Here is a 144,179-nt window from a genome sequence, read left to right as displayed (position 1 = left end):
ATAATGAATAATTGTGCCTAATGCTAGAACAGTCAATGAAACAAAATGTAGAATTGAAGGGCATAGAAGACAAAAGCACATCTTTCAGGGACACAATGGACATAGCGAAGTGCTCATTACTTAGCATTCCCAGGTTGTTGGGTGAAAAAAAGATAACTGAGGAAAGTACTGTTTCCTAAATTCTAAATGTAAGTGGAACCATAACAATATTTATGTTTTTCTTGGAATAATATGTTCCATTTCACTAGTTATTGCTGTAAAATATAATAAAAATATAAGAAAAGTATACTTATATTTGGTCCCTTATAAAAATTTCAGATCTACTTCTGTGTTCCAAACACAAGAATGGGTAGGGAAAGTTTATGGGTTTGTTAAACCATCTAATTTTGCAATGTTTTTCACAAGTCGGGGCGGGGCAATGTGTACTTTTTTGAAGATACCATATTTTGTACAGAGAATCTGTGATTTATCAGATAAGAATACGTGGGTAATTAGAGAATTTTCTGGTACATTTCTAATCTTTTGAAGATTATAATTCAAGACCAGTTCACAAAACCATATCCAATGAATGTTTGTTTTCAACTTGTGGGTAATTTGCCCCTTATATTTATGGGCCCACCACAACCATGTTATGGTTCATTTGGCATTCTTGGTCCACAGCATTCCTACTGATAAATGGAATAGCCTTTGAAATATATTTATTAGTGGTTAGGATTCCTATGTAATCAAAAAAATTGAAATATTTGATTTCAGATGAGGAAATTTCACATGTGAATATCTTGCTCACATATATGATAGATGTGAAATTGTAAGGGTTTCTGATCTGAGCATATTTGAGCCTCAGGATTTCTCCGGTTTTGAGTATTGGGATTCGTAAAGAAATACTTGAACAAAAATGATTTCAACATTCATTTGTCAACTTTGCCTTGCAACCTGGCGACAGGGAAACCTGTATCTTTTCTATGTTTTAGGAAAGTCAAGAGAACAAAACTATTTCCACACGTGTGTGTATGTAACACAAACCCATCAACTTAAGTTTCTATGTGTAAATTTATGAAAATTGTGGTGTGTATATCAATACTGTTTTTTTAAATAGAATCTTGTCAAGGTGATGTACAGAGGGAATAGTTTACATATGTAAGACAGTGAATAAGTACTTTTCTCATTAAATGTTCTTACTTTATTTTTCCGACACTGTTCTTCAGCATAAAATCTCCATTTTTTCCCACTAGATGTAATGTGTATTTCCAAGGTCTTATTTTGTTGGGATTGTTCTTAATTTGTTTCTCTCTCCTTTGTCTCATAGTTTGACATTACCTTTCCCATGCCTAATTCTGATTAACTTAAATGTAATACAGTGTACCATAACCAAATACAATGACAGCATTGTACAAAACATAGGAAAGTAAAGGAAAAATGCAAATAAATAGAAACAGCTCCACAGATTCCTTTTATTTTATTTTTTTTATTTTTTGTGAGCACACTGCACAGTGGGGTTACAATTACATGGGCAGGTTAATGCGTACATTTCTTATCAAGCATTGCAGCCTCCTCCTTTGTTTACCCTTCACATCCCTTCCCAGCCTCACAGATTCCTTTTTAAAACTCAAGAAAGAACAAACAATTTATTTTGTATCTAGAATTCATTTTGCTTAGCCTAAGCTTCTATAGTCTTATGTATATTATTATTAAGCTATTGTGATCCTCCTTTAGGACCAAAATGGACATATACCAGACTTTACAAATAAGAGAATCCATGGACGATAGGTTTGTTTGGGTCTGCACTCCTTCGATTCACAGTTTTTGGTTTTTTTTGTTTTGTTTAACTCTTTCCATTTCGTTACAAATGGGACTGTGACATTCTTTCTAGTGGAAAATCGAATTCCATTGTGTATATATGCCACATTTTCTTGCTCCATTTATCGACACTAAGCCATCTGTGGTGATTCCTTATTTTCCCTATGGTAAATAATGTTGGAATTAACGTGACTTTTACATTCTATTGGAATGCGTTGCAATCTCGATGTTGACTTGATTTGCATTGTTGATCACTTCTTCATAGTTCCTTTAGTCATTCTCAATTCCCCATCACTGAAATCTCTCTTTAAATATTGAGACTTCTTGCCATAGAGGGTCATTATCGATTGGATTTTTTTAGGGGACAGGGAGCTTTAGCTGGTTGAATTTCCATTATATTTCTGCTCTAAGACCATTTTCTATTTCTTGGCTTCTGAAGATCTTCTCCTAGTCTTCTGTCTTTATATACCTTTCTAGATGTGTCCTTGGTCATGAAGCAGCTCTGCAGGTTCAATCAATTTTGTCTGGCTTTTCTTTGACTTAATGTATTTACACATCTATAATCAGAAAGTTGCCCTAGTATTTCTGTATTCCTTTCAATCACAATATTTTCCATTACCTCGACATCTTTGATTCATTTGGAACTTGATCTGATAGAGGGTGATATAACTTTTGAGTTTTTATAGGCCTTTAAACAGTTTTACAAAAACTTATTATTGATTATTTCTTTTTAATTTTTCTGCATTTATCCTGCTTCCTAGTGAAGGGCTATAATTTTTTCTTTAGAAGTGACATTTAAAATATAGGTGCCCTGGTTTCTCTTTTTGTATTCATTGTTATATGTCTTGTTTCATCCTAGAAAAGTACTGAAAGAGCTTAATTGCTATGACATATGAACAAGAAGATTAGGGTAAGCAAAAAGAAACACCAACATACTGAAACAAGACATTTATCCTTGTTATTTTTTAATATACGATGAAAAACTATTTCTCTTTTCTTACTTTGTATTCTTTTCTATAGGGATTCTCCCTTGTCATTATATTTGATTTTGGTAGCCTGTGGATTGCATAAACTTTAATGTGAATAGAACAAAGAAGGAGCAGAACAACATAATGGGATGGAGAAAAGTGCCACAACATTCCTCACAACATTCCTCATTTATTGCTGGGTCCAAAGATATTTGAAGCAGAATAAAATGTAAGAAAAATGAGAGATAGTGTAACATAAGACAAGAAAGTTTATCCTTTAAAAGGATATATGCTGTATGGTAGGCAAGCAAAATATGAAGGGATACCAAGAAAATACCATCAGTTACAATTAAAAAAATGAAATAAAAAAATATAATGCTTTCCCCTTATTATGTGTAGAGAAAAAAATTCCTTTAGAAGTGACATTCACATTGTGAATTGGTATGAAGTAAATATATTCATCAGTCCAGAAAAATAACTAACCTTTAAGAAACATACACATGTCAATTGTCAGTGTGAAGAGTGAAATATTGGACTTTGAAATGAATATAGAAAATTTCCATTAGCTAGGTTAATATTATTTCATTAAAAATACTTTCTCAATATATATGGCTATGAGAATTCCATGCCAGAAGCACAACAAGTTTTGGAATGCATGGCTGGGTTTGAGCCCAGGGTCAGATGTTTAAGTATCAATGGCCCAAATATGGATTCATTTCTCATTACCAAAGAAGACATATAAGGAAAATATTCCTGGACAACCTATGATTAATGTTTATCATGATTGAGTAAAATCTAGAATTGAAGGTAGAAAAAATATCCTCAGTTTTCAAGCGAAAAATTGTAACACAATTTCGTTTGCACACACACACACACACACACACACACTAATATTTGCATCTCCAAATGGACAGGACAGGAAACAGAAATATGAGATCACACACACAAATCTACTCACATATATATAATGACAAAAATAGGCTTGGATAAACTTTAAAAGACAAATGAGGAAGTAACATTGTCTACATATTCACACATTCTCCCATCAATACACAGGTTCTCAATATCATCCAATTTTAGAAGCCAGAAAAATTATGATTCATAAATAGGATATATTATCATAAGGGAACAGATTAGTAATACTTGGAATCATATTAAATGGTAATAACAAAAGAAGTTGAGGAAATATCACTACATGAAACACTACTCTGAATTGCAAAGAGAAAATGCAAGTTAGTACAACTAGGAAGTGAATAAAATCTTCCTGGCTCCTATCTGGATGAAAGTATTTCTGAGATTTTGGAAATGCCAGCGAGTAAACCAAAATACTAGTGATGACTATTGTATTACAGTCCTTTATTTGGTTCTTGCTGGTAGTTGGGTTTGAATTCTGGGCTTGGTCACAGTCCCTGAGCTCTTTAAAATTCTAATGCTCTACCAGTTGACCTACAATGCCACTTCCAATTATGATGTAATGAGGGTGTGACAAAGGTTCCTGTTGGACTGCCTTGAAAACTATTCCTCAGATCTCAGCCTCCTACATGTCCCTAAACGACTTGTACCAGGCTTCTTTTCTCTGTTATCCAGAATGTTGATGATTTTTCTGTTTCATTGTTCCCGACATTCATGAACACTGCAGGTCCAAACGTGATTTTCCTTAGGGATAATGCTCTATAGTATTACATTCTGAGAGGATGAATTCCAGAAATGAATCTGAAAATACTCCCTGACTTTATTAATCCATAATAAGAGTCTCATGTTTCAAACACAAGAAATGCTAGAATTAATAACATTATCACCTGGCCCTCAAATGTGGGTTTTTGACCCCAAAAATCATTTCCCATGGCATATTCTTAATTCTATTGATCAAATATTGAATTGATCCATCCAGTGTGAAAGCAGTATGAGTTTTAGTCCTCTCTATAATATTCATGAGTTAGAACATTGTCATCTGATGCAAGATTGAACATGTCTATTCCCATTAGTCTGCCTCAGCACTTTCTTCACTATAAAACCTGCCAAATCATCCTGCACATAACATTGTAATGTCTGACATACAGCAGGCAATTGAATTCAAATTCCTAGTATGCTTATTACCTTTTCATAGGAAGCATATATGAGGCCCAACCGTGATGAGAGGCTCATGTAAATACAATTTGGTCTTAATTTAAACATGTATGTTTTTTTTAAAAAACAGGACTGATCAGAGAAGATTTTTTTTATAATATCAGTACATCTAGAATCCATTGTCTCACTTATAAAAAAGATAATATCTCTTATTGGCAAGCAACACAAATTACATCATTCTACATGTAATTAATGCTTAGGAACAATTCCAAGCAAGCCAAATTACTGTTCATTTGTTCTTTTATTTGCCACCTTACAATTTCAGGAAGAGATAGTTGCTCTGATAATCTATAAAATCAACAGTACAATATATTTTGTGACCCTGAAAGGCAAGTTTATTCTAACAATTACAGTTCTCTAAACAATCTCATAAATACTCAATGAGCTACAATACCTTTTGTAGTTACACATCTAATATTGATTATCCTATCTATAACATATCCAATGTGTTTTCATACTTTATTTGGGAATGGTAAATGTGATATCCATGTGTGTATTGATGATTAAAAATAGCTCTAAATATATTTTATTAATATATAGGTTTGCAAAGTGCAAATTGTAAGTCATCTCAAGAATCTCCTCAAATAATGCAGCAAGACAATTCAAACCATGTAATTATTTTTACAATAATAATCAATTTCAAAATGTAGACATGATACCCACATGCAATTGTATATATTGATCAATTACCAGTTGAAGGTATTCCCACTTACAATTTCATAACTGATGAGATGAGTGAATCCTGAAACCATGAAAATGGGAAGAAATTATTGGTTAAAAAAAAAAAAACTGCTATGGATGCATTCCCTAATTGAAATTGATTTTAAGGGAATGAGAAGATTTTTCAGATAAGGTAAGTCTAATCTTCAGTAGTTTGGTTGATTGAATTTCTTTTTTTGTTTGTTTGGTTTTTTATTGTGAAAATACTGTACATAGGAGTTACAATTACATAGGCAGGATAATGAGTACATTTCTTATCAAGCATTGTAGCCTCCTCCTTTGTTTCCCCTTCCCATCCCATCTCATCCTCCCCACATCAGCCCACCCAATCCTCCCTGCCCCCCCTCACTGCCCCCCCACCCGCACGAAAGTTGTAAAGTTTGTTTTCGACATAAGGACTTGTACATCTCATTGTTGCAATGGGTCCACCTGTATCCCTATTTAAACGATTTGTTTTTCCCCTTCCGCTCCAAAAATTATACCAACACCAAATACAGTGAAAGCAGGGGTTATACTGTGGGGGAGGGACATACAAAGCAACAAAGAAATAATCTAATAAATGTGTTAGAAACAATCACATGAAAGAAAAAAAAAAAAACATTTGAATACATATGTTAGGGTTGGTCTTAGTGAAACTATACTTCGGTTTTACCATCAAGTCACCAGGTCAGAGAATAATCCAAAACTTTGTTTGTAGTGAGCAAAATATATGTTTATGCAGAACAGAAAGTGTGTTATTCATTCATCCTATTTCTTTAACTTCAATCATTACAGAAAGTTATATATCATAATAAAACAGCATTTTTTTACTTGTTGTTGCCAGAGGTTTTGATTGTGCCCCAAACAAAACTTGGGATACGATCTTCTAACGATTCTGCCAACGAAAGGAATACATACTTGGTTGAGGAGTTAGACTAAATTGCCTTTAACCTTATCAATATAAAGAACAATAACAAGATTGACAGTCTTATGAACCTTACAAGAAATACTTAGATGGATTATAAACATTGAAAAGAACAAATTATTTTAGAAATATGTTAGAAGCAATAGCAAGAAAGAAAAGAAAAACATTTGTGTTTGACATGGCTTTTCATCACGTAGGGCTGCATATCTCCATATATGTATTGATATTAGCATTGGAGACAAACCAAGTTGAACAAAGAATTTTAATTTCACACTTAAAGGAACAAATCATACATAAGCACCACATAAGTTGAGCTTCAATCACAGAAAATTCAGAAAAATACAACAAACTCTTTACCTTTATCCCAGACTTCCTCTGAGGAAACATACTACCATGTAGTTTCAGAACTCTATTTTTTTTTTGGGGTGGGGGGGGGCTCTGGTCATGGGCCTGAACTCTGGGCCTGGGTGCTGTCCCTCAGCTCTTCAGGTCAAGGCTAGTGCTCTAACACTTGAGCCACAGCTCCACTTCTGAATTATTTTTCTGTGTATGTGGTGCTGAGGAATCGAACCCAGGGCCTCATGCATGCTAGGCCAGCACTCTATCACTGAACCTCCTTCCCAGCCCAGTACTCTTGCCTTGTTTCTGGTTCTAAGTTATGTTTACTACAAGCAAAGAGAAATCTACCATCAGAGTAGATTCTGGAGCAACTGGCCTACATTGATTTGGACTGTGTTTTAGATATCTGGTTTGCCTACATCACCTTCATGGGAAGATTTGTTTACACAAGTTGTAATATATTAACTGAGTTAATCTCACAGAACCAGATGGCAAGCATTGAAGAGACAAGTAGCAAATTTGGAAGCAATATGAGAATGATTCTGTGTAACAAATGTTCAAATGTGAAAAAAATATTCAAATTTTCTCTTTTTAGATTTCTTTGGGCCTTCCGTGGGGCTTGACACCACGATATGGGAGCTATGCTAGTGCAACCTTTGGCAGAGAGCTAGATTTCTGCAATTTTAGCCATAGCACCTCTTCTCTCTGTTGCCATTTGATAGTCGAGATAAGATTCTCAATGACTTCCCTTCCTGCCTGGCATTGAAAAATAATACAGAGATCTCAATCTCTCAGATTGATATGATTACAATAGGAGGAATCAGTGCCAGACTTCATAAAATTTTATTATGAACTTTAGAAACGTACATTTACTCAATTTTGGCCTTTATTTACTCAAATATTGGTTACTTATGCACAATTTATAAACCCATAGAAAGGTGATTGAAAATATATTTGAAAGTATCCAAAATGGAGGCTCATCCAATGTCTTCTTTACAAACTCAACACAGAAGCTGTGTTTCCCTTGCAGCTCTGGAAATTACTGTAGTAGTGTTACATTCAGAAAAAAAAAACAAAACCCTATTCTGTCAAACTTCAAATATTGTGAAATTTTTGATAAAAATAAAAGAACAATTTTGTACTCAATGCCCTAAATATAGATGAGACACAATACATCTCCCATCTTAACAGTTGTTGAGCACGTCTGAAAACTAAAGTATCCAAAATGAATTATCGGCCATATGACAATACAATGCGTGTCTTAACAAAATGAGTTAGTGTTGAAGAATGACATTACTTTACATTTTGGCAATTATGTAATGGGAAAGGAAAGGAAACCACCTCTAAAGTTTGTGAAACATGGCATACACAGTTTGACATAATTGCCCACACAAACCATTTTGCTTATGTTCTGCTTTGAATGGAGATCTAGAAATACAACTGGAGAAGTACAGAAGTTGGACTTCCATTGTCTTACTTTCCATTGCGTGCTGCAATGGATTTCAGAAGGAATACAAATATCTCTCCATGACATTTCTGCCACACACATTCTCTCACATGTTTCACAAATATTTTCAACAATTTATCTTAAAAATAATCAAATTTATCCATGAACTAAAAAATTATGGAATATCTACATGTTCCAATGAAACATTATGTTTCTACATTCCACCAGATGGTATGGGAAACTGCATGATCTGATTTTGTGATTTTTATCATAGGGACACTGCAATAACCTGTCTGAATCCACAGATTCCTGTGGAAATAAAAAATAGCTCAGGGAAAATCAATATGTTGGGGGAAATACAAATCTTCATTGTTATTTCTCTTATGAATTATACCATAACTCAGAAATCCCTATTTGGAGAGTGTAGATTCAAAATATGACGAAGAGTAATACTCTTGAATTTAGATTCTCATGCACTCTATTCTCGGTTTCAATTAGGTAGTACATATTTTTACTATTATGAATAATATTCACTTCAGTTAAATAAATATTACTTTAAGTCAGATGGAACTGTTAGCTTGTGTTATCTTCTGAGAGCACACATCCATTGAGGGGCACTGATTTATTTGCATTCTTATATTTCAATGTAGAAAATGCCCATAATTTACACAATGTTTTATCTTTCAATCTACCATATGAAAAGTTCAAGTTGTAATTACCAGCAGGTCTAAAACTTGAGACAATATCAATATAAATCCCACTATCATTTTCTCTCTATTCCTGTGAATAAACCTTCTGTGATTCCCTAAAATAATGTAAACTAGACCATTACAAATAATTTCCCCAAATAAACGGGTCCACATGTTTCCCTTCCTCTACTGTGACAGGCAGGTAAATATCAGCAAGTTCTGCAGAGAGAAATATTCTCTGAGGGAAAACATAACTAAATACTTCAAAATCACATCTTATGTATGGTGATTTCCTCAGTTATAAGACAAACAACCTGGTAGAATGGATTCATCTCTAATACTTTTTGAGGCTAGACACAAGTGAAATGAAAAACATTGATATCTCTGTCTATTTCACAGATTAGGGTCACTTATAACAGTATAAATGTATAGCTTTTGAACTCAACAAATTGCATATTCTTCAGGCATTTATTTCTCCATCATACCAATCAATTAGATAATGATGCATCATGACAATTTTTGAGTGAATTTGGAAGATTTTTTTAAATTATGGGATTCTGAATTAACAAATTTCAAATCCTTTTTACAAATATGCAATACAGATTGAAAATATATAATGATTTTAAGGAGAATTTCCCACTCTTACATATATGTCTTGCTGTGTCTTCATATTATAAGTTGAGTAGGGATTATTATTCAGGAAACTGCTTCGTAGAGAAGTTGTGCATTGCAGAGGAAAGGAATCATTGAGGTTTTTGAGTATCAAACTTCAAGATTGGGGCTGTGGTTCAATAGTTAGTAAATTTCAGTAGTCCAGTGTATAATGGCCATAAAGAAGAACCAGAAGACAATAATCATATGATTGCTTTGACCAAATTAAATGTCTTGTACATGTCATTGTTGCAGTAGGTCCACCTGCATCCCTATTTAAACAATTTGTTTTTTTCCCTTCACTTCCACTAATTATACCAACATCAAATACAGTGAAAACAGGGGATATGCCATGGGGGAGTGACATACAAAGCAAAAAGAACTCATCTTATGAATATATTAGATACAAAAACAAGAAAAAAACTGAGTCCTTATATTAGTGTCATGTCAACTAACAGCAACTTATCTGAACATTTCTGCTTCTCTCAAACATATATCAGTTATTGCAAATAAGGCAAACCATGGGACCTACATTTCTTTGGGCATGGCTTATTTTACTTAATATAAGATTTTACATGTCTTTCCATTTCCTAACAAGTGGGGCAATGTCATTCTTTCTGATTGAGACATAGAATTCCAGTGTGTATATATACCACATTTCTTGATCCGTTCATCTACTGAGGGGCAACTGAGTTGGTTCCATATCTTAGCTATGATAAATACTGCTGCAATAAACATAGTTGTGCAGGTAGATTTAGTACGGTTTTGTTTGTGATCATTTGGGTAAATGCCCAAAAATGGGATTGCTGGGCCATAGGGAAGCTCTATGTGGAGTTTTTTGAGGAACCTACATACTACTTTCCAAAATGTTTGAACAAGTTTACATTCCCACCAACAATGCATAAGGTTCCTTTATGTTCAATCCACTCAAGCATCTCTTGTTATTAGTATTCTTTATTATAGCCATTCTAAATGGAGTGAGGTGGTAGCTCAATGGTTTTTGTTGTTGTTGTTGTTGTTGTTGTTGTTGATTTGCACTTCTTTTATGGCTAGGGAGGTTCAACATGTCTTCCTGTGCCTATTGTCCAATCTTCTTTCTTCTTCAGAGAAGTTTCTCTTTAATATTTTATTAATTGGCAGTTGTTTCTTTGAAGATTTGTTGTTGTAGGCTTTAGCATTTTGAGTTCCAGCTATAATTTAGATATGAGACCCTTGTCCATTTTATGGCTAGTGAAGATATTCTCCCAATCTGTGGGATTCTATTGATCTTGCTAGCTATGTCCTTTGACATGCAGAAGCTCTGCAAGTTTTTTATTTGACCTTTTGTTATGGAGGAGATTTTACTTGGGTACAGTATTCTTGGTTGATAGTTGTTTATGTTTACGGCATGATATATGTCATTCCAGGCTCTTCTTGCTTTAATTGTCTCGGCTGAAAAATCTGAGGTGATTCTAATTGGTTTCCCTTTATAGTTGATTGGTCTTTTCTCCTAGACACATTAAAAAGGATCTTTTCCTTGCTCTGAATTGATCTTGTGCATATTATACCTTGATGGTGGGAGGTCTAGTTCTGGTCTGCTCTATTTGGGGTTCTAAAAGCTTCTTGTATCTGAATGGGCCTATCCTTTTGCATTTTGGGGAAGTTCTCTGCTAGAATCCTTTTAAATAAATTTCCAAGACCACTAACCTCTCTTTAGGTGCTCCTCTACAACCATTATCCACAGACTAGGCCTTCTGATAGTGGCTTACAAATATTGAATGGATCTATCATATTTTTTGGATTTGTCTTGGATAGTTGTATATTCTTTCTCTACAATAGCTATGCTGTCTTCAATCCCGGAGTTTTGATTTTCTGCATGGTCTAACCTACGGTCAAGGCTATGTTTTTTTGTTTTTTTTTTAAATTTATTTCTTTTCCTTCTAATTGGTGAGCTTTGATGGCTTCAAATTCTTTGTTGGATATTTGATTTAGATCTTGTGTGAAATTCTTTACTTCCTTAATTTGGTGTTCAGTGTTTATTCTGAAATCACTTAGTTGATTCCTTCTGTTGTGCTCCATTCCCCAATCCCTTTTGGTCTCCCTGAATTCTTTCGCAGTCTGTTTACGCATCCATGATTGCCTCTATTAATCTCATCCAACTCTCCCAATTCCTGAATTACTCTTGTATTAGATTTCTCATGTTCACACAAATCCTGTTTTTCTCTTTAACTGTCCTCAGCCTGCTCACTCATTTTCTGTGTTTCTCTTTGACCGTTCTTACCCTGCTAATGCATTTCCTGTATTTCTCTTTGACTGTTCTCAACCTGATCATGCCATTCCTGTATTAATCTTTGAGTAGCTTCCTCACAAGCATGAGATTCCTGTATTAATTTTGGGTTGTCTCCTCTTGCTCCCTATTACACTCACACTGAGTCCTTTGCAGGTTTTCAATCTTTTCATACAATATGTTTACCAATTGTGTTTGTAGAACTTTTTGGAAACTTTCCTCTGGATTATTTATTAACTGTTCTGTCACCTGATTATCAAGAATAGGAGTTGATATACCCAACTTGCAATTTTTCTAGTGTTTCTCCAGCTCTTTCTGCCCATTTGATATGGAAATAACACCAATTTTGTGTTAGAGCATTATTTTAAAGCAAGCTTCAAACAGAATCCTGTAGTTGCACAGTAAAAACAGCTGCAGATAAAATCTAGTTCAATAGACACAATCTATTCGATGTCAAACAACTATGGATTAATGGGCTAAGAAGAGGAAAGAAGGATTTAGCAAGCCAGAAATTATTAGGTTAAGGGAGAAGGGTGGAGAAAAATATGATTAGAGGGATGTGGAGAGGTAAAAGGAGAGTGAATTTAAACAAGTCCTAATGCCAGAGAGGGAAATGGATTGGACAGTATGATAGGAGAAAGATTTTTAAAACAGAAAAATATGGAAAAACAAAAACTTAAAATTAAAAAGTGAAACACGTAAAATAATGTAAGTCTAAAGTAATTATATTGAGGGAAGAAAAGGATAGGATGAGAGGAGGGGAGGGACACTAAGGAGAGACATGAAAAACTAAAAAATTAAATTTCTTAAAATTAGTTATTGATTGTGTTAATTATTATTAATTATATAGGTAAAAAGATAATACTCTGTTAAAGTAGTGAAGCCTAAGAACTTGTGAATCAAGTAATAAATTTCTGCATTAAACATGTAAACAATGGAGGATAAGCTCTAATGTTCAAAGATGGGTGTCTACCTCGTGGTGAGCAAACCAGTAATTAAATCATCCAAAAAATAAGAAAGAGAAAAACATGAAAAGAATGAAAAGAAGGACCCAAATGTCAAAAAAATAAAAATAAAAAAAGAAGTATGCACAAACCCATATATAACCTAAAATAAAACTTTTGAAGGAAAAAAAACAGATTAATAGAAAACACTTCTTAATTTAAATTTTAAAAAGGTACAAAAAGAGTTCTTTTGCGGAGAGGGGATGGGAAAATCGTGTATCTCCCCTATGTCCATAAGCAGTCTCTTGGTAGGGTCTCTGGTCTACTTGTGGTGTTTGGTTTTCCTGTGGTTTAATGGGTTTCTTAAGTCAGTTTGTTTGAGCAGAGAGAAAAATGCTCTGCTTCACCCAGGATTTTGTGATCCTCTTCCCAGGCTACTTCAGTGGTAGGGAGATCTGCATTGAGTTTCACAAAAGAGGAAGATGGCTGTTTTGTCTAGTTTGGAAATGTTGTGAAGAGACTAGGTTCTGAGTAGGGTTGAGGCCTTTCAGCAAACAGCTTTTTCCTGAGGGGCTATTTCCTGAGACACTCACAGAACCCAGCCTGGTGTAAATCTCAGGGTTTATGTTTACTGAGTTTCAATTGTTTCTCTATGCTTCTGTAGAGAGGGCCAGTCTCTGGCTTTGTATACCCAGTGAATAAAGTCACTCCTCCAGGGGCAAAGGAACATGTTCCTGGGCAGAGTGATTTTCCCCTATGTGGTGCTGAGCCTGGCAGGTCAGGTTAGGTTCTTGTAACCTGACTCTTTTGTTTTCTTCTAAGCCTGAGTTGGAGCTACATGCTCAGCTAGGCTTTTGTCAATATTAATGATGGAGTTCTCCGTGGTGGGGGAGGGGCGCCTTCCCTTCTCTGCTTCCTGAGGAGTGAGGATGTCAGGGTTCTATTCACTCCAGATTCGTGGTTCCTGGGACATCTCTGGTCTGTGAACTGCAGGATGAAAATATCTGCTACTCATCAGTTCTTGCTGGTGTTGAGTAGAATCCACAACCCTGCTATGTCTGGCACCTTTGTCCTGAACTCTCTCTGATGTAGGTATGGAGGCTACAGCTGCCGTCACTGCCACCACTGACTCCACAGCTGGGGCTACCAGCAAGTGGTCCTATCTGTATCCTTGCCTGGATTTTCCCTCTCTGGCCAAACTCTGTACTGTGATGGCACAACTTGGTGTGATTCTTTAGCCAGGACTGCTCACTAGAACAATAAATCTGCTTTCTATGCAAGAGCTTCTTTAGCCTCCAGCTTCTCCTCTGCCATCTTCCTCTCCCTCTGAGGCAGTTGTTTCTTTGAGTATTTGTTCTTATAGAATTGACATTTTCAAGTTTGAAATATATTTTATATATGAGGCTCTTGTCCATTGTATAGCTACTGAAGATCTTCACCCAATCTGTGGGCTTTCTTCTGATCTTGCCATCTATGTATACTTTGCCATGCAAAAGCTCTGCAGCTTCATGCAATTCCATTTGTCCATCTATTCTTTGATTTGTGGTGTTTCTGTGTCAAGGAGACCTAGGGTTTCTCCAATTGCTTGTTGTGATGTTTTCAGAGTGTCTGCTTTGACTTTGAGGTCTTTGATCCATTTGGAGGTGATTTTGGTGATTAACCAATTTTGCCAGCACCATTTACTGAAGAGGCTGTCTTTCATTCTATTCTTTTAGTTCCCTTATCAAAGATTAACTGCTATTGCTCTTTGGGTTCATTTCTTGGATTTCAATCTTATTCCATTGTCCTCAGATCTGTTTTTGTGCAATTACCGAGATATTTTGATTCCTATAGGTTTGTAGTAGAGTTTAAAATTTGGTATTGATGTTCCTCCAGCACAGTTCTTTCTCTTAAGGATTGTTTTTGCTTTTCAGGGTCTTTTATTGTTCCATATAAATGTTTGGATTGCTTTTTCTACTTCATTGAAGAATGAAGTTGAATATTGATGATTTGCAATGAATTTATAGATAGCCATGGGAAGTATTGTCATTTTCACTGTTGATCCTTCAAATCAAAGAGCATGGGAGGTTTTCCACTTCCTAAGTTCACCTTTGATATGTTTTTCAAATAATTTAAGTTTTCACTTCTTTGGTTAAGTTAACTCCTAAATATATTATTTTTTGTAACAGTATTGCAAAAGGAGTAACTACTGATTTCAGCAGCTCTCTTCTCATTGTTGGCATACAGAAATGCCATTGCTTTCTGAGGGTTAATTTTATACACTGCTACTTTGCCAAAATTTCAGATCAGCCTAAATAACTTGTGAGTAGAGTCCGTGAGATTCTTAAATATGAGATCATGTCCTCCACCAAGAGGGAGAGTTTTATTTTATCTGTCTCTGTTTGGTTCCCCTTTATATGTGAATCATCTTACTGATGTAGCAAGGCATTCTAATACTAAATTGAAGAGAAGTTGAGAGAGTGGACATCCTTGATATATTACTGGTTTTAGAGGAAATGGCTTTAGTTTACACCATCTAGGTAAATGCTTGCTGTAGGTTTGTCTTATATAGCCTTTATTATATTGACAAATGTTGCATGGATTCCAAATTTTTCCAAAGCCTTCATCATAAAGTGGTGTTGGATCTTATCAAATATTAATTCTGGATCTATTGAGAAAATCATTTGGTTCTTATCCTTGCTCTTCAGAAGTTATAATTTGTAATAATCGATTTGCATATATTGAACCAGCTTTGCATCCCTGAAGAGAATCCTGTTGTTGATTGTTTCTGTGATTTTTTTTGGATTCTAATTCACTCAATTTTGATGTAATTTTAATTGTTTCCATCTACTGCATTGGAGTTTAGTTTGCTGTTGTTTTTCAAGGAGGTTCAGATGTCTAATTAAATTGTTGGTTTCACATCTCTCCAAATTGTTGATGAAGGAACTCGGAGCTATGAACTTGTCTCTGAGTAATGCCTTTCCTGTGTCCCAGAGGAACTGGTAATTATTGTGTTCATTTTTGTTGAATAACATGAATATTTGAATTTACTCTAATCTTTTACATGGGCCACTGGTGATTCAGCCATGTGTTGTTCAGCCTCCATGTGTTAAAAGAGACTTGCTTTGCTGGGTTTTGGTATTGAATTCTAGTTTTATTCCCCTATGTATGAGAGAATGCAGGGCATAATTTCAATGTTTGTGAATATGGACAAGTTTGCTTTGTAACCTAAAATGTGCTCTATTTTGGAAAATGTTTCATGTCCTGCTGAGAAGACTGTGTATTCTGATGTTGCTGGGTGAAATATTCTGTTAAATCTAGTCTGTTAAATGTAGTTGGTATATGCAGTTGTTTAGATCTGTGGTTTGTCTGATCAATTTTTGCCAAAATGATCTATCTAGAGGGGATAATGGTATGTTAAAGTCCCCAAAAATTAATTTGGATCTAAGTGAGATTTGAGGAAAAGTAGGATTTCTTGAAAAAATTTGGGTTCTCCATTGTTTGGCGAATAGATGTTTAGAATTTTAATATCCTCCTGAAGGAGAGATTCCATAACTTGTATGGAGGGACCTTTTTATCTCTTCTCATTAATTTTATTTTGAAGTCTTTTTTATCTGATATTTGGATTCCAACTCCTACTGGTATATGGGTACTATTTACTCGCTAGATTTTGTTACAGCCTTTCAATTTCAGAATATCTTTGCTTTTATGGGCAAGTTGTGGTTTTGAAAGCAGCAGATATAAGGATCATGCTTTTTAATCCATCTAGAAAGACTATGTCGGTTAATTGGAGAGTTTAGTCCATTAATATTGAGCGTTAGAACTGATAGATCTTTGGTACTTCCTGTCATGTAGCTCACATTCTTGGGGGATGTGCCAGCTGGGTTCTTCCTATGGTTCTTTGATTCTCAGTTTGGGTGTGGTTTCTTGGCCTTTATAATGCTCTTGTTGGTTTTCTATGTGTAGGACATCTTCAGTATCTTTTGTAGGGCTAGTTTTGTTCCACATATTGTTTGAGTTTTTCTTTGCTATGGAAGGTTGCTTTTTTTATTCCATTATAAAGGAGAATTTACATGGGTACAGTATTCTTGCTTGATAGTTTGTCTTTAGAGCATGCCATATATCATTCCAGGCTCTTCTTGCTTTGCTTGACTCTGCTGAGAAATCTTCGGTTATTCTAATTGTTTTTCCTTTTTGAATGATTGATATTTCTCCCTTAGAGCTTTAAGGATTCTTTGCTTTCTCTGAATTGATCCTACGTGTATTATACTTTGTTGGTGGTAGATCCTGTTCTTGTCTGATCTATTTGGGGTTCTAAAAGGCCTAGGTTTTTGCATGTTAGGTTAGTTCTCTGCCACGATCATGTTAGATAAATTTCGTAGAACATTAACTACTGTCTCTGTGTGCTCTTCTACACGCATTTTCCTCACATTAGGCTTTCTGAAGGTGTTTTCAAAATATGCAATAGACCTATCATATGTCTTGGATATGTCTTATATAGTTGTATGTTCTTTCTCTGTGTTACCTAGGCTGTCTTCAATCCTAAAGATTCAGTCTTCTGCATGGTTAACCTACTGTCAAGACTTTCTATTTTGCGTTTTATTTCCTTTCCTTCTAATTAGTCTGCTTTTATGACTTCAAATTCTTTCTTGGAAGTTTGTTTTCAATTTTGAATGGACTTCATTCATTCCTTAATTTGGATTTCATGAATGACTCCATTGAACTTTGTCTATTCTCATCCAGCTTGCACAATTCCTGTATTCCTCTTTGATTAGCTTCCTCATGCTTATGTAATTCCTGTCTTTCTCTTTGGCTATTCTCTGTCTGCTCATGCAATTCCTGTATTATTCTTTGATTAGCTCCCTCAAGGTCAGGAGATTCCTGTATTAATTTTTGTCAGCTTGAGTATGCTCTCGAAGTTGCTGTGTCAATCTTTGGTTAGCCTCTTCTTGGTCCCTATCATGCTCACACTGAGTCCTTTGCAGGCATTCTATCTTATTATTCACCAATTTTATTATTCACCATGTTTCCCAGTTTTTCTAGAACTTCTGGGCAATTCTCTGGATTATTCATTAACGTTCTGTCACCAGAAATCATGAGTGAGATTTGAGACACCTGGATTTGCCATTTTTCTTGTGTTTCTCTGGCTTGTTCTGCCCACTTGGTATGAACCAATTTACTGCTAGGACTATTTTAAGGCAAGCATCAACCACAGACCTTTAGTTGTACAGATTGATAGATGCAGTAAAAATGGCTGCAGATACAATCTATTTCAACAAATACAATCTAATTCAACATCAAACTACTATGGATTATTTTGCTAAGAACATCAAAAAGGTATTCAGCAGACCAGAAATTAATAGGTTTAGGGAGAATCATTGGGAAAAATAGAATTAGAGCAATAAAAATTAAAATATATATTTACAATTAAAAAAGAAAAGTTGTTATTTTTCAGAAAGAGCTAAAATACACACATGCTCTGATTGTGAATGCCTGAGAAACAGAAAGAGCATTGGACAGCAAAACATTACAGCTAAACACACAGTTGAAAGATCTGTCACAAAAATAAACTGAAGTGAAAAACAAGAAAGAAAACTAGTAAAGAAAAGACTTAACAGACTATTGGGATCCTCACAGGAAAGGTAAAGCCAAAGTAGCATGTCCCAGTGCAAAATGTGAAGGTATGAAAAAACTCTCAATAGCAGTGATGAGAATTTCAAGGTGAAGGTGAAAAGCAAAGGTGCTGTGAAAAGGAGCAGCAGTTGGACAGCCAAACGAACTCTCCTGTGACTCTGGAAGCACACTTGCAACTTGAGGAGTTTGAAAAGGCTATTGGGATCATGAAAGGGAGCTTTCATGAGAGAAAAGGAGGAGGATAAAAAGGGAGAAGTCTCCAATGTTCCAGACTGTGCTTAAGGATACTAAGCAGGTGTTAAAGGAACTAGAGTCCCCTGATGTTCAGGAAACCACTGAGCTAATTACGTGGGTGGGTAGACCACAATAAAACTAGTAGATAACATTGAAAGAAGCAAAAACAGTGGTAACAAGGTATAAGTGTGGAGACACGTGTTGTAGCAGAATTTCAATGTAATAACGTGATATAATGGTCACAATGTCTGGCAGTGTGATATCACAATGGTCATGATGTCACAGTGGATTTCTGATGTCACTTATCATAACTGAAATATGAGGTCCAGAACAGATTATGAGCTCAGAAAGATGATCCTAAGATATCACAATAACAACATATCAGAGATGATTTGAAGACAGGACAGGTTGGTGATATCTCAGTGGGTTGGTGATGTCCCAGTGGAAATGTGATGTCAGAAGGGATTGTGATGTCACAGTGTATATGAGATCACAATGAATTTCACAGATCAACAAACATGCCACATTTGAAATAGAATGAAATTGCAGAATAGGTATTCACAATGCATCTATGACCTCACAATGACATTGTGATATCCTGATTCTATGATGTCATTGTGTTTTTGTGATATCACATTGAACTGATGGTGTCATAATGACAAAGTCATTTTACACTGTGATGATGTCACAGGGATTTGTGACATTACAATAGCATGTCATGCAATTGTCTTTTGTTAATGAGGACATGGATACACGTGGTTTTTCAAAGTTGCTAAGAGGTTATAGTAGGATTGGGATGTCACAATGTGATCATGATGTCAGAACAGCAATGCAACTTCAAAATAGTTTTGTCACAGTGATGATGAGGTTACAATGGGTTTGTAATGTAGCTAAAAGTATGTGATATCACAATGAAATGTCAGTTCATTTTCATCAGTGTCCAGTGCAGCTGATGGGCCACTCTGTTGTATGATCTTCCAGTATACATCTGATTTGGTGTATTCCTTCTAGTTTCCCTCAGAATTGCACATATATGCCATATATTTGGTCAGCAGAATTAGGTCATCATGTAACGATATAACAAGACGAGTGGAGGTCATTCGTTCTAGGGACCTGTTTACTTTGTCATATCTCCATACATTTTGTATTTTACATTCACATATCAGGGATATCATAACATTTGTCTCTTTACTCTTGGTTGACCTGTTTTTTCTAAATTCCATGCATTTTCCTGCAAATTCCATTATTTTCTACTTTCTAATGACTGTATAATATTCTATTGTATACAAGTGAAACAATTTTTGGGTCCATTCACCTGCACTGGGGCTTCTGGGTTTCTTTTTATATCTTGGCTATTGTGAACCGTGCGCCAAGGAATGTGGAGATGCATGTGTCCCTGTATACTACTTCCTATTGCTCACGGTAGACTCTGAGGCATGGTAAGGCTGGGTCATATGGGAAGTTTATATTTAGCTCTCAGAGGTATCTCCATACTGTTTTCAAAGTGTTTGTATTAGTGTACATTCCCAACAGCAGTGCAGTAATGTTCCTCTTTCTCTGCTTCCATTCCAGCATTTGTCATTGGCTGAATTTAGGTTGTGGACCATTCTGATTGGGTAAGGTGATATCTCAGGGTTGTTCTTATTTGCATTTCCTTTACAGACAAGTAGTATAAACATTTCCTCATGTATTTCTTTGCTATTTTTATCTCTTCTAGAAGTCTGTTTTGAGTTCCCTTGGTCATTAAAAATTTGGTTTGTTAGTTTTTGGAAGGATCATGTTCTTGAGTTCCCTGTATATACTGGATATATCATGGGTAAATTGTTTTCCCAATTAGTTGTCTGTCTTTCCAGTTTGAGTTCTATGTCTTTAGCCATGCAGAAACTTTTTAAAGTAGTCCCATTTGTGAAATCTCTCTTCAAAATGTTTTGACCCTGTGACTCTGTTCAGGAAATTCCTGCCTGTACCTATAACTTCGTGTCTGTCCTTCTCTGTCCTGAAATAATTCAGAAATTCACATTTGTTGTTAAGGTCTGCAATTCATTTTGAGTTGATGTAGGGTCCATTTTTAGCTTTCTGCATGTGGCTGCCAAGTTTCCCCAGCACCAGTAGTTGAAGAAGCTGCGGTTCTTCACTGCATGTCTTTGGCTTCTTTGTGTAATATCAGCTGACTGTAAGAATGTGGTTTTATTTCTGGATCTACTAATCCATTCCAATGGATTTGGGGCCTGTTTTTTTTGCCAATACCAAGTTGCTCTCTTTATTATCATGGCTCTATTATATAGTTTGAGAACTGTGTCATGATTTCTCCAGTGATGTTGGGGTTTCTGCATAGAATTCTTTTGGCTATGAATTTTTGGACTGTTTTCTCAAGTTTAATATATTAGGCCATTGGGATTTTAATGGGAATTGCATTGAATTTGTATATTAATTTAGGCAGTATAATCATTTTCCTCATATTAGATCTGCCTATCTAATAACATGGAAGATTTTTCCATTTCCTGGAGTCCTCTCTGATTTCTTTAAGTTTTTATAGGTTTCATTAAATAGTTTCTTTACATCTCTGGTTAAGTTAATTCCTAAATATTTTATTTTTTTTTTGGTTATTGTGAATGAGGATCTTTCCTTGATTTCCCTTCCTGCTTGTATGTTCTTAGAGTACAGAAAGGCAAATGATCTTGTGGGTGAATTTTGTATCCTGCTACATTGCCAAAGTGGTTTACAAGTTCTAAAAGTTTGAGGCTGGAGTTTTGGGGACCAATGAGGAATATTATCATGTCATCTGCAAAAAGGGATAGTTTCAATTTCTCCTTTTCCATGCAGATCCCTTTAGTGCCTTTTTCTTGCTTTACTACTCTAAGGATTCCTGAACTGTAATAAAGAGAAGTGGGGAGAGTGAGCATCCTCGCCTTCTTCCTGATTTTAGGAGAATTGTTTGTAGTTTTTCCCCATTAAATATAATATAGGCTATTGGTCTGTCATATATAGGTTTTACTGTTTCAAAGAATGTTTCAACTATACCTATGCTCTCAAGATCATTTAACATGAATGAATATTGTATTTTATCCCAGGCCTTTCCCATGTCAATGGAAATAATTATGTCATTCTTGAGCTTGGATCTGTTGGTGTGATGGAATACATTTATTGATTTACGTATGTTCAACCCTAACATCATTTCTGGGATGAAGTCTACTTGATCATGATATATGATTTTTTTTATATGTTTCTGAATTCTGTTGGATAATGTTTTTGAGGAGATTTACATCTATGTTCATCAAGGAGATTTTTCTGTAGATCTCTATTTTGTTGGGTCTTTGCCTGGTTTGGGGATGAATGTGAAATTGGCTTCATAGAATTCCTTCTGTTTTTTGTTTGTTTGTTTTCTGAAGAGTTTGAGGTGTGTGGGTACTAGTTCTTGTTTAAAGGTTTAATCATATTCCTTTGGTACTTGGCTTTTCCTTGTTTGAAGACGTCTGATTGTTTCCTCTATATCACTGTAAGTTACTGGATTATTTTAATTGATGTATTTCTTCTGTGTTCAGTATGGGCAATTTGTATTTCTGTAAAATTTCATCCATTTCTTCTAAGTTTTTCTTCCTTACTGAGTTTAGATTCTGGAAATAATTCTTTAGAATTGAATGTTAGTTATTTGTTATACTTTTTCTCGTGGAATCTGTGATCTTATTGATCTTGATTTCCTCTCTTCTTCTTTTAATCTTGCCAGCGTTTTTTCAGTTGAACAGCTTTTTTTTTTTTGCTAAATTTATTTATACTTTTCTTAGTCTCTATTTCAGTAATTTCAGCTCTTATTTTGATTTTTCTCACTCCATTTAGTAACTTTAGGTTCAATTTGTTCATGCTTTGATAAAAGTTTTATTTGCAATATAACATTATTTACTTGCTCTGTCTCAACTTTTTAGATGTATGCACTGAGAGGAAGATTTTGCCCCTCAACTCTTCTTTTGCCATGCCCCACAGGTTTCTTTGTGATTTGTATTCATTTTCATTGAATTTTAGAAACTTTTACTTTTTTCTTTAATTTCTCCTTTTACACGGTGTTGCTCAGAAGTGTGTGTTCAATTTCCATGTATTTTATTAATTCTATGGTGTTCTTTGATATTGAGAACTAGCTTTATTCCACTGTAGCCAGATTACAGGGGAATATATCCATCCACATTTACTAGCTTAAAGCCTTTCATGAACTATGACATAGTCTATTTTGGAGAAAGTTCCATGGGCTGCTGAGAAGAATGTGTACTGGATTGTTGTAGGGTGGAAAACATCATTGATGCCAATTAATTCTGCTTGAGATATGGCATCATTGAATTCAGAGGCTTCTTTGTCAATCCTGTCATTGGTAGATCTGTCCTTTGGTTAGAGTGGAAAATTAACATGTCCCTGTATTATTGTATTTGGATCTATTTTATTCTGTAAGTCTGAGAGTATTTAACAAACATACTTGGGTGTATCAAGGTTTGAGGAATATAAGTTGATGAGGTTACTATCTTCTTCTTGAACTGTTCTCTGAATTAATATATATTGTTTTCCTTTGTCTTTTTTATGTTGGTTCTCAGAGTACTGCATCTAATTTTGTATACATCTCCAGTTTGAAAATCCTATATGTCTTTTATTAATTCATTTTTTGTTCTTCAAATTTCTAATCTATGTCTTGCTTTAATAATTGAACATTATCTTTAAAATCTCTTGGATGTACCATTTGTCTTCCATTTCTGTTTTGCTTTCACTGGGGTTCTTTTCTGGGTGTCTGTTGGTATTTGGGTTTGGCTTTCTATCTTGTCTCTTGATGAATTTTGTAATTTTTTGCTGTGAGTTTTGCATGAGGTTTCAGGGAATATTGGAGCACAATTGCAAACTCTGACTGCTTTGGTCAATAGCTGGCTGACTTTGCTTGGCTCTTGGTTGATTCCCAGACCAATTGGGGAACTGACTCTCAGCCTTGAGTTGGCTGAGTCATTACCTGGTCTCCATTCTGTTAGGAGAGAGGCCAACCTACAGATTATAATCGGATGCACATAGGACTCTCAGTTGTCTTCTGAAGATCACAGGCAGTTCCCATCTTCAACCTACAGATTATAATCGGATGCACATAGGACTCTCAGTTGTCTTCTGAAGATCACAGGCAGTTCCCATCTTCAACCAAGGACTAAGCTGCCTACACTGCTCCTGTTCCCTCCTATGGGTGCTCTTGGCTCCTGTTGCTGGAGTCCTCTAGAAATTCTTGAGTGTAATAATGTACTAGTACCCTAAGCTGTCCAATCCCCTGCCCATCATATATAGGCCAGGTACTGGTGAGATTTGTACTTCTGGTTCTATCTCCCTGGATACACAAGTTTTTTACCATCACAGGAATGGTTCCTGGGGTGGATTTTCCCTTCTTTCCACCCTTTTCTGAGGCATGTATTCAGCTTTTCACTTCAATCATGACTGGTGGGGTGTGAAGCTCAAGAACTCTTTCCCAAGTCCTGGCCCTGGCTCCTGCGACACACTATTTGGGCTCAGGTGGGACCTGTTATGCTGGATTTCCCGCTTTGAGTATGCAGTTCGTATTTCTTCTGCTGACTGTTTTCATCCATATGTGATGTTCTTGGCTTGAGCTTTTATGCTTCCTCCCCAGGGCACCCTTGGTCAAGCTTGGTGGACTATACGAGCTAATGGGAAGCTTGCACATTTCCCAGTTTTAATAGGGCCTTTGGTCTAGGTGGTAGGTAGTGGGATCTGGATCAAGTTTCGGGATTACCACCAGCAATGGTCTCCCTTGGGGAAAAGGCTGTCCCTGTGGTGAGCTTACTTATCCGGGAGCTGTTGGGAGCTCTTCAGTAGTGCAGTGGTCTATCTGTTTCTGTGTGCTGTAGGACACTGGATGCTACCGTATTCTGAGATCCATTGAGATAATTGTGTACTGGGCCAGATGGTGGTGGTGGCTCAGGGTCTGTGTTTTACATCACTTCTGCCTCTGATTATGCTGTCCAGGTCAGTGCCATAGGCTTGTTTTGTGATAGCATGGAACACTCTAGTTCTGGGGGTTGGTGGGCTTTGGAGGAAAGGTGAGAAGCTGATCTGCTGGCAAGGAGTGGGTAGGGTCTTCATGCAGGTTCTGAACTCCAAGGTTTCTTTCTCTGCACTGTCTGAGTTCACACTGGCATCTTGGGAGTCTTCTGCACTGGCATTCTGTCGATAGACCTCTGTATTTCTGGGAATTCACCACACAGCTGTGAGGCCCGATGGCTTAGGTGGAATTGCGCAGGGCTGGTTCACTGATGAAGTGTGTGGGAAAGGCCTTTGTACAGGTTCTAAGCTGCAAGATTGCTCTGATTGAAATCATCAGGTCTGACACAGGTACCTTGGAAACCTGCTGCACTGGCATTCTGCAGACTACCCACTGTTGCTCTGGGGTCCCTGGTGACTCTAGACTGGACCATGCTAAAGCATGGCATCTAGTTGTGCCATCAGCAGGGAATGGGGGAAAGGTCTTGGTACACGTGCTCTGGACCAATAATTCTGTTCCTGTTTGCACTCTCTGGGTTAGCACTGACACCGTAGGAGTCCTCTGCACTGGTTTTCTGTGGTCAGACCCCTGTTTATCAGGGTTCCCCCCATGGCTGTCATGCCAATTGACTTAGTGGGATGGTGGGGAGCTGCTCTGCTAATGAGGGGTGTGCGAAGGGTCTTTGTTCCGGTTCCAAACTACAAGGATTCTCTGTTTATAATCACCATGGTTACCACTTTTGGAGTCTGCTGCACTGGCATTCTGCAGATTATCCACAGTTGCTTTGGGGAATTTGGCAGCTCCAGACTAGGCCAGGCCACAGTTTATCAAGGGTGAGGGAAGGTCTTCATGCTTTTCTGTTCTGAAATATTATCCTTTTGTTTTTTACACCTCCTGTGTTTCTCTGGGTATTCATAATTTTGCTATGTAAACAGTTGGAGCTTGAACTCAATTTGGTTGGAGAGAGCTATGGTGATTCACAACTGTTCTGTTGCCATCTGGGTACTCCTTCCATAATATTATTTTGATGTCACAATTAGTTGGTGATGCAAAATTCGTGATGAGGTCACAGTAGATTTGTGATGTTTAATGGTTTTATGATGACACAGACACACCAAATCTCTATTATCTTTAAATCAAAATTATTATATGAGTTCACAAAGGGTCGAAACACAAAATGTGATGATGTCTTAAGAGTTTTGTGAGGTTCCAATGTGACACAATGGTCATGATGTCAGGAAGTGTGATGGCACTGTGGTCATGATGTCACAGTTGATTTCTGATATCACATGCCATACCTGAAATATTTATGAGCTTGAAAAGAGGTTATGAGCTCACAAAAGGCCTAAGATATCATGATTATAGCATGCCACAAAGTTATGAGAACAGGACCGGTTTATGATGTTACACTGTGGTAGTGCTATCACCATGGCTATGTGAAGTCACAAATGGATTGTGATGTCACAATGGTTATGAGGTCACAATGGGTTTCTGATATCAATACATATGCCACATTTGAAATAGAATGAAATCATACAAAAGACATTGTCAATGAATCTATCATATCACAATGACTATGTGATGTCATAACGTTATAGTTCCATTCCTGTTTTATGATGTCACAATGAGCTGATGGTGTCATCATGACAATAAGATGTAACAGTTTACATGATGTCACAAAGTACTTGTGAGGTTACAATGGCATGTGTGGGCTCAATTGTCATTATTTCACAATGAGGATATGAATAGGGATTGTGATGTCACAAAGCCACAAAGGACATAGGTTTTTTAAAAGATGCTAAGAGGTCATATATTTGATATAACTTGATCATGATATCACAACAGCAATCTGATGTGATCATGATGTCACAACAGCAATCTGATGTTATTTTGTGGTCTTACAGTGGTGTTGAGGTTACAAAGCTTTGGGGATATCATTGAGTTGTTATATCCCAGTGACATCTTCAATTTCAAATGTTACTATTTTACAATGAGGATATGAGTTCACAGAGGGAGCATGAAGTCCCAAAGGCAATGAATTTCTTGAAATGTTATGAAGTCATACTGTTTGTGAAAATATGAGACAGTGATATCATAATGGCAATGTTAAGTAACAATATCATGTGATGATAATGTTTTAATGTACAACTATTTCATGATGCCATAATGGTGAAGAGGTCATAATAGGTTTGTGATGTCACAATAAATTGGTGGTGTCACAATGGAATGCTGAAACAACAATCATTAACTCACAATGAGTATATGAGTTCACAGAAACTATGATGTCTACACAGATGTGTTGTAGCAAATTTAATGAAGTCCTGTTTTGTGATGTTACAAACTTGTGATACAATATCATAATAATTTGACACAATGGTCATGAAATCTGGCAGTGGGATGTCATAGAGATCATAATATCACAGTTCATTTATGTATCATATGTCATATGTGAAATATTAAGAGGTCCAGAACAGATTATGAGCTCACAAAAGTCCTAAGAAATCACAATGACAGCATGCCACTAAAGTTATGAGGACAGGAGAGTGTAGTCATGTCACAGTGGGTTTGTGATATCACCATAGCAATGTGATATCACAAGGGGTTTGTGATGTCACAATGGTTGTGTGATCAGAATAGGTTTCTGATATCAACACATATACCCTATGGGAAATAGAATGGAATTACATAATATGCATTCATAATGTTTCTTTGACTTCATAATGACTCTGTGATGTTATAATGTTATGATATTATTGTATTTTGGGATGTTACAATGAGCTGATGCTGTTACAATGACAATAACATGCCATCATAAGTGTTTACGATGTTACAGACATGTCTGATCTCAATTGCCATTAGTTCACAAAGTCCAGATGGGTACACAAAGGGATTGTGATGTCATAAAGACCATGAACTCTTTTTAAAGGTGCTTAAAGGTCCTAATAAGTTTTGGATATCCCAATGTGATCATGAAATCATAAGGGCAATGTGATATCAAATGGGTTTGTGATGTCACAATGATAATACGATCACAAAAGGTTAGTGATGTCACAACAAGTTTGTAATATAACAACGACATGTTCACTTTCAATTGTACTAGTTCACAATGAGGTTGTGAGTTCTCAGAAGAAGCTCTAGTACTCAAAGTACGTGAATATTCCAAATTATTGTGGGGTCATAATAGGTTTGTGAAAACAATGGAATTGAGATATCACAATGTCATTATGATTTCAAAATATCACATCATACTAAGGTACTTATGTTCCAATTAGGTGGTGATAACATATTGATGATAAGGTCAAAATAAATTTCTGATGTCACATGCATGGGTTTGTCAGAATGGCATTACTGATATCAAAGATCATTCATTCACAATAAGTATATGAATTCACACATTGGACATGTGTTGTCACAAATGCAAAAATTCCTAACAATGTGCTCATTTCACAATGTGACACAGGTTCATGATCACTAACAATGGCCATGATATCACAGTGGATTTCTGATATCGCATGTTATAACTGATATATAATGAGGTCAAAAACAAATTATGAGCTCACAAATAGACTTAGATATAACTATGGCAGCACATGAGAATAGAAGAGATTTGTGATGTCACAGTGAGTTATTGATATTTCAATGTCCATGTGATTTCACAGCGTGATTGTAAGGTCACAATAATTATGATGTCACATGGGTTTCTGATGTCAACCCACATGCCAAATTTGATATAAAATGAAACCAATGCATAGGCATTTATAATGTGTGTATGATATCACAATGACAATGTAAAAACATAATGCTTTCATGTCATTGTACTTTGTTGGTGTCTCATGAATGGATGGTCTCACAAAGACAATTTGATGTCACATATGATGATGCCACAAAGTGTTTGTGATATTACAATGGCATGTCTGATCACAATTGTCATTAGCTCACAATGAAGATATAACAAAGAGTGTGATGACACAAAGGCCATGTGTTTTTTCAATGGTGCTAAAAGGTCATAATAGGTCTGGGAAGTGACAATGTGATAGCATTATAACAGCATTGTCATGGCACAGAATCACATCGTAATCTTGTTTTGATGCCACAATTAATGATGCCATAATGGAGATGAGGTCACAATAGTTTTGTGATGTCAAAATGGGTTTTAACATAACAATGGCATTCTGGATCTCAATTTTCATTTACTCACAATGACTATATGAATTCACAAAAGGACTGTGATATCTCCAAAGGCATGTGTTGTCCCAAATGTGGTGACATCCTAACACGTTTATGAAGTCAAAGTGTGCCACAAAGGCCATGACATCTGGCAGTTTGATGAATCAGTTGTCAGGATGCCAGTGTATTTCTAGGACATATCATACCTGAAGTATTATGAGGTCCAAAACTGATTATGAGTTCACAAAGGGCCTAAGATGTCATAATGGCTGCATGTCACAAAAGTTATGAGAATAGGTTTGTGATGTCTCAGGTTAGTGATATCAACATGGCAATGTGATGTCACAAAGAGATTGTGACTTCACAATAGTAATGCGATCAAAATGGGCTTCTGGCATCAACCCAAATGCCACAATGCCATTTGACATCAAGTCCCATGACATATTTGATAGAATGAAATCACAGAATAGGCATGCACAATGTGTCTATGTAGTCACAATGTCAATGAGATGTCACAATCCTATGATGCAAATGTAGTTTTGTTATGTCACTTATGAGTGGATGGTGTCATAATGACTATGAGGTAACATACTGGTGATGATGTCAACAAGTATTTGTGATGTTATAAGACGTGTCTGATCTTAATTGTCCTGAGGTCACAATGAGGATGTGGGTAATCAGAGAGATTGTGATGTCAGAAAGGCAATTTGTTTTTTGAAAAAGCTGGAAGTTCATAAGAGTTTGGTGATGTCTCAATGTGATCATGATATCACAATAGCAATGTGATATCACAGTGATAATGTGATTACACAGTGGTAATGATGTCCCTTGGGGTTTGTGAAATCATAACGATTGTAATATCACAATCACGTGTACAATTGCAATGCTTCTAGTTCAAAATGAGGATAGGAGTTCTGAGAAGGAGTGTAAATCCCAAAGGCCATGACTTTTCTAAAATGTTGTAATGTATAATAGGTGTGTGAAAAACCAATGGGACAGTGATATTACAATGTCAATATGATGTCATGATATCTCCTCATTATAATATTTTGAATACATAGTTGGCTATGCCATACTGGTGATAAGGACATTATAGTTCTGTGATATAACAATGGGCTGATGATTCCATAATGGAATTCCAGATCTCAATTCGCATTGACTCACAATGAGTATATGAGCTCAAAAGAGACTGTGATGTCTCCAAATGCAAGTGTTGTCACAAATATGATGCAGTCCTAACAGGTTTTGACGTCACAATGTGACACAATAGTCATGAAGTCTAGCAGTGTGACGCCACAGGGATCTTGAAGTCAATGTGTATTTCTTATTTCATATATCATACCTGAAATAGTTGAGGTCAAAAACAGATAATCATCTCACAAGGTGCATATCACAATGGCAGCATGTCACACAATTTATGAGGAGAGGAGAGGTTGGTGATGTCACAGTGGGTTAGTGATATCACAATGTCAATGTGATGTCACAAAGGGATTGTTATGTCACAATGGTTATGAAGTCACCAAGGGTTTTGGCTAGAGACCTACAAGCCACATTTCAAATGGAATGAAATCATAGAATAGTCATTTATAATGTGTCCATATCCCAAAGACAAGTCAATGACAATGCTATGATGACATTGAATTTTGGTTATGTCACAATGAACTGATGGTGTTATATGTGAAAATGAGATGACACAGTGGAGATGATGTCACAAAGTGTTGATGATTTTTTTCCATTTACTTTTTATTGTGAAAATACCGTACAGATGGGTTACAATTACACGAGCAAGGTAATGAATATGTTCCTTATGCAGTATTGTTGCCTCTTCCTTTGTTTCCCCTTACCATCTTTCCCATCTCCCAACCCCCAACCCCCACCCTCACTCCTCACCCCTCACACCCAGCCAAAATTGTAAAGTTCATTTTATGACATAACTACTTGTACATCTCTTTGTGGAAATGGGTCCATCTGTATCCCTATTTAAATGCTTTGTTTTTCCCCTTCCCCTCCACAAATTATACCAACATCAAATGCAATGAAAGCAGGTGTTATACCATGGAGAAGGGACATACAAAGCAACAAAAAATTCCTCTTATAAATATGTTAGAAACTATTTGATGTTGTTGTAATTTGTGGAGGGGAAGGGGAAATAAACAAGTGGTTTCAACAGGGAGACAGGTGGACCTTTGCAACAATGAGATGTAAAAGTAGTTATTTCAAGAAACAAAATTTACAACTGTGCCAGGAGATAGGGTTTGGGAGGTGGGAGTCGAGGGGCGAGATGGGAAGGGATAGGAAGGAAAAACAAGGGAGGAAACAACAGTTGACAATAAATGTACTCATTACCTAGCTCATGTAATTGAAGGTTTTTTTCGGGGGGGTTCAGTCGTGGGTGCTGAACTCTGGGCCCTTGGCACTGTCCCTCAACTCTTCATCTCAAGGCTAGTGCTCTACCACTTGAGCCACAGCGCCACTTCCTCCTATTTTTCTTTTTGCTTAGTGGTGCTGAGGAATTGAACCCAGAGCCTCATGCATGCAAGACAAGCGCTCTACCACTGAGCCACCTTCCCAGCCCTGTAATTGAAGTTAAAAAATAAAAAGACCTGGGAGGAGAGGAAGATGAGGAACAGCCAGAGGAGAAGTACAGCAACTTGACACCAGATCAGAGCAGGTTAGGTCTGTAGAGATTACAGAGAACTGAAGCTATTAAGGAAGTTCTGGAAAGGAAAAAGGGAAAGACCTGGAAAGGACAAATCTGTAGAGAAGGAGGGAGGAAGGTTAAAGAAAAAAGTTTGTAGCTTTAGATAACATAATTTTGGGGGTGAGTGGTTTGAAGACCAATTAAAAAAGGGAGAACCTGCCCATTTGAGGTCTAAGGTTTGGTGCTCCAGGCTGTTCTTGGCTCAGGGTATCCAGCCCAGGACTAGGTAGTTTCAGGCCCTTTTCTAGTCACTAATTCACAATGAGGATATGGATACCCAAAGGGACTATGATGTCACAAAGTCCATGTGTTTATTCAAAGGTGATGAGATCATATTGTTTGGGATATCCAAAAGTGATCCTGATTTCACAATGGCAATGTCATGTCACAATAGGTTTGTGACAATGCATTTTTGATGTCTCTACAAGTTTGTAATACCACAATGGTGTGTTTCCAATTCGATTGCTATTTGTTCCCAATGAGGATAAGAGTTCACAGAAGGAGCTTGAATTCCCAAAGTTCATAAATTTTCTCAAAGGTTATGAGTCCTAATAGCACAATGGGATGGTATTATCACAATTGCAATATGATGTCACAATATTGTCATAATAATGTATTGATATCACAACTTTTTGGTGATGTCATAATGGGGATGAAATCACAATACATTCGTAATGTCACAATTGGTTTGTGAAGGCAAACTTGCATGTCATGTCTCAATTTTCATTAATTCACGAGGTGTTTTTGATTTCACACAAGGACTGTGATATGCCAAAGTGTATGTGTTGTCACTAGTGTGATGAAGTACTAACAGATTTGTGATGTCACTATGTGACATACATCTAATAGTGTAATATCATAATAGTTAAAATGTCACTGTGGATTTCTGCTATCTCATATCATAGCTGAAACATGAGGTTGGAAAGGGATTCTGAGCTCACACAGTGCCTAAGGTATCACAAAAGCACCATGTCACACACATTATGTCAGGACTGGTTTGTGATGTTACAGTGGGTTAGTAATATCACAACAGAATGTGAAATCACAAAGGGGTTGTGATGTTATAATGGTTATGAGGTCACAATGGGTTTCTGATAACACATATGCCACATTTGAAATAGAATTAAATCACACAATAGGCATTCACAATGTGTCTATATTGTATCAATGAAACTGTGATTTCAAAACGCTATGATATCATAGTTTGTTGATATCCCAAATAGCTGATGATGTCATTATGAACATGGCAAATTGATGTCATAAATGTTATGAGGTCACGTGGGTTTCTGATATCAACATATGTGTCACATTTGAAATAGAATGAAATTACACAATAGGCATTCATGATATACCTATGAGTTCACAATGACAATGTAACATCATAGTGCTCTGATGTCATTGTAGTTTTGGGCTGTCACAATGAGCTGATGATGTCCTAACAACAATGTGATGTCACACTGATGATGAGAAATTTTGAGGATGAAAACAGGTTACAACCTCATAAAAGGCTTATGATATCACAATGTTAGCATTGCACAAATTTTTTGAGCACAGGACAGGATTGTTATATAAAAGGGCTAATGGTGTAACACACCAATGTGATGTCACAATTGTTAGGAGGTCACATGTGTTTTGGATAGCAACCCGTATGCCACATTTGATATACAATTAAATCACAGAATAAGCATTCACAATGTATCTATTTCATGAAATTGCCAATGTGGTGTCATGATGCTATAATGTCATTGTAGTATGGTGATATCACAATGAGCCAATGGTTTCATGATGACAATGTGATGTCACAATAGTTGAATTGTCACAAAGTGTTTTTGATTTCTCGATAGCAAGTCATATCTCAATTATTACTTCACTATGAAGGCTGTGATGTCACAAAATCTATGTGATTTATCAAAGTATCTAAGAGATAATAAAACGTTTGAGATTATAGAATGTGATCATCATGTCACAAAGTCAATGTAATGTTAAAAAAAACTTTGGGAAGCCACAGTGGTGTTGATGTAACATGATATAGTTTGTCACAACAAATATCTAATATCACTAACACAATGTTCAAATTCAATTGCTACTAATAATCAATGAAGATAAGTGTTCACAGAAGCTTGAAGTCCCACATGCAATGAATTTTCTAAAATATGATGAGGTCGTAATATTTTTTATAAAAAAAACAATGGAACAATTATATCACAATGGTGATACAATGTGACAATTATGTAATATGACATATTATGACAATAATATGTCATAGTACAGTTTTGATGCCACAATTGGTTCATAATGCCATGATGGCTATCATGTCACATCACAAATATTTGCAATGTGACTAGGGACATATAATGGGTTTCTGATATCAATATCAACAAGCCACATTTGAAATAGAATGAAATTACAAAGCAGGCATTCACAATGTATCTATGACTTCATAATGAAAATGTGATTTCATAGTGCTTTGACACTAAGATGCTATGGTGCATTATGCAATGTTATGTCACCGAGGGTTTTGATGTCACAGTGATGAGATCACAATGGGTTAGTCATCTCATAAGGAGTTTTTAATATCACAATGACAAGAATACTCAATTCCTACTTGTTCACAATGAGGACACTAGTTCATAAAAGGAATTTAAAGTCCAAAAGGCCATGAATTTTCTAAAAAGTTTCAAAGTCATAGTAGTGTTGTAAAAACACAATAATGTATTGATATCACAATGGAAATATGATGTCACAATATTATTTCATAATATTGCTTTAATGTCACAACTGGTGGGTCATGCCATAATGGTGATTTTGTCATAATAGGTTTTTGATTTCACAGTGGGTGGTGATGTCAAAATGCCATGCTTTATCTTGTTATTAATTCCCAATAAGTATATGACTTCACAAATGAAATGTGATGAATGCAAAAGGCATTCTTGTCACAGTTCTTTTGAAGTCCTAACTAGATATCTGATATCACCATTTGAAACAATGGTCATGAGTTCTGGCAGTGTGATATCACGTGGTCATGATGTCACAATGAATTTCTGATTTCATATGTCATACCAGAAAGATTATGAGGTAAAAGAAGTTTATGAGCTCACAATGGTCCTCAGATATCGCAACGGTAATATGTCAGAAATATTATGATGAACATTTTGTGATATCACAGTGGGTTAGTGATATCACAATGGCAATGTGTATTCCAAAAAAGTTTTTGATGTCAAAATATTTGTGAGGTGAAAATGAGGGTCTGTTATCAACCCTCATGCCACATTTGAAATCGAATGAAATCATAAAATAGGCATTCACCAAATGTCTGTGATGTCACAGTGACAATGTGATATAATGATGCTATGGTGTCATTGTATTTTGTTGATGTCACAATGAGCTGATGTGGTCATAATGACAATGTGATATCACACTGATGATGTCACAAAGAATTTGGGATGTTACAAGGGCATGTCTCATCGCAATTGTTATTTTTCATCATGAGGATATGGGTCCACAAAGACTTTGTGATGTCACAAAGATTCTACGTGATTATAATAGGTTTGGGGTTTCATAATGTGATTATATTGTCAAAAAAACAATGTGATATCACAATTGGTTTATGTCCAAGTGGCAATGTGCTCACAATGGGTTAGGGATTACATGAGGATCCTGTAATAACCAGCAGGTCCCAAGTAATCCTTGGGCCCCAATAATTTTTGTGTCCCTGTGGACCTGCCTTCCAGTGAGAGCCAGGCATGCTTTCAAAGGGGGAGGGGCATACTGCTGGATTGGGTGAGGTATCAAGCCCCACATGCTGTGCTGTCAATAAGGGATTGGGCAGTGTGTAGTTTGGTTAGAGATGGTTGAAAACTGCTGGCAGAAAACGCTTTGGATTGGGGGAGTGGTAGAGCCAATATCTAGGCCCCATGTTCAGAGTAACAGAAAGAGAAAGGGTGGAAAGACCTGGAAGCAAGTGGTGAAATAGCAGGAGGGGAAAGACTTGGGAGGAGAGGAATTTTAGGGATAGCAGTAGGGGAAGGACAGCAACTGGCTTCTGAAGGTGATCTGTGGCCTCAAGTCCTCTGGAGGTCTTCTTGGACATCTTTTAGAGGACATCTGGGACCTATTCTAGAGGACATATGGGTCCTCTTTTAGAGGTCATCCAGAGCCTCATTGAGAGACCATTTAGGACTTCCTCCAGAGGTAAGCTGTGGAATTCACTAAGAAGATATCTGAGACTCTTTGAGTGGTCATCTTTGGCCTCCTTTGAGGACATCTGGGACCTCCTTCGGAGGTCATCTGTGTCTCCTCTGAAAGTCATCTAGGGCTTCCTTGTGAAGTCATCAGGGTCCTCTTTGGAGAACATCTAGGCCAACCTCACAAGGCTTCTGGGACATCCTCTGGAGGTAATTTGCTGCTTTCTCAAGAGAGTATATGGGACTTACTCGAGAGTCCATTGGGGTCTCACCTGGAGGTCAACTTGGGCCTCCATAAGAGGCCATCTGTGACATTTAATGTGGTCATCTGGCACCTCATCATGAGGCCATCTGAGAACTCCTATTGAGGCCATCTTGCACTACCTTGGTAAGCAGTGTGTGGTCTTCTCTGGAGGTCAACTCGGGCTTCCTTTAGAAACCATTTGGAACTTCTTCTAGAGGTAATCTGGCCTACCTTGAGAAACAATTTGGGTCTTTCTCAAGAGGGTCATTAGGTACCTCAACAGGCCTCTGGCAAGTCCTCCAGAGGTAATGTGGGGCTAGCTTGGAAGCCATCGGGGACCTCATCTGGAGATCATCAGGGGCTTCCTCAAGAGGCCATCTCTGGCCTCCTGTGGAGATTATCTAGGGTTTCCTCCTCCTGAGTTTACCTTTCCCTCCTCTGGAGGTCATCTGGGTATTCCTCCAGAGGTAATATTAGGCCCTTTCAAGAGGCTATCTAGGACATCCTCTGGATGTCATCTGGGGCTTTATTGGGAAATCATCTGGGGCCTCTTTCAGAGGTCATTTGGGCATCCTCCATAGGTCTTCTAGAACATCCTTAAGAGGTCATCTTTGAGAGATGTCTCACATGTGAGTTGTGTCTGTGGCTATTGATCTGTGTGTGTTTCCTCAAAGCTCTATATCCTGTATACTGCTTTATTGCAGGATGGGAGAACAATGTCCAAAAGTTCTAGCTAAAAAATATTTTCCCTTGTGCCATAGGATCCCCCAGAGTTTGACCACTGTAGTACTCTCCCTCATATTCTGTGCCATCAACACCTCTGATGTTCAGTACCCACCATACCAGAAGTTGTACCAACATTCTCAGGTAGTTCAAGGTGGTATTGTCCCCTTATTACCCTTGAAACAGGCACATGGGGGAGATGGTGGTCCAGCCCTCTTTCTAATATATGCTTCCTTTACAACTAGTGATCTGTGTGGTTGGAAAGAGAAAAATGCACCCTTTTCTGAATAATTCCAAGGCCTCATCTCCTTATTAGAGACAGTATTTTTCACACACCAGTCTAGCTGAGATGATTGTCAGCAACTTTTATAGGTGCTTTTCACCTGGGAGGAAATGGAGTGAACCTGGCACAGTGCTTTGATGTTGGGCCTTGGACCAGATGGTCCCCCCACTGTTGACCCAGTCCATTTAGGGCAAGTCTTTTCCCAGATTAAACCAACCTGGGACTACAATATTGAGTGAGGTAAGGACGTACTTCCCAAGTATCACCAGACTCTCTTTGCTGGGATCTAGGTAGTGACTAGGAAGCAAACTCATTGATCTAAGTTGAGCAGTACTGTACAACTCCCCAATTAATCCCCTGATACTTTTCTGGAACAGCTCCTGGAGGCCTATAGGACCTATAGCATATAGATCCTTTTGCCTCAGAGAATGGAAAAGCCCTAAATATGGCCTTCATTACACAGCTGGCACCCAGACAATTGAAGGAATCTTCAAAATTAGCTTTTCAGAAAAATATGAGTGTGTAGCTGTTGCCCAGAGAGTGTTTGATAACATAGATACCCTCAAAGCAAACCAGTCTAAGAAGGGGACAGGGATCAAGAAACCCTTGGCAAAGACAGTATAATTCATATGCAAATGGCAGTAGGGAACCTCTAGGAATAGTTCAGTATGATTATTGCAAGAAAAATGGGAAAAGGATTCTCCAAGGAGGACAAAGAGACAATGACAGGTTAAGTAAGCATGTTAGCCTATTGGATACTGTGTTCATATATCTGGAAAAACACGAGGGGCCTCGGAGTCTGAAATCCACCTGTATTCAACTAAAAATTTAGCAAATGAGTGACCTCACTACACTTTGACATCACAAACCCATTGCACATCACATTGCCATTGAGACATCAGAACCACATTATGACATCTAAATCCTATGAGGCTTCTTATTACCTTTATAAAAACATGTAGCCATTGGGGCATCACATTTATGCATTGAACTGATATCCTCATTGTGAACTAATGATAGTTGAGATCAGACATGTCATTGTAACAACACAAAACATTTTTACATCATTAACAGTGGGACATCACATTGTCCTTGTCACACCATCTGGCTAGCTATATCCTTTTCCCTGCAGAAACACTGCAATTTCATGCAATCCCATTTGTCCATTCTTAGATTTGTTTGTTTCTGGGACTTCATTAAGAAAATTTCAGCCTGTGCCAAGGAGACCTAGTGTTTCTGCTACTCCTTCCTGTAATGTCATGCAATCCCATTTGTCCAAACTATCTTTGATTTGTTGCATTTATGGGTCTTTATTAAGAAAATTTTGGCCTGTGCCTACAGGCCCTAGATTTTTTTCTCCTATTCCCTCCTGTAATGGTTCCAAGGTGTCTGCTTTGACTTTGACGTCTTTGATCCATTTATAGTTGAGTCTGGTGCAAGGTGATATATATGGATCAATCTTCATTTTTCTGTGTAGTTTACCAATATTGCAACCACTGTTTACTGAAGAGGATGCCTTTCTTCCATTCTATATTTTTTTTTGCTCTGGTATTGAGAATTAAGTGTTTCTAGGACTGTGAGTTCATTTTTGGACCTTCATTTTGATTACATTGATACTCAGACCTGTTTTTGTGCCAGTACCAAGTTGTATTAATTAGTATGGCTTTGTAGTAGAGTGTGAAGGTTTGTTCTGATATTATTCCAGTAATTTTCTCTCTGCTAAGAATTATTTTTTGCTATTTGGAGTCTTTAGTTCCATATAAGGTTTTGGGTTGCTTCTTCTATTTCATTTTAGAATGAAGTTGGAATATTGATGGGTATTGCATTGAAATTGTAGATAGACTTTGGCATTAATTCCATTTTCATGATGTTAATCCTACCAAGACAGGATCATGGTAGGTATTTCCACTTCCTCAATTCTGCTTTAATTTTCTTTTTCAGGTTTCAAAAGTTTTTATCATAGAGGCCTTTCACTTCTTTAAGTTATTTTAGTTTTTTAATTTTGTGTGGCTATTATAAAAGCAGTTGTTTTCCTGATTTCAGCCTTGTCTTTCTTTTTATTGGCGTACAGAAAAGCCATTCATTTTTGAGGTTTAATTTTATATCCTCCTGCTTTGCCAAAGTTATAGGTCAGCTTTAGTAACTTGAGTTGGAGTCCATGGATTTCTTTCTATACCTGATCAAGTTATCTGCAAAGAGAGGTGAGTTTTACTTCATCTTTCCTTTGGGATCTCCTTTTCTTTTCATCTTGTCTTATTGCTCTAGCGAGACACTCTAATTCTAAATTGAAGAGAAGTGGAGAGAGTGGACATTCTTGTCTCATTCCTCAATTTAGAAGAAATGGCTTTAGCTTTGCACCATTTACTATAATGCTAGCTCTAGGTTTGTCTTACACATCCTTTATTATATTGAGGAATGTTTCAGTGACTCCTTGACTTTTGAGAGCTTTCATAATAAAGGGACGTTGTATGTGGATAAATGCTTTTCTATATATCTATTGAGATAATCATGTAGTTCTTTTCCTGGCTATTTTTGACATGGTTAATTGTATGGATTGACTTGCAAATATTGAACCAGCTTAGCGTCCCTGAAATGAATCCTGTTTGATCACAGTGTATGTAGGTTTTTGTTTTGTTTTGTTTTTGTTTTTGTTTTTTTTTTTTTGCTGTTTTTGAAGTCGATTAGTCCACATTTTTTTGAGAAATTTTGCATCAATGTTTATAAAAGAAAAAGGTTTCTTTCTTTGATGAGTTCCTCCTTGGTTTTGGAATAAGGGTTATTACAGTTTCAAAGAAATTCTTAGGTAGTGAAATTTCACTATCAATTTCATTGAAGAGTTGGAAAAGTATTGGGGGTGAATTCTGCTTTGAATGCCTTGTGTAGTCCACATGTAAATCCATCTGGTTCTGGACTTTTCTTGGGTTGGAGGTCTCTTATTGCTCTTTCTATTTGGATGCTTGATATGATTCCGTTAGTTGCTTTAAATCATCTTGGTTAAGTTTGGGCATTACAAAATTTGCTAAAAAATCAACCATTTCCTTTGGATTCTTGAACTTATTAGAATAAAGGTTTGAGAAGTATTTCCTTAGAATGTTCTGAATGTTGTTTTGTTGTTTTTGTTGTTGTTATTGTTTTTTTTCCTGTGGTGATCTTCCCATTGTCATCTGAGTTTGTTTATTTGTGTGTGTTCTCTTTTTCTGTTATAAGATTTGTGTTGTTTTTTTTTTGTTTTGTTTTTTGACCGGTCCTTCCCTGCCACAGGAGACTTGACTTCACCCAGACTTCATTGAAGGACTACCACCAAGGGACAGCTGCTGCCTTCTCCCGGAGGGGACCACATTTCAGCATTTTGCCCCTGATGTCAATGCCTCTGGCCAGCAGGTACTAGCCAGAGAGAATCTGCACCCTTTCTCATAATTATCAAAAGGGGGAATGTAAGGTCTGCCCAAGGCCATGCAGTCCCCTGTGCAGACACTTCCTTATCTCTTGGATAAATGTCTGTCCATTTTCTGTTACATAGGTAGCTGGAACACCTGGAAGTAGTCAACCTTGCCCTCTTTTTAGGTCACATCCTGGGATGCCCCAGCTCATGCCTCCCATCTGACCATAAGAGTGTCCCTGTCCCTGAGGTCATATCCAGCTCCAGTGTGGCCACAATTTTCTGCTACCTGGCACCCCCTCTTCCTTTACCTGGCCAAGATAATTCCATGTCCAATAGTAGGACTCCTTTTGCTGCCATGCCTCTCCACCATGCATGGTGCGGGCAACAGTTTGGTATTTTCCCTGAAAGGCACATTTTCTTCATCAGGTACCTAAAGAAACCTACCTACATAGTATACCTTCAAATCACAAATCCATTGTGTTCTCATCACCCCTGTGACATCAAAAACCCATTGTGACACCACATTGCCATTATTACATCATGATCATATTGGACATGCCTTTGTGATAGCTTTGTGTACTCATATCCTCATTGTGAACTAAGGAAAATTGGGATCAGACATACCATTGGAACATCACAAACCCTTTTTGATGTAATCACCAATATGACAGCACATTGTCATTATGATACCCTCAGCTCATAAAGACAGCACCAAACTACAATGACATAATATAATTACATCACTTTATCATTCTGATGTTATAAACACATTGTGAATGCCTATACTGTGATGTAATTCTACTTCACATGTGTCATGTGAGTTGATACCAGAATCCCATTGTGTCCTCATAACCATCATGACATCACAATCACTTTCTGACACCACATTGCCATTGTGAAATCACTGTCCTATTGTTTTTCACAAACCTATTGTAATTTCATAACATTTTAGAAATTCATTGCGTCTGGGACATAAAGCTCTTTCTGTCAACTCCTATCCAAATTGTGTACTAGTAACACTTGAAATTGGAAATGTGATCCTATATTTCAAACTTGCCGAGACATAACAAAACTTTTTTGACCTCATAACCACTGTGACATCTCAAACACGTGAAATCACATTGCCGTTGTGACATCACATTCACATTCTAATACTCCAAATATAGCATGATCTCTTAGCACCTTTGAAAATGAATATGGCCTTTGTGACATCACTATCCCTTTGTGAACTAATGTCAATTGTGATCAGACATACAATTTTAACATCACAAGGCCTTTGCAACATTATTACCAGTGTGGCATCACACTCATTTTGACACAATCAGCTCATTGTGATATCACAAAATTAAAATGACATCATAGAATTATGACAGCACATTGTCATCATGCTATCATAGAAACATTATGAATGCCTATTGTGTGCGTTCATTCTATTTCAAATGTGGCATGTTGGTTGATATATGAACACTATAATATCCTTATAATGATAGTGATATCCTATTTCAAAAGTGACATCACTCAAATGCTGTGACATCACAAACCTGTCGTCCTCTTAAATTTTGTGACTTGCTGCAATTTTGATATCTTAGGTCTCTGTGAGATCATAATCTGTTTGGGAACTCATAATATTTCTGGTATAATATGTGACACTGAAATCAACTGTGACTGTCAGGGAGAAAAGATCAATCACCTCTAATGGGAAACGAATTAGAATCACCTCAGATTTTTCAGGAGAGACAAAGCAAGAAGAGTCTGGAATGATGTATGCCATGCCCTAAAGACAAACAACTATCAACCAAGAATACTGTACCCAGCTATATTCTTCTTTCTAACTAAAGGTCAAATAAAAATCTTCCATAGCAAAAAAAAAAAAAAAAAAAACCTGAAACAATACTATCTCCATCAAACCAGCCCTATAAAAGATACTTAAAGATGTCCTATACAGAGAAAAGCAACAAGACCAGAGTAAAGGCCAAGAAACAGCACACAAATGGAGAATCCAAGAACCATCGGAAGAACCCAGTTGTCACAGCCCCCAAGAAGGTTGATATAGGATGAACGAACAAAAACCTTTCAGTCATAAGTCTCAACATTAGGGAACTTAACTCTCCAATTAAGCGACATAGACTGTCTAGTTGGATTAAAAACCAAGGTCCTACTATCTGCTGCCTCAAGAAACACACATTTCCCATAAAAACAAACACATTTTAAAAGTGAAAGGCTGGAATAAAATCTACCAAGTAAAGAATCCCCCCCCCCATAAAAGAGGTGTGAGTTGCAATACTAATATCAGATAAATAGACTTCAAATTAAAATTAGTGAGAAGAGATTAAGAAGGTTGCTATATATTAATTAAAGGATCTCTCCTTTAGGAAGATATTAAAATTCTAAATGCCTATTCACCAAACAATGGAGTACCCAAATTTAGCCACGAAACTCTGCTTTCCCTCAAATCTCACTTAGATTCAAACACATTAATTGTTTGGCACTTTAATGAACCACTATCAAGACGAGATAGATCAATTCAGCAAAAACTCAACAGAGAAACCCTAGATCTACTACATAGGTCAAATAGATTTGACATACATCTATCGAAATTTCACCCAGAAGCATCAGAATACATGTTTTTCTCAACAGTAAACGGAACATTTTCCAAAATAGACCACAATTTAGGTCACAAAGCGAACATCCAAATTCAGAAACATTGAATTTATACCTTGCATTCTCTCAGACCACAAGGGAATAACATAAGAACTCAACACCAAAAGCCACCAAAGAAAATCCTGTAACACATGGAAGGTGAACAACACATGATTGAGTCACCAGTGGGTCATGGAAGAGATTAGAAATGAATTTCAAATGTTCATGATATTCACCAAAGAGAACACACAATTTACCAGCTCCTTTGGGACACAGAAAAGGCAGTACCCAGAGGCAAGTTTATAGCTCTGAGTTCCTACATCAACAACTTGGAGAGATCTGAACACAACAATTTAATGAAATATCTGAACCTCTTTGAAAAAGAGCAACAAGATAAATCCCAATCCAGTAGACAGAAAGAAATAATGAAAATTAAAGCAGAATTAAATGAATTAGAATTAAAAAAAAAAAAAACAGAAAGAATTAACAAAACAAGTGTTGGTTCTTCATTTGCATTGTGAATTCCGAATCCTTTTGTGACATCACATTGCCATTGTGATATAACAAACCCACTGTGACATCAGAATCACTCTTTCCTCATCACTATTGTTCCATGCTGCTATTGTGATATCTTGGGCCATTTGTGAACTCATATGTCCTTTAAACCTCACATTATTTAAGGTATGACATGTGATATCAGAAATCCACCGGAATTTCATAAGCGTTGTGACATCAAACTGCCAGAGGTCATGATCAACATGTCTCATTGCGACATTACAATGCTGTAGAGACTTCATCACATTTTTGACAACACATGCTTTGGCAAAATCACAGTCCCATTTTGAAATCATATTCTCATTGTGAACTACAGACAATTGAGAGCAGATGTGCCATTGTAACATCACAAAACCTTTGTGATATCATCACCAAGATAATATCTCATTGTGTTTATGACACCATGAGCTCATTTTGACCTCAGCAAAATACATTGGCATCATAGCACTTTGACATTACATCATCATTGTGACATCATAGGCACATTTTGAATGCCTACGCTGTAATTTTATCTTAATTCAAATATGGCATGTGGGTTGATATCAGAAACTAATTCTCATCTCATAACCATTGAGATATCACATTTCCATTGTGATAAAAGTAACCCAATGTGATATCACAAGCCTGATATTTACTAATAACAGTGTGACATATTGATATTTTGAAATAGGCATTTTGAGAGGTCATAATTTTTCATCTTCTTAATATTCCAGGTATGACATGTGATATTAGAAATCCACTGTGACTTCTTTATCATAGTGACATCACACTTCCAGACATCTTGACCATTTTGTCACAATCTGTTATCAAAAACCTGTTAGGACTTCATGACATTTATGACTCACATGTGTTGGGAGACATAGTGTCAACGACTGAGGAATTGGGATCCCTGGGTATGGTTGGTGAAATCACCAGGACACAGAGTATACTGAGTGGAAACAGCAATTGCCACTGCATGCTGTACTTTATTCTTGAGGTTATTTAAAGACAAGCAAGCATTATCTTTGCCAAGATTTAGTCAGGAGACATTCACACAAAAAATTTCAACAGATACAATTTTGCTTAAATTATGAGACAATATCTTTGTATATTTTTATCTAAACTCTTTTAGAGCAAGCTCAAACCACTTCCTCATACTCAGGATAATGCTTGACTAGCCATTCATCTATGTGACTAACTGTTCGTGTATGCTTAAGTAAGCAGAAGAGATACTTCCTCAGCTCCCAGGAGTCTGTGACAATTGCTTTGAGATAGGGAGAGGTAATATGTTCCCTCTCTAGCCCGGCATGCCAAGAGCTTCCCACATAAACAAACACAATCCTCAGATAATCCTGAGGCTGGAGTCTGCATCATTCTGCCCCTCCAACACAGACACTGAGTCTTCACAGTTTCCTTCTTTTTTCTTTTGTTTTAAAAGTAAAACTTTCCACAGGGTTATCATAGAAGCTTGCATTGGTTTCATAAAAATCAAACGTAACAGTACAAGTATACACAAAACAATAGCAATCATAATTCCTATACCACTAGCAGTATTTGAAATGCTTTGTAGTATTTCTTTCGGTTCCAACCCTTCCAAATGTTTAATAAATGCATCAGCAATATTAGAAGCATCATCATTTGCAAATTGTTTACCAAAAATATCATGTACATTACATTGTAACTGAGCAATCAATTGAGAAGCAGTAGAGTTTCCAAATAAATACTGCTGTATTACATTCCAATCACATATAGATTCATTATATTTTACATTAGTAATGCAAAAGGTAGTAGAATTCAATCACATTTCAATAATAACTGTTTTTCCACAACCAATAACTTTTTTCCTAACCATCCCACCATCTGTTTAAGAACATTAATCTGTGTTTGTAACTGAGCATCAATTTCTACCAGTGGAACCCAAAACTCATGTGAATCACGGTGCCAATCTTCCACAGTGTTTAGTTTGTAACGAAGTATGTAGGGCAATTCCAGACACCGCAGCCACAGTGGTAATAGCAATTAAGCTTAAAATCACAGCTACAATGGTTGCAATCATACGTTGTGTATGTTTTAGCAGTTTGTTAAAAAATTGATTAACAACACTATCCAGGGGATTTGGGGACCATTCTCTTCCTATTTTAGCTGGCAGCCAAATATGAGTTCTTTGTTGAAAAATCATAATACTATCACTGTCTTTAAGATCGAGAGGAATTAAGGCAAGAATACAGGCGACAATTAAAACAAGAAAGAGAAGGAGAAAATGTAAAATTTCCTACTAAAAATACATAAGGCAGAGGTACACAAGCAGTTACATCATAAGATTTGTACAAAGTAAAATTATAAGTGGACGCAGTGTTCGCCTTTCCCGAAAACGATCCTTTTGATAGCATCACGGGTTTCAGCGCTGCTGCGACCTTCCAAAAATGAGTCTAAACAGCAGGGGGTGCAGCCTTGAAAGCCCATTGAGCATCTGCAATGCCTCCATCTGCCCAGGCCATCAATCGAGCTTCGGTAAGCGATCCATTAATGGCATCAGGAATCCTAGTAACATTAGATAAATCACATCTAGTAATATTCCATTCTGAACATGTATTAATAAACTGTCCAAAAGGTCCCGAATTAATAAAATTATTGAACATTTCTCCAAATGTTCATCTACATTCTTGCCACACAAAAGCCTGATATTTTAAATCAATATAAGTAATTTCAGGGTACATAGGTAAGGATAACCCGCCATCCAAGGTCATGCTTTCCCAGCTACTGTTAGTGAGCCAACTAGGTAATCGCTGCAGCTGTGTTCTCGAATTGGAAGTGCGTTTCCCAGGTAAGACACAATGTTGCCAATTCATAACTAAACACAGAGGAGGCCCCAGACAAACAGGTAAGGAAAAAGTGTAGTAAGTAAAATTTCAAAAGCTACCACCATCCTTATTATTAAATGTCAAATTATTCCAAGGAGGAGATGAAACAGTAGGAAAGGTATTGACAGTTTTATCCATGTCTCCCCAAACAACGGGTTCCAATAAAGGAGTGTTAGCAATAAAGGCCTAATAACTTACATTGCCATGGGCAGTGTTTACAGAAAGAAGGGCGCATATGGTCAGGAACAAGTTCTTGGCCGTGACAGGTATACTAGTGCTTGTAACATCTTTTGTCCTTCTCCAGTCAACTTTTTAACCTGCCTCCAGTTGGGCAGCGGGGCAGCCCACTGACACTGATGGCGACGTCGTCCCAAAGCTTAGTGAGTCATGGCCTGCACGGGGATTTCTTCATTCTCACTTTGTGGCCGATTCCTTGTAGGTAGGATATGGGGCTGTGCTCACTCGGATGTGTCTGTATTCATCAGGCATGAAACCAGTATTGTCTGCCATCCTGTGTAAACACAAAACCATATCCTCACTCCTTATGCAGTAATGTTCCTGGTTGTCATTCAGCATCCAAAGTAATCTTAATCCATACTGGACCATTTAAATAAGGTTTTTCCTAATATTTGTTCAAAATGGCCCTCAGCTCGAGTTAAAATTTCTCCTTGTGATAAGTTTAAAAAGTTAAGAACATAATGAGCCTTATGTAAAATTATTTCAGGATTTTGCATGGAAAACCACAAAATATCCATACCTTTGTTCAAACTTTTCCTCCTTCTTAATTTTTTTTTTAAATTTGTTGTTTTAGTGTGCATGAACTCGTTCATTAATGGCTTATCCTTGGGAGTTATATTCTATTTCTGTAATATGTACCACTTCATGAAGTTCACAAAATCTTTCAAATTTGATATGTCTATAGGCTGGTCCATTATCAGTCTTTATTTTGGCAGGCACTCCCTTGATGGCAAAAGCGTCCAATACGTGTTGTATTACATGGCTAACAGTTTCTCCCATAAGGGCAGAAGCCCAAACAAATTTGGAATAAGTAGCTATTGTAACATGTACAAAGGAAAAATGGCCAAAGGCTTGTACATGGGTAATATCTATTTGCCAAAGTTTGTTAGGTTGTAATCCTCGAGGATTTACTCCAGCAGATAAAAGTCTCAGATGCATTGGTCTGAAAATAGGACATTTTTAAATAATTTGTTTAGCTTGAGAATAGGTATTTTATAATGCATATGTAAAAGACCAGCATTTGTATATAAATGAGTGTGATCCTGATCAGCAGAAGCAAAACTAACTAATTTATCAACCTGATTATTGCCATACACAAGGTCCCCAGGAAACGAAGAGTGAGCCTTAATGTGAGTTACAAACATTTTGGCATTACATTGTTGTAGTAATGCTTGTATTTGTTTATTTAATTTGTTTATCTGGGGTTTAGATGAATATGTAACAGCAGTGACTCTATTAGTCACAACTCTTACAGCATAGGCAGCATCAGTAATAATATTAATATCTCCCACAAAATGTTGCAACACTTTAATAAAAACAAAAAATTAATTTTGTTGAACTGATGTTAAAGTAGTTCTTTGCACCCAGTATGTATTTGTCATCCAATAAGCACTCTTTGTTTTGAAGACATCTGTAAAAACAGTAAGAGCAGTGGGAATAGAGTCCTTAGTAATTATATCATTAATGACAAATTGTTGTTTACACAATCCCACAATTTACCTTTGGGAAAATGATAGGAAAATTACACAGTAAAATTTACTAATGTTATTTGTAGCATGTCAGACATGTTTAACAAATAGTCTACTTGGTCTTTTGGTAAAGGAAAAATGATTTCAAGGAAATCATACCCCAATAGAGTATATACCCGTTGCCTGGCCTGTTGAATAATAATTGCCAACTGTTGTTCATAAGGCATAATATTTTTTTTGTAAATCTATGCAAGGTATAAATCCACTCTAATGGTAGCTCATTTTGTCCTATAATTACTGTTGGGTATTTCCAAAATGTATAAAATTTATGGATTAATCCAGCATTACTCAAAGTAAAAACATTTCTTTCATTCTCTGTTCTACAAATTGTAATTCTCTTTCAACCTCCTTGAAGTTTTTTTTCTATGTAAATCAGGCTCCCCTTGTAACAATGAAAACAATTTATGTAATTGATAAATAGGGATTCCTAGGGCCGGTTGCATCTAATTAATATCTCCTCCTACATTTTGAAAATCATTTAATGTATGTAATTGATCACATCATAAAGATATTTTTTGAGGTGCCATTATTTGTCTAGGAAAAACATATCCTAAATATTTTACTACTGTATCTTTTGTATTTTTTCAGGTGCTATTATTAATCCAAAATCTTTAAATATACAGGGTAAGCACTGTAATTTCTAATTCTGTCATATTTGGTTCGGCAAATAAAATGTCATCCATATAATTAGAAATATAAATGTGAGGCCATTTTTGTCTAACAGGTTTTAAAGCGTTATCACCATAGATCTGACACATGGGTGGAAAGTTCACCATTCCTTGGGGCAACACCTTTCATTGGAAGTGCTGACAAAGGGCTTGATAACTTATTTGTGGTAAAGAAAAGGCAAATCTTTTAAAATCTTTTACATGTATAAGAATGGTAAAATAAAAAAGCAATCTTGTAAATCTATTAGCATTTTTGGCCAATTTTTAGGAAGCATGACAGGCAATGGTATATCATGTTGTAAAGCCCCCATAGGGTACATGGATGCATTAACTCCTTGTAAATCATACAGCAATCTCCATTTCTCTTACTTCTTTTTAATAACAAATATTGGAGAATTCCATGGTGACATAGATGGCTCAATATGTCCTTTGGTTAACTGTTCTTCAACTAATTGGTGAGGTGAATCTAATTTCTCTTTTGATAAAGCCCATTGTTCAATCCAAAGAAGTTCCTCAGATTTCCATAATATGTTTATGGGCTCCATCTAAAAATGTTAAAATTGAATATGAGCTCCCCATTGTTCCTGTACATCTCTACCAATTATGTTAACTCTAATTTCCATAATATAAGGTGTAAGGACAGTTGTCTGTCCATCTTCTGAGGTTATAGAAACATACACCAACACTTGTCTTATAGAATTTATCGGAGTATTGCTAACTCCTTTAATATTACACGGGATTATTTCATGTAATAAATGATTAGGCAATTCATGAGTGTTGATAATTGTAACATCTGACCTGGTATATATTAGTCCTGTCAATATCTTTCCCTGAATATTAATTTTAATCTTAGGCTGCATTTTAGTAATAGGAATAGTCCAAAACACATTTTGTTAGTTAGTATTTCCAAATCCCCCAAAAGAGGCTGTGAATGAATTTCCAATAGATATATATGGTAATAACAAAATTTGAGCAATTCGTCCATCCTTTTTAAAGGAAATATCTGCAGCAACTGACATTAAAATTTTCCTGCATTGTGATTAGGACATAGTTAACTCTCCCTGAGCCTCCCCACACCAATCTATCCCTAGTTTTTACTCACATCTCTCCCTAACCCTAATAATTTCTGGTTTTCCAAATTCTTCTCTGCGGTTCGAAGTCCATTAACATACAGTTGTTTGATTTTGAATAGATGTATCTGTTGAAATAGATTGTATCTGTTGACTATTGACTGTACAAATGCAAACTTTGGTTGATGGTTGCCTTAAGATAGTGTTCTAGCACAAAACTGGTGCTATCTTCATCTCAAATGGGCAGAGTAAGCCGGAAAAACACAAGAAAAATGGCAAATTCGGGTATCTCAATTCCCAATCTTGATAATCAGGGGTCAGAACAGATAATGAATAATCCAGAGTAGAGTTCCCAAATAGCTCTACAAACACTGCTGGCAAATATGATAAATGAGAAGTTTGACAACTTACGAAGGACTCTGTATGAGAGTGAAAGGGAGAGAGAGGAGGCAACCCAAAATCTTATACAGGAATATCATATGCGTGAGGAAGCTATTCAAAAACTGATACAGGATTTGCGTGAACAACTTGAGAATACTCCAAGAGAAAGGGAGGAATGGCGTGAGCAGGCTGAGAATACAAAAAGAGAACTCCTGGAATCCCACGAACGGGAGGAAAGAGAACTACAGGAATCCCTTGAATGGGAGGAAGCTAATCAGAGTAACACAGGAATTGAGAGACCAGGTAGAGAATACACAAAGATCACTAAAGGCATTCATGGAATCCATTAACAAAGAGCTGAAGGTAGTCAGGGAGACCACAAAGGGAATGCTGAATGGAACCAAACAGAAGGAATGGGAGTCCAAAGAAACCATAACCAATCAACTAAGAGATTTGAGAACAAACACTGAACACCAAATTAAGGAAGTAAAGGAATTCATACAAGACCTAAAACAGAGCTTCAACAAAGAACTTGAAGCCATCAAAGCTGACCAATTAGAAGGAAAAGAGATAAAAAACAAAGTAGAGAGTCTTGACAGCAGGTTAGACCATGCAGAAGATCGAATCACAGGGAATGAACACAGCTAGATATTATAGAGAAAGAACATACAACCATCCAAGACAAGTCCAAGAAATATGATAGATCTATCCAACACCTGGGAGACACCATCAGAAGGCCTAATTTAAGGATAATGGGTGTAGAGGAGCACCTAGAAACAGAAGTTAATGGTCTAGGAAATTTGTTTAACAGGATCCTAGCAGAGAACTTCCCAAACATACAAAAAGGTAGGCCTATTCAGATACAAGAAGCCTTTAGAACCCAAAATAGACCAGACAAGAATAGGGCATCCCACCATCACATTATAATCCACACAGGATCAACTCAGAACAAGGAAAAGTTCCTTAAAGCTGTCAAGGAGAAAAGGTTAATCACCTATAAAGGGAAACCAATTAGAATCACCTCAGATTTCTCTGCAGAGACAAACAAAGCAAGAAGAGCCTGGAATGATGTATGCCATGCCCTAAAAACAAACAACTATCAACCAAGAATACTGTACCCAGCTAAACTCTCCTTCATAACTGAAGGCCAAATAAAAACCTTCCATAGCAAAGAAAAATTGAAACAATACATCTCCACCAAACCAGCCCTACAAAAGATTCTTAAAGATGTCCTACACACAGAAAACCAACAAGACCGCAATAAAGGCCAAGAAACTGCACCCAAACTGAGAATCCAAGAACCATAGGAAGAACCAAGTTTTCGCAGCACCCAAGAAGGTGGATAACATGGCAGGAACTCCCAAATACCTCTCAGTCCTATCTCTTAACGTTAACGGACTGAACTCTCCAATTAAGCGACATAGACTGTCTAGTTGGATTAAAAAACAAGATCCTTCTATCTGCTCCCTGCAGGAGTCACATCTTGCCCGTAAAAACAAACACATTTTCAATATTAAATCCTGGAACAAAATGTACCAAGCAAATGGCCCCCATAAACAGGCGGGAGTTGCAATCCTAATATCAGATAAAATAGACTTCAAATTAAAATCCGTGAAAAGAGATAAAGAAGGTCGCTACATACTAATTAAGCGATCTCTCCTTCAGGAGGATATTACAATTCTAAATATCTATTCGCCAAACAATGGAGCACCCAAATTTATCAAAGAAACACTACTTTCCCTCAAATCCCATATAGATCCAAAGACATTAAGGGTTGGGGATTTTAACACACCACTCTCCACACTAGCTAGATCAACTCAGCAAAAACTCAACAGAGAAAGCACAGATCTAAGCGGCTGCATAGATCAAGTAGACTTAAGAGACATCTACCTAACATTTCACCCAGCAGCATCAGAATACACGTTTTTCTCAGCAGCACATGGAACGTTTTCTAAAATAGACCACATTTTAGGCCACAAAGCAAACCTGTCTAAATTCAGAAACATTGAAGTTATACCTTGCATTCTCTCTGACCACAAGGGAATAAAATTAGAACTCAACACCAAAAGCCACCAAAGAAAGTCCGGTATCACATGGAGGCTGAACAACATACTGCTGAATCATGAGTGGGTAATGGAAGAGATTAGAAAGGAAATTCAAATGTTCATGCTATTCAACAAAAATGAACACACAAATTACCAGCTCCTCTGGGAAACAGCAAAGGCAGTACTCAGAGGCAAGTTTATAGCTCTGAGCTCCTACATCAACAAATTGGAGAGATCTGAAACTAACAATTTAATGACACATCTAAACCTCCTTGAAAAAGAGCAGCAAGATATACCCCAATCCAGTAGACAGAAAGAAATAATCAAAATTAAATCAGAATTAAATGAAGTAGAATCCAAAAAAACTATAGACAGAATCAACAAAATAAAGAGTTTTTTGAAAAACTTAACAAAATTGACAGATCCTTAGCAAATCTTATCAGAAAAAGAAGAGAACACACCCAAATAAATAAACTCAGAGATGAGAATGGAAACATCACCACGGAAACAACCAAGATTCAGAACATTATAAGGGAATACTTCTCAAAACTTTATGCTAATAAGTTTGAGAACTTGAATGAAATGGACCTCTTCCTAGCAAATATTGACATGCCAAAACTAAACCAAGATGAGTTAAACCATCTTAAAAAGCCCATATCAAGCATTGAAATAGAAACAGCAATAAGAGGCCTCCCAGCTAAGAAAAGTCCAGGACCAGATGGTTTTACAGTGGAATTTTACAAGGCCTTCAAAGCAGAGCTCACACCAATTCTCCTCCAACGCTTCAATGAAATTGGAAGAGAAAGCTCACTACCGAACACATTCTATGAAGCCATCATAACCCTCATCCCAAAAACCAGACAGGTACTCATCAAAGAAAGAGAACTATAGACCCATTTCTTTGATGAACATTGATGCAAAACTTCTCAACAAAATTTTGGCCAATTGACTTCAACAATTCATCCAAAAAAGCATACACCACAATCAAACAGGATTCATTTCAGGAATGCAAAGCTGGTTCAATATACACAAATCAATTAATATTATTCATCACATCAACAGGAGCAAGAATAAGAACCACATGGTTATCTCAATAGATGCAGAAAGAGCATTCGACAAGATCCAACACCCCTTTATGATGTAGGTTTTGGAAAAATTAGGAATCCATGGAACATTCCTCAATACAATAAAGGCTGTATATGACAAACCTACAGCCAGCATTATACTCAATGGTGAAAAATTAAAGCCATTTCCTCTTAACTCAGGAACAAGACAAGGATGTCCACTCTCTCCACTTCTCTTCAATCTAGTATTAGAATGCCTAGCTACAGCAATAAGACAAGATGCAGACATAAAGGGGATACAAATAGGGAAAGAAGAAATAAAACTCTCCCTCTTTGCAGATGACATGATCTTGTATTTAAAGAATCCCATAGACTCCACTCCCAAATTACTCAAGATGATTCAAAACTTTGGCAAAGTAGCAGGTTATAAAATGAACCCCCAAAATCAATGGTTTTTCTGTATGGCAACAATGAGAAAAGTGTGGCTGAAATTAGGAAAGCAACTCCATTTGTAATAGCCCCACAAAGAATAAAATACCTAGGAATTAACTTAACTAAAGAAGTGAAGGACCTCTATGATGAAAACTTTAAAATCTTGAAAAAGGAAATCAACAGAGAACTTAAAAAATGGCAAAACCTTCCATGCTCCTGGATGGGAAAGATTAACATCGTGAAAATGGCAATACTTCCCAAGGCTATCTACAAATTCAACGCAATACCTATCAAAATTCCATCCTCATTCTTCAAGGAAATAGAAGAGGCAATCCAAAAATCCATATGGAACATTAAAAGACCCCGAATAGCAAAAACGCTCCTGAATGGAAAGAACACTGCTGGAGGAATATCAATGCCAAATTTCAAACTCTACTATAAAGCCATAGTATTCAAAACAGCTTGGTATTGGCATAAGAACAGACCTGAGGACCAATGGAATAGAATTGAAAACCCAGAAATGAACCTACAGACATATAGCCATCTAATCTTCGATAAGGGAGCTAAAACAATACAATGGAAGAAAGACAGCCTCTACAGTAAATGGTGCTGGCAAAATGGGTTAACTACATGTAGAAAACTAATGCTAGATCCTTATATATGACCCTGCACCAGAATCAACTCCAAATGGATCAAAGACCTTGAACTCAAAGCAGACACTCTGAAAACATGACAGGATATAATAGGAGAAACCCTAGTTCTCCGTGGCTCAGGCCGAAATTTTCTGAATAGAGACCCGCAAACACAACAAATCAAAGAAAGGTTGGACAAATGGGATTTCATAAAATTGCAGAGCTTCTGCAGGGCAAATGACATAGCTAGAAAGATCAATAGAAAGCCCACGGATTGGGAGAAGATCTTTACTAGCCATACAATGGACAAGGGTCTCATATCTAAAATATACTTGGAACTCAAAAAATTGAACCCCCAACAACAAACTGTCAAAGAAACAACTGCCCAATAAATAAGTGGGCTAAAGACTTAAAGGGAAACTTCTCTGAAGAAGAAAGAAGGATGGCCAATAGACACATGAAGAAATGCTCAACATCCCTAGCCCTAAAAGAAATGCAAATCAAAACAACATTGAGATATCACCTCACTTCAGTTAGAACAGCAAAAATCAAGAACTCTAACAACAACAGGTGCTGGAGGGGATGTGGACAGAAAGAAACCTTACTTCATTGTTGGTGGGAATGTAAACTTGTTCAACCACTTTGGAAAGCAGTATGGAGGTTCCTCAAAAGACTTTCCATACAACTCCCCTATGACCCAGCAATCCCACTTCTGGGCATTTACCCAAAAGTTTACAAACAAGACCACACTAAAGCTACCAGCACAACTATGTTTATTGCAGCATTATTTACTATAGCTAAGATATGGAACCAACCCAGATGCCCCTCAGTAGATGAATGGATCAAGAAAATGTGGTATATATACACAATGGAATTCTATGCCTCCATCAGAAAGAATGACATTGCCCCATTTGTTAGGAAATGGAAAAACTTGGAAAAAATTATATTAAGTGAAGTAAGCCAGGCCCAAAGAAACGTAGGTCCCATGGTTTCCCTTATTTGCAATATCTAGTATATGTATGAGTCAAACGGAAATGGTCAGATAATGTGATGTTAGGATAACAAACCCTTACATATGTATTTTAAGGTTTTTATTTTTCTTTCATGCATGTGTTTCTAATGCATTTATAAGATTATTTCTTTGTTGCTTTGTATGTCCCTCCCCCACAGTGTAACCCCCGCTTTCACTATATTTGATGTCAGTATAACTTGTGGAGGAGATGGGGACAAACAAGTCGTTTAAGGATTCAGGTGGACCTGTTGCAACAATGAGAACTACAGAATGTCATGTCAAAAACGAGCTTTACAATGTTGGTGTAGGTGGGGGGAAGGATTGGGTGGGGGGGAGGGGGGAGGCTGGGAAGGGAGGTGAAGGGTAAACAAAGGAGGAGGCTGCAATGCTTGGTAAGAAATGTATGCATCATCCTGCCTATGTAATTGTAACCTATCTGTACAGTATGTTCTCAAATAAAATAAAATAAAATTTAAAAAAAATGGGTGAATCTACAGGTCAATAGGTCAAATGTTCCTTCAGGTAAAGGCCCATAAATTCTGGTAGGAATTTTTGTGGCCTATCACCAACTTTCAAAGTAAAATCTTCTAAGGCTGGTATGTTCACTGCAGCGCTTTGGGCTGTGGCAAGGTCGAGGGAGAAAATGATTGGCTGTCCTCGTTTATTAATCTTGGGCCCCGGGGCTGGCCCGATGGAGAGTTTCCCTGCAAAGGGTAAGCATTTTTTATAGGAATTGCATTATTGTCTATTTTTGATCTACACTCTCTTGCCCAGTGCTGTCCTATTTTAGTGAAATTACTGGTTTCTCTTGTTAACATCATTAGCCTTTTTACAATTCTTCTTTATATGTTCCATTTGACCACATCCAAAACATTTTAGAGGCTTTGGTTTGTAAAGCATGCCAGGTAGTGGCCATAGTTTCAGCAAACAACTGCATACACCAGGATTTGGATGTAATGCCTTAAAATATGTATTTACATCCCCAGATTCTTTAATAAGCCATAAGGCTCCTCTACAGTCCTCATTAGCATTCTCATAAGCCAGCATGTACAACAGTTTTTGCCGTGCAGCCTCTCCCACAACGGAATATTCCAAGGTAATTTCAATCGTGATAAAAATTCAAAATAGGGTTCATTAGGTTTTTGAATTACTTTAGTACAGGAGCCATAATGCTCTCCTACCGGCCTAATACTCTCCCATGCCTCAATATCTATGTCTGGTAACAGCTCCTGGATCTCTTCAGGAGAGTTCATTTGCATATGTTTCTGCATATTGTTCTGTTGTTTTGTTCCACTCAACATGGGAAAGGTTATGACCTGCAGGCGTGGAATATTGTTCTGTGCATTTTGTCTAGCCCTTTCTGTACATAACTTAGTAAGCCACATTTTCCATTGTAGGTATTCAGGTTCCTTAAACAAGGTTCTACAAAGCATCTTCCAAACTTTGGGAGTAAAATTATTGTAATGTCGGGCAAGCCCATTAAGCAATTCCTTAACATAATGAGACTGCGGACCATACAAAATCACTGCCTTCTTAAGTTTACCAATATCGTCGACAGCACACCCTCATATCTGGCTGGTTGAGCTATAACATACATAGGGGGTGGTCAAATTACAGGATAAGAAAAAATAGGCATTTCATCATCAGACTCACTATCTGAGCCCTCTGTTTTGTGAGGGAGTGATGCCATAAAAATTCCATTCGCAAGCAGAGGAGTCGAAGGCTGTTTTACTTTCACTTTCTCAGATTCTTCTTTCACTCTGCTAACTTGTAACTCCATCTGCTGTAATCTTGATAAAACCAATTCAATTTGCCCTGACATTCTTTTTAGGATTTCAGTTTGTTCCTTTTCAGCCTTTTTTACCTCTTGTTTTTTCTCCGTTAATTGTGATGCATCCTTATCTATTGCGTCCTTAAACTCAGAGTTCAACTGTAAATCTACAATAGAAGTGGAGGCCTCTTTCTTTAAGCCTGCTATTAATCTTTCCTCATTTAAAGCTTTAAGAAGGGTTGAGATACCACCTCACCCCAGTTAGAATGGCTATAAACAAGAACTCTAACAACAACAGATGCTTTAAAGGATGTGGACAGAAGGGAACCTTACTTCATTATTGGTGGGAGTGTAAACTTGTTCAACCACTTTGGAAAGCAGTATGGAGGTTCCTCAAAATACTTCACATAGAACTCCCCTATGACCCAGCAATTCCACTTTTGGGCATTTACCCAAATGTTTACAAACAAGACCACACTAAACTATCAGCACAACTATGTTTATTGCAGCATTATTTACCATAGCTAAGATATGGAACCAACTAAGATGCCCCTCAGTAGATGAATGGAACAAGAAAATGTGGTATATATACACAATGGAATTCTATGCCTCCATCAGAAAGAATGACATTGCCCCATTTGTTAGGAAATGGAAAGGCTTGGAAAAAAATTATATTAAGTGAAGTAAGCCAAGCCCAAAGAAACATAGGTCCCATGGTTTCCCTTATTTGCAATATCTAGAATATGTATGAGCCAAGCAGGAAAGGTCAAATCATGTGATGTTAGGAAAATGAATCCTTAGCTATGTATTTAAATGGTTTTTTATTTCATGCATTTGTTTCTAACACATTTATAAGATTATTTCTTTGTAGCTTTGTATGTCCCTCCCCCAAATTATAACCCCTACTTTCACCTTATTTGATGTCAGTATAATTTGTGGAGGAGATGGGTAAAAACAAATCGTTTAAGGATACAGGTGGACCCGATGCAACTATGAGAAGTATAAGTTGTCATGTCAAAAACGAACTTTACAACTTTGGGGGGGGGTGGGATTGGGTAGCGGAACTGGGGAGGCTGGGAAGGGATGTGAAGGGTAAACAAAGGAGGAGGTTGCAATGCTTGATAAGAAATGTACTCATCATCTTGCCCATGTAATTGTAACCTCTCTGTACAGTATGTTGACCAAAAAAAAAAAAAACATAAAAAAGAATAGTATGTAAAATAACGCAAATGAACCAAAATCTAATAGGAATCCTTTCCCCTTCTTGAACAGCTCTTTCTACATCATATTTTAGTCATTTCCAGTTATCAACATCTAATATCCCTTCCTCAGGGAATCAAGGATTCCATTCCCCAAATATATTTATACACATTTCTATGTCAGAAGAAGAAATAGTTACACCATAGGCAGCAAGTAAATGTTTTAGCATATGTAAGTACAGAGTAGACTTAACTTGTCCCATCACCCTGTAATTAAATATACTTACCTGAATATTCTTTCTGAATATCTCAACACTGCAGGGTCAATGTTCAGTCAGCAATTGTCAACGTCTAAGTTGTTGGGGTCCCTGGGTACGGGTCACAAAATTATTAGGACACATAGGATGCAGCGCGCAAACAGCAATTGCCATTGCTTGCTGTGCTTTATTCCTTGTGGGTATTTAAATACAAGCAAGCATTATCTTTGCCTAGATTTAGTCAGGATACATTCACACAAAGAATTTCAAAAGATACAATTTTGCTTAAACTATAAGACAATGTCTTTGTATATATATATATATTTTTTTTTTGTCGGTCATGGGGTTTGAACTCTGGGCCTGGGCGCTGTCCCTCAGCTCTTCAGCTCAAAGCTAGCGCTCTACCACTTGAGCTACAGCGCCACTTCCGGTTTTCTGGTGGTTTATTGGAGATAGGAGTCTCACAGTCTCTCCTGCCCGGGCTGGCTTTGAACTGCGATCCTCAGATCTCAGCCTCCTGAGTAGCTAGGATTACAGGCGTGAGCCACCAGCGCCCGGCTTGTCTTTGTATATTTTTATCTAAACTATTTTAGAGCAAGTTCAAACCACTTCCTCGTACTCAGGAAAACACTGGACTAGCTGTTCTTCTATGCTTATGTAAGCAGAAGAGCTGCTCCCAGGAGTATGTGACATGTGGTTTGATATAGGGAGAGAGAAAATCTTCCCTCTCTAGCCCCATGCCAAGAGATTTCCACATATTTAAACACGATCCTCAAATAATTCTAAGTCCAGTGCCTGCATCATTCTGCCCGTCCATCACAGACCCTGAGTCTTCACAACATAGTCTCTTTTTGAACTCATTTACTCATTTTGAATTAATGACAATTGAGGTCTGGCCTGTCATTGTGACCTTGCCAACCCATTTTTCTTTCTATACCTATTGTGACCTCAACACTAGTTTGGAGTCACCAGGTATTTGTGATGACAATTTTTTTTTGGTCAGTCATAGGACTTGAACTCTATGCCTGGACACTGTCCCTGAGCTCTTCAGCTCAAGGCTAGCACTCTACCACTTCTGTTTTTTCTGTTTATGTGGTGATGAAGAATCAAACCCAGGGTCTCATGCATGCAAGGCAAGCATTCTACCACTGAGCCACTTCCCCAGCCCAACAAACAATATTATGACATATTTTTCCATCACATTGCCAATGTGATATCACTGTGATATCCATTTTCACAAACCTATTATACCGTCCTAACATTTTAGAAAATTCATGGCCTTTGGGACATGTGCACCCCTGTCATTGTTTACTAGGAGAATTGAAATTGGACATGTGGTTTTCATATTACAAACTCATGAAATCATAAGTCCATTTTGAACTCATTATCACAAACCCATTGCAACATCACATTTATGTTGTGACATCACGACCACATTGTGATATCTCACACCTATTATGAAAAACAACATTGCCTTTGTAGCAAACAGTCCTTTAGTTTACCCATATCCTCATTGTGAACTAATGACAGTTGAGATCAGATATGCCTTTGAAATATCACAAACCCTTTGGGAAATCATCACTAGTATGATATCTTATTGTCATTATACCATCAGCTCGTTGTGATACAAAAATCTATGACATCAAAGCATTATTAAATCATATTGTCATTGTGACATATAGACATATTCTGAATGCCTATTCTCTTATTTCATTCTATTTCAAATGTGGCATGAGTTTTGATATCAGAAACTCATGACAGCATAATCCCTAGGTTAAATCACATTGCCCTTTTACAATTACTGACCCAGTGTGACATCATAAACCTCTCCTGTCCTCCTGACTTTTGTCACATGGTGTCATTGGTCTACCTATTTTAGTTCATAATCTGTTTTTGAATATAACATTTCAGGTATGACATGTGAATATAATATTTCATGTATGACATGTGACATCATGATCACTATGACATAACTCTGTCAGATATCATGACCATGTGTCATGTTGTGACATCACAAACAATTCATGGCCTTTGGGACTTCATGCACATTTGTTTAAATTGTGACCTCATGTAAACTAGTAGCAATTGAAATAGGACATACATTTTGTGATATTACAAACTGGTTGTGAAATCATAAAACCATTATGACCACTCAGTGCTGTGGCATCACCAACCCACTGTGAAATCACATTGCCATTGTGACACCATGATCACTTTGTGATGTCCCAAATCAATTGACACCTCAACATCTTTGAAATACAAATGGCCTCTGTGATATCATAATCCCTTTGTGTACACATATTCTAATCGTGAACTAAGTGTGGGACAGGATTTCGTTGTCACGGTGGGTTAGGGTTTTCACATTGGCAATGTGATGTCACAACCTCATTGTTGTGACATCTGATAATCTATATAACACATATAAAATACTATGACATCATGAAATATGCATTCACAGTGTGTCTATGACATCCCAATGGCAATGAGATGTCATGATTCCATGATGCCATTATAGTTCGTGAGGTAACAATGAGCTGATGGTATCATAATAAGAATGTGATGACATTCTGGTGATGATGTCAGGTAGTGCTTGTGATGTTATACTGGCCAGTTTCAAATCAATTGTCATTAGTTAACAATGAGTATATGGGTATATATAGGGACTGTAATGTCACCAAGGCCATGGGTTTTCAAAGAATCTAAGAGGTCATAATAGTTTTGGGATGTCAAAAGGTGATTGTGATATTACAGTAGCATTTGACATCACAATCATTTTGTGATGTCACAATGAAGATGTGGTGACAATGGTTTTGAGGTGTCACAAAAAGATTGTAATAATGGAATGGTCCGTTTCAATTGTTCTTATTTCAAAATGAGAATACAAGTTCACAGAAAGAGCTTGAACACCCAAAGTCCAACACTTCTGGAAAATATTATGAGGTCATTATAGGTCTGTGAAAACATAAATGGGCAGTGACATCAATATGGCAATGTGATGCAGAATATCACATAATAATATTGTTTTGATGTCACAATTACTGGGTGATGCTATACTGGTGATGAGGTCAATAGGATTGAGATATCTCAATTGGGTTGGTGATGTCACAAGTGCATGTGGGAGTCTCAAGTATTATTAATTTACCATGAGTATATGAGTTCACAAAGGGACTTTGATTTCTCCAAAGTTCCATGTTGTCACAAATGTGATGAACTCCTTATAGCTTTGTGATGTCACAATGTGACAAAATGGTCATGACCTCTGATAGTCTGATGTCACAATGGTTATGATTTAATAGTGAATTTCTGATATCACATTTTTTACCTTAAATATTATGAGGTGGAAAACAGATTATGAGCTCAAAATGGGCCCAAGATATCACAATGGCAGCATGTCACAAACCATATGATGATGAGAAGTATGTGATATCAGAGTGGGTAAGTGATATCACAATGGCAATGTGATCTCACAAAGTGATCATGATGTCACAATGATTATGTGGTAGCAATTCATTTCTGATATCAATTCACCTGCCACATTTGACATAGAATGATATCACAGAACAGGCATTAACATTGTGTCTATGAAATCACAATGACAATATGATTTCAAAATGCTATGTTGCCATTGTAGTTTGGAATCTCACTATAAGCTGATGATGACATAACAACAATGTGAAGTCACAGTGTTGATGAGGTCCCAAAGGTTTTGTGATGTTACAATGGCATATCTGTTCTCAGTTTTCATTAGTTCACAATAAGGAGATAGTACAAACAGGTAATGTCACAAATGCCGTGTTTGTTTTTTTTCTTAAGTTGCAAAGAGTTCATAAATATTTTGATATGTCACAATGTGGTCGTGATGTCACAGTGGCAATTTTATGTCACAATGGATTGGTGATGTCACCATTGTGAAGAGGTCCAAATTGGTTTGTGTCGTCACAGATGTGTAATGACTTTGTAATGACTTTTACAATTTCATTTGCAACGATTTCACAATGAGAATACAAGTTTCCAGAAGGAGCTTGAATTCAAAGCCCTTAAATTTTCTAAAGTATTACGAGGTTATAATTGCTTTGTGAAAACACAATGGGACAGTGATAACACAATGACAATGTGATTTCACTATGGTTATGGAGTCACAGTGTGCTTCTGCTATCAACATACAGGCCACATTTTAAATAGAATGACAGAATAGGCGTTAACAATGTGTCTATTATGTCACAATGACAACATGATGACCTAATGTTATGATGTTATTGTATTTGAGGATGTTACTATGAGCTGCTGGTGTCATAACGACAATGTGATATCCCACTGGTGATGATGTCACTAAGGTTTGTAATGTTACAATTGTATTTCTAATTTCATTAGTTCACAATGAGGATATGAGTACACAAGTGTATTATGATGTCACAATACACCATGTGTTTTCTCAAATGATCTTAGAAGTCATAATAGGTTTGGGATGTCTGAATATGATTGTTGTGTCATATGGCAAAGTGAGGTTACAATGGCTCTGTGATGTAGCAGTGATGATGAGGTCACAATGGGTTAGTAATGTCACAATGAGTTTACAATGACATCTCCAATTTCAATTGCTACTAGTTCACAATGAAGATAGAGTTATAACCAGGAGGGTTCACATTATTGGTGTGATTCAATATTCATTATCGGCCCATGTGTGGGCCAGCTGGAGGAGGGGGAAATGCCATTAAAATTTGGTGTGTATGCTCCTATTGGGAGTGGGGTGACAATCCCCACATAGTGTACTGTCAAGAAGTCTTTGGGCAGTGGGAACGTTGGGATGTGATAGTTGAAAATTGTTAGGGTTCATTGGAGTGGGGGAGGGAGGGTTCCTTCTTTACATAGGCAGAATGTTTGGAGCAAAAGAAGGGGAGAGAAAGAGAGGAATGACCTGGAAAGAAGGATGTGATGAGACAGCAGGGAGGAAAGACATGGAGGAGAGGAAAATTAAACGAAGTTAAGGATGGCAACTGGCCACCGGACTGCATCAGGGCAGTGAAGTGCCCTGAAGAGAAGCAGGATATAGGGGAAAGAAAAAGAGAAAGTCCTTGAAGGAAGGAGCGGTTATGCAGATGGAGGGAGGAATGAAAATGGAACAAAGCCTTGCCTTTTGAAGTTTGGAGCTTTAGAGATAATAAATTTTGAGGTTGGTGGTTTGCAGACCAATTAACAAAGTGTGGGGGTGCACATTGGTGGTCTGAAGTTTGATGGTCGAGGCTATTCTTGGATCTGTGCATCCAGCCCAGGGAAAGGTATTTGCAGGCCACTTTCTAGTATAAATAAATTTGTTTATTATCTTAAATGTGTCTCAATGGACGGTCTCATGCTTTAGAGTTCCTCATTTTTGGATTCCCTAGTGAGATAGTCCATCTGGATGGCATCAGGCCTTTGTCCCCTACAAACTTCCTCATAGGTGAGGGTCTCAGCCCTCAAGGGTTACAGGCTCCTTCGAGTGTTTGTTTGCTGAGGACCAACAAAGACAAGAGTTATTTAGAACTCTGTAGGGTTAAGTCTGGGCAAGCTTTTCAGCATATTTAGGGGGCTCCTTTGGAGGTCATCTGGGATTTCCTTTGGAAGCCATCTGTACCTCCTCAAGATGTCATCTAGCCCTTTCTCATCTGAGACATCCCTGAGAAGCCATCCAGGTCTTCCTTGAAAAACAATCTTGAACCGCTTTGGATGTGATCTCAGAGCGACATCAGAGACCTCCTTATGAGGCCATCTGGGACTTCCTTGAGTAGCCATCTGAGACCTCTTTGGGAAGTCATCTGTTACCTCTGAAGAAACCATCTGGGACTTCCCTCAGAGGTCATATGGGGCTTCCTTGAGAATCTATCTGGGATTGCCACTGGAGATCATCTGTTACTTTTCTGAGGGACCATCTGTGATCCCCCCCAGAGGTCATCTGGAGCTTCAATGAGAATCCATCCAGTAGTCCTTGAGAAGTCATCTGGGGCCTCCTCCAAAGGCTATCTGGGACCTATTCTGGATGTCATATGGGGCCTCCATGAGAGACTATCTGGGAATTACTCCTGGGATCAACTGGCTTATCTCCAGAGGTCATTGAGGACTTCCCTGAGAAGCCATCTGGGACCTACTCTGCTGGTAACCTGGGACTCTCTCAAGAGGTTCATCTGGGACCTCCCGCAAAGGTCATCTGGGGCCTCATCTCAAGGTCATTTGGGGCTTCCATGGGAAGCCATCTGGGATCTTTTTGAGAGGCCATCTGTGTCCTCTTCAAGAGGCTATCTGAGACTTCCTCCAGAGGTCATTTGGCAGTTCCTTGAGAGTGCATTTTTGATAGATGTGGGACATGTGTGTTAAGTGTCTGTGGCTATTGGTATATGTGTGATTGTTGATAGTTCTATCTGTTTACTCCTTTTTTTGAGGAAGGGAGAAAAATATTGTATAGTTCTCTTGAATGAAGATCATTTCCCCTGGTGTTAGCAACATTTACATATGCTGTACACATGGGAGGAAAGGGAGAAAATCCAGAGCAGTGCCTTGAAAGGGGTCCTTGGATGAGATGGTTCCCTGACTAATGACCCAATCTGGAGCACGTCTTTCCCCAGAATTGCCCAGGCTGTGACAACAACAGTGATCAAGGTCAGGAGCCACTTACCAATTATTGCCAGACTCTGTTAGTAGGAATAGCAGCAGCAGCTAGGAAGCCAACCCATTTCTCATTTAACTAAGGTAAGTGAGACTGTACAGCTCCCCATGAGTCCCCGATTGCTTTTTTTGTGGAATAGTTCCTCGAGGCATATAGGAACTATATGCCTAACGATGCTGAGGTCCCTGAGAATTGAAGAGGCTTAATATAAACGTCTTTTCACAGTCAGTAATACCTATTGTGAGAAAGCTTCAAAAGCTAGGAAGTTTGAGGGAAAGGTGTTATCTGAGTTGTTAGAATTTGCCCAGCAGGTATTTGATATCAGAGATAACCTGGGAGAAAAAAAACAAAAACAGCCTAAGAAAGGGGTTGGAGTTTTGGTAGCAGCACCTAGACATGGGTCACAAAACCATCAGCAAAGACAGTATAATTCATTTGCAAATGGCAGTAGGGAACATATAGGGCTAGATCAGTGTGCTTATTGGTAGCAAAACAGACATTGGAAAAGGGAATTCCAAAGGAGGGGAAAGATAGAAAATGACGGGTGATGTAAGAATGTTAGTCACCTGGAAACTGCATTCAGATCTCTTAAGAATCATGGAAAGGAGCTTGGGGCTCTGAAATCCAACTATGTTCAACTTAAAATTCAGCCCGCTGTACTTAAAAAAAAATGTGGTGAAGAAAAATATTCACACACATACCTGAAAACACAGGCTTAAGAAGACTCTGAATCTTCAATATGTAATAGAAAAAAACCACCAAGAGCTTAATACTGCGTTGAACAGCATATGTAAGAGAGATTTTTTGGATGTAAAGAATAGTTTTGAAGTCATAAATCCATAATTTGTGAGGCTCAAACAGAATATAATCTCAAAAATGAACCAAGAAAAACACTCAGAATCACATAAAATTCAAGTATATCTGCCAGGGTGAGAATGAGGCACATATGGAGACCACAGGTCAGATCTGAAGGAGAGAAAGGAGTCCAACACTGCCATTCTTGCTGACTAGAAGCTTGGCTAGGAGGAGATTCTGATGCAGGATGCAGAAATTAAGGCCCAGAAAAAGGAGCTGGACATGTTATAAAGAGGTTTTAGGCTTCAGTACATGCTGATTATGAACATTGAAGAGAGTGTGAGCTGAAATTCAAAGCAACAGAGAAAGAACTGAAAGAGGAGTTAGTGAAACAGGCACAAAGTGCTTTGCATTGAAGAGGAGATCAAGAAAAGTAAACAGAAATTTATCAGGCTCAAGAGACGTTGCTTTCATAGTATATTCCTGGGAAAGGGAAAGAGCATTAGGCAAAAAACCACAAGAGCTAAACAAATAGTTAAAAAGATCTGCCACAATAATACAATGAAGTGAAAAATAAGAAAGAGAAGCTACTAGAAGAAAAGTCCAAACAGACTGTTGAGATTCTCACCAAAATGTAATGCAGAGGCAGAATGTCCCAATGGAACAGATGGAGGTGAAAAAAAAAAAAAAAAAAAACACCTCTCAGTAGTACCATTGAGAACTTAAAGGAGAAGCTGACTAGCAAGCAAAGGTTATGTGAGAAGAAACAGCAGTTGGATAGTCAAAGGAACTTTCCTATTACCCTGGTAGAACACTTGAAGGATGAGGAGGACTTTGAGACGGTGATTTGGATCATGAAAGTGAGCTTGAGGGAAAAGGAGGAGGATAAAAATGGACGAACTATCCAAGCTGCAGACTTAGGTTTTACTAAACAGGAGTTAAATAATCTAAAGGCCTTGAAGTTCATGAAAACAACCAAACCGATCAGGTAGTTCAGGAGATCACTGTAAAACCAGTGGAATGTCTAGAGTTAGTATTCATTAAATTAATGGAAGAAGCAAAAACAAGTGTGCAAATGTGGAGAGTGAATTTCAGAAAATTGTTTACAGGCTTACGCCTTCTGCATGTATATATCTGGTTATTTGGGGCCCTTGTAAATTGTCCTGGGCCACTGCCTAAATCTCTCTTGAAAACCCCTAGGGTCTTGGCCGTACTATCTTATATAACATAAATAGAAAATTTCCAAGAAGTAAATGCTAGAATGATGAAACATATGGAGAGGGCACTTACACTTACGTGAGAAACCTCAATCTGTGAATTTTTGGAATTGGACTTCAATGAGGGAAAGTATGGTTATTACTGTTAATATTATGTTACTATTACTATGAGTAATAATGTTCACTTTTTCAGGCAGGGTGACACAGTCAATGGACCAATCTTCAAAGAAGGCTACAAGATGGAATGTTCAGACACACTCAGACGATCTATTGAGGATACAACTACCAATTGTTAATTTGTGTTAAGTAGAATATTTCTATGGTTTTCTCATTTTCTGATAATTTTGTGTATTAATTTGTGTATTATTTGGTGTAATAATTCCATACAATGGGTGGGAGAAGAGAAGCAATGTTTAGGATTTGTTCTAGAAGGAATCAAGGATTTGATCAGACATATAAACTAATGGGGAATATAATAACCAGAGGGCTTCAATAATCAGCAGTTCTGCTATTCAGTGTGTTCCCAAGTCCAGTCTGCTGGAGTGGATAGGGTGCATGGTGCAGAATGGGGTGTGTCATGCTGCTGGAAGGGCTATCAAGAAGGGACTGGACAGTGGAAAGTTTTGGAAATGATGGTTGAAAACTATGAGGCAGTAGATCCTTTGGAGTTGGGGAGGGATACAGAGGATATATAAGCTGTCTGTTCAGAGCCATGTAAGAGGAGAGAAAGGAGAAAATCCTGGAAGGAAAGAAGTGGTGAGACAGCAGAGGGGAAACCTGGGAAGAGAGGAACTTCAGGGAGAGCAGGAGGGCAAGTTCAGCAACTGGCCACTGGGGCAGAGCCAAGCAGGCATTTGGAGATTGAAGAGACCTGAAGAGAAGGAAGAAGTGGTGGAAGGGAAAAAGAGAAAGACCTGAAAGGAAGGCCAGATTGTAGAGAAGGAGAGAGGAAGGGAAAAAGACAAAGCCTTCCCCTTTGAACTTTGGAACTTTGGAGAACATAATTTTGAGGTTGTTGATTTACAGACCATTTAACGAAGTGCTGGGCTGCCCATTGGTTGTCTGAGGTTTAGTAGTTGAAACTGCTATTGGCTCTTGGTATCCAGCCTTGGACAAGGAAGATGTAGGCCCTTTTTTAGTATAAATAATTTTGTTTATTATCATAAATATAACTCAAAGGAATGTTTTGTCTTTTATGGGTTATAAGTTTACAAGTTCAACAAAGAGCTTGATGTGCCAAAGGCCATAAATTTTCCAAATTGTTATGAGGTCATATTGGGTTTGTGAAAACCCAATGGAACAGTGATATCACAATTGCAGTGTGATGTCACAATATCACGTCAGAATAATATTTATGATGACACATTTACTTAGAGATATCATACTGGTGATGAGATGAAAATAGGTTTGTGATGTAACAATGGCTTGGTGATACAACAATAGCATGGTGGATATCAATTGTCATTAACTCTCTCTCTCTGAATGTATGCATTAACAAAGGTACTGTGATGTCTCAAAGGCAGTGTGATATCACTATGTTTAAAAAGTGAAAATGGATTTCTCTTATTACATGTCATATGTGGAATATTATGAAGTTGAAAACAGATTATGAGCCCACAAGGGGTACAAGATATCACAGTAACATTATGTCACAAATGTTATCAAGACCGGAGGGGTTTTTGATGACACAGTGAGTTAGTGATATCACTATGTAAGTGTGATGTCACAAAGCCTTTACAATGTCACAATAATTAAAGGTCCCAACGGATTACTGATATAAACCCCAATGCTACAATGTAAATAGAATGAAATCATAGAATAGCCACTCACAATATGTCTATGATGTCACAATGACAATGTGATTTCATAATGCTATGAGGTTATTGTAGTTTTGTGATGTCATAATGAGCTTAATGACAATGGGATGTTACATTGGTGATGATGTCTCAAAAGTTTTGTGAGATTACAATGGAAATATGTAATATGAGTTGTCATTACCTCACAATGATGAAATGTGTACACAAAGAGATTGTAATGTCAGAAAGACTACATTTGTTTCAAAAGGACTAAGAGGCTAAAATAGGTTTTGGATGTTATTTTATCATTGTAATGTCACTAGGGCAATGTGATGTCACAATGGTCATGATGTTACAGTGGATTTCTTATATCACATATCATATCTGAAATATGAAGTCAGAAAGAATATGAATTCACAAAGGGACTAAGATATCACAATAGCAGGATGTCACAATACTTATGAGGATAGGACTGGTTTGTGATAGCCAAGTGGGTTTAGTCATATCACAATGGCAATCATAATGTCACAAAGGTATTTCATGTCATTATGGTTATTAGATCCCAATGGGTTTCTGATATGAACTCACATACCACATGTGAAATAGAATGAAACAGCAAATAGGCTTTCAGATTGTGTCTTCAAAGTCACAATGGCAATGTGATGTCATAATGCTATTGGTTGTTTTAGTTTTGTGATGTCACACTGCTTTGATGGTGTCATGACAACAATGTGATGCAACACTGGAAACGATATCAGAAATGGCATATGATGTTACAATGGCAGACCTGATCGCAATTTTCATTAGTTCACAATGAGGATATGGATACACAAAAGGACTGTATTTTATTCAAAGTTTCTAAGAGGTCATAATAGATTTGGGATATCACATGATTTCATGATGTCATAATGGCAATGTGATGTCTCAATAGGTTGTTGATGTAATAGCAGTGATGAGGTCACAATGGATTTGTATTGTCACAATGTGTTGTTATATCACAAGAACAAGTCCAATTTCAATTCCTGGTACTTTACAATGATGATACCAGTTCACAGAAGGAAATTGTCCTAAATGCCATGAATTATCTAAAATATAATGAGGTTATAAGAGGTTTTTGAAAAGGCAGACAATGGTATCACTATGGCATTGTGATGCCACAACCTTATGTCATTAATAATGTTTTGATATCATGATTAGTTGATGAGGTCACAAAAACATGCCAGATCTCAATTGTCAATAGCTCATAATAAGTATAAGATGTCTCAATGGGAATGTTTTTTTTTTTCTCCAAAGGCATGTGTTGTAACAAAATTGATTAAGTCCTATCAGGTTTGTGATGTCACAATGTGATACAATTATCATGACATCTTGCAGTGAGACCATGATGCCACATCATATATCAGATATCACAATTATACCTGAAATGAGTTTAAAAACACATTATGAACTAAAAAAGGGAGTAAGATATCTCAATGGCAGTATGTGACAAAACTTTATGAGGAACAGAATAGTTTGAGATTTCACACTGGATTACTTATATCACAATGGAAATATGATATCACATATGAATTGTGATGTTACAGTGGTAATTATGACACAATGTGTTTCTGATATCAACACTCTGGCCACATTTGAAATAGAATTAAATCACAGTATACTCATTCAAAATGGAACTATAATGTCAAATTAACAATGTGATGGCATTAATGCTCTTGTGTCATTGCAGTTTTGTGATGTCACAATAAACTGATAATGTCAAAATGACAAAATGATGTCATATTGGTGATGATATCACAAAGGGTTTTTGATGTTACAATGGTATGTTTGATCTCAATTGTCATTACTTCACAAAAAGGACATAGGTATACAAAATGTGAGGTTACAAAGACCTCGTGCTTTTTCACATGTGCTGAGAGGCCATTAGAGGTTTGGGATGAGACAATGTGATGGTGAAGTTGCAATTGCAATGTGATTTCAAAATGAATTTCTGTTGTCACAGTGGTGATGAGGTTACATTGTGTTACTGTGGTCAAACCAGATTGTAATATTGCAATCATATATCCAGAGTTTGAGCTCTAAGTGGCCTAAGATATCACAATGGCAGCATGTCACTAAAGTTATGTGGCCACGACAAGTTTCTGATATCAAAATGTTTTAGTGATATCAAATGGCAATGTGATTTCTCAATGGTTATGCATTGTCTTTAGGTTTCTGATATCCACACACATGCCACATTTTAAATAGAATGAAATCATTGAGTAGACACTTACAAAGTCACTATGATGTCACCATTGACATGTGATGTCATAATGTTATGATGTAGTTCAGTGATGTCACAATGAGATTATGGTGTAATTATGAGTATATGATGTCACACTGGAGGATGTCATGAAGTGTATGTGCTGTTACAAAGATGATGAGGTCAAATGAGTTCCGATATCCACATAAGCTACATATGAAATAGAATGCAATCACAGAAAGGGCTTTCACTAAGTGTCTATGACATCACAAAGGCAATGTGATGTCATAATGCTATGAAGTTATAGTAATTTGGTGATGCAGTAATGAGCTGTCATAATGACAATGTGATGTCACATAATGATGATGTCACAAAGACTATGTGATGGTAAAATGGCATGTCTGATCTTGTGTGCTTAGTTCACAAGGATGATATGGTTACACAATGGGACTGTGACATTACAAAGGACATGTGTTTTTTCATAGGTGCTAAGTGGTCATTTAATGTTTCATATGTCACAATGTGGTCATGATATCACAAAGGCAATGTGATGTTAAAATGGGCTAGTGATGTCACAGTGGTGTTGAGGTCCCAAATGATTTGTGACTTCACAATGAGTTTGTAATACCACAATTACATGTACAATTTCAATTGATTCTATGGAGCTTGAAGTCCAAGAGGCCGTGAATTTTCTAAAGAGTAATCAGATCATAATAGGTTTATGAAAAAGAAAACAATGGAACAGTGATAGCACAATGGCAATGTGATGTCAAAATAATTTGTCATAATAGAGTTTTGCTGTCACCATTAATTAGTGATGCCATTCTGGTGAGGAGGTAATAGGTTTGAGATGGGTTGGTGATGGCAAAATGGTCCACAAATATCATTAATTCACCGTGAGTATATGAGTTCAAATAAGGACTGTGATGTATCCAAAGGCATGTGTTCTCACAAATGTGATGAAGTCTTAAAAGAAATGTAATCACAACAAATCACAATGGTCATGATGTCTGGCAGTGTGATGTTACAGTGGTCATGATGTCATAGTCATTTCTGATATCACATATCTGAAATCTTATGGGGCCAAAAACACATTAGGAGTTTTAAAAAGCCTTAAGTTATCATAATGGCAGTGTGCTACAAATGTTATGAGGACAGGACTGGATTGTGATGTCAGTGTGTAGATGATATCACAATAGCAATGTTATGTCACAAAGGTATTGCAATGACACATTTTTTTCATTATGAGTCAATGAAAATTGAGATCAGGCATGCCATTTAATATCTCCAATGTGATGGTTCCGGGAAGATGGCGGAGGAGAAGCTGGAATCTGAACAAGCTCTCGCATAGAAAGCAGTTTTAGAGTTCCAGTGAACAGTCCTAAGCCAGAGAATCACACCAAGTGTGCCATCACAGGACAGAGAGTTAGACAAGAGAGGGGAAGCCAAGACAAGGAGACACATCTGAGCACCTGCCAGCAGCCTCCACAGGCGGCGGCAGGGTCGCAGCGGCGACCACTGCCACGGCCATACCTGAGCGCTCACACAGAGAGTCCAGGACGAAGGAGCCAGACGCAGCGGGCGAGAGGATTCTACTCAACACCACCAAGAACCGACAAGGAGCAGACATCTTCATCTTGCAGTTTGCAGACCAGAGACAACCCAGGATCCAAGACTCGGCATTAGTACAAGCCCGACGTCCTCACTCCTTCTCAGGGAGTAGAGGAGGGAAGGCCACCCCTCCCCCCCCCCCAGCACCGGTGATCTCCATCTTGGATACCGACAAAGCTCGGAGGAGCTGCTAGCTCCAACTCAGGCCTTGGAATAAAACAAGTCATTTAACAGGTCACAAGAACTTAACGGCGAAGTGACCTGCCAGACTCAGCTCCATCCAGGGAAAAGTCACCCAGCTCAGGCACCAGCCATTGGAGTGGCTTTCCTCACTGGGTAACCAGAGCCAGAGGCTGCCCCTCCCTCTAGCAGCCACCACAATCAATTGAAAAACAGAAACCCTGAGAATAGCTCCAGAGTGGGCTCTGTGAATTTTTCACAAAATAGCCCGAGGGAAAAGCTACTGTTTGTTGAAAGGCCTCAATTCTACCAGAACCTAGCCTCATCACCCCTCTTTTGTGATTCTCAAAGCAGATCACCCTCCCATTAAACTAACCTGGGAGGGGGATCTCAAAATCTTGGGTAAAGCAGAGCATTTTTCTGCCTGTTCGAACAAACTGACTTAAGAAACCAATCAAGCCACAGGACCTCAAGCTGACCAGAGACTCCAACAAGAGGCTGGTTACAGACAAAAGGGAGATACAGGATTCTTCCCACCCCTCCCAAAAAAATAAAAAAAAAAAATCAAAACTTTTTTTTTTTTTCCTTCTTCTTCTTTTCTTTTTTCTTTTCTTTTTTTTTTTTGGTACCTTATATATATAAAAAATTTTTTTTCCTTTTCTAAAACTTTTATTAATCTTTAATTTTTGCCTTTTTTGAAAAAATAATTGTTTTCCAGTAACTTTTTTTCCCTCTTATAATATTTATTTTAGGAATACTTGAATGTACGTTTTCCTTTCTTTTCTTGTCTTCTCTCTCTTTTTCTTTCTTTCTTAATTATCTTTTTGTTTTTTGTCTACCTCTGAACTTCTGATCTTTTTTTTTCTCCCTTTCTTATCCTTTTCAGATACAAGAAGCTTTTAGAACCCCAAATAGACCAGACCAGAATAGGACATCCCACCGTCACATTATAATCCACACAGGATCAACTCAGACCAAGGAAAAGATCCTTAAAGCTGTCAAGGAGAAAAGGGTAATCACCTATAAAGGGAAACCAATTAGAATCACCTCAGATTTCTCAGCAGAGACAATCAAAGCAAGAAGAGCCTGGAATGATGTATGCCATGCCCTAAAGACAAACAACTATCAACCAAGAATACTGTAACCAGCTAAACTCTCCTTCATAACTGAAAGCCAAATAAAAACCTTCCATAGCAAAGAAAAATTGAAACAATACATCTCCAGCAAACCAGCCCTACAAAAGATTCTTAAAGATGTCCTACACATAGAAAACCAACAAGACCGCAACAAAGGCCAAGAAACTGCACCCAAACTGAGAATCCAAGAACCATAGGAAGAACCCAGTTTTCACAGCCCCCAAGAAGGTGGATAACATGGCAGGAACTCCCAAATACCTCTCAGTCCTATCTCTTAACGTTAACGGACTGAACTCTCCAATTAAGCGACATAGACTGTCTAGTTGGATTAAGAAACAAGACCCTTCTATCTGCTGCCTGCAGGAGTCACATCTTGCCCGTAAAAACAAACACATTTTCAATGTTAAAGGCTGGAACAAAATCTACCAAGCAAACGGACCGCATAAACAGGCGGGAGTTGCAATCTTAATATCAGATAAAATAGACTTCAAATTAAAATTCGTGAGAAGAGATAAAAAAGGTCGCTACATACTAATTAAAGGATCTCTCCTTCAGGAGGATATTACAATTCTAAATATCTATTCGACAAAAAATGGAGCACCCAAATTTATCAAAGAAACACTACTTTCCCTCAAATCCCATATAGATCCAAAGACATTAATTGTTGGGGATTTTAACACACCACTCTCCCCACTAGATAGATCAACTCGGCAAAAACTCAACAGAGAAACCGCAGATCTAAACAGCTGCATAGATCAACTAGACTTAACAGACATCTACCGAACATTTCACCCAGCAGCATCAGAATACACGTTTTTCTCAGCAGCACATGGAACGTTTTCTAAAATTGACCACATTTTAGGCCACAAAGCAAACCTGTCTAAATTCAGAAACATTGAAGTTATACCTTGCATTCTCTCTGACCACAAGGGAATAAAATTAGAACTCAACACCAAAAGCCACCAAAGAAAGTCCGGTATCACATGGAGGTTGAACAACGCACTGCTGAATCATGAGTGGGTCACGGAAGAGATTAGAAAGGAAATTCAAATGTTCATGCTATTCAACAAAAATGAACACACAAATTACCAGCTCCTCTGGGACACAGCAAAGGTAGTACTCAGAGGCAAGTTTATAGCTCTGAGGTCCTACATCAACAAATTGGAGAATTCTGAAACTAGCAATTTAATGACATATCTAAACCTCCTTGAAAAAGAGCAGCAAGATAAACCCCAATCCAGTAGACGGAAAGAAATAATCAAAATTAAATCAGAATTAAATGAATTAGAATCCAAAAAAACTATAGAAAGAATCAACATAACAAAGAGTTGGTTCTTCGAAAAACTTAACAAAATTGACAGACCCTTAGCAAATCTTATCAGAAAAAGAAGAGAACACACCCAAATTAATAAACTCAGAGATGAGAATGGAAACATCACCACGGAAAAAAAAACAAGATTCAGAACATTATAAGGGAATACTTCTCAAAACTTTATGCTAATAAGTTTGAGAACTTGACAGAAATGGACCTTTTCCTAGCAAATATTGACATGCCAAAACTAAACCAAGATGAGTTAAACCGTCTTAACAGTCCCATATAAAGCATTGAAATAGAAACAGCAATAAGAGACATCCCAGCTAAGAAAAGTCCAGGACCACATGGTTTTACAGCGGAATTTTACAAGGCCTTCAAAGCAGAGCTCACACCAATTCTCCTCCAACTCTTCAATGAAATTAAAAGAGAAAGCTCCCTACCGATCACATTCTATGAAGCCATCATAACTCTCATCCCAAAACCAGGCAGGGACTCATCAAGGAAAGACAACTATAGACCCATTTCTTTGATGAACATTGATTCAAAACTTCTCAACAAAATTTTGGCCAATCGACTTCAACAATTCATCCAAAAAATCATACACCACGATCAAACAGGATTCATTTCAGGGATGCAAAGCTGGTTCAATATACGCAAATCAATTAATATTATTCATTACATCAACAGGAGCAAGAATAAGAACCACATGGTTATCTCAATAGATGCAGAAAAAGCATTCGACGAGATCCAACACCCCTTTATGATGAAGGTTTTGGAAAAATTAGGAATCCATGCAACATTCCTCAATACAATAAAGGCTGTATATGACAAACCTACAGCCAGCATTATACTCAATGGTGAAAAACTAAAGCCATTTCCTCTTAACTCAGGAACAAGACAAGGATGCCCACTCTCTCCACTTCTCTTCAATCTAGTATTAGAATGCCTAGCTACAGCAATAAGACAAGATGCAGACATAAAGGGGATACAACTAGGGAAAGAAGAAATAAAACTCTCCCTCTTTGCAGATGACATGATCTTGTATTTAAAGAATCCCATAGACTCCACTCCCAAATTACTCAAGCAGATTCAAAACTTTGGCAAAGTAGCAGGTTATAAAATGAACCCCCAAAAATCAATGGCTTTTCTGTATGCCAACAATGAGAAAAGTGTGGCTGAAATTAGGAAAGCAACTCCATTTGTAATAGCCCCACAAAAAATAAAATACCTAGGAATTAACTTAACTAAAGAAGTGAAGGACCTCTATGATGAAAACTTTAAAATCTTGAAAAAGGAAATCAACACAGAACTTAAAAATGGCAAAACCTCCCATGCTCCTGGATTGGAAAGATTAACATCGTGAAAATGGCAATACTTCCCAAGGCTATCTACAAATTCAACGCAATACCTATCAAAATTCCAACCTCATTCTTCAAGGAAATAGAAGAGGCAATCCAAAAATTCATATGGAACAATAAAAGACCCCGAATAGCAAAAACGCTCCTGAATGGAAAGAACACTGCTGGAGGAATATCAATACCAAACTTCAAATTCTACTATAAAGCCATAGTAATCAAAACAGCTTGGTATTGGCATAAGAACAGACCTCAGTACCAATGGAATAGAATTGAAAACCCAGAAATGAACCTACAGACCTATAGCCATCTAATCTTCGATAAGGGAGCTAAAACAATTGAATGGAAGAAAGACAACCTCTTCAGTAAATGGTGTTGGCAAAACTGGTTAACTACATGTAGAAAACTTCAGCTAGATCCTTATATATCACGCTGCACCAGAATCAACTCCAAATGGATCAAAGACCTTGAAGTCAAAGCAGACACTCTGAAAACATTACAGGATGGAATAGGAGAAACCCTAGGTCTCCTTGTCTCAGGCCGAAATTTTCTGAATAGAGACCCGGAAACACAACAAATCAAAGAAAGGTTGGACAAATGGGATTGCATAAAGCTGCAGAGCTTTTGCAGGGCAAACGACATAGCTAGCAAGATCAATAGAAAGCCTACGGATTGGGAGAAGATCTTCACTAGCCATACAACGTACAAGGGTCTCATATCTAAAATATACTTGGAACTCAAAAAATTAAACCCCCCAACAACAAATCCTCAAAGAAACAACTGCCCAATAAATAAGGGGGCTAATGACTTAAAGAGAAACTTCTCTGAAGAAGAAAGAAGGATGGCCAATAGACACATGAAGAAATGTTCAACATCCCTAGCCATAAAAGAAATGGAATCAAAACAACATTGAGATATCACCTCACTCCAGTTAGAATGGCAAAAATCAAGAACTCTAACAACAACAGATGCTGGAGGGGATGTGGATAGAAAGGAACCTTACTTCATTGTTGGTGGGAATGTAAACTTGTTCAACCACTTTGGAAAGCATTATGGAGGTTCCTCAAAAGACTCCATATAGAGCTCCCCTATGACCCAGCAATCCCACTTTTGGGCATTTACCCTAATGTTGACAAACAAGACCACACTAAAGCTACCAGCACAACTATGTTTATTGCAGCATTATTTACCATAGCTAAGATATGGAACCAACCCAGATGCCCCTCAGTAGATGAATGGATCAAGAAAATGTGGTATATATACACAATGGAATTCTATGCCTCCATCAGAAAGAATGGCATTGCCCCATTTGTTAGGAAATGGAAAAACTTGGAAAAAATTATATTAAGTGAAGTAAGCCAGGCCCAAAGAAACGTAGGTCCCATGGTTTCCCCTATTTGTAATATCTAGTATATGTATGAGTCAAGCGGAAAAGGTCAGATAATGTGATGTCAGGAAAATGAACCCTTAGATGTGTATTTTAATGTTTTTTTTCTTTTATTCATGTGTTTCTAACACATTTATAAGATTATCTCTTTGTTGCTTTGTATGTCCCTCCCCCACCTTATAACCCCTGCTTTCACTATATTTGATGTCAGTATAACTTGGGGAGGAGATGGGGAAAAACCAGTTGTTTAAGGATACAGGTGGACCTGTTGCAACTATGAGAAGTACAAGTTGTCATGTCCAAAACGAGCTTTACAACGTTGGTGCGGGGGGGGGGGGGAGGGGGGAGAAGGGGGGGAAGGAGAAGGATTGGGATTAGAGGTGGAGGGGGGAGGCTGGGAAGGGATGTGAAGGGTAAACAAAGGAGGAGGCTGCAATGCTTGGTAACAAATGTACGCATTATCCTGCCCATGTAACTGTAACTCCTCTGGACAGTATGTTCACAAATAAAATTAAATTAAATTAAAAAAAAAAAGAATAGAAAAAAAAATATCTCCAATGTATTGTGATATCACAAACCTATTGAGACCTCATCAACAGTATGGCCTTATCAACTAATTGTGACACCAAATCATTATGATATGATATTGTGACATCACATTGCCAATGTGATATCACTAACCTGGTGTGACATTGAAAACCATTCCTGTCCTCAAAACATTTGTGACATGCTTATAATCTGTATTAGATCTCATATTTTAGGTTTGATATGTGCTGTGGAAATACACTGTGAACTTATAATTGTGACCTCACACTCAAGATATCATGATCATTGTGTCATATTGTGACATCACAAAACTTTTAGGACTTCACATATGTGCCAACACATGACTATGGAGACCTCAAAATCCTTTTCCGAACTCTTATCCTTGTGAGGAGTTAAAGGTGGAAGTCTGACATACCATTCAGACATCGACAACCGATTGTGACATCACAAAAATATTGTGACCTCAGCACCCTTATGACAACACCAACTAGTTGTTACAACTAAACATTATTATGACATGGTATTGTGGCATCACATTGCCATTATGATATCACTGTCCCATTGGTTTTTCACAAACTTACCATGAACTCATGACATTTTGATAATTCATGGCCTTTGGGACTTCTAGCTCCTTCTGTAAACATGTATACTTATGACCTATGAACAGAAGACAATCATTGTGACTTATTTAAGACAATAAACAAAAATATTTACTAGGAAGGGTCCATCAAATAACTTGTTCTTGGCTGGATACCCAGAGTGAGCCAAGATCTGCACTGACCACCAAACTTCAGAGCTGCCATAGGTGGCCTCATCCTTTGTTAATTTGTCTGCAAACTACCAACCCATAATTTATGAACTTCTAAGGGCAAGGCTTTGTCCTTTTCCCTTCCTCCGTCCTTCTTTACAGAACTGTCATTCTTTCCAGGTTTTTCCCTTTTTCCCTTCGACCACTTCCTTCTTCCCTTCAGGGCTCTCCACTCTTCACAGGTCTATCATGTTTTATCCTGGTGGCCAGTTGCCATCTTTCCCCTCCTGTTCTCCCTCAAATTCCTCTCTTCCTAAGTTTTTTCCCCTTCTGCTGTCTCTGCAATTCCTTCTAGGTATTTCCCCTCTTTCTTTCCCCTTCTGTTGCTCTTAATATGCAGGCTATATATAGACTGTACCCCTCCATCACTTCAAAGGGTCTCCTGCCTAACAGTTTTCAACCATCAAGCCCCAAACTTCCCACTGCTCAATCATGCCTTGACAGCTCACATGTGGGACATGATACCTCAACCCCTCCAGCTGCATGTCCAGCCCCCTACAGTGGCTTGCCCCAGGCTCTCCAGGGCCATGGGTTAATGGTAATTATTGGGCCCCTGCTTGTTATTACATTCACCACTGATTTTCATATCAGATAAAATCCTTTATCCCTTCTTGACCAAACGCCAAACGTTCCCTCCTCATCCCTATATTGGACATGCTTGAAATGCAAATTTAACATATAACAAGAAGGAAACCATAGAAAGCCACTAGTTAACACCAATTAACACTTGATAATTCTTATCTTTAACTAATCTTCTGAGTGTGTCTGAACATTCCATCTTGCAGGCTTCCCTGGATATTGTTCCACTGTTGCTTCCATTTGAGAGTGATGGACTCAAAACTGTTGTCCTGCAACATTAATAGCCAATGGTGTAGTTAGCACCACTGAGTAAGATCCTTGCCACTTGGTGTCCAGTTCAGAAACATGTTGCCTTTTTACCCACACCAGCTGTGCAGACAAAATAGAATCGGTGCAGTTTTTCTCAGGAGGCCAGTGGCCTCAGCTAAAAAAGGAGAGACACCTCCAAAAACATGTTGCAAAGCCTTCAGGGATTGTATAAATTGTGGTTAAACATTTTTGTTAATATAGTTTACCAAGTTTAGAAACCAAAGAGTGTGTTCTATAATAAATTATTTTGAAAGGAATGAATCCTTTAACATAAGGTATGTATATTTCTTGAAAGAGAGCAATAGGGTGGAGGCTTAGCCAGTCATGGCCAGTCTCTGTAATTAATTTAAGTTTCTTTAAGGTCCTATTCATTCTTTCTATCTGCCATGAACTCTGAGATCAATACATACAAGGGAACTTCCAATTTATTCCTAGTACCTTAGCTAATAATTGAATAATTGGGCCATGAATGCTGGGCCATTGCTAATGGTAAACCAAATTGAGGATTTATTTCATGGAGTTATTTTATAGCTGTTAACTGAGTGGTTTTGGTTTTTGTGTGGAATGCTTCAGCCCAGCCTGAAAAAGCGTCCACTAAAACTAACAGATACTTATACCTTTGCTCTCCATGCTTTAACTCTGTGAAGTCCACTTCCCAAAATTCATCAGGTGAAGATCCTTGCATAAGAGACTTCTCCACCTATTCCAGCTTTCCAGTATTTACCTATTGGCAACTTTCTACATACATTACATAGGCTTGTCAGGCTGAGGCCCCACTGGTTTAAACATAGATTTAGGCAGGGGTTCAGGGCAATTTTACCAGAGTGTCAACTATCTGGGTATAAACAGACAGAAGGCTTGAGCCTGTATCCATTTTTCACAAGTTTAGTCTCCACATTTGCACGCTTGTTACCATTGTTTTGCCTTCTTCCTTTATTCTTAATGACTAGCAGCTCTAAAGACCCCACTGCTTTTAGAGTGGTTTCCCATGCTAGTTGATTAGTTTGGTTTTGTCCTGAACTTCAGGGTCTCTAGTTTCTTTAAGTCCTGTTTACTACTCTGAATCTTAGTCTTAAGCTTGGAGACATCTTCTGTTTTATTCTCCTCCTTTAATCTCATGTTCAATTTCATAATTCCAAGCTTCTTCAAATAATGTCTATTCTGTGATTACATTCTATTGCACATGTTGCATGTAGGATGATATAAGAAACACATTCTGACCTCAAAACAAATGTGGCATCACAGAGACTTTGTGTACATAATCCTCATCTAATGACAATTGAGGTCAGACATGCCACTGGAACATCACAGACTATTTGTTATCTAATCTCCAGTGTGACATCACATTTCTGTTATGACACTATCAGCCCACTCTGACATTACAATTACTGTGTGACATCACAATGCCATAGATATATCAATAATCCCAAACCTCTTCTGTCGTAAATTTATTTATTTTTTTTTATTGTGAAAATATCATACAGAGGTGTTACATTTCATGGACAAGATGATAAGTACATTTCTTATCAAATATTGTTGCCTGCTCCTTTTTTCCTCTTCTTATCCCTTTCCATCCCCTCCCATTCCCCATACTACCCTTTATGTCCCCCCCACCATACCTCAACCAAGTCCCATGGTTTCCCTTACTTGCAATAACTAGTATATGTCTAAGACAAGCAGAAAAGTTCGGATAAGTTGATGTTAGATGAAATGAATCCCAAGATAAGTAATCAAATATTTCTTTTTTCCTTTCGTGTGGTTGTTTCTAACATATATATAGATGATTTCTTTGTTGATTTGTATGTCCCTCTCCCACGGTATAACCCCTGCTTTCACTGTATTTGATGTTGGTACAATTTGTGGAGGGGAAGGGAAAAAAACAAATTGTTTAATTTGGGGTACAGGTGGACCCATTGCAACAATGAGATGTACAAGTCATTATGTCCTAATAAATTTTGTGAAATATAATCATTGCAATATTTTAGGTCCTTTGTGAGCTCATAGTTTTCAACCTCATAGTATTTCAGATATGACATGTGATACAAGAAAAACATTGGGATAGCAAGACCATGGTTATATCACTGTCAAACATTGTGACCATTGTGTCACATTGTGACATCACAAACGCATTGGGACATCATAAATCTATTGTCACCTCCTCACCATGCTGGAATGATCAAATATTTGTGACACCAATACATTATTATGACAAGATATTGTGAAATCACATTGAAATTGTGTTAGCACTGTTTTATATTGTTTTCACAAATCTAGTATGACCTCATAATACTTAAGAAAATTCCTCATTTTAAAGCTCTCTCTGTGAACCTCTATCCTCACTGTGAATTAGTAACAATTGAAATTGGACATTACCATGATAATACAAACTTGTCCCATCACTAACCTATTGTTTCCTGATCACCCTGTGACAGCACAAACATAATGAGGCTTCACATTGCCGTTTTGACATCATGATCACATTGTGACATCCCAGACCTATTTTTAAATATCATGGTCTTTGTGACATCACAGTCCCTTTGTGGACCATATCCTCATTGAAACTAATGACAATTGAGATCAGACATGATATTGTAACATCACTAATGACAATTGATATCAGACATGACATTGTAACATCACCTTGTGACTTTGTCACCAGTGTGACAGAACATTGTCATTATTACACAATCAGATCACTGTGACATCACAAATCTGCAATGACTTCAAAATATTATGGCATCAAATTATTATTGTGACATCACTGACACATTGTGAAAGGCCTATCCTGTGATTTCGATATATTTCAAATATGCCATGTGGGTTCATACCAGATGTCACATTGCTATTGTGGTATTTCTAACCCATTGTGATATCCATAGTGTCTTTCATAAATTTTATGATATGATGCATTCTGATATCTTAGATCCCTTCTGAGCTCATATTTCAGATGAAGCATGTGATATTAAAAATGCACTGTGACATCATGACCACCCTGGCATCACACTTCAAGGCATTATGAAAATTCACACTCATGTGAAATCACAAGCCTGTTAGGAGTTCATCACATCTGTGACAATACATGCATTTGGAATCATCACACTCCCTTTGTGAACACATCCTCTCATTGTTAATAAATGATATTTGAAATCTGGAATGAAACTGTAACATCACCAATCTATCATCGGATCACAATCCTATTGTGATCTCATCACCAGTATGGTATCACCAACTAATGTTGACATCAAAACATTATTAGAATATGATACTGTGACATTATGTTGCCCTTGTAATATCACTGTTACTTTATGTTTTCATAAACTTATTGCAACCTCATAACATTTTAGATAATTCATGGACTGGGGAGTCACATTCCTTTTGTGAACCTCTATCCTCAATGTGAAATACTAGCAATTGAAATTGGACCCATGGCTTTAGTATTTCAAGCTCCTTGTAACATCACACACCCATTATGACTTCAGTAGCACTGTGACATCACAAACCCATTGTGATTTCATATTTCCATTGACCCATCATGATCACATTGTAACATTCAAAACCTACTATATACTCAGCACCTTTGAAATAACACATGGCGTTTGTAACACCACATTAACTTTGTGTGCCCATATCATTGTGAACTGACAGCTGAGATTAGTCATTGAATATCATAGTTTTTGTGCCAATTTCACCAATGTGATATCACATTGCTGTTATGACATCAGCTCATTGTGACATCACAAAACTACAATGACAACATACCCTTATAGCATAACATTGTAATTATGACATCATAGATGCATTGTGAGTGCATATTTTGTGATTCTATTCTATTTAAAAGCTGGCATGTGTTTCGAATCAGAATCATTACCATTGTAACATCAAAAACCCTTTGGGACATCAGCAGCAGTGTGAGTTCACGTTGTTTCTATAGTACCACAGTTCACTGTGACATCAGAAAATGACAATATCATCATAGCATTATGATATCACATTGTCATTGTCACATCATAGACACATTGTGAATTCTTTTATGGGATTGCACTCTATTTTAAATGTGATATCAGAAACAAATTAAGACTTCATAACCATTATTACATTACAATCACATTGTTACATTACTTCACATCGCTACCACACTGTAACATCATAAACTTATCCCGTCCGCTTATGACATGCTACATTTGTGATATCTAAGGCCCTGTGTGAGCTCAGAATCTCTTTTCAAAATCATAATTTTTCAAGTATCTTACTGTATAAGATATCCAGTGGAACATCAGAACCATGGTGACATCAACTGGCAGATATCAAGACCATTGTGTCACATGGTAACATCACAAACTTGTTAGGAATGCAGAAATTTATTACAACACATGCCTTTGAAGACATCACAATCCCATTGTGAACTCATAACTCATTCTGAGTTAATGATAATTGAGATCTGGCATGCCATTGTGACATCACAAACCTATTGTGACTTCATCACCATTATGGCATCACCAACAAATTGTGACATCACAACATTATTATGACATGATACTTTGACATCACATTGTGATTTCACTGTGTTTTCAGAAACCTAGAAAAATTCATGGCCTATAGGAATTGAAGGTCCTTCTGTGAAATTGTAAATCACTGAATGAATATTAATTGAAATTGGGCATGCGAGTGATATTACATAATCTTGACATCATAAACTCTGTGATCTCATCACCTGTGACATCAAAAATCTATTGTGTCATCACATTGCCATTGAGACATCATGATAACATCATGACATTCCACAGCTATTATGATCTCATAATACTTTTGAAAAAACATGGCCCTTTTGAGCTTACAGTCCTTTTGTGTACCCATATCCTCATTGTGAACAAATGACAATTGATATCAGACATGCCATTCACTATCACAAAATCTCTGTGATATAAACACCAGTGTGACATCACAATGTCATGTCATTGTGACATCATACAGACATTGTGAATGTGTATTCCATCATTTCATTCTATTTCAAATGTGGCCTGTGTCCTCACAAGCATTGTTACATCACAATGCATTTGTGACCCAATATTGCCATTGTAATGTCACTAACACACTGTGACATCACAAACGTCCTTCCCTTAGTTCATAATGAGGATATTGGTACACAAAGGGACTGAGATGTCACAGAGGCCATGTTTTTTCAAGGGGCTAAAGTGATCATAATCAATGTGGGATGTCACAATGTTTTTGAGATGTCACAGATGTGATGAGGTTAAAACTGGTTAGTGATTTCACTTGTTTGTAATATCACATGACATATCCAATGAGAAGTGCTACTAGTTCACAATGAGTATACAAGTTCCACAGGAGTTTGAAGTCCCAAAAACCATGAATTCTCTCAAATGATTTCTAGTCATATTGGTTTGTGAAAACACAATGGAACAATGATATCATAATGGAAATATGATGTCATAATAATTTGATGTTACATGTAGTTGTTGATGCCATTCTGCTGATGGGGTCACAATAAGTTTGCAATATAGCAATGGATTGAAAATATCAAAATGGCAATTTAATCCATAATGAGTAGATGAGCTTACAAAGAGGCTGTGTTGTCTCTGAATGCATCAGTTATAACAAGCATGAAGAATCCAAACAGGTTTCTGATGTAACAATGTGAAAATATGGTCATAGTATTTGAAAAGGTGATGTCACAGTGGTCATGAGATCACAATGTATTTCTTATGTCAGATATTATATGTGTAAAATGTGAGGTCAAAAACAGATTATGAGCTCACAAAGGGCCTAATATATAACAATGGCAGCATATCACAAAGGTTATGAGGAGAGGACAGGTTGGTGATAGCACAGTGGGTTTATATCAAAATGGCAATGTGATTTCACAATTGTTATGAGGTTGCAATGGGTTTCTAATATGAACCTACCTGCCTTATTGAAATAGAATGAAATCACAGAATAGGCATTCAGAAAGTGTCTATGACTTCACAATGACAATGTGTTGTCATAATGCTATGATGCCATTGCAGATTTGTGATGTCACAATGAGTTGATGCTGCCATAAGGACAATGGGATATCACACTTTGGAGGATGTTAAAAAGAATTTGTTATGTTACAATTGCATATCTGATCTGCAGTGTCGTTTGGTCACAATAAGGTATGGGGAGGAGCTGGGTGCTATTGGCTTACACCTGTAATCCTAGCTACTCAGGAGCCTAAGATCTGGGGATCGAGGCTCAAAGCCAGCCTGGGCAGCAAAGTCCATGAGTCTCTTATCTCCAATAAGCCACCAGAAAAGTGGCATTGGTGCTGGAGCTCAAGTGGTAGAGCACTTGCATTGAGCTGAAGATCTCAAGGACAACACCCAGGCCCAGAATCCAAACCCCATGACCAGAAAAAAAAAAAAAAAGATATGGGTAAACAAAATTTCTGTGATGTCAGAAAAGCCAAGTGTATTGTCAAATGTGCTAATAGGTCATAGCAGGTTTGGGATGGTACAGTGTGACGGTTATAGCACAATAGGTTTTTGATGTCACAATGGTAATGAGGCCACAATGGTTTTGTAATGTCAGTGCAATTTTGCAATATCACAATAACATGTCCAAATTCTATTGGTACTAGTTTACAGTGAGGATATAATTTCACAGGAAGAGACTGGAATCCCCAAAACCACGAATTTTCTAAAATATTATGAGATAATGCCACATTTGTGAAAACACAATGGGACAGTGTTATCACAATGGCCATGTGATGCCACCATATCATGTATATAATTTTCTTTAAAATATTTATTGTGATTGACCTAAGTTTCACAAATTTCATAGAATTTTGAGATAGTGATAGTTAAATTCTCAAGCATATTCTAACATTCATGAAGCAAATTGTGGTCCTTAGTTTGGGAATTATACCAGCTTAGACAATAAAGCTATGTCTTCTATAACAAGTGATATGTACATTTCTTTTCTTTTGCTTACTGTCAGCTTTTCCCTCTAGCTCCCTCATTCCCTCCCTCCCATCACTGCCCTTGAGTTGGTTAGTTCATTTTCATTAATGTCCAATGCAGCTGATGCATCCTATTAGTGTCTTTTCCTCTATCTATCTCTGATTCTGTGTCCTCCTCTTAGTTTCCCTCAGATGTGTGTATATATACCTTAAATGTGGTCAGTAGCTTTGGGTTATTTTGTAATGAAACAAGATGACTGGAAGTTCTTTGTTTGTTGAGTCCTGTTTACTTTGTTGTATCTCTTTACATGTAGTTTTTAATATCCACATATCAAGGAGATTGTTTTCCATTTCTATCTTTTGGCTTACCTCACTCAAAATTATTTTTCTACTTCCATCCATATCCCTGCAAATGCCATTATTTTGTCCTTTCTAATGGCTGCATAATATTCCACTGTATATTGGTACCACCATTTTTGGATCTAATTATCCATTAGGATCATCCAGTAGGGCATCTGGATTGTTTGCATATCTTGACTATTGTGAGCAATGCTGCAATAAACATGGAAGTGCATATGTACTTGTATCCTGATTCCTGTTGTTCAGCATAGATGCCTAAGAGAGGTATGGCTGGGTCATTGGGAAGGTCTATGTTTAGTTTTTTGAGGTACCTCCAGACTGCTTTCCAAAGTGGTTGTGTTAGTGTCCATTCCCAGCAGCAATGCAATAGAGTTCCTTTCTCTGCATTCGTCAATGGCTCCCTCCAGCCTTTGTTTTTGTCTGACCTTAGGATGCAGACCATGCTGAATGGAATAATGTGATATCTCAGGATTGTTTTTATCTGCATTTCCTTTAGAGCCACGGATGAATAGCATTTCCTCATGTGCTTCTTTGCCATTTTTATCTCTTCTGAGAAGTCTCTTTTTAATTCCTTGGACCATTTAGTAATTGGTTCATTAGATTTGGGAGAGATTAGTGTATATACAGGGTATATGCCTTTGTCTGTTATATTGCTGGTAAATATTTTTCCCAATTGGTTCTTTCTAGTTTGGTTTCTATGTCTTTAGCTGTGCAGAATCGTTTTGTTTTAAAGTAGTCCCATTTTTTGAGTCTCTCCCCAATTTGTTGTGACCCTGCAATTCTGCTAAAGAAGTTCCTGCATATGCCTATGAATTCATGTGTCTCTCTTAGTCCGTGCTACAGTGGATTTAGATTTTCGGGATTGATGTTATTGTCTTTTATTCATTTTGAGTTGTCAAATATCAGATGATTCTAAGCATGTGGTTTTATTTCTGGATCTTCTAATCTATTCCATTTTTTTCTTTTATGCAATGCCAATTTGTCTTTGTTATTATTGCTCTATAGTAGAGTTTGAAGTCAAGCATAGAGACCCCTCCCTTTTTTTTGCCTATAATTGTTTTGGCACCATTTCCTGGTGTCCTGATATTTTATGTTTTTATACTTTTGCATTGGCTTCCTACGGGTCACTGTGGTTCTGGGGGCCCAGGAGTTTTAGCAGTATGGCATCAAACCACTTTGCCAGTGAAGGGTCCAATAGGATCTTTCTGCATGTTCTGAGCTCTGATGATTTTGTCTCTGTTTGCAATGTCCATATCAGCACAGGCACCTGGGAGTCTTCTGCACTGGCCTTCTGTGGATGGAACCCTGTAGTTCTTGGCTTCCCACCACTGTTGTGAGGCCTGGGGAATTTGGTAGGATTATGCAAGGTTACTCTACCCATGAGGGATTGGTGAAATCTCTTTGTGAAGTTTCCAAGCTCTGAGGTTCCTCTTTTAACAATCACTGATTCTGGCACCAGAACTTTGGGTATGTTCTTCGTGGACATTCTTCAGATAGCCTACTGTTGTTCTGGGGGCTCTGGGCTGGGCTCTGTTTTGGCACAGATTTACAAGGTCATCAATGGTTGGGGAAGGGTCTTCCTGTTTTTCCCATTGTAATTTTTTTTCCTTTACTTTATATTGCACCTCTGTTTATCTGGGTGGTCATCTTTTCAGTCATGAGTCTTTTGGGGAAATTGAGCTTTGGAACTCTCTCTGTTTGTTTGGAAAGTGCTGTGTTGTTTCCCTACTGTTTCGCCACCATCTTGGTCCCCCTTTCCATAATTATGTTTAATGTCAAAAATAGTTGGTTATACTATTGTTTTGAGGAGCTCACAATAGATTTGTAATATCATTATGGGATGATGATTTCACAATGGGATGGTGCAACTCAGTTGTCATTAACTTACAATGATTATGAGTTCTCAGAAGACTGTGTTGTCTCCAAAGGTATGTGTTGTCACAATAGTTGAGAGGCTTGTGATGTCACAATGTAACACAGTGGTGAATGACATCTAGCTGTGTGATGTCTCAGTGGCCATGATGTCAGAGTGGATATCTGATACCATACATTCATTCCTGGAATACTTTTTTTCTCTTTTTTTTATTATTAAGGTTTTTTATTGGGCAAATACTGTGCAGAGGGTTACAATTACATGAGCAAGGTAATTAGCACAATTCTTTTTATTTATTTTTATTTTTTTAGGATCATACTGTACAGAGGGGTTACAATTACATGAGCAAGATAATAAGTACATTTCTTATCAAGCATTGCAGCCTCCTCCTTTGTTTACCCTTCACATCCCTTCTGAGTCTTCCCCCACCATCCCACTCAATCCTCCCCTCCCGCCCCTCCCAACACCATAGTTGTAAATTTCGTTTTAGACATGACAACTTGTACTTCTCATTGTTCCAACGGGTCTACCTGTATACTTAAACGACTTGTTTTTCCCCATCTCCTCCACAAATTATACCGACTTCAAATATAGTGAAAGCAGAGGTTATACTGTGGAGGAGGGACATACAAAGCTACAAAAAAATAATCTTATAAATGCGTTAGAAACAAATACATGAAAGAAAAATACTTTTAAATACATATCTAAGGGTTCATCTTCCTAACATCATATTATCTGACCTTTTCTGCTTGACTCATACATATACTAGATATTGTAAATAAGGGACACCATGAGACCTACGTTTCTTTGGGCTTGGCTTACTACACTTAATATAATTTTTTCCAAGCCATTCCATTTCCTAACAAATGGGGGCAATGTCATTCTTTCTGATGGAGGCATAGAATTCCATTGTGTATATATACCACATTTTCTTGATCCATTCATCTAATGAGGGGCATCTTGGTTGGTCCCATATCTTAGCGATCGTAAATAATGCTGCAAAAATCATAGTTGTGCTGGTAGCTTTAGTGTGGTCTGTTTCTAAACATTTGGGTATATGCCCAAACGTAGGATTGCTGGGTCATAGGAGAGCTCTATATGAAGTCTTTTGAGGAACCGCCATACTGCTTTCTAGAGTGGTTGAAAAAGTTTACAAACACCAAAAATAAAGTAAGGTTCCCTTCTGTCCACATCCCCTCAAGTATCTGTTGTTCTTAGAGATCTTGATTTTTGCCATTCTAACTGGGTTGAGGTGGTATCTCAATGTTGTTTTGATTTGCATTTCTTTCATGGCTAGGAAGGTTGAGCACTACTTCATGTGTGTATTGCCCATCCTTCTTTCTTCTTCAGAGAAGTTGCTCTTTAAGTCTTTAGCCCACTTATTTATTTGGCAGTTGTTTCTTTGAGGATTTCTTGTTGGGGGATTTAATTTTTTGAGTTCCAAGTATATTTTAGATATGAGACCCTTGTCTGTTGTATGGCTAGTGAAGATCTTCTCCTAATCCGTGGGCTTTCTATTGATCTTGCTAGCTATGTCCTTTGCCAAGCAGAAGCTCTGTAACTTCATGCAATCCCATTAGTCCAACCTTTCTTTGATTTGTTGTGTTTCTGGGTCTCTATTCAGAAAATTTCAGCCTGAGTCAAGGAGACCTAGGGTTTCTCCTATTCCATCCTGTAATGTTTACAGAATGTCTGCTTTGACTTCGAGGTCTTTGATTGATTTGGAGTTGATTCTGGTGCTGGTTGATATATAAGGATTTAGCTTTAGTTTCCTACAACTAGTTATCCAATTTTTCCAGCACCATTTACTGAAGAGGCTGTCTTTCTTCCATTCTATTTTTTTAGCTCCCTTATCGAAGATTAGATGGCTATAAGTGTGTAGGTTCATTTGTGGGTTTTCAATTCTATTCCATTGGTCCTGAGGTCTGTTCTTATGCCAATACCAAGCTGTTTTGATTACTATGGCTTTATAGTAGAGTTTGAAATTTGGTATTGATATTCCTCCAGCAGTGTTCTTTCCATTGAGGAGCGCTTTTGCTATTTGGGGCATTTTATGGTTTCATATGAATTTTTGGATTGCTTCTTCTATTTCCTTGAAGAATGAGGTTGGAATTTTGATAGGTATCGCATTTAATTTGTGGATAGCCTTGGGAAGTATTGCCATTTTCACGATGTTAATCTTTCCAATCCAGGAGCATGGGAGGTTTTGCCATTTTCTAAGTTCTGCTTTGATTTCTCGATAATATCTAGGCTGTCTTCATTCCCCGAGATTCGATCTTCTGCATGGTCTAACCCGCTGTCAAGACTTTCTACTTTGTTTTTTATTTCTTTTCCTTCTAATTGGTCAGCTTTGATGGCTTTAAATTCTTAGTTGAATATTTGTTTTATTTTAAATCTTGTATGAACTTCTTTACTTCCTTAATTTGTGGTTCAGTGTTGATTCTCAAATCACTTTGTTGATTGGTTATGGTTTCATTCGGCTACCATTCTTTCTGTTGGGTTCCATTCAGCATTCCCTTTGTGGTGTCCCTGACTTCCTTCAGCTCTTTGTTAATGGATCCCATGAATGCCTTAATGATCTTTGTGTATGCTCATCCTGCGTTCTCAATTCTGTATTACTCTTTGCTTAGCTTCCTCCTGCTCTGGTTCATGCCATTACTGTAGTTCTCTTTGAGTGTTCTCAGCCTGTTCACACCATTTCTGCCTTTCCCTTTGAATATTCTCAAGCTGCTCATGCAAATCCTGTATCATTTTTTGAGTATCTTCCTCAGGCTCATGATATTCCTGTATAAACTTTTGGATTGCCTCCTCTCTCTCCCTATCATGCTCATACAGAATCCATTGTATGTTTTCACTTTTTTCATTTATCATGTTTACCAGCAGTGTTTGTAGAGCTATTTGGGAACTCTCCTCTCGATTACTCATTATCAGTTCTCTCCCCTGATTATCATGAGTGGGAGTTGAAAAACCCGGACTTGTCATTTTTCTCTTGTTTTTCCGGCATACTCCTCCCATTTGGGATGAAAATAACACCAGTTTTGTGCTAGAACACTAATTTAAGGCAAGCACCAACCAAAGTCTGAATTTGAAGAGTCAATAGTCTGCAGATACAATCTAGTGCAACAGATATATCTATTCAACATCAACTATATATTAATGGGTGATGAACCACAAAGAAGAATTTGGAAAACCAGAAATTATTACGGTTAGGGAGAAATGTGGGTAAAAAATAGGAATAGAGTGATGTGGGAAGGCACAGGGAGAGTTAATTTACTAAGTCCTAATCTCAAAGCAGAAAATAGGTTAGATAGGATGAAAGTTGAGAGAGAGAAATAAAGAAGAAAAAGAAAGGGAAAAGAAAAGAGACCAGAAAAAATACAAAAGTTAAAATTAATAATATTATCCAAAAACTAAAATAAGCTATTCAGAGAAGAATGTGAATATAACGAGTGGGATATAAAGAAGATGTGAAAAACTTAAAAATAAAAATCCTTAAAATATTATATAGATATAAAGAGGTAGTACTCCTATTAAGGAATTTAAGTCTCAGAGGTTTTGAGTTGAGTAATAAATTTCTGGATTAAGTGTGCACACAATAGGGGATAGATTCTAATAGTCAACTATGGGTTTATTTGAGGATGTGCCTGACAACAATTAAGTCACATGAAGAAGAACGATCGAAAAGATAAAGGTGAAAAGCATAAGAAAGGAAGAAAAAACGATCAGAAGTTCAGTAGAGCTAAACAAAAAACAAAAAGAAAAATTTTATTTAACAAAAAAAAGAAAGAAAAATGCACACACACATGTATCCCTAAAATAAAAAGTATAAGAGGAAAAAAAAGTTACTAGAAAACATTTTTTTTTCAAAAAAGGTAAAAATTAAAAATTAAAAAAACTATTAGAAAAGGAAAAAAAAAGATTTTTTAATAAAATGTACCAAAAAGAAGAAGCAGAAGCAGAAGAAGAAGCAGAAGCAGAAGCCGAAGCAGAAGCAGCAGAAGCAGAAGCAGCAGAAGCAGAAGAAGAAGCAGAAGCAGAAGAAGCAGAAGAAGAAGCAGAAGAAGAAGCAGCAGAAGCAGCAGCAGCAGCAGCAGCAGCAGCAGCAGCAGCAGCAGCAGCAGCAGCAGCAGCAGCAGCAGCAGCAGAAGAAGAAGAAGAAGAAGAAGAAGAAGAAGAAGAAGAAGAAGAAGAAGAAGAAGAAGAAGAAGAAGAAGAAGAAGAAGAAGAAAGAAGAAGAAGAAGAAGAAGAAGAAGAAGAAGAAGAAGAAGAAGAAGAAGAAGAAGAAGAAGAAGAAGAAGAAGAAAGAAGAAGAAGAAGAAGAAGTTCTTTAATTTTTTGGGGGAGGGCTGGGAGAAATCCTGTATTTCCCTTGTGTCCGTAACCAGCCTCTTGTTGGAGTCTCTCGTCTGCTTGTGGTTCTGTGGCTTGGTTGGTTTCTTAAGTCAGTTAGTAAGAACAGGCAGAAAAATGCTCTGCTTTACCCAGGATTTTGCAATCCTCTTCCCAGGCTAGTTCAATGGAAGGGAGATCTGCATTGAGTATCACAAAAGAGGGAGATGGCTTTTTCCTCAAGGTTGAAGATGCTGTGATAAGGCTAGGTTCTGGGTAGAGTTGACGCCTTTCAGCAAACAGTAGCTTTTCCCAGGGGGACAGTTTGTGAGAAACTCACAGAGGCCAGCCTGGAGACACTCTCAGGGTTTATGTTTACTGAATTTCAATTGATTGTCAAGGCTGCTAAAGGGAGAGGCAGCCTCTGGCTCTGATTACTCCGTGAAGAATGCCACTCCTAGGGCTAGCGCCTGAGCTGGATGACTTTTCCTGGGGTGGAGCTGAGTCTGGCAGGTCAGATTAGGCTCTTGTTATCTGCTAAATGACTCTAGTTGGAGCTAGCAGTGCCACCGAGCTTTGTTTTTATCCAAGATGGAGATCTCTGGTATTGGGGGGGAGGGGTGACCTTCCCTCCTGTGCTCCTCTGTGAAGGATGAAGACATCAGGCTTCTGCTCACGAATTCTGGGGTCGTCTCTGATCTTCAAACTGCAAGATGATTTCTGCTTCTTGTCAGTTCTTGCTGGTGTTGAGTAGAATCTGCTTGCCCACTGCGTCTGGCTCCTTCATCCCGGACTCTCTCTTTCATGTATGGCGGTACAGCTGCTGCTGCCACAGCTGCCGCTGCAGTGGCTGCTGCTGGCAAGAGCTCAGATCTGTCTCCTTGCCTGGATTTTCCCTCTCTGGCCTCTCTGTCCTGTGATGGCACACTTGGTTGATTCTCTGGCTTAGGATTGTTCACTGGAATTCTAAAACTGCTTTCTATGCTAGAGCTTGTTTAGCCTCCAGATTTTCCTCGACCATCTTCTGGGAACCCTCATTCCTGAAATATTATCATGTGAAAAACAGATTATGAACTTACCTAGAGTCTAAGATGTCAAAATGGCAACATGTCACAAAAATTAATAGGACAGGACCAATTTGTGATGTCATAATGGGTTAATGATATCACAATGGCAATGTGTGGTCCCAAAGGGATTGTCATGTCACAACGGTTATGAAGTCAAAATAGGTTTCTGATATTAATCACATGCCTCATTTGAAAGAAAGAAACCACAACATAGGCATTCACAATGTGTCTGTACTGTCACAATGTGTCTGTACTGTCACATTGGCTATATGATGCCGTAATAGTTAATGTCCTTGTACTTTGGTGATATCAAATAAGGTGATGGTGTCAAAATGATAATTATGGTGTCATAATGGTTTGTGGTATTACACTGGCCTATCTGTCGCAGTAGTCATTAGTTCACAATGAAAATATGGATAAAAAATGGGACTGTGATATCACAAAAAATGATGTGTTTTTTCAAATGTGCTCAGAGGCCATTTGAGATGTCACAATTTGATTTTGATGTCACAACAGCAATGTGATGTCAGTATAGGACTGTGCTGTCAGATGTAATGAGGTGAATTCATAATATTAGTAATATCGATTACATATTCCATTTCAATTGCTTTTAGTTAGAAATAAGAATACGGGTTCACAGAAGGAGCTTGAAGTCACAAAGGCCATGATTTTGAAAAATGTAATGAAGTTTTATTAGTTTTTCAAAAACACAATGGGAGTTATATACCAAATATGATTTGCTGTCACACTGGTTACTGCATTATAAGGGTTTCTGCTATCAACCCAGAATCCACATTTGAAATAGAATGAAATCAGAGAATAGGCATTCACAATCTGCCTATGATATTACAATGACAATGTGAAGTAATAATGCTATGGTGATGTCGTAGGTTGGTGATGTCAAAAGAAACAATGTGATGTTACACTGGTGATGATCTCAGAAAGGCTTTGTGATGATACAATGGCATGTCTGATCTCAATTTTCATAGTACACAATGAGGATCGGGGAACAAAAAGGGACTGTGATGTCACAAAGGCCATGTGTATTTTCAATGATTGTAAGAGGTCATAATAGGTTTGTGATGTCTCAATGTGATCGTGGCTAAATGCATGAGAGATGTCATATTGATGATGAGGTCACAATTGTTTAGTGCTTTCATAATGAATTTGTAATATGAATTTCAATTGGTACTTGCTATAAATGAGGATGCTGGAATAAGCACCTGGGCCCCAATTATTTGTGAGACCTAATCATCATCTTGCCTCTATGGCCTGGCCTATGGGAGAGGGTGGTTTATACTTCTTACGTGGTTGAGCTGTCATGTAACAAATGGCGGTATGTCAAGAAGGGATTGGGCATTGTGCAGTTTGAGGAGTGACAATTGAAAACTTAGGCAAGAGATCTGTTGGAGTCCTGGAAATGTACGGCCCTTATATAGGTTGTGTTCATATCAAACAAAGAGGAGAGAAAGGGGAAATAAGTGGAGGGAAGAAAGTGATGAGACAGCAGGAGGGCAAGACCTGACAAGAGAGGAAGTTGAGTGAGAACAGGAGGATAAGGATCGCAACTCATCAATAGGGCATAGTCCTGTGGAAAGTAGAGAGGCCTAAAAAGAAGAAGGAACTGGTGGAAGGGGAGTATGGAAAACCTGGAAGAAAGGACAGATCTGTAGAGGAGTGAGGAAGGGAAAAGAAAAACCTTGTCTTTTGAACTTTGGAGCTTTGGAGATCATAATTTTGGCATTGGTGGTTTGCAGATGAATTAACAAAGGGCATTGCTACCGATTGGATGTCTGAGGTTTGGTGTTCAATGCTGCTCTTGGCCTGAGTATACAGCCCAGAACAAGATAAACACAGACCCCTTTGTATTCTGAATAATTTTATTATCTTAATGGTACCTTGATGGATTATTTCATGCTTTACAGGACTTAAATTTTGGAGGCCCCACAGAGATAATCCATATGGATGGAACTGGGATTTGGCCCCTGGGAAAACCTCCTTGTATGTGAGTTTCTCATCCCTCAGGGGTGAAAGCCTCCCTACAGGTGTTGTTTCCTGTGGACCAACAGTGATAAGAGTCATTTCAGGGCTAGGAAGGTAGCTCAGTGGTAGAGTGCTTGCCTTGCATGCCTGAGGCCCTGGGTTCCATTCCTCAAAACCACATAAGCAGAAAAAGCTAGAAGTGGCACTGTGGTTCAAGTGGTAGAGTGCTAGCCTTGAACAGATGAGCTGAGGGACAGGGCCCAGAAACAGAGTTCAGGCCCCATGACCAGACAAAAAAAAAAAAAAAAAAAACACCAAAGAACAGAAAACAAGAGTTATTTCAGACCCATGTAGGAGTGAGAGTCTCGGCAAACTTCTTAGTCTGATTTTGAAACCTCTTCTGGAGCTCATCTGTGGCATTTTCAAGAGGCCATTTGGACCTCCTCTGAAGGATATTTTGGGTAATCTCAAAAGGCCATCCTTGAGAGGCCATCTGGGGCCTTCTTCAGAGTTCAACTTGGGCTTCCTTTGTAGCCATCTGTGACTTAATCTGGAGGTTATCTTACCCATCCTCGAGGTCCTCATCTAGGTCTTCCTCCAATCATCCGGGGTTTTATTGGTAGGACATCTGGGACTGACTCCAGTGAAAATTTGGGGCTTCTTCGAGAGGCTATTTGGTGTCTCTCCTATATTTTACCTGGGAATTCCTGTGGAAGTCATTTGTTGTCCCTGAACAGGACATTGGGAGTTCCTACTGGTCATCTTGGCACTAAAGTGAGAAGATATCTGGGACCTCTTCCAGGGTCATGTTAGGCCTTCTCAACAGGTCATCTCAGATGTCCTCAGCACATTAATTGGAACCTCATCATGAGGCCATCTGGGATCTCCTCCGGAGTGTTGGGTCTTCGTCCGTCCCACAAAAGACGGACGGGGTCCGAGGAAAGGTAAGTGCGGCGCTCGCCCGTTCCCTAGCCTCCCTCAGCCCAGGAGACAATCAGACACAGCGGGGAGCCAAATCCAGCAGGTAGAAAAACTCTTTTATTAACAGAGAGCAGCCCCTTTTAAAGACAACAAGGGTGGGTGGCATGATAAGGGAGGAAGAGGAACCAATCACTGTCAAGGTCACACCCTATCATTCACTTGAGCCTTCACGGGCTGGTTAGGCACTGATCAGAAGATCAATTGGGGTCTGCCCACTCAACCCCCTCCCAGAGCCATCTTGGCTGGCCATGTGCTCTACAGTAAATTAGGCTCTGCCCACTCAACCCCCTCCCAGCGCCATCTTTGCTGCCCATGTGCTCCACACCGGAGGTCAACTGGAGACTTCAAGAGGTCATCTGGAGGGTCCTTTGAAGCCATCTGAGACCTCCTTGAGTGGTCTTTTGTAGCCTCCTTGAAAAGCCATCTGGGACCTTCTCAAGAGGTCTTCTAGGATCTCCTCAGTTGCCCTTATGGGAACTCCTCCAGGGGTCATCTCATACTTTCTCAGGAGGGCATCACTGAGAGAGATATGGGATATGTGGGTTTAGTGTTTATGGTTATTTGTGTGTGTTGATTGTTCTGTTTCCTGTATACACCTCTACTTACTCCTTTTTTTTTCCAGGATGGGAGTACAATATTTTAACGTTCCTGTAACTGAAATATCTTCCTTCTGGTGTTACAGGATCCCCCAGAAGAAGAGACGTCCTCCTAATCTGTGCCATCAGCATCTCTGAGGTTCAGTCCCTCCATACCAGAATTAGTGGCTTGAACCAGCCTGAGGTGGTACACAAGAGGCACATTGGGGAGATGGTGAGCAAACTAACTTTGTAATACATGTTCCCTTTACAATTAGTGTCATGTATAAGGGGAAATAGCAAAATCCATCCTTTTCTGAAAAAGCCCAGGGCCTCATCTCTTTACATCAGCCCACCTGGGATGACTGAGGGTAAATTTTACAGCTGCTTTCCACCTGGGAGGAAGGGAGCGAATCCGGCAAAGTGACTTGAAGGTGATCCTTGGACCAGATCATTCCTATTGGAGCCAGTCTTTCTCCAGAATGAACCAAGCTGGGAGTAGAACAGCAATCAAGGTTAGGATGTGCTTAGCAATATTGCAAGCCTGTTAGCAGGGTAAACGCTGCGGCTAGAAAGCCAACCAATTTAATTAAGATGAATGAGACTATAGTTCACCAATTAATCTCCTAATGCTTTTATAGAAAGCCTCCAAGAGGCCTATAGGAACTATATGCCTATAGATCCTGAGGCCCAGGATAATTGAAAATCCCTAAATATGGCTTTTACTACACCGTCGGCCAAGATATTAGGAAAAAAACCTTCACAAATTAGAAGGAATTGAGTTGGTAGCAGTTTCATAACATTTATACAGTGGAAGAAAAACCAGTCTAAGAAGGGGTTTCACATAGCAGCACCAGGATAGGGATCAAGAGACTCAGGGTGAAGACAGTTTAATTCATTTGCAAATATCAATAGGGAACCTCTAGGACTAGATCTGTGTACTTACTGGAAGTAAACAGCAAGGAAAAAGGAATTTCCAAGGAAGAGAAGGATTAAAAATGACATGTTAAATAGGCAGGTTGCCACATGGAAACTGTGATTATATCTCCTGAGAACAAGGAAAATGAGCTCGGGAGTCTGAAATCCAACTGTGCTAAACTTAAAAATCAGCCCACTGAACTTAAGAAAAAATGTGGTGATGAAAAGTTTCACACATTTCTGTTTGAAAACACAGGCTAAAAAATATTCTAAATCTCAAATACATGCCAATCAAAACGCACAAATAGGTTAAAAGTGCATTAAACAGCACAGTGGAGAAAAGAAAGAATTATCAGAAGTGAAGAAAAGATTTGAAAACATAAATCATAAAATTGTGAGAGACAAATATAAGAACAAAAATTCACAAAATGAAACTGAGAAAAACACAGAATCAAATGAAATCCAAGTACATCAGCAAGGTGTGCCTGATGCAAAGGTCAAGCCCACAGGTCACAGGCTGAGGAGGAGAAGGACAACAATGCTTCCATCCTTGCTGACTACAAGCAAGGCAGGGAAAGGTCCTGACACTGTAAGTGAAAAATCAAGGCCAGGTAAAAGGAGCTGGTCATGATACTAGAGAGCATTAACCTTTTACCTTTGAAAGGTGTGAGCAAAAATTGAAAACACCAGAGGAAGAATGGAAAGGCCAGTTAGAAGAATAGACCCAAAATTCCTGAGTCATTGAAGAAGATGCCAAGAAAAGTGAGCAGAATGATAAATGGGTCAAAATACGGATTGTTACTCTTTAGAAAGAGTCAAAGACAGTAATATTTTGATGGGGAATACCCGGAAAAGCAGCTTTAGGGACAAAAAAGCAAGAGTTAACAGTTGAAAGACTTGTCATAAAAATACAACGAAGTGTAAAACAAGAAAGAGGAGCTACTAGAGGAAAACCAAAGACAATGACAAGATCCTCACCATAAATGTAATGCAGAAGAAGCATGTCCCAATGAAATAGATGGAGTTGAAAAAAAAAAAACCCTCTCTATAGCACCACTGAGAATTGAACGGAGGAGATGAAGAGCAAGAAAGGTGCTGCAGAAAGAGCAGCAGTTGAACAGTCAAAGGAACTTTCCTGTGACACTGACAGAAGACTTGCAATGTTAGGAGGAATTTAAAAAGGAGATGGGATCATAAAAGCAAGCTTTAAAGAGTGAAAAGGAGGAGGATAAATGGAAGAAGTCTCCAACCTCCAAACAGGTTCAGAATATAAAAAGGAGTTAAAGAAACTAGAGAACACGTAGGAGCAGGGAAACAACTGAGCTGATGAGGTAGCTCAGGAGATCACTCTAAAATCAGTGGTGTTTCTAGAGCTACTAGTCGTTAAGATTAAAGAATTATGCAAAAAAAGCGTGGTAACAAGTGTGTAAATGTAGATACTGATCTTCTGAAAATAATTACATTCTCAAACCTTCTGTGTATATCTGGTTATTAGACATGTTGGTAATTTGCCACCAGTCACTGCCAAAACTATCTTGAAAACCACTGGGGCTGCTTCCTGACAAACTTGTATATAGAAAGTTGTTAACAGATAAATTCTGGAAAGCTCCAACATGTTCCCAGAAGAAACTTCAAGTCACAGTATGATCATGATGTCACATCAGCAATTAGATATCACAATGCTGATGAGGTACCAATGGATTTGGGATGTCACAATGAGCTTGTAATATCACAATGATATGTCTAACTTCAGTTGCTACTAGTTCACAATGAATTCAATGTTCACAATGTTCAAGGAAGGAGCTTGATATCTAAAATGTTATGAGGTCATGATGAAGTATGGAGGTCAGTACTGGCCATCACTTTATTGGCCACATCGTTGATTGTGGGGTCTAGCACCTTGCTTTCATGCTGGGGGAAGAAAACCCCCTGCCTATCACCTAACTCCAAGGTAATGTGCATGACCATATCCCTGGAGAAGGTGTGGGTACATGGCTGATAGGTAACTGAATTTACTTGGACTGGGAATTTCCTGATGATCTGACCTCTGCACCGACCTACTTAGGTCTGAACCAGCTTAGACATCATTATATCATGCCAATTGTCTCACTGATCGTGTCCTGTGTCCTGTCTCCTGGCTCAGCTTCGGTCATCATTGCAGCCCAATTAAGCTATCCATACCATTGTTGGCATGGTTTTTGTTTTTTGTTTCTCTTTAACATATTTCCAAGCTGTGTTACTTTTATTTACTTGCTGTAGGTCTTTGTAACAATTGGCTACCTGCAACCTGTAAACTCTATTATAAATATTACAATATACATATTTCAAAATGAGGCTTCTGGGACTATTTTCATTACAGCAATTAAAGTGTTCTGAAAACACTATGGGACAGTGATATCACAATGAATATGTGGTTGAAATATCATGTCATAATAATGTTTTGAAGTCACCATTAGCTGTTGATGCCTAGTGTGATGAGATCACAGTAGGTTTGAGATGTCAGAAAGAGGTATGGATAGCAAAATGGTATACAGGATCACAATTTTCACTAACTCATAATGGATATATGAGTTCACAGAAGAACTGTGAAGTCTCTAAAGTATGCATTGTGAAAAATGTGATGAAGTGCTAGCAGGTTTCTGATTTCACTATGTGACAGAATGGTCATGATATCTGGCAGTGTGATGTCAGAGTGGACTTGATATCACAGAAGATGTCTTTTACAACATGTCATGTCTGAAATATTATCAGTTTGAAAACAAATTATTAGCTCACAATTTGAAAACAAATTATTAGCCTAAAGTATCACATGGCAAAGAATGTTGGTGGAGAAAACAGGATTGTGATGGCACAGTGGGTTACTGATATCATTATGGCAATGTGATGTCACAATGGTGATTAGTTCACAACGGGTTTCTGATAACACACATGCCACATTTGAAATAGGATGACATTGCAGAATAGGCATTTACAATATGTCTATGATGTCACAATGCAATGTGATGTCATAAGTTATGATATGATTGTAAGTTTTGTGATATCACAATGATCTGATGCTATCATAAGGACAATGTGACACAGTTGGTGTCACAAAAGATTTTGATGTTACAATGGCAGGATGAATCTCAATTGTCTGTCATTCACAATGAATATATGGGTATACTAGAGACTATTGTGTCACAAAGAACATGTGTTTTTTAAAAGTGCTTAGCGGTCCTAATAGTTTTAATCAACATCTCTCATAGAAGCCAGTTTTATTGTTCCAGTGCAAATTCCAAGACTTTAGACTCACATGACATGCCATAATAGTAAAGAGGGCTTGGTCAGATGGGAAAAATACATGCAGCTTGGTTATGGAAACAGACTTGAGCTCTCAAAATTGTCCTTAGCAGTAGCTACAGCAGCTGCTACCATTGCCACCTCATCAACAAATACAGACCAGAACACAGTCACCAGAAGTGGTGTGTGAGCAGATTATAGTCACCACCAGCAAAAACTGACAAGGAGCAAACATCTTCATCCTGCCTACCACAGACATTTGCAGACCATAGATGGCCTGGAAACCCATGGAAGGGCATGAGTATCACACAAGTAAGACTTCCTTAATCCTTTCCACAGAGCAAGAGTGGGAAAGTAGGTACTCCCCAACCACAAGAGGAGAACTCCATCCTTGATACTGACAAAGACATGGCAGAACACCCCATACTAAGACCTTTGAAGAAATTGAACCATTTAACAGATCAAAGGAACCTAACATGCCAGGCTCAGATCCAGGCAAGAAGAAAGTTTTACTTTCCAGGCAGAGGAATCTCTGCCTGTAGATGACTGACTTTCATCACTGGGTAAGAGGCTACCCCACCACAATGTAGCACAGTCAGCAGACTTGGCTGCCTGAGAGTAAAAGAAAAAAAAAATTGGAAACTCAGTAAATATAAATCCTGACAATGGCTCCAAGCTGGGCTATGTGAGTGTCTCAGGAGCTAGCCCCTCAGGGAAAAGCTACACATTCTGACAGGCCTCAACATTATCTTGAGCCTAGCCCCATCAGAGAAACTCCAAGCTAGAAGAAACAGCCATCTCTCTCTTTTTTGATACTAAAAGGAAATCACCATCCCATTGAATTAACCTGGGAAGGTGTTATAAAATCTCTAGTAAAGAAGAGCGTTGTTCTGCCTGCTGAAACAAACTGATTAAAGAAACCAATGAAGCCAATGGAAAATAAAACACTGTAAGCAAACCAGAGCACCAATAAACTGGTTAAGGTTTCAGGGGAGATAGAAGATCCTGCCTGACAAAAAAAATGGAAGAACACTTTTGTCTATCTGTTTTTAGTATTTTTAAAAAAATTGTTTTCTAATTTTTCATCATTTTTATTTTAGTTTGTTTATTGTTTTTACTTTTTTCTCTTGTTACTTTTGTGCTTCCTTTGCTATATTCAATAGCTGGTTAATTCATCTTCCTATATATATCCATATTCAATTATTTGACCTAATTCTTAATTCTGCACATACTAATTAATGTATTGATTACTTAATTCACAAACACTCATCATTAACTCCCTTAGTTGTATTATTCCTTTATACATTTATAAGTGTTTCATTTAAAAATGTTTCCTTTTCCCTTTTTCTGTATCTCCCTTCTCCTTTCCTTCTATCCATTACCTCTCTCAGCATTTAGGTACTATGTTATCTCTCTCCCTTTCTATCCGCATATGTCTCTAATTTTATTTTCTTCTCACAATTCTCCCTGAACTTACTAATTTCTGGTCTTCTGACTTCTTTGATTTTCTTAGTCTAGGTATCCCTAGTTGTTTGTTGTTGAACTAGATTATATCTAATGAACTGGATTGTATATGTACTTATTTTGACTGTGTTAAACAATTTGTGCAACTACAGAGCTTAGGTTGATGATTTCCTAAAACAGTGTTCTAGCACAGTATTGGATTTGCCTTCATACAAAAATTGGCAGAACACGGTGGAGAAAGACAAGAAAAATGGTATGGCCAGGTATCTCTACTCCCATTAACAATGAGTGGGCGTCCTTATCTTGGGGTTCATTTCGCCTAACATCAATTTATCTGACCGTTTCTGCTCATTTCAAACATATACTACTTATTGCAAATAAGGAAAATCATGAATCCTATTTTTGGTTGAGCCTGGCTTGCTTCACTTAATATAATTTTTTCCAAGTTCTTCCATTTCTTAACAAATGGGGCAATGCCATTCTTTCTAAGGGAGGCAGAGAATTCCATTGTGTCTATATACCACATTTTCTTGATCCATTCATCTATTAAGGGGCATCTGAGGTGATTCCATAGCTTAGTTATCATAAATAATGCTGTAATAAAAATAGTTGTGCTGTTAGCTCTAATATGGTCTTGGTCTTGTTTGTTATTCTTCAGGTAACTGCCCAAAAGTGGGATTGCTGGGTCAAGGGGAGGTCTATATCGAGTCTTTTGAGGAACCTCCAATACTACTTTCCAAATTGGTTGAATGAATTTACAAGACAATGTCTCAAATACTTTTTTCTAACATATTTATGATTTTTTTGTGGATTTGCATGCCCCACCCCGAAGGATTAACCCTATTTTCATTGTATTTGTGCAGGGAAAGGGTAAAAGCAATTGCTTAAATGGGCATACAGGTGGGCCCATTGCAACAATGAGATGTACAAGACCTAATATCGAATAACGAACTTTACAACATTAGTGCAGAAGTGGTGGTGGGATGGGAAGATATGGGAAGATTCAACTAAGGAGGAGGCAATAATGATTGATAAGAAATACACTCATTAATTGCTTATGTAATTGTAACCCCTCTGTATAGTATTTTCACAGTAAAAATAATATTATAAATAAATATAATAATCCAGAGGAGAGTTCCCAAAATCCTCTACAAACACTACTGGTACATATGTTGAATGAAAAGTTTGCAAGCCTGCAAAAGACTCTGTGTGAACGTGGTAGTTAAATGCAAGAGCATGATGAGGCCAAGGATAGATTAATACAGGAATTACTGAGACTGAAAGGCTGAATTAAGAGTTATTGAGGAATTGCATGAGCAAGATGAGAAAAAAATGATTAATGGATGCATTAATGGAATCCATAAACAGAAAGCTTTGGCAATCCCTAGAGGCTACAAAAGAAATGCTGGGTGAAGTCCAATGAAAGTAAATTTTGTCTACTTAACTTATAACCAATCAAGAGATTTTAGAATAGATACTGAAAACCATATTAAGAAGGTAAAGAAGTCTATACAAGACGTAAAACAAAGCTCAAAGAATCTGAGACCATCAAATCTGACCAATTAGAAGGAAAGGAAATAAGAACACACTAGAAAACCTTGAGAGTAGGTTAGTCTGTGCAGGGGATCCAGTCTCTGGGACTGAAGACAGCCTTGACACCATAAAAAAATATAAATCTAAGAAATATGATAGATCTATTCAATAGTTAGAAGAGACCACCAAAAGGCCTAATTTAAGGCTAATGGTTGTAGAGTAAGGCTAAGAGAAGTGAAACGTCTAGGACATTTATTTAACAGGATCCTAGCAGAGAACTTCCCAAACATGCAAAATGATAAGTCCATTCAGACAGAAGAAGACTTTAGAACACCAGATAGAACAGACCAGAATGGAACATCCCACTGTCACACTGTAATCCTCACAGGATCAATTAAGACAAAGGAAAGGTTGATTAAAGCTTTCAGGGAGAAAAATTAATCACCTATAAAGGGAAATCAATCAGAATAATTTCAGAATTCTCAGTAGAGTCAATAAAAGTAAAAGGGCATGGAATGGGCAGGGAAGGTGGATCTGGCCATAGGTTTGATTACTCAGCACCACATAAGAAAAAAGAAAAAGCTGAAAGTGGCTCTGTGGCTCAAGCTGTAGAGCGCTAGCCTTGAACTGAAGAGCTGAGAGACAGCGTCCAGGCCCAGAGTTCAGGCCCCACGACTGGACCTCCCCCCCCCCCCCCAAAAAAAAGGCATGGAATGATGCATGCTACATCCTAAAGACAAAGAACTATCAACTAAGAATACACCACTCAGCTAAATTCCCCTTCATAACATCAGGACAAATAAAAATCTTTCAGAAAAAACACTGAAACCATATATCTCCACCAAAATAGCATTATAAAAGACATGTAAATGTATCCTACACATAGAAAACCAGCAAGAGCAAAATAAAAGCCAAGAAGCAGGCCCCAAACAGAGAGTCTAAGAATCATAGGAAGAATCCAGTGTCCACAGCCCCAAACAAGATGGATACCAGGGCACCAATTACCAAACACTCAATCCTAATTCTCAGTTTTAAATGGAATCAACTCTGCAATTAAGCGACATAGATTGTCTACTTTGATAAAAAAAAATCTGCCTTCAAGAAACATACATTGTCCACAAAAAAAAAAATGTCTTGTGACAATGCAAGGATGGAAGCAAGCAAACAGCCACCATAAACAGGTGGGAGTTGAAATCCAAATGTCAGGTAAAATTTACTTCAAGTGAAAATTAGGAAGAGGAGATAAAGAATGTCATTACATATTCATTAAAGGGATCTCTCCTTCAGAAGTATATTACAATTTTAAGTATCTGTTCACCAAAAAAACAGAGGACCCAAATTAATCCAAGGAACACTCCTTGCCCTAAAATCTCATATAGATTGAAAGACATTAATTGTTGGGGACTTTAAATCACCAATATCCTAGCTGGATAGAACAACACAGCAAAACTCAAGAGAGAAACCTCAGATATAAAGAACTGTATAGATCAACTAGACTTAACAGACCTACACAGAATATAAGACCCATCAGCATCTGAATACATATCCATCTCAGGAGCTCATGGAACATTCTCCAAAATAGATCACATTTTAGGCCACAAAGAAAATTTATCCAAATTCAGAGGCAATGAAATTATCCCCTGCATTCACTCAAACCACAAGGGAATAAAAGGAAAATTCAACACCAAAAGCCACTCAAGAAAATCCTGTAACACATGGAGGCTGAACAACACCTTGTTGAACCACCAGTGGGTCATGGAACACATTAGAATGAACACTCAAATGCTCATGATATTTAACAAAAATGAACACACAAATTACCAGCTCCTCTAGGATACAGCAAAGGTATACTCAGATGCAAATTTATACCTGAGTCCATATACCAACAAATTGGAGAGATTTGAAAACCAATAATTTGACAATTCTGCCAAGGGCTATCTACAAATTTGATGCAATACCTATCAAAATTTCAACCTCATTCATCAATGAAATAGAAGAAGGAACCCCCAAATTCACATGCAGCACTGAATAACAAAAGCAATCTTTAGCAGAAAGAACAGTGCTGGGAGAATATCAATACAAAATTTCAAATTCCAATACAAAGCGATAGTAATCAAAGCTGCTTTTTCCTGGCACAAGAATAGACCTGAGGTACAATGGAATTGAACTGAAGACCCAGAAATAAACCCACAGACCTGTAGCTGCCTAAAATTATAATATTGAGCTAAAACGATGGAATGGATGAAAGACAGCCTCTTCTGTAAATGCTGCTTTCCAAATTTAGTAAACAAAAAAACTGAACCTAAATTCTTATACATCACCCTGTACCAGAATCAACTCCAAATGAATCAAAACTTCGCTATGAAAGCAGACACATGGAAACATTAGAGGAAGGAACAGGAGTTATTCTAGGGTTCCTTGACAATGGACAAATTTTTCTGAAGAAAGACCCAGAAACACAAAAACTCAAAGAAAAGGTTGGACAAAAGGGATTTCGTGCAACAGCATACTTCTGCCGGGGAAAGTACATAGCTATCAAGATCAAAATAAAGCACAGAGATTGGGAAAAAGTCTTCATTACCCATACAACAGACAAGGGTCTCTTACCTAAAATATAGTTAGAGCTCACAAAATTGAACCCAACAACAACAAATTCTCAAAGAAACAGCCACCCCACTAATAAATGAGTTAAAGGCTTGCAGAGAAACAATAGCAAGAAAGAAAAAAGCACTTGTTTCCCTACATTGGTGTTGATTTCACTTAACATCATCTTATCTGGTCCATATGTACATAGCATTTGACTTTTTCTGTTTGCCCAGACATATACTAGTTATAGCAAATAACTTTCTTTTTTTTTTCTTTGTATGTTCCTCCCCTACAGTATAACCCCTGTTTTCACTGTATATAATGTCAGTGCCCTGCATCTTGTATATACACTTCTTTAATTTGGGGAGAGAAAGAAAAAAATTTATATAGGGATACAAGTTGCCCATTGTAACAATGACATCTACAAGACACATTGTTGAAAAAGGAACTATACACTAGTAGTGTGGGGGGAGAATGTAGTTGTGGAGGCGGAAGGTATGGTAGGGGAAAAACAAAGGAAGAGGCAATGCTTAATTGAAATGTACTCGTTACCTTGCTCAGGTAACTGTGACCCCCTCTGTACAGTATTCTTTTTCTATTATGAAAATACCATACAGAGGGGTTACAATTACATGGGCAATGAAATGAGTGCATTTCTACTTAATCATTGTTGCATCCTTCTTTGTTTCCCCTTACTATCCCTTCCCATTTCCTCCCACAATACATATTGACCCCGCATACCCCCCTGACAAAGTTGAAAAGTTCGTTTTTTGACATTATATCTTGTACATCTCGTTGTTGCAATGGGACCACGTGTATTCCAATTTAAACAATTTGTTTTTCCCTTTCCCTCCACAAATAATACTAACATCAAATACAGTGAAAACAGGGGTGATACCATCTGAAAGGGTCCAACAAAACAACAAAGAAATATCTATAAAATCTGTTAGAAACAATAGCAAGAAAGAAAAAAAAACATTTAGGTCCTTATCTTGGGGTTCATTTTGCCTAAGTTCTACTTGTCTTTATGATTCTGCTTGTTTCAGATATACTAGGAACTACAATTATGGGAAACAATGGGACCTATTTTTCTTTGGGCCTGTTTCACTTCACTTAATATATTTTTTCCAAGCCTTTGCATTTCCTAACAAATGGGGCAATGTAATTTTTTCTGATGGAGGCATTGAATTCCATTGTATGTATATACCACATTTTCTTGATCTTTCATCTACTGAGGAGCATCTACTTTGGAATACCAGTATGGAGGTTCCTCAAAAGACTCCATGTAGAACTCCTCTATGACCCAGTAAGCCCACTTTTGGGCATTTACCCAAACGATCACTACAAACACAATACTAAATCTACCAGCACAACTATGTTTACTGCATGATTATTTACCACAGCTAAGATATAAACAGTATCCTTCCAAAAATCTTTTTTAAAAAGACTTCAAGGGACACTTCTCTGGAGAGGAAATAAGACGGCCAACAGACACATGAAGAAACGCTCAACTTCTCTAGCCACAAAAGACATGCAAATCAACACAACATTGAGATTCCACATCACCTCAGTTAAAATGACTATGATCAAGAAATCTAATAAAAGATCCTGAATGGATGTGGTCAAATGTATACCTTAGTTCATTTTTGGTGGGAGCATTAACTTGTTCAACCACCTTTGAAAGGAGTATGGAAGCTACTCAAAGGACAATGCATAGAGCTCACATATAATTTATCAATCTCATGTTTGGCCATTGGCACAAATGGCCACAAACAAGGCCATAGAACAGCTATCAGCATAAGAATGTTTATCTCAACATTATTCACACCTAAAACCTCAGTAGATGAACTGATCAAAAAATGTGATAGATAGATAGCTATAGAGAGAGGGAGAATATATTTCATTGAATATATATACATGTTCATAAATATATACATATACGGATATACATATATATGTATACATATATATGTATATCCATATATGTATATACATATAAGTATATACATATAAATATATATATGAATATATATGTATGTATATGAATGCATATTCATATATTAAATACATTATTTATATATTAGATATTTATATATTTTCATATATTGTATATATTGCATATGTATTATATAAGTATATATAGTATATATAATGTATACTTCTACATATTTGTATATATAATATATACAATATTCGTATATATATATTTATATATACAATATGTAGTATATATTATATTATTATAAATAATATTATAACATAAAATATATCAAATACATTATATTTGCCAAATGATGGAGCTTCCAAATTTATCCAAGAAACAATACTTTCGCTCAAATCCCACATAGATCCAAAGACATTAATGGTTGGGGTTTTTAACACATCACTCTCCCCACTAGATACATCAACTCGGCAAAAACTCAACAGAGAAACCTAAACAGCTTCATATATCAACTAGATTTAACAGACATCTAACGAATATTTCACCCAGCAGCATCAGAATACACGATTTTCTCAGGAGCACATGGAACATTTTCTAAAACAGACCACATTTTAGGACAAGCAAACTTTTCCAAATTCAGAAACATTGAAGTTATACCTTCCATTCTCTCCGACCACAAGGGAATAAAATTAGAACTCAACACTAAAAGCCACCAAAGAAAGTCCGGTAACACGTGGAGGTTGAACAACAAACTGCTGAATCACGAGTGGGTCATGGAAGAGATTAAAAAGGAAATTCAAATGTTCATGCTATGCAACAAAAATGAGCACACATATTACCAGCTCCTCTGGGACAGAGCAAAGGCAGTACTCAGAGGCAGTTTTATAGCTCTGAGCTCCTACATCAACAAATTGGAGACATCTGAAACCAACAATTTAATGAGACATCTGAACCTCCTTGAAAAAGAGCAGCAAAATAAAGCCCAATCCAGTAGACGGAAAGAAATAATTAAAATATCAGAATTAAATGAATTAGAATCCAGAAAAACTATAGAATGAATCAACAAAACAAAGAGATGGTTCTTTGAAAAAATTAACAAAATTGAATGACCCTTAGCAAATCTTATCAGAAAAAGAAGAGAACACACCCAAATAATTAAACTCAGAGATGAGAATGGAAACATCACCACGGAAACAACCAAGATTCAGAACATTATAAGGGAATATTGCTCAAAAATTTATCCTAATAAGCTTGAGAACTTGGCAGAAATGGACCTTTTCTTAGTATATATTGACATGCCAAAACAAAAACAAGATGAGTTAAACCATCTTAAAAGGCCCATATCAATCATTGAAATAGAAACAGCAATAAAAGACCTCCCAGCTAAGAAAAGTCCAGGACCACATGGTATTATTGCAGAATTCTACAAGGCCTTCAAAGCAGAGCTCACACCAATACTCCTCGATCTCTTCAATGAAATTGAAAGAGAAAGTTCATTACCGAACACATTCTATGAAGCCTTCAAAACTCTCATCCCAAAACCAGGCAGGAACTCATCAAAGAAAGAGAACTATAGACCCATTTTTTGATGACCATTGATGCAAAACTTCTAAAGAAAATTTTCGCCAATCATCTTCAACAATTCATCCAAAAAATCATACACCACGATCAAAAGGATTCATTTCAGGGATGCAAAGCTGGTTCAATATACGCAAATCAAATAATATTATTCATCACATCAACAGAAGCAAGGATAAGAACCAAATGGTTATCTCAATAGATGCAGAAAAAGCATTCGACAAGATCCAATACCCCTTTATGATGAAGGTTTTGGAAAAATTAGGAATCCATGGAACATTCCTCAATACAATAAAGGCTGTATATGACAAACCTACAGCCTGCATTATACTTGATGGTGAAAAACTAAAGTCATTTCCTTGTAACTCAGGAAAAAGACAAGGATGTCCACTCTCTCCACTTCTCCTCAATCTAGTATTAAAATGCCTAGCTACAGCAATAAGACAAGATGCAGACATAAAGGGGATCCAAATATGGAAAGAAGAAATAAAACTTTCCCTCTTTGCAGATGACATGATCTTGTATCTAAAGAATCCCATAGGATCCATTTCCAAATTACTCAAGCTCATTTAAAACATTGGCAAAGTAGCAGGGTATAAAATTAAACCCCAAATATCAATGGCTTTTCTGTATGCCAACAATGAGAAAAGTGTGGCTGAAATTAGGAATGTAACTCTATTTGTAATAGCCCCTCAAAAAGTACCTAGGAATTAACCAAAGAAGTGAAGGACCTCTGTGATGAAAACTTTAAAATCTTGGAAAAGGAAATCAAAACAGAAGTTAGAAAATGGGAAAACTCTCATGCTCCTGGATTGGAAAGATTAACATCGTGAAAATGGCATACTTCCCAAGGCTATCTACAAATTAAATGCGATACCTATCAAAATTCCAACCTCATTCTTCAAGGAAATAGAAGAGGCAATCCAAAAATTCACATGGAACAATAAAAGACCCCGAATAGCAAAATGGCTCCTGAACGGAAAGAACACCGCTGGAGGAATATCAATACCAAATTTCAAACTCTACTATAAAGCCATAGTAATCAAAACAACTTGGTACTGGCATGAGAACAGACTTCATGAACAATGGAATAGAATTGAAAACTCAGAAATGAACCTACAGACCTATAGCCAGCTAATCTTCGTTAAGGGCGCTATAATAATAGAATGGAAGAAAGACAGCCTCTTCAGTAAACGGTGCTGGCAAAATTGGTTACCTATTGTAGACAACCAAAGCTAGATCCTTATATATCACCCTGTACCAGAATCAACTCCAAATGGATCAGAGACCTCGGAGTGAAAGCAGATACTCTGAAAATCTTCCAGGATGGAATAGGAGAAACCTTAGACCTCGTTAGCTCAAGGCAAAATTTTCTGAATAGAGACCTGGAAACACAACAAGTCAAAGAAAGGTTGGACAAATGGGATTGCATGAAGTTGCAGAGCTTCTGCATGGCAAAGGACATAGCTAGCAAGATCAATAGAAAGCCCACATTTTGGGAGAAGATCTTCACTAGCTATACAATGGACAAGGGTCTCATATCTAAAATATACTTAGAACTCAAAAAATTAAATCCCCCAACAACAAATCCTTAAAGAAACAACTGCCCAATTAATAAGTGGGCTAAAGACTTGAAGAGAAACTTATCTGAAGAGGAAAGAAGGATGGCCAATAGAAACATGAAGAAATGCTCAACCTCCCTAGCCATAAAAGAAATACAAATCAAAACAACATTGAGATACCACCTCACCGCAGTTAGAATGGCTATAATCAAGAACTCTAATAACAAAAGATGCTGGAGGGGATGTGGACAGAAGGGAACCTTACTTCATTGTTGGTGGGAGTGTAATCTTGTTCAACGACTTTGGAAAGCAGTATGGAGGCTTCTGAAAAGACTTCACATAGAGCTCCCCTATGACCCAGCAATTCCACTTCTGGGCATTTACCCAAATGTTTACAAACAAGACCACACTAAAGCTACCAGCACAACTATGTTTATTGCAGCATTATTTACCATAGTTAAGATATGGAACCAAACCAGATGCCCCTCAGTAAATGAATGGATCAAGAAAATGTGGTATATATACACAATGGAATTCTATGCCTCCATCAGAAAGAATGACATTTCCCCATTTGTTAGGAAATGGAAAGTCTTGGAAAAAATTATATTAAGTGAAGTAAGCCAAGCCCAGAGAAACATAGGTCCCTTGGTCTCCCTTTGTTGCAATATCTAGTATATATACGAGTCAAGCAGGAAAGGTCTGATAATGTGATGTTAGGAAAATGAACCCTTAGTTATGTATTTAAGTGTTTTTTTTTCTTTCATGCATTTGTTTCTAACTCATTTATAAGATTATTTCTTTGTAGCTTTGTAAGTCCCTCCCCCACACTATAAACCCTGCTTTTACTATATTTGATGTCGGTATAATTTGTGGAGGAGATGGGGAAATTCAAGTCGTTTAAGATACATTTGGAGCCGATGCAACTATGAGAAGTACAAGTTATCATGTCAAAAACCAACTTTACAATTTTGGCTTGGCTGGGAGAATGGGTATTGGGTGGGGAGACGGGGAGTCTCGGAAGGGATGCGAAGGGTAAACAAAGGAGGAGGCTAAAATGCTTGATAAGAAATGTACTCATTATCTTGCCCATGTAATTGTATCCCCTCTGTACAGTATGTTCACAAAAAATAAAAATTAAAAGAAAAAAATATAAAAAATACATAATAAACATTATTTATAAATACATATCTATAGATATAAATATATGTAATATATAATATGTAATATAATACATATGTATATATATGGATATATACATATAATATATAACCTTATTTATTATTCATAAAATGTACGTTATGTATTTGTAGGTATATATGTTAAATATAAATATGTCATATATTTATATAATATACATTTTATTTAATATATAATATGTAATATATTCTGTGTATATATATATAATATATATACCTATATATATATCTGCCTAAATTTTATAAGTATATATCTGTATATAGTCCTTTATATTAACATACATACCTAAATATTGTATGTATATGTCTATATATATACCTATATTTTATATATGACATATGTAACATATGTATATATACATATAATATGTATTCTTATTATGTATATATCCATATTTAAATGTTATTTATATTATATATTTCATATTTTATATTACATATTTATGAATTATATATAATAAGTTACATATATACCAAAATAATGCTTATTATATAGGTACATGCATATATACATATGTATACATAAGTATATATATTAATATATAACATTTTTTATATAGGTTTATATACATATAATGTATATAATATATAGGTATATATTATATATTATAGTAATAATTCTTAATAGACAGTGTACTAATTATTTTACTCATGCAACTTAAACTTCTTTGGTTTATTGTTTTTTGGTGTCTGGAAAGAATGTCAATGCCCCATTTGTTAGGAAATAGAAAGATTTAGAATAATTATATAAAGTGAAGTAAGCCAGGGCCAAACAACATAGGTCCTATGGTTTCCCTTATGTGCAATAACTAGTATATTTCTTAGAGAAGCAGAAACGGTCAAATAAGTTGATGTTAGGTGAAATGAAGTGCAAGATAAGGAGTCAAATGTTTTTTTTTTTCTTTTTTGCAATTGTTTCTAACACATTTAAAAGATGATTTTTTTTCCTTTGTATGTCCCTCCCCCATGACATCACCCCTGTTTTCATTATATTTGTTGTTGGTATACTTTGTGGAGGACAAAGGAAAAAATATTTAAATAGGAATACAGGTGGAACCATTGCAATGAGATGTCCAAGGTGTTATGTCGAAAATGGACTTTAGGACTTTGGACAGGCGTGGGGGTGATGATGTGGGATGGGGAAGGTGTAAGCGAGGCAGGAGAGCAGAGTCAAGGAGTGGGGATCAAAAGTGGGAAGCGATGGGAAGTTGAAACAAAGGAGGAAGCAACAATGCTTGATAAGAAAGGTACTCATGACCTTGCTCTGTGTACAGAATTTTCACAGTAAAAATAAATAAATAAATAAATAGAATAAATCTCTTTGGACAGTATCTTTACAGTGAAGTATATAATGAAATGTTAGGACTTCATAACTTTGCTTACAACCAATGACTTTGGAGACATCACAGCCCTTTTGTGAACATTAGTGCATTAATGACAATTGAGTTTTGGCATTCCATTGTGACATCTCCAACCGATTGTTGCTTCACAAATGTATTATGATTTCAACATGCTTGTGGCACCACCAACTAATTGTGATATTAAAACATTATTATATCATATTTATACATCACATTGCCTTTATGATATAACTGCCCATTGTGTTTTCACAAACCTAGTATGTTCTCATAATATTTTAGAAAATTCCTCGCCTTTGGGACTCCCAGCTCTTTCCTTGAAATCCTGTACTCCGGTACTAGGAGCAAATAAAATCGAAGAAGTAGCTGTGTTATTTCAATCTCTCTTTTATTTCAATCGCAAACACTATTTGACCTAATCACCCCTCTCATATAACAAACCCATTATGATGTTACATTGGCATTTTGAAATCATGATCACATTGTGACGATTATAGGTTTTTGAAAACCCCATGGGACAGTAATATAACCCTGACAATGTGATGTCACAATATCATGTCATGATTACTTCTTAGCATATGAATATTTCTTAGCTCCTTGGAATAAACACAAGTCGATTATAACATCACAGTCCCTTTTTCTACCCATATTCTCATTGTGAACTAGTGACAATTGAGATCAGCTATGCCATGGTAATATCAGAAACCGCTTGTTACATCATCACTATTTGGAGATCACATTCCTGGTATGACACCATCAACTCATTTTGGCCTCACAATACTACAATTTCATAATAATATTATGATATTACATATGCATTGATACATCATACATCCAATATGGATGTGTATCATATGAAATCCTTTTATTTCAAATGTGACATGTGTCTTGTTATCAGAAACCCATTGTGACTGCATAACCATTGTGGTATCAATAATCCATTGTGACATCACAAACTCCTGTTCTCATAATTTTGGTAAAATGTTACATTTGTGATATCTTAAGCCATTTGTCAGCTCATTATCTGTTTCCGTCTTCCTAATATTTCATGTATGACATGTCCTAGAAAACCACTGTGACAACATGACTGCTGTAACATCACACTGCCAGATGTCATGAACATTGTGTCACATAGTGAAATCACAAACCTCTTTGGACTTCATCGCATTTGTGTTGAGATCTGCATTTGGAGATATCCCAATCCCTTTTTGAACTTATGTATTTATTTAGAATAAATGTCAATAGAGATCTGCCATGACATTTTGATTTCAGCATCCCATTTTGACCTCAGAAACCTGCTGTTACCTCATCAAAATTATGGCATTAGCAACTATTTATGACATCAAAACATTATGTCATGGTATGGTGACATCACATTTTCTTTTTGATATCATTGTCCCATTTTGTTTTCACAAACCTATTTTAACTCCATCACATGTTAGAAAACTGATGTGCTTTGAGACTCCTTCCTTGAAAGCAGATCCTCATTGTAAAACAGTAGCAATTGAAATCAGACCTGTGATTGAAATATTACAAGTGTGGTCACATAATTATCCTATTGCTGATGTCATAACCACTGTGATATCACAAAAACATTGTGACATCACATTGCTGTTGTGACATGATTATCACATTGAGACATCCCATCCTGTTATGACCTCTCAGAACCATTGAAAAAAAACACAAGGCCTACTTTGTGACACCAAAATCCCCTTATTTACTTATATACTCATTATGGATTAAGGACAACACAACTTCCATTGCAACATCAGAAACCTATAGTGACCTCATCACCAGTATGACATCACAAGCTTGTCCCTTCGTCATAATTTTGAAATGCTGCCAGTGTGATACTTAGGCCCTTTGTGAGTTCATATTCTGTTTTCAAGCACATAATATTTATGACATGTAATATTATAAAAACACTGTGACATCATGAAAATTGTGACATAACATTGTCAGTGGTCATGACCACTTTGCCACATTTTGACCATCATAAGCTTGTTAGAAATTCATCACATTCCTGCCAACACATGCCTTTGGAGACCTCACAATCCCTTTCTGAGCTCATATAATCATTGGCAGTTAGACAACCCATAGGGACATCACAAAATTCTTGTGACATCGTCAACATTATGACATCAACAAATAATTGTGACATTACATAATCATGACATATTATATTGCCATTGTGATATTTCTGTTCCATTGGGTTTTCACAAAAATTATGACTCTATAACATCTTAGAAAATTCATAGGCTTTGGGACTTTAAGCTCCATATGAAATTGTATATTATGACACATAAAATCAAGACAATCCTTCGAGACACATTTAAGATAAGAAACAATTTTATTTACAATAGAAAAGTACCTGCAGCTACCGTGTACTGGACTAGATACCCAGAGACATGAGCAGTCTGGACCACCTCAGACCCGCTATGGGCAGCCCTGTCCTTTATTAATTGGCCTGCAAAACAAGAGCCCCCCAAATTAAAATCTCCAAAGTTCCAAACATCAAAGGGCAAGGCTTTTTTCTTTTCCCTTCCTCCCATCTTTTCTACACACCTCTCCGATTTTCCAGGTTCTTCTCCTTTCTCCTTCCACCACTTCCTTCTCTTCAGGCTCCTCCAACTTCTACAGGATTGACCTGCTCTAACCTAGTGGCCTATTGTCATGCTGCCCCTCCTTCTCTCTCTCAACTCCGTCTCCTCCCAGGGTTTTCCTATCCTACTGTCTCACGACTATCTTGCATCCAGCACTTTATCATCTTTCTCTACTGGTCTATTGTTCTGAACACACAGCCTATAGATAGATTGTACCCCTCTCTCACATCAATGGCTCTCCTGCTGTACAATTTTAAACCATCTCAAACTGCACACTGCCTAGTCACTACATGACAGCTCACCATGTCGGACTTGACACACTATCCCCTACTGCAGCATGTTCGGTCCCATTTGGTGGAAATCCTTGTCCACTCCATCATATGAAGCCAAGGGGCTACACTGATTATTATGCGCTGGTGACCTTTGGGGCCCCACTTGTTAGTATATTCCCCACTGGTTTTCATGTACAATCAAATCATTGATAGCTTCTGGAACAAATCCTAAACTTTCCCTTCTCTCCCCTGCCCTCAACAGATTTAAAATACAATTATAACAAATAATAAGGAGTAAACCATAAAAACACAGTAGTTAGCACTAACTAACACTTGGTAAATCTTAGCCGAATGGAACTTTGAGTTTCTCTGAAATGTACATCGTGCAGCCTTCACTGGATATTGTTCCACTTGAGAATGATGGATCCAGTGCTGTTTTCCTGCAGGATTAATATCTGATGATGTAATTAGCAACACCAAGTAAGTTTCTTTCCAAATGGGCTCAAATTTAGGAGCACGATGCCTTTTTATCCAGACCAGGTTTCCAGGCAAGAAAAAATGGTGGAGTTTTTCTCAGGAGGCCAGCGGATAAGCCGAAGAACATTTTGCAAACAGTGCAGGGACTGTACAGAATGTGGTTAGACATTTCTGTTGATATAGCTTTCCCAATTTTAGGAACAAAGGGGGACCACAGATCAGAGGCTGAAGAAGGCACAGGATGCAATGCTGCCATCTTTGCTGACTACAAAGTAGGGCAGGAGAATATCCTGAAACTCTACATGGAAATGAAGGACCAGAGAAAGGAGCTGGACATGATGCAAAAATGTATTAGGATGAAGTGCATAGTAATTATAAGCTATGAAGCGTATGAGCTGAAATTCCACAAAGAATAGAAAGAGCAGCTGATGGGGCTGACTAGAGGTGCCACGTCATAGAAGAAGAGGCCATGAAAACTGAACAGCAAAGTATCAGAATCAAGAAAGAGATTGTTATTCTTCAGAAAGACTTAAAGGGCAGGCATGCTTTTATGGGGAATGCCCAGGAAAGGGAAAGAGCATTAGGCAGAAAAACAAACAGTTAAACTGTTAAAAGTTCTGTCACAAAATACACTAACGGGAAAAGAAATAGAAGGTATTAAAGGAAAAGGCCAAAGTGACTTTTGAGACTCACCAAAAATATAATGCAGAATTATCATGTCTCAATGGAACAGTTGGAGGTGGAAAAAAAAACCCTCTTAATAGCACCATTTCAAACTTAAAGGAGGAGCTGAAGACCAGTTAGTGGTGTTGTGGGAGTGGAAGGAAGAACACTTTCCGGATAAGGAGGACTTTGACATGGAGATTGGGATCATGAAAGCTAGCTTCAAAGAAAAGGAGAAGGATAAAAGGGAAGAGGATTCCAAGTTCCAGAATGAGGTCAGAGTACTAAATAGGAGTTAAAGAAAATAGAGATCCCTGAGGTTCAGAGAAACAACTGAGATTATCAGGTAGCATGGGAGACCACTCTAAACATAGTGGAGTGTCTACAGCTACTAATCATTATGATTGGAAGGAGGAGGAAGAATAGTGATATCATCTCATTTCCGATATCATTTGAAAATGTTTCACAATGAGGATACTAGTTCATAGAAAGAGCTTGAAGTCTTAGGACCATGGATTTTGTAAAATGTTATGAAGTCAAAATAGAATTGTGAAAACACATTAGGACAATAATATCCTAATGGAAATGTGATGTCACAATATCATGTTATAGAAATGTTTTGATGATACAATTGGTGATCCATAATGGTGATACTGTCACAATAATTTTGAGAGATCACAATGAGTTGGTGAAGTCACAATGGCATGGTGTATATAAATTATCCTTAACTCTAAATGAGTACATGTGTTCAAAAAGTGATGGTTATGTCCCAAAGGCATGTGTTGTGACAAATGGGAGTAAGTTCTAACAGGATTGTGATGTCACAATGTGACAAAATGATCATAATATCTGACAGTGTGATATCATAGTGGTCATAATGTCACTGTGGATTTTTCCTATCATGTCATATCTAACATATGACAAGGTCAAACCAGATCATGAGTTCAAAAATGGCATAAGAAATCACAATGGCAGCATGTCACATAAGATATGAGGACAGGGCAGGTTTGTGATAGCACAGTGATATCATAATGGCAAAACGATGTCACAAAGCATTGTAATTTCACAATGGTTATGAAATCATAATCGGATTCTCATTTCAACACACATGCCACATTTGAAATGGAATGAACTCACTGAATAGGAATTCCTAATGTATGATGTCATTTTAGTTTAGTGATATAACAATGAATTGATGGTGTAAAAATGACAATATGATCTCAAAATGGAGTTGACACAAAGGAAAGGTGATCTTACAATGGAATGTATAATCTCATTTCAATAGTTTACATTTAGACAAAGGATATGCAAAGAGACTCTGATGTCACAAAAGTTATTTGTGTATTTACAGGTGTTAGTAGGTCATAATAGGTTTATGATATCACAGTGGGACATGATGTCATAATATTAGGCTGAAAACACATTATGAGCTCACAAAGGCCTAAGATATAATAATGAAACCATGTCAACAAAGATATGGGGCAGGACAGGTTTATGACATCACTGTGTTTGTGATATCACAATTGCTTGTAATATCACAAAGAGATTTTGATGTCACAATGGTTATGAGGTTACAATGGATTTTTAATATCAACCAATATGCATTACATTTAAAATAGAATGAAATTACAGAATAGGTATTCACAATTTGTCTATGATCTCACAATGACAACTAGATGTCATAATAGTATGATCTCATTACAGTTTGATGATGTCACAATGAGTTGATGATGTCATAATGACAACACAATTTGACACTGAAAATGATGTCACAAATATTTTGTGATATTACAATGGCATGTCCTTACTTCACCATGAATATGTGGGTAAACAAGGTTACTAAGATATCACAAAGAACGTGTGTTTTATTCAAAGTTGCTAAGAGGTCATATAAAGTTTGGAGTGTCATAATATAGTCATGGTGTCACAAAGGCAATGTGATTTCAAAATGGGTTTATGAGGTCAGTTTTGGTGAGGTGTTAATGGGTCAGTCACAACTAGTGATATTACAAACTTTTTATGACAAGTTTGTAATATCACAATGAAATGTCCAAATTCAATACGTTCTAATTCAAAACGAGGCCACCATGATAACCAAGGGAGTATCTAAATTCTGCAGAAACTGAGAATCATCATGTCCCTTTGTTCTGCTGTCTGGAGGGGACAGGATATGTTGCTACATGCAGATGGGCATTCTGCTGGAGGGGGTGGGATATCAAGCTCCACATGTTTAGCAATCAAGTAGTGATTGCGCAGTGGGCAGTTTGGGAAGTGACCATTGAAATATCTTAGAAAGGAGACTGGTTGGTATTGGGTAGGGGTACAGGCTGTGTTTTGAGCAACTGAATAGGAGTAAATGCGGGGAAATACCTGGAAGGAAGGACATGGGGAGACAGCAGGAGGGGAAAGACCTGGGAGGAGAGGAATTGAAGGAAAGCCATAGGGCAAAAATGGCAACTGGCCACTGGGTCATAAGGGCAATCCTGTGGAATGTGGAAAGTTCTAAAAGGAAGATAGGAAAAAGGGAAAGACCTTGGAAGGGAGAACAATTCAGTAGAGAGGGAGGGATGAAGAGAAAGTAAAAAGCCTTGCCTTTTGAAGTATGGAGATTTGGAGATCATAATTGTGGGGGGTGGTGATTTGCAGACCAATAAACAAAGGGTGGGACTGCCCATTCAAGGTCAGAGGTTTGTTACCCAAGGCTGCTTTTATCTCTGGATATCCAGCACACGATCAGGCATTCTCAGGCCCTTTTTGTGTAAATAAATTTGTTTATTCTCTTAAATGTGCCTCTATGCACTGTTTTGTGCTTTAGAGGTTATAATTTTTGGAGGCTCCAGTGAGATGGCCAAGGGCCTGGACTCAAGGAAACCCCTCTTAGGTAAGTTTCTCAGGCCTCAGAACTGAAAGTCTCCCTTGAGTGTTTGTTACCCAATGACCAACAAAGTTGAGACTCATTTAGAAATGCTTTAGTGTTGAGTCTTGGTAAGCATGATAGCCTGTTTTGTGGACCTTTTCTGGAGGTCATTTGTGGCTTCCTTGAGATGCCATTGGGACCTCGTCAAGAGATAATTTGGGTTTACTTGGGAAGAGATAGGTGTCCTCCTAGAGAATTTATCTGTTATGTTATCTCTGACCTCCTCTGGAGGTCATCTGGTGCTTCCTTGAGAAGCCATCACTGAGATATCTTAGGACTTTTGTCAGCGCATAACCAGATTATCTGTTTTACATCTTATAACGTTTCAGTTATAACATTGCTTGTGATATTGATATTGAAATGTCATTGTAATATTACAAACTCATGGAGACATCACTAACTCAATGTGAGCTCACCGTCATTCACAAACCCACTGTGAAATCACACTGACATTGTGACATCATGATCACATTGTGACACACCAAACTTATTTTGACCTCCTAGCACTTTTGAAAAAACACATGGTCTTAGTGACTTCATGGTCTGTGTATCCATATCTTCATTTTGACCAGACTTAAGATCACATTTTTAAAGGTATCATCACAAGCCCTTTGTGAAATCATCTCCAGAGTGACATCAAATTGTTAATATGCTATTAACAGGTCATTGTGACATCACTGAACTATTGTGACAGCATTATCACATCATATTTTTATTGGGATGTGATAGGCACATTGTGAATACATATTCTGTGATTTCATTCCATTTCACATTTCCATGTGGGTTGATACCAGAAACACATGGTGTCCCCATAATCATTGTCACATCACAATTTCTTTTTGATGTCCCCATTGCATCAGCACTGTAAAATTTCAAACACATTGTGAAATCACATTGCCATTGTGCTTTCACAATCACATTGTGACATTGCAAACCTACTATGAACTGTTAGCTTCTTTGAAAAAACACATTGCCTTTGTGACATCACAATCCCTGTCTTTATCATTATCCTCTTTGTGATCTAATGATAACTGAGATGCCATGTCATGCCATGGTAACATCACAACCCATTGTGTCATCATCACCAATATAATGTCACATTTTTGTTATGACAAAATCAGCTCATTGGGACATCATAAAACCACAATGACATAATTGCATTCTCACATCACAGAGTCATTATGATGCCATAGACACATTGGGCATGCCTATTCTGTGATTTCATTCTATTTCAAATGTGGCATGTGTTTTGATATCAGAAATACAGTGTACCATCACAACTATTGTGATATCACAGTGCAAATATGTTACAACTAACACACTGTGACATCACAAACCTGTCTCTCCTCATAAGTTTTATGACATATTGCCTATGTGATATCAGAAATCCACTGAGCTGTCATGACCACACTGACATTATACTGCCAGATTTCATGACCATTGCATCACATGGTGACATCACAAATCTCATAGGACTTCATCACAGTTGTGACAGCACATGTGTTTTAAGACATCATGGTCCCTATGTGAATTCATATACTTATTGATATTACAAATACATTGTGACCTCACAGATATTGTCACTGCATCATCATTGTGGTATGACAAACCCGTTGTGACATCACATTGCCATTGTTATATCAGAAGCACATTGTGACAATCTAAACCTGGCCTGACCTCTTAGAGACACAATATCTCCCCAAAAAGATCTATGTGATTTTTTAAAATTAAATTGCTTTTAAGTTTTTCATCATTTTTATTGAACTTTTGAATTCTTTTTACTTTATTTCCTATTGGTACATTTTGTTTTTTGGCTTTACATAATTGCTGTTCTATTCAATCCCAAGTAAACACACATCATATATAAGACCATTTCCTTCATTATGTATGCATGCTTAATTCAGATATCAGTTACTCAAATCACAAACCCTCAGCCATGACTCCTTTAAATATAGTATTATTTCCTTATAGTTATATAATTTCTTTCATGTTCCAATGTCGTTACTTTTTTTTAATAATAAGATTTTTTTTAATTGTGAAAATACAGAATGGTTACAATTACATGAACAAGGTAAGGACTCATATGTTTTCCTTTCTGGCTATTGTTTAACAATTTATATAAATTGTTGTTTCACCTTTAAATTTTTTATTTTTTCATTTTCCTTTGTTTGTATCTCTCTTCTTCCTTTCTATCCTTTGCCTCTCTCTGCATATATCTTGGTTATAGTCCCTCTCTCCCATTCCATCTCCACATTTGTCTAATCTTATTTTCTTCACACAATTCTCCCTAAACCTATCAATTTCTGGTCTGCTGACTCCTTCTTTGATTTTCTTAGTCCCTAGTTTTTTGTTGTTGAACTAGATGTATCTACTGAACTTGAATATACATGTAATCATTTTGACTGTTTCAAAAAATCTGTGCCACTAGAGAACTCTGATTGACGATTGCCATAAAATAGTGTCCTTGAAACTTATTGGTTTTGCTTTAATACCCGAAACAGAAGAAAAAGTGGAGAAACACAAGAAAAGTGGCAACTCCAGGTATCTCAACTCCCACTCATGATAATCAGGCAATAGAGCAGTTAATAATCCAAGGGGAGTTCCACAAATGGCCTACAACACTGATAAAAACTAATAAAAATGCTAAATAAAAACATTGAAAACCTGCAAAAGACTCTGTTTAAAGTTGATACGAAAAGGCGTGAGTGTGATAGGAAAATTCTTGAGAATGATGGGGCTACTTAAACATTAATTGAGGAATTGTTCAGGTGGGATGGGAATAAATACAAATTAATAGAGCATTCATGGAGTCCACAATCAGAAATCTGGAAGAATCCGAGGCCAGAAAAGGTATGCAGATTGAAACACAGCAGTTGGAAAGAGAGTCCAATGAAGGTATAATCCGTCCTTGCATTCACGTGGGTAATTGTCAGACATATTTGCAGATCATCAACAATCCATGCAATATAAGCATATTTATAAAAGCTCAAGCAATACTTCTATGAGAAAATACTCATTGATAGTGCTATTGACTATAGTGTTTCACCAAATCTGAAATTAGGAAAGAGATAATTCTATTGACAACCATCAGAAATTCACATAGAACATCAAAATCCAATCATTTTGAGGAGATAAATTTAAAAGATATTTGAATAGGTGCATATTCTGCATATTCTGCTAAATGCTTTCATATAAAGGCTTGCTCTCTCATGTCTTTCTTGATCCACCAAGTTTCCTTTATTTCATGGAACAGTACACCGAAATGGAAAATGCTGGTTAACTGGCAATCATGAGAGGGCCAAGAATAGAACTTAGGTTTGTAGAACCACTAAAATCCAGATTTTATCTTGGGAGGGGTGGGCAAGTGTAAGAATCATGGGTAGAAAGAGGTGGCTTCTTTTTTTAAGCAACTCTAAATTCTATTGCTTGTATAATAATGAAAGGGCTATGTTTCATAAAACCTTATACATCTCAATCAGTGTAGATTTTAACTCTTGTCAGTCAGCTCCCATAAATGTCAGAGATAATTTGCTCAAATTATATGACTTTTTATGCAATGCTCTGAATATTCTTTTCCTCTTTCAGAAATAACACCTGTCATTTTCTGTTTGGATTCTTTTATTCAGAGGTTAATTTTCTTGACCAGGAATCTGCAAATACTAGTCTATGATCTTTATATAGTGCTTTGATCTGGAGCTAAGAATATTTTTCTATGGTTTTAAGTGATGGAAAGATTAGACAAATAACCGAAAGTACTAATTATTGTAAACTATAGGGAATCTGTACCTTTTATTACATTTTATCATGTCCAGCTTTATCTCTTTCAGGTTGTCTGTAGCTGCTTTAGCACCACAATGTTCGAGAGTGAGGTGCAGGTAAGAGACTATGTGGCCTGCCATCCCTAGATTTTTTACAATCTGCATCCTCTATAAAAAGTTCATTGCCTCTGCACTCTGTTCTCTTCTCTTTTCACATTATGCAATTCCAGAATAACCACTTGACATAGGTTCTTGTCACTATGTATACAATTACTTGAGTTTTCGCTTTGAACTTTCACCAATAGAAATCCAGAATAGATCAAGTCTTTGCTTAAACCTTTTTCACATAATTTAAAAAATTATGACTATTGAAATAACTTCCAAATTTACTAAAAATTCATTCACTTTCCTATTTAAAATATAGTAGCTACTTTGTAAGTAAAACATGCTTCCCAAAATAATTATGCCCTTATATGGTATTGTTGAAAAATCTGGAACGTTTTCTAAAATAGACCACATTTTAGGCCACAAAGCAAACTTGTCGAAATTCAGAAACATTGAAGTTATAGCTTGCATTCTCTCTACCACAAAGGAATAAAATTAGAACTCAACACCAAAAGCCACCAAAGAAAGTCCGGTATCACATGGAGGCTGAACAACACACTGCTGAATCATGAGTGGGTCATGGAAGAGATTAGAAAGGAAATTCAAATGTTCATGCTATTCAACAAAAATGAACACACAAAATACCAGCTCTTATGGGACACAGCAAAGGCAGTAGTCAGAGGCAAGTTTATAGCTGTGAGCTCCTACATCAACAAATTGGAGAGATCTGAAACTAGCAATTTAATGACGCATCTAAACCTCCTTGAAAAAGAGTAGCAAGATAAACCCCAATCCAGTAGACGGAAAGAAATAATCAAAATTAAATCAGAATTAAATGAATTAGAATCCAAAAAAACTATAGAAAGAATCAACAAAACAAAGGGTTAGTTCTTCGAAAAACTTAACAAAATTGACAGACCCTTAGCAAATCTTATCAGAAAAAGAAGAGAACACACCCAAATTAATAAACTCAGAGATGAGAATGGAAACATCACCACGGAAACAACCAAGATTCAGAACATTATAAGGGAATACTTCTCAAAACTGTATGCTAATAAGTTTGAGAACTTGACAGAAATGGACCTCTTCCTAGCAAATATTGACATGCCAAATCTAAACCAAGATGAGTTAAACTATCGTAACAGGCCCATATCAAGCATTGAAATAGAAAGAGTAATAAGAGACCTCCCAGCTAAGAAAAGTCCAGGACCACATGGTTTTACAGTGGAATTTTACAAGGCCTTCAAAGCAAAGCTCACACCAATTCTCCTCCAACTCTTCAATGAAATTGAAAGAGAAAGCTTACTACCGAACACATTCTATGAAGCCATCATAACCCTCATCCCAAAACCAGGCAGGGACTCATCAAAGAAAGAGAACTATAGACCCATTTCTTTGATGAACATTGATGCAAAACTTCTCAACAAAATTTTGGCCAACCGACTTCAACAATTCATCCAAAAAATCATACACCACGATCAAACAGGATTCATTTCAGGGATGCAAAGCTGGTTCAATATACGCAAATCAATTAATATTCATCACATCAACAGGAGCAAGAATAAGAACCACATGGTTATCTCAATAGATGCAGAAAAAACATTCGACAAGATCCAACACCCCTTCCTGATGAAGGTTTTGGAAAAATTAGGAATCCATGGAACATTCCTCAATACAATAAAGGCTGTATATGACAAACCTACAGCCAGCATTATACTCAATGGTGAAAAACTAAAGCCATTTCCTCTTAACTCAGGAGCAAGACAAGGATGCCCACTCTCTCCACTTCTCTTCAATCTAGTGTAAGAATGCCTAGCTACAGCAATAAGACAAGATGCAGACATAAAGGGGATCCAAATTGGGGAAGAAGAAATAAAACTCTCCCTCTTTGCAGATGACTTGATCTTGTATTTAAAGAATCCCATAGACTCCACTTCCAAATTACTCAAGCTGATTCAAAACTTTGGCAAAGTAGCAGGTTATACAATTAACCCCCAAAAATCAATGGCTTTTCTGTATGCCAACAATGAGAAAAGTGTGGCTGAAATTAGGAAAGCAACTCCATTTGTAATAGCCCCACAAAAAATAAAATACCTAGGAATTAACTTAACTAAAGAAGTGAAGGACCTCTATGATAAAAACTTTAAAATCTTGAAAAAGGAAATCAACACAGAACTTAAAAAATGGCAAAACCTCCCATGCTCCTGGATTGGAAAGATTAACATCGTGAAAATGGCAATACTTCCCAAGGCTATCTACAAATTCAACGCAATACCTATCAAAATTCCAACCTCATTCTTCAAGGAAATAGAAGAGGCAATCCAAAAATTCATATGGAACAATAAAAGACCCCGAATAGCAAAAACGCTCCTCAACGGAAAGAACACTGCTGGAGGAATATCAATACCAAATTTCAAACTCTACTATAAAGCCATAGTAATCAAAACAGCTTGGTATTGGCATAAGAACAGACCTCAGGACCAATGGAATAGAATTGAAAACCCAGAAATGAACCTACAGACCTATAGCCATCTAATCTTCGATAAGGGAGCTAAAACAATAGAATGGAAGAAAGACAGCCTCTTCAGTAAATGGTGCTGGCAAAACTGGTTAACTACATGTAGAAAACTAAAGCTAGATCCTTATATATCACCCTGCACCAGAATCAACTCCAAATGGATCAAAGACCTTGAACTCAAAGCAGACACTCTGAAAACATTACAGGATGGAATAGGAGAAACCCTGGGTCTCCTCGGCTCAGGCGGAAATTTTCTGAATAGAGACCCGGAAACACAACAAATCAAAGAAAGGTTGGACAAATGGGATTGTATAAGGTTGCAGAGCTTCTGCAGGGCAAATGACATAGCTAGCAAGATCAATAGAAAGCCCACGGATTGGGAGAAGATCTTTACTAGCCATACAACGGACAAGGGTCTCATATCTAAAATATACTTGGAACTCAAAAAATTAAACCACCCAACAACAAATCCTCAAAGAAACAACTGCCCAATAAGTAAGTGGGCGAAAGACTTAAAGAGAAGCTTCTCTGAAGAAGAAAGAAGGATGGCCAATAGACACATGAAGAAATGTTCAACATCCCTAGCCATAAAAGAAATGCAAATCAAAACAACATTGAGATATCACCTCACTCCAGTTAGAACAGCAAAAATCAAGAACTCAATCAACAACAGATGCTGGAGGGGATGTGGACAGAAAGGAACCTTACTTCATTGTTGGTGGGAATGTAAACTTGTTCAACCACTTTGGAAAGCAGTATGGAGGTTCCTCAAAAGACTCCACATAGTGCTCCCCAATGACCCAGCAATCCCACTTTTGGGTATTTACCCAAATGATCACAAACAAGGCCACACTAAAGCCTCCAGCAAAACTATGTTTATTGCAGCATTATTTACCATAGCTAAGATATGGAACCAACCCAGATGCCCCTCAGTAGATGAATGGATCAAGAAAATGTGGTATATATACACAATGGAATTCTATGCCTCCATCAGAAAGAATGACATGTCCCCATTTGTTAGGAAATGGAAAGGCTTGGAAAAAATTATATTAAGTGAAGTAAGCCAGGCCCAAAGAAACATAGGTCCCATGGTTTCCCTTATTTGCAATATCTAGTATAGGTATGAGTCAAGCGGAAAAAGTCAGAGAATGTGATGTTAGGAAAACGAACCCTCAAATATGTATTTTAATGTTTTTGTTTCTTTCATGCATGTGTTTCTAACGCATTTCTAATATTATTTCTTGGTTGCTTTGTATGTCCCTCCCCCCACAGTGTAACCCCTGCTTTCACTATATTTGATGTCAGTATAACATGTGGAGGAGATGGGGACAAACAAGTCGTTTAAGGATTCAGGTGGACCTGTTGCAACAATGAGAAGTACAACATGTCATGTCAAAACCAGTTTACAATATCGGGGGGGGGGGGGGGACGGGGGGTATGATTGGGTGGGGGCGAGGGGGGAGGGTGGGAAGGGAGGTGAAGGGTAAACAAAGGAGGAGGCTGCAATTCTTGGTAAGATATGTATGCATTTTTCTGCCCATGTAATTGTAACCCCTCTGTACATTATGTTCTCAAATAAAATAAAATTAAATTAAAAAAAAAAAAAAGAAAAAGAAAAATCTGTGTTGCTCTGGGTGCTGACTTGATCATCTCTTGTTCTAACTTTGCTCACCTATTTATTTCTTAACAAGCTTCTTAGCATGGATAAACAATTAATTGGTTATTGCTGACACCTACTATAAACCATATTTAAAATTATTGGTAAGCTTGCTGCTGTTGCCTTCACTGCCTAAAATAACTCAGGAAATTCCTCTAGCAATTTTTAGACACAAAGATGGAAATTGGTTGATGGGAGAATGCTGAATCAAGCTTTCAGAAACGTTGTTGTTCTTAAATTAATGTCTGAAATTTCCTCTATTAATTTCATTATTTCTAATACTGCCCAAATTCACAAAATTTGGGAATTGAAGGATGTAAACATAAGCTATTAAATAATTATATTGCTTACAAATTTGATATTTCCATTCGTAAATTTACAAAAAAGCCCTTAATAGGTTAAAGACTTCTGGTTATCTAAAAGAAACAACACAATAAAAAATACAGAATGGGAAATTATGTTATGACATGCTCAACACATAAATCAAAAACAGGAATGGACATGTTTTAGAAATAATAGAAGATAATATATTCATCAATGTAACTCTTTATTATAAATTCAGAGTGTACCAGAATTTGAGTATTACTGAAAATAAAATTAATCACAAATTAGTCTGGGCTTTCAGAGGCTTTACAGTTATTAAGAAATGCCATAAACTGATTATTGTTTTGAATGTTATGGATCAAAGGACCAAGAAATTGGTTTAATTATGAAAGGGGAGCATGAGAGAGACTTACTTTTGGGAAAAGTAAAGTATCTGAAAATATAGAGTTGATACAAAATTATATAGGACTTAATATGTGCACAAAATAAAACTACTGAAGTATGCATAGGTACGTGTGAAATATTAATGTCCTCCTTCTGATATCATACTATAAACATTTAAAGAAACTGGAAAAAAATTTTCAAGGGATTTCTCTATGCTCTTCTGCTAAGATCAGAAAAATACAGAGTAACCTCGATAGAATTTAAGGATATCTAGAAAACAGAAGTCAATATTGAATGTTTCATCGAAAAGTAGTCTGGGTCCAAGCTTGAGATGAAATATTCCTTCCTAATTAGAAGGCAGAGATTTAGAAGACTGGGGTCCAGGGCGAGTTCTGACAAAAAAAATAGTGAGTAACTATAACAACAAAGAAAGCTAGATTTCCTGTAATTTCCCTGTTATCTCACATTTGTGGAAGCCATAGGTAAGAGATTATTAAGGGAGGCTTGGCTAAAAAGTAAGACCTCATCTGAAGAATGCTCTAAAGTAGTCTGAACCTTAGCAACTTCAAGCACCAGTAATGACAAAGGAAAGAAAGAAGGAAAGAAAAAAGAAAAAGAAAAAATAGAAAAGGCAAACTCTTCCCTCTACATTCTTGCAGATTCATGTCATTGGATCCAAGAGTTGATATTATTTTGTTTACTGTTTGATGATTCAGGCCTCTCTAATATGAAAGCATTTATTTCAAATAATTATTTTATTTATTCTTACTATTTATTAACCCATGGCTTTGTACATATTAGATAATTCTACAACTAAGCTTCAACCCAGCTATTGGTATAGTTTTGGAAATTGATAATGAATTCTTCAATAGTTGGCAATTCTACCTTTCATCATTTCTCTCCCACAATTTCCTCTAGGTATTTTAGTTCATGTGTTGAAATGTTTCCACAATTTTGTCTATTAAACTTAGAAGTTTGCTTTTGAATTTATATGGAATCTGCTTATTTTCGTTAACTCTTTTAAAATTATATATTGATATATGTATTTTACATGTATAACTGATTCTTAGAATTCATTGCAATAACTATGATTTTATATGGTCATATGCACATAGCTATTGAGCCATTGTGATTCTCTCCTAAGAATAGTTTCCCTTGTTCTCAACATGTGAATGCTTAGAGTGCTGTAGTTAATCATGCCCAATTGTATTTATTTGTCTTTTACTAACTATTGGATTAAGTTGTAGATTTGTGAGCATATTCTAGTTGTTACAAATGAGGAAAACCATGCAGTATACATTTATTAGGCTGTGGCTTATTCAGTTAATATTTTTTCCAAATCTTTCCATTTCCTCAGGAATAGGGTAATGCTATTCTTTCTGATGGAAGCACAGAATTCTACCAATAAAACAGAACTGAAGACTTGGAAATGAATTCACTCCTGTATGCACATAATCCTTGAAAAGGGAGCCAAAAACACAGGATGGAAGAAACAGCCTCTTCAAAAATTGTGTTGGTGAAATTGACTTTATGCAGAAAACCTGCGTTAGAGCCTTAAACATCCCCCTGCAGCAGAAAATTCAAAAGGGATCAAAGACCTTAATTTCAGCCTTGACAATATTACAGGAATTGTTAGGGGAAGCACGAGCACTTCCTCTAACACGTCAAAACTTCCAAAAATCCTGAATCACAAAATTCAGAGTAAATCTGGATAAATGGGATTACATCAAACAAAATCAATCATTGTTTAGACTCTAAAGCCCTGGAGAAAAAAAATTGATTGTGTAGCACAGATTTACGAGGGAGCAAACCTACACATGAGAGCGTCGGCCAATGCTCAACCTTTACTCGCTTTTATAACTAGGATATTTATAGTGCGTTTACATAAACATAAGAGTTTTACGGCGGGGATTAGTAAGAAAATAACTGATGGCAAGACATAAATAACATGTGAAATGATTTGAAGCACAAGAAAGGAGAGATTAAGGCATGGGGTGAAGCTCGAAGACTTGCTAGGTGCAAACAAAGGAAGGTCTAGTTACACAAGGGAAGGGCAGTAAATCAGGCATGTTTATTAACAAAAGCACTCGTCTGAAACCTCAAAATAAGGACCTCTGTCTATGTGGACTGAAGATTCTCTAACATGATGTTTCATAAATTAAGAAGCACGATTTGAGATTTTTGCAGTATGGGATGGTGCATAGTCACAGGCAATCTCTGCTATATTAGGTAATCCAATCTACTCATTCATGTGTAACCGAATAGCCAGGTTTCAACACAAACCAGTACAATGAGATTGTACAAATGAAACTTTGACTTTTCCCTCCGCTGAATGAAAATTCTGCGAAATAATTCATCTTCCATGTATTTACAAAACAATTCTCATGATCTTTCCTACTATTTTGGCTTGATTACAGATGTTCATAGTACTTTTCTTTGGGGGAGAGGGTCCGATCGTGGGTCCTGAACTGGGACTGGGCCATGTCGCTCAGCTCTTCAGCTCAAACCTAGAGCTCTACCCCTTTAATCACATTGCCACTTCTGGCTTTTTTCTTTCTGCTTACCTGGTGCTGAGAAATCGAACCCAGGGCCGCATGCATGCGACAAGGCAAGTGCTCTACCACTCAGCCACATTTGTGGGGCTTAAACTCAGTGTTTCATGGTCTCCTTAGATTTTTTTTGCTAATGAATGATGACACTCTATTCTTTGAGCCACTTCTTCACCTTGTTCTTCTTGCGAGATAATTGGAGATGTTTTGACATTTTTGTCTATTTAGGCTGACATTGAACCAAAATCTTCAAGTCTTATCCTCCTGATTTTCTAGGATTCTACATAAGAGGCCACTAACATCAAGCTTTGTGTTACTGTTATTTAAATTATGTAGAAGAAGAATGTGGAATTATATTTGTGTTAAGTATGTAATTTTCAAAAACGAGTTTGAATCAACTTGTTATAATGTAACTGTTATGAATTTTAACTGTTAAACCAATTAATGTTTCACATTCCCACAGAAATATAATTGAAAACAAAAGGTATATTTGTTTTCTTAAAACAAGTATTGGACCATGAATTTCTTTCACTTTACTTTCATGCTTCATACCTTAATTAGCAGATTTCAATGAGTAAAATAAATATATTAATTTTATACCACAATAAGCAAAGTGATTATAGTTAAAAATAGATATTTCAACGCAGCCAAAAATAAGTTTTTTGAGCAGTCTCCTAAAAATGTAATGTTACTTAAAGCAACTAATGGATATTATATACTTTGATCATTACACAGCATATAAATGTATGGGACTACCACTAAATTCTTCATAACTATGTAAAAAATAATTATGTAGCCAGGGGCATTGGCTAATTCCTGTATACTTAGCTACTATGGAGGCTCAGATCTGGAAAGGGCCAGGCTGGAATGTCCATGAGACTCTTATCTCCAATGAACCACCAAAAAACTGGCAGTGGCTTAAGTGGTAGAGCACTAGCCTTAAGCTGAAAACCTGAGGGAGAGCATCCAGTCACAGATTTCAAGCCCCGTGACTAAAAAAATGAAAATTAAACAATTAAAAATAAACTAATATTTTGACATGAATGTTAAAATATATATTTAAAAAAAATTTAAATCCTCACTAGATATACTAGTTTATATAGTAGAGTTGCGTTTTCCAGTTTTAGTTGTCAGTGAATTGTGTAAAACAATTGTCACTCAATTCACATTTATATGTTTATATGCCATAACTATAATTGTTAAGTGATAGGCAGTGCTGTTTTAGGAATACCCATTGGCTTTCTAACGTTAACCCTTCTAAGCTAAAATCGATATACTCTCCAACCTTGTCAGAGTTTTCATTGACAGTAGTCATTCACCTCATTGGAGTAGGAAAGTATAAGCCAAAATCATTGTTTGAAACAACTGTCACATTTTACATGCTTTTCACTTCGTTTAAGATCTAAAACATTGAAGTCATCTTAACCATGCCAGTAATAGCAAAATATCTTCTGAGCCTTTCAATCTCTTAAGAGATGAAACACTTTAGGTATACATGTATTATTTTATCCTCGCTAATATCATAATCATTAGGATAATCTTTTTATTTAACCCATTCCTGATTAGAAGACTGGAGCAAATGCAGCAATGAAAATTGCCAAGGAAATACTTGAAACCAATTAAAAAGCAATCACAGACCCTCCTGATTACACTGACATATGGTAAAATATGACTTTTTTGTTATCATTTAAAGAACAACAAATAAACTTTAATTAGCAGTGAAGAAGAGAAAACAAAACATTTGAAGACAGTATGACTTTGAAAATTTTAACATAAGCATAATAAATTTATCTTGTTTTTCTATGTAGTTGCCAACATAATAGAGAGCAACACCCAAAGGGAGGAAAGCACCTAAATCACAGCAGTAAAATTTTGTCTATAAAATAAATGTGAGGGTGTGACTCTTTCAAAAATCAGGATTACAAAGAGGAAAAGTGTATTTGCTTTAATGTAAACAACATAACATAAAAATCATTTATTAATGTTTTACATATCTTGACTAGGATTTCTCATGTTGGAGAAGGGGAAAGATATGAAAGAGCTCAGTATTTTTTTTTACTATTTCCCAAGATCATTCTTATTTATCAGCTATAGCAGCAGAAGTAGTCTTGGTTACTCTTACTATCATCCTTGTTTACATATAGAAACATTATTTGTTACTGGGGTACAGGGTGCAAACACTTGCATATTAATAGAGTCATTTCCTTAGGAAGGAAAGTTGTGGTGTAAAGAAACCTAAAAAATAAAAGACAGCATACTGGAAACAATTTTCTAACAATTTCAGTCTGTAGGTGTAGATTTTGTTTCCCATTGTTTCAGGGGGCCCATTTTTGATATCTTCCTTTTCTCCATCTGGTGATCCTATAATATCTAATAACATCTTGAAATTGTTTTATCTTTACTGGATTCTCTCCTTTCTGTTGGAAGAGCCGGAAGGAAAAAATTGAATTTCTATTCTGGTTTTACTTTATTTAAATTATTTTAGGAACTGTCACTCAAAATGGCATATAATATCAGGAGACAGATTTCATTTCCATATTCTACCCTAGACTTTGGTATTTAGTGATCCCCAAATGTGAAAATGAAGATAGGGAGATGTTCATTTAGATATTCTTTAGAATTTCAAGACTTCATTAATGCAAAGCCCTTAGTATGTATATTATACATGTGTACAAAACTGGTGGCAATTTTTACTTATTCTTAGAAACTAGGATATGTGGTGTCCCTGTAGTTGCATTAGGAAAAGTGTGTGGTTGAGTTGAGTTTACTAAACCAAGGCTGCTGTAACAAATTTCTTCAAGTTTAATGCATTGCATTATCCATATTTATAATTTTACAGTTCTAAAGGACAGATATCTAAAAGAAGTCTCACTAGATTAAAATCTAGCCACAAACAGAGCTGAAATATTTTCAGATGATTCTAGGGGAAAAGGCATTTCCTTTTTTTTTCTTTATTTTTAATTGTGAGAATACCATACAGAGGAGTTACAATTACATGGGCAAGATAACGAGAAGATTTCTTATCAAGCATTATTGCCTCCTCTTTTTTTCCCCTTCCCAACCCTTCCCATATTCTCCCTATGTCCCCACACTCGTTCCTAACCCCGAAACCAAAGTTGTAGTTGATGTTGATATAATTTGTGGAGGGAAAGTGCCAAAACAAATAATTTAACTAGGGATACAGATGGACCGATTGCAACAATGACATGTACATATCGTAAGGTCAAAAAACAAACTTACTTTACAAGGCATTTACTTTCTGTTCCACTTTCCAGAAATTTCACAATATGGTTGTTCTTTTTTCCTTTATTTTCAAATGTACCATCTTTACACCTTTCTGATGGTTAGGCCCCAATAATTGCCCTTTCCAACTAAATCTGGGACATTTAAGTACTCGTTTGAGTACAGTTCCTCCATGTGATAATTATTCAAATTTGCATTCCTTGGGTAAGGAAAGGTGATTATTTTACTGATAACCCAAATCTACATTTGAGGGATTACATATTTGGGGACAATAGATGTTTTGGGAAGGTATTTTTCTGCCTACCACAATGAATGTGTAGCATTCTTTCTACTATGTCCTGTTATACTTTCATTAGAGTTGAACAACGTATTTCTTCGATGAAATATAACTAAAAAAATTAAAATTATTACCTGAAAGTGATCCTGATTAAAATATTGTCACCTCCTAGAAACTTTAAATCCCAGAGAGCAGCTCCTGAAACAATTCTGGAACTGTCACTTTTTATACACTCTGTTTAAAATGTTTCTCTTTGCAAGAGCATTCGACTGCTATTTTTGGTAATATGGTTTATATTTATTTGACTGCTATTTAAAGAATGCATCACCCAATACTTGGTCTATTTTTCTACCTTTCTTGTGTCTAATCTATTTCTGAAAGAAATATTATTATTTGAATTATTTGAACTGCTTATTGAAGTTGAATCAGTGTGGAGAGGAAAAGAAAAAAAAGTCTCTTTGAATATGTCAGGTTCAAAATGTACCTACAAGCTATTTATATATTTTTCATTATGTTTAGATTCTGATAAAATTTAGCCTTGCAACACACAATGTTATTGCAACATTATTTCAGGTCTCTCAAAAGCAAACAAAAAATTCCTATTTATTCCTTTTAAAAGCTTAGCCAAAGCAAATGGTTTATTAGATATATAGAGTCATGTTCAGACACTATTGTGGAAACCAGAGAAGGAAAGAAAATCGTATTTTTATTCTTCTATGAGCCACTGTGATTTATTTAAGCGATTTCTGAAAGAATGAAATTCTTGCATCCATGTCTTTTGCTTAATATCCACAATGAGTCATTCATCCTTTATTAATTGGTTATTTTGGAGAAAGGATGAAAATTCATATTGGAAAAAGAAGAAGGTGAATATGAAGGAGAAATGTAGGCATTTTGTTTCTCCACATTTCAATCACAATGTCTGGGATAATGATTGTGGATATTACATATCATGCTCAAGAGTGATTAAACTCATCTATAGAAAAGATATCCCCACATGCAAGTGACCACATGGAGAATGCTTATTGATAGAAAAAATGTAATAGCATCAAGCAGGAAATTTTATCTATTTGTTTACTTCTTGTTTAGAATTTGTTAAATTCTGGTGTTCTATAGTCAATTCTTATGAAGCTATACAAGGATGGTAAGAAACTAACATCTTAATATTAGGTTCTAATATTAGCTTAGTTTTTGCTGTGTTATATGAGGCTGCATTTGAGTTTTGTCTTTTTATCACATGCTGTAGTCTTCCAGTATATAATTTGAAGGAAGACTGCCTCTAGAAATATGCTACTTTTATTTTTTATTTATTTTGGGTCCGGTCATGGGCCTGAACTCTGAGACTGGGCGCTGCCCCTCAGCTCAAGGCTAGCACTCTACCACTTGAGCCACAAAATATGCTACTTTTATAGATATGGGAAAACAATCATCTGTTAGGAACAGACAATGGGATAAAAATCTTCCTCTAGAAACAGTTTTTCAGCGCTTGCTTCTGGTTCAATTTTGTAAACTGAAGTAAGTCACATGACCTATCTTGACATTCCAGATTAGAGGGAAATCTCACTTACAGGAAGGTGATGTAGGTCATACAGTTATTTGCAAAGATATGTAACAATTGAGAAAAAGAGAAAAATAGGAGATTATAGTACAATCAACAATACTTTCCATCACATGTCTCTGCAGGAAGGAAGCTACTATGTACCTTTGTTTATAAAACCATTAGAATTTCAAATCATGTTTTCAGGCCTTTGATATTACAGGAATTAGAGAATATTGTGATACTGAGTTCATAAAATCTCAAAGAAAACTGGAGCAATATTTGCAATACTAGGAGAAGAACTTTATACTTTGTAATGTAGTATCTTTCCTTTTTATATAAATATATTTTGTTAACTATATGTGACTATCCACAAAAATAAATTTCTACATTTATCTGCATCTTGTGCAGAGTGCATAGTCAATTAGATAAAAATGGGAGTTAATCAGTAGCACTTTTTAAAATGCGAAATAAGTGGAGAGTAAGCTAATAAACATATTTTTTCCACTATCACCTTCCCCCTCCTCCTCCTTCCTTCCTAGAAAACACTCTCCACCAAAAAAAAGGCATAGGTATTTGGCTGTTGACCTTGAAGGTGGAAGCAGAATGGTATGGATGTTGGAGCTGACTGTTTATGCTGTTTACATAAAAATGCTACATGCAACAGTTCTATGAGTCCTGCAGGTCTTAACTGTACTTTCTTAGTGATGTGAAAGGAATGTCAGCCTTACTGGGCTTAGTATTGTTTTCTACTTCCTTTTCAGCACCTGGCATGAAATTGTTATACCATGTAATGGAATGAAAATGTAATAGCATCTTAAGAAAGTTATTTAGGGCTCTGGAAATGTGGCTTCGTGGTACAGTGATTGCCTAGCATGCATGGAACCCTGAGTTCAATTCCTCAGTACCACATAAACAGAAAAAGAAACACTGGAAGTGGTGCTGTGGCTCAAGTGGTAAATTGCTGGCCTTGAAGGGGGAAAAAAGCCTTGAAGTCAAACCCCAGGACTGGCAGAAAAAGGTCATTTAATTAGTAAATGCAAAAGCAAGAACCCATACTTGGAATATATAATTGCTCCATCCATACTGATACCTGACAAGAGTCCCTAATTCATGTGCTTACCTATATTAGGATACTGTGTTGAGAAAAAAAGTATTGTTCATAATGTCATGGCAACTAATGCCAGGAATGTGCTTAGATAATAGGTGAAGATTAATCCTAGAAATCCAAAGATTCCAGGTTTTTGAGTGGTCACTTCTAATTACCATGAAAAGGTTAATCGCAGTGAGATTTAGAAATCTTTTTGGTCAGGCACAGCACCAAATGCGTAGAGGGTAGTTAATAGTTATGACAAAAGAGAAGAAATAATTCCAGATGGAAGGAGTAAATGATAGTAAGTAAGGTACACCAGAAGCTGTTCATTGGAGCCATTTTTGGCTATTGAAGAATAGTCTTATTTATCTAGGTTTATTCCTCATTGCATTTAGCATTCTAAATCTCTTACGCTAGTTCTTAACCTCTGTGTGCCAACTTATATCTCCTTCTATGCTGATCTTTCATACCCAATCTCCTTTGCTTTCTAAAAATTCAGTCTTTCTCTATTTCTCTATGAACATTTTCTGATATAAAGTCCACCTATCTAGTAGGCAGAGGATGATAATGTAAGGATCCCATAGCTAATCAGTCATTAAGGTAGCATCGAAAAAGAGGACATATTTATTTCTATGTCAATTATTCTGAATAGATGCAATGTCATTGTTTCATTCAAATTTCCATGATTTGTATACATAGTGTCATTAAGTGCACACAAATGCAAATATGAGCTGAGTGCCAGTGACTCATGTCTGTAATCCTAGCTAATCAGGAGGCTGAGACCAGATTTCTATGGCTCCATCAGAAAGAATGACATTTCCCCATTTTTTAGGAAATGTAAAGACTTGGAAAAAAGTATGTTAAGTGAAGTTAGTCAGGCCCAAAGAAACATAGGTCCTTTGGTTTCCCTAGTATATGTTTGAGACAAACAGAAAAGTCCAGATAAGTTGATGTTAGGTGAAATGAACCCCAAAGTAGGCATTCAAATATTTTTTTTTCTTTCATGTAATTGTTTGTAACATATTTATAAGATGATTTCTTTGCTGCTTTGTATGTCACTCCCCTCCGTATAAACCTTCTTCTCAATGTATTTGATTTTGGTATAATTTGTAGAGGAGAAGGGAAAAAAAAAAACAAATCGTTTACATAGGGATATAGCTGGAACTTTTGCATCTATGAGAGGTACAAGCCATTGTGCAAGATTGAACTTTATTTTTTTCTTTGTTCGGGGGTGGGGTGGTGTGTTGGGGGGAGTCTGTGGGGATTAGCGGGGGAGATGGGAAGGGGAAACAAAGGAGAAGGCAACTATGTTTGATAAGAAATGTTGTCTTTACCTTTCCCATGTAATTGTAACCCCTGACCCATTGGAATAAAGATATTCAAAAGACACCATATGGAAAATAAACTTTGCAGCTTTGGGGTGGAGGAAGAGTTGTGAAGGTGGATGAAGTAAAAGATAGAAGAAAAAAAGAAAGAAGGGATAACAGTGCTTGAGAAGGAATTCACTCATTACTGACATGAATGTAGTTTTTCTATAAAGCATCTTTTGAAGAAAATGATTTTAAAAATACAAGGCAAAAAAATAGCAACAAAAAACAAATTGATTATGGTTTTCAAAGGCCCTATTATCTGTATGAGGTTGAAGTAGCGTTATCACATGTGATTATCATTGCATTGTGAGAGTTTTGTTCTTTTTAAGTTCCCTAAGGAAATTAGCATTTCCTGAAGGATACTGAAAATATGAGCAGTTGTTTGACATTATACTGTATTACTTACTAAATGCTAAGTTGACCAAACTGTGTTAAAGAATGATGGTCTTTTTTTTATATTCTCAAGGGTGGAATTTGATTTATGAAGAAAAGTGAAAAGCAATTAAGTCAAATATAATATTAACTTCACCTGTATTAATATTCAGAATGACTTAATCCCCTGAAAACTTCCTGTCAAATACATTCTGATTTGAAATACAAAACAAATGTTATGAATTGAGATTACATTGTTGTTTGGAAACAAAAGTAGCCTAAGACAAAAAGAAAAAAAAATAAAAACAATAATAATACTAACAACAACAATACACTTCTATTAGAGTGGAATGTTCATCCAAAATTGGTATAGTTTATCATCTTTAATATAAGCAGTAATTCATTGAAGTGACAATAAAATGAAAGAAAGTAACTGAGATATAGTGTTAAAATTGTGATTCATACTTGGCTAAAGAACTTCTCAGGAACTTTTTTTTAATATACCATTCTCTTTTGGTGGTGTGTGTGGGTGGAAGTTGAACTTGCCCATAGTTGTATTGGGCTGTAAAAACGTTTTCTAAAATTTATGAATTTCACCACATAGTACAAATATATATATATTGTTAGGTTCGATAGAGGTTTTCACAAATCACCTTATGTGTTCTATTTGTAGCTCGTATTTTACTATGATTAATTACTGCAATCTAAAGCGATCATAAAACTTTCACCATTTACTCAGTGATCACCTGTGATAGAATAATTCTGTCAAAATCCTGGCAGTTTATTCATGTTTAAAACTTGTGTTGAAAGTTCTCGGTCCATTATCAGTGTGCATTGAGAGTGGATCATACGTATGCATATGAAATTTCTGCACAACGTCAAATTTTTTAATGGGTAATTTGGTACTAAAGAATAATACGTAAATGGAAGAATACTATTCACTGTTAACAAAACCATATTCTTATATGTGTAAAAGACCTTACCATAACTTCTGTAATCAGGAAATAACGGATAAGGATATTCATAGAGATTGTTATAGATTCAACAATTCTACAAATAACAGTTGTTTAATTAGCCTAAAGTTCTTTTTTCCTCTGTTCATTTTATATATGCAAAAAGAAGCTAATTGAAAATTAGTATTTAAAGAACTGAGATATGTATTGTTATAAGCATCTGTATCAAAGTGTATAGATATGATATGTAACACTAGTATTTTCATCAATTCTATTATTTACATCGATTTTTTCTTTCTTATTTAAATTTTATTGTCATAGTGACCTAAGTTGGGGTATAGTTACACAAGTAATGAGTCCAATCCTTGTTGAAATTGTTACCCCCTTTCGCATTTTTCTCTCTCTTTCCCATTAACTCCTAATGTTGTACAGATCCTATCCAACTCATTTTCTTGAGAGTACTGCTGTTACACAGGATCCCCAGTTTTTATTTGTCATACAATATTATTTTCACACTGGTCATTGCATAAGTTCAATGTTTTAGGTCTAACTCTTCACACTAGCATCATGGTGAACACACAAGCCTAGACAGAGTTTTATAAAACTTTTGGAAATACTGACATCAAATATAGTGATATAGTGAAAGCAGGGGTAATACTGTGGGGGAGGGACATACAAAGCAACAAAGAGATAATCTTATAAATGTGTTAGAAACACATGCATGAAAGAAAAAAACATTAAAATACACATCTAAGGGTTCATTTTCCTGACGTCACATTATCTGACCTTTTCCGCTTGACTCATACATATACTAGATATTACAAATAAGGGAAACCATGGGACCTACGTTTCTTTGGGCCTGGCTTATTCACTTAATATAATTTTTTCCAAGTTTTTCCATTTCCTAACAAATGGGGCAATGTCATTCTTTCTGATGGAGGCATAACAAT

This window comes from Dipodomys spectabilis, unplaced genomic scaffold (assembly GCF_019054845.1).
Source record: "Dipodomys spectabilis isolate Male_0828 unplaced genomic scaffold, ASM1905484v1 ptg000028l, whole genome shotgun sequence".
NCBI lineage: Eukaryota > Metazoa > Chordata > Mammalia > Rodentia > Heteromyidae > Dipodomys > Dipodomys spectabilis.
The sequence above is the reverse complement of the archived record's forward strand: the minus strand, read 5'-3'. Positions refer to the sequence as shown.